This window comes from Pseudophryne corroboree, chromosome 3 (assembly GCF_028390025.1).
Source record: "Pseudophryne corroboree isolate aPseCor3 chromosome 3, aPseCor3.hap2, whole genome shotgun sequence".
Taxonomy (NCBI): Eukaryota; Metazoa; Chordata; class Amphibia; order Anura; family Myobatrachidae; genus Pseudophryne; species Pseudophryne corroboree.
In genome coordinates this window covers 623,205,862-623,350,040 of record NC_086446.1, presented here as the reverse complement: position 1 = coordinate 623,350,040, position 144,179 = coordinate 623,205,862, and the positions used below count along the sequence as shown (strand labels likewise).

The window sequence follows — 144,179 nt, the reverse complement described above, 5'->3', positions numbered from 1 at the left end:
GGATGTCTGACGTCAATCCCGGGACCTTCGTCGCACAGGGTAAGTAAGTCTGAACCCTGGTCTTGTTTTGCAGGAAACTTTTTTAGCATAGCAGGGCTGCACAAGCGATCGCAGTCCTACTATGCTAAAATACACTCCCCCATAGGGGGCGTCAATTTGATTGCACGAGCAGCAAAAAGTTGCTACGTGTGATCAACTCGGAATGAGGGCCTTAGTCATGGCCCTCACCTGCCCCTCCCCACTAGACCCTATCCCCTCCCACTTCCTCCGCTACCTCTCTCCTTCTGTCTGTTCCCATTTTGCGCTCCTCCGCAATCTCTCCCTCTCGCCAGGCTCTGTCCCCTGTACCTTCAAGCTTGCCCTTGTCTCCCCAATTCTTAAAAACCTACCCTTGATTCTAACACTCTCTCCAACTACCACCCATTTTACTCCTTCCTTTTGCCTCCAAACTCCTTGAGCATATTGCCTACAACCACCTTACTTCCTTTCTTTCCTTTCACTCTCTGCTTGGCCCATTTCAGTCTAGCTTATATCCTCTCCACTGAAACTGTCCTCATGAAAGTCTGCAATGATCTCCATGCTGCCAAATCCAAGGGCCCTTAAACTCTTCTTATTCTCATTGACTGCTCTGCTGCTTTTGACACTGTGGACCACCCTCTCCTCCTGCAACTCCTTCATTCCATTGACTTGCACGGTACTTCCCACTTCTGGCTGTCCTCCTACCTCTCTGCCCACCCCTTCTCTGTCTCCTCTGATGACTCCACCTCCCCCATACTTCCTCTAACAGTAGGTGTCCCCAAAGGTTGTATTCTTGAACCTCTCCTTTTCTCTTTCTCTATGTTCTCTTTAGGTGATCTCACTAGCTATTTTGACTTCTAATATCATCTACAGTATATACTCATTATACTAAAATCTTCCTTTCCTCCCCTGACCTTGCCCCCTCTCTCCTCACTTCGCTATCTTAAATTTAACATGACTAAAAGCCCCCACACATTAGAATGACTCGCAGATGGTGCAATGTAGTTAACAATTTCCCTCGTACTCCTCAGCAGCTTCCCGGCAGTCCTGGACTCACAATTTAGGGGGTCATTCCGAGTTGTTCGCTCGGTATTTTTTTTCGCATCGCATCGATTTTCCGCTTAGTGCGCATGCGCAATGTCCGCAGTGCGACTGCGCCAAGTAAATTTGCTATGCAGTTAGGAATTTTACTCACGGCTTTTTCATCGTTCTGGTGATCGTAGTGTGATTGACAGGAAGTGGGTGTTACTGGGCGGAAACAGGCCGTTTTATGGGTGTGTGCGGAAAAACGCTACCGTTTCTGGGAAAAACGCGGGAGTGGCTGGAGAAACGGAGGAGTGTCTGGGCGAACGCTGGGTGTGTTTGTGACGTCAAACCAGGAACGACAAGCACTGAACTGATCGCAGTTGCCGAGTAAGTCTGGAGCTACTCAGAAACTGCTAAGAGAGGTGTAATCGCAATATTGCGAATACGTCGTTCGCAATTTTAAGAAGCTAAGATTCACTCCCAGTAGGCGGCGGCTTAGCGTGAGTAAATCTGCTAAAAGCAGCTTGCGAGCGAACAACTCGGAATGAGGGCCTTAATGCATACACACTGTGAAATCTACAAAAGATATCGTCAGTGGCCACATCCAGGAGTATGCTGTCATTAAGGAGCTGACAAGATCTTCCCTGTAGTAGGTAAGATCTGAAGAAATGACAAACCGGCGGAACTGCACATCTGATCTTTATCATTAGTGGAAACTGCAGGATTTGCACAATTTCGAACAATGGGGGTCTTTCCGACCTGATCGTGTGCTGCCGTTTTTTGCAGCGCAGCGATCGGGTCACTATTGCGCATGCATATGCACCGCAATGCGCAGGCACATCATACAGGTACAAAGCGGATTGTTGCTGGGCGATGGATTTAACGAAGAATCCTTTCGCACAGCCTATCGCAAAGAAGATTGACAGGAAGAACGCATTTATGGGTGTCAACTGACCGTTTTCAGGGAGTGGTTGGAAAAATGCAGGCGTGTCCAAGCGTTTGCAGGGCGGGTGTCTGACGTCAATTCTGGGACTGGACAGGTTGAAGTGATTGCAGCGGATGAGTAAGTTCAGACCTATTTAGAAACTGCACAAACTGTTTTTGTACTGCTTGGCTGCACATGCGTTCGCACACTTGCAAAGCTAAAATACACTCCCCATTGGGCGGTGACTATACTTTCGCACAGCTACAAAAAGTAGCTAGCGAGCGATCAACTCGGAATGACCCCCACTGTATCAATCCAATGCATCAAAATCGTGCACATCGTGCATAAACTTGTTCTAATTTGTGGGGGACTTAAGACTGAGCTGAGCATTTTCCCACTCTCCCTCACAACCCCAAATCCCACAATTTAATTATCTATTATCTACAGTATCTCATCTAGCCCTCCAGTATGCTGTCTTGGAGTATTCCTTGACTCCTTCTTCTCCTTCAAACCACACAATCAGTACCTCTCGCAGTCCTGCTGTTTCCATCTCAGAAATATTTTCCGGATCAGACCCTTTCTCACCCTGTATTCTACTAAGACCCACATCCACTCACTGGATTTTTTCTACCGATTCTTTTTAGTGTCATGCAAATAGGAGAAAAAGAAAAAGTACTCTCTTTTTGCCAGGGGCACGCTTGAAAATGTAATTAGAAATGGCTTGCGTAATAGTAGTAGTTTATATAAATACTCTCTCCTAGAGCAGAACAAGACAAACCAGACACAGATAACATAGAAAAAAAAATAGGGAAAGAGGAGGTATTTTACCATTTGGTGTAGGCCAGGGCTGGCCAAACCGGTCCTCGAGATCTACCAACAGTTCATGTTTTCCAGGCCTCCTGGAGATCTGTAGAATTGTCAGTTAGGAATGAATGCAGCACATCTTAATTAGTAATGACTACACCTGTGCACCAGCTAGGAGGTCTGGAAAATGTGAACTGTTGGTAGATCTCGAGGACCGGTTTGGCCAGCCCTGGTGTAGGCAATGAGGGGCCGATACAGACCCTCATGCTGATGTGCAAAAATCGCTATAAAGCAATTTCTGCACATCTGTGCATGTGCATATGCTGGTATGCGCACATGCAAGATCCTAAACTTACTCAGCCTGTTATCGCAGATGAACATTGCGACCGATGGTTGGATGTTCCTCTGGGATGAGATTGCATTGCAAATGCATGGAGGAGGTGGTATGCACTTCCTCCTGCATTTGCATTGCTAAGGACGACAAATGCAAAGCTGCTGCAAGCAGCTTTTCATTTGCAATCCTTAAAGAATCAGGCCCCGAGGCCAGGGCCGGCTCTACCATTAGGCAGCTGCCTAGGGGCACCAGCTCCTGGAGGGCACCACTAAATTCATCTAGCAAAAAAATTGAAGGATGTCTCTATACGCGGCTCCTCCTTTTACATTGCGCTGGCTGCTGCAGATCTAATCAGGTGCAGCCGCCGCTATCGGGCTGTACCACATAGTGCCTCAGCGCTTCCTCCGTGCTGACACGTGTAACATCAAGTCATGTGACAGCACATACTGTAGAAGGCGGATGTCACTATAGCTCCCGGCGGGCACCCCCACGGCTGCTTCTCATAGCCCTGATGAATCTCCTCCAGGCCCCTGTAATGCTGCTGCTGCTGCCTGCAAGAGGTATCCTGCCAATGCTGAGGGAAACACAAGGAAACAACTTTTAGGTCAGTAACCCATAGGGGCTCTGTGGGACCACAGACAGTACAGATCTTACAGCCTGCTGGGTGGTTTGCACTTGTAAACAGCATAATAAGGAAAACACAGGCACTGGGGCACAATATAGTACATATGGAGGAGTGGGGTTAGTAATGGACTCACAGATGGGGGGATGAAACACAATAGGGAGCATACAAATATATGTATGTCTGTGCGTATATATATATTTATACAGTACACCGGTCAGAATGCCAACGCCAGAATCTCGGCAGCTGGCATTCTGAATGTGAGTATGCCAGGGAGGGTTAGGGGAAGGGGAAGGGATAGGGTTAATTTATTTTATTCAAAATGTTGGGATGCCACTGTCAGTATTTTGACTGCCGGCAACCCATACCCAATCTCAATTAAATATTCCCACCAGACCCCATATACAGTATATATGTGTAATTGTGTATATGTATATATAAGTGAAATTGGCCTCAGTGTCCTATATGATTGCTAACATGCTGGCTAGTGTGTATACATAAAGAATAGACAACACTCAATGACTTTTAAAGTGAGAGTATATTGTCAGCAAAGTCACAATTTTGTGACTTTGTTTACAATATACTTTATCACTTTAAAAGTCATTGAGTGTTGTCTATTTTCTCTGAATGGGCCAGATGTACTACAGGTAAGCCTTGAAAGTGATAAATGTCATGGTGATAAGGTACCAGCCAATCAGCTCCTAACTGCCATGTTACAGGCTGAGTTGAAAAATGACAGGACCTGGTTGTCTGGTACATTATCACCATGAAATTTATCACTCTCCAAGGCTTAGTACAGGGGTGGCCAAACAGTCGATCGCGATCTGCTGCCCATCCACCCGAAGCCGCGCCTCTCCTGCCTGCCGTCCTGCCCCTCAGTCTGGTCTCCGGCAGTGACGGCGGAGTGTATAGCTCAAATCAGGCGCCGGTTCGTTAGCCAATCAGAGCTCGCGAACCTGCGCCTGATTTGAGCCATACACGCTGCCGTCACCGCTGGAGACCAGACTGAGGGGCAGGGCGGTAGGCAGAAGAAGCACGCGCTGTACTCTCCACACAGCACGGTGAGCACTATGGGGGCATATCTGGCAATGTGGGGCATATGTGGCACTGTGGGGGCATATCTGGCACTGCGGGCACATGGCACAGTGGCGGCATATGTGGCAATGTGGGGCATATGTGGCACTGTGGGGTCATATCTGGCACTGTGGGGGCATATCTGGCACTGCGGGCACATGGCACTGTGGGGGCATATCTGTAATCTGGCACTGTGGGGGCATATCTGGAACTGCGGCCACATGGCACTGTGGGGGTATATCTGTAATCTGGCACTGTGGGGGCATATCTGGCACTGTAGGGGCATATCTGGCACTATGGGGGCATATCTGGCACTGCGGGCACATGGCACTGGGGGGCATATCAGTAATCTGGCACTGTGGGGGTATATATAGCAGTGTGGGCACATGGCACTGTGGGGGCATATCTGTATCTGGCACTGTGGGAGCATATCTGGCACTGTGGGCACATGGCACTGTGGGGGCATATGTGTATCTGGCACTGTGGGGGCATATGTGTTTGAGGTTTTTACCTGTGGGGGCCAATGTGTTATTTCATGCGAGACAGTCATTACAATCTGTGCAGCAAGGCTACGTCCCTTTTTTTGTTATACCACGCCCACTTTTTGTTATACCACGCCCACTTTTAAGTTATTCCACGCCCCTTTTTTGCGCGCGCGCCGCCTATTATTCCTCCTAGGTAGATCACAAAAGCTTTTTAGCTTTCAAAGTAGATCGCCAACTCCAAAAGTCTGGCCGCCCCTGGCTTAGTACATCTGGCACAATATGTATAACAATACAATTACCCCAGTTCACCTAGTGGCCACCTGCAGCGCCCCTCCTGGAGTGGTTGCAGGTTAGAGGGCACTAGGCAGAAGCTGTGCTTAGGGTGCAGAGAAATCTTACACCGGCCCTGCCTGAGGCCACTAATGAGAGAGGCGGTCCGGCCCAAAGAGAAGTACCCTGATTTCCTGGTGGCCCAATAAACCACTGTGTTCTACTCTACTGTAGTCTGGCAGAGTTCTCTGAAATTTGAGAGTCTCTAAGAAAGACAGCAAGTATGCTGTAATGAATTTATAATAAACACCATACACAAGATTTACAGAAAAGAGAGTTTAATGGGATAAAAAACGTTTTCTCAGGGATGTCTCGCCTGTTGTGCAGTACAATACTCAAGATACCAGGGGCCTACTGTTAGTGATCAAAACCACAGCTAAAAATAGCTATTGAAAACAGCACTAATGTTTTGCTGATGCATGCAGGTACCTGAGCATAAAAGAAATAGGCAACATCAAATTTTGGAACTAAAGTGGTTAAAATATCAGCTGATTTGTAATCTTGTGACTTCTTTAACTGATGCAAATTGTGCATTACTGATAATAATGCTCTTATGAAGGATTAAGCAAGAACATAGACATAGGTGTGCGCAGGGGGGGTGCCTGGTGCGCACAGGCACCCCCTAATGTCCGGCTCCCCGATCTCACATGCCCGATGCAGCCGAGCAGGCTGATTACTGTCCCCTCTGCGCTGCACCCTGTCAGGACTGCATTACTGAACGGACGCCTGGGTTAATCAAGGGTGCCACCGGCTTTCAAACTCCCGGCTCTACCTCCATGTACAAAAACAGCGTGATGTGATTACGTCATGTTGCTCGCGCGCCCACCCGCCACACCCGCCACATGCCCACCTCTCTCCTTCTGCGACTGTCAGTGAGTGACTGACTTGTAAGTAAGCTGCTGCAGCTTGCAGGGGAAAGAGAGGGGGAGCCAGACCAGACAGAGGAGGAGCAGTATAATTGCAGTGAGTGCCATCAGGGGTGTTTGTTTGGTGCACACCACAATATCTGACAATGTATCTGCTTTATTAGGACTGGTACAAGGGTGGATATTTTATATTGCGATGACCGTCAATAGATGGTGCTAGACACGCCCAAAAGGTGGTGCTAGACACACCCCTCCGACGGTGCACCCCCTAATAAAATGTGCTGCGCACGCCTATGAACAGACAGTATACATAAAACACTGTCTAAACAAATATCAAATGTTATTATTAACATAATTTACTAAAACTGACAATTAACATACTAGGGGCGGGATGTAATCAGCGGTGCAAGTATGCCGGTACGCTCGGGTATGGAGTACCCTTAAGAATTTGGCAGCGGGTACGCAGTACCACCTGCCACACACTTTGCCATTATCACAATTATAATGTGCCACAAAGCAATGAGACCATGGTGCTTGGAAGCGTGACGGCTCCTCCCACTTTATCAGGGTTACTGGGAGTGCGACAGTGGCTGTATTTTCCTGTTATAATGGAGACATTACTATATATTGTTATTAAATTGGGGGCATTATTACTATATATTTCTATTATACTGGAGGTATCACTATATATTTCTATTATACTGGAGGAATTACTATATATTTTTAGTCTTGCCTCCAGATTCCCCACAAAAAGGGGCTGTCGTGTTACCATGCCTCTAGTGTCATGTAGCCACTCCCACTAGCAGCATGTGACCATCCCCCCTCGCAACAGATGACCACACCCATTTTCCGGCACTCAGTACCACTAAGAAAACATTTGTACTTGCACCACTGGATGTAATGAAGCCCTAGTTCAGAGGCAATGTGGGATGCCAGCCGAACTCAGATATTTTTTTAAAGAGGCACTCATGTAAAAAACCCATTTGAGTTCAGCTGGCATCCTGCACAGCCGCTGAACCAGAGGCGGAACTACCGCCAGTGCAACCAGTGCGTTGCACTGGGGCCCGCCACTGTCCAGGGGCCCAAAGCATGTAATGAGTCAAACTGACTCATTACATGCCGCTGTGTGCTGCGGGCAACCGCTGCCCGCAGCACACAGCCGCCCGGACAGGAGAGGAGAGCAGCGCAGGCAGCGGACACAGGGGAAGGAGGAGGAGGGAGGTGGAGGAGGGAGCCGCAGCAGCGCTGTGTTATAGGTTCAGGCACTGCTGCTGCTGTCCTTCTCACTGGCGCACGCGTACCCAGAAACCCCCCCTGATTAACTGAAAAGATTTTTTTTGATCGCGGGTCACAATCGTAGCTCCGCCCACTCGCGGCATTAGGCTCCGCCCACTCGCGGCATTTTACCCGCGATTCGCGTGCCTGTGGGGAGGAGATGTCATCATTCCAGCCAGGATCCCTAGTGCTGGAGAGAAGATTCAACGGGCTTCCTAGTCCTGACAATAAGAGCCATAAAAGCAGGTGAATTAATCCATCAAGGCAGCAGTGTACACTGTGGTTGCTAACGTGTGTGTGTGTGTGTGTGTGTGTGTGTGTGTGTGTCTCTGGTGGGGGGGCGGGTAAAATCTGCCTATTTGTCCTAGAGCTTGTCACATGGGCCCTGAAACGTTGGTTATTTCATGACACCTCAATATACGATCGATTATTTGCAGGGGGCGTGTGTTGTGGCTGGGGGGAAGGGGGGGGGGGGCTGTCTGCCGTAATGTGCAAAATGGCACGCTGTCTGCCATTATGTGTAACAAGGGCACGCTATCTGCCGTTATGTGTAAAAAGGGGGATGCTGTCTGCCGTAATGTGTAAAAAGGCACGCTGTCTGCCGTTATGTGTAACAAGGGCACGCTGTCTGCCGTTATGTGTAACAAGGGCACGCTGTCTGCCGTTATGTGTAACAAGGGCACGCTGTCTGCCGTTATGTGTGAAAAGGGGGATGCTGTCTGCCGTAATGTGTAAAAAGGGGGATGCTGTCTGCCGTTATGTGTAACAAGGGCACGCTGTCTGCCGTTATGTGTAACAAGGGCACGCTGTCTGCCGTTATGTGTATCAAGGGCACGCTGTCTGCCGTTATGTGTAACAAGGGCACGCTATCTGCCGTTATGTGTGAAAAGGGCACGCTGTCTGCCGTTATGTGTAACAAGGGCACGCTATCTGCCGTTATGTGTGAAAAGGGGGATGCTGTCTGCCGTAATGTGTAAAAAGGGGGATACTGTCTGCTGTTATGTTTAAAAAGGGGAATCTGTCCGCCGTAAGGTGTAAAAGGGTCTCTACCTGGTGTAGTGGTGCTACTGTGCGGCGTAATTTGAATAATGGAGACTACTGTGCACCGTTTTATGAATTGGTATTATTTTGTGGCCACACCCCTTCCCCATGAAGCCACGCCCCTATGTATTTTTTCACGCTCCTACGGCGCGCACTGCCCCTGTTTTGCATGCAGTGGTGGGGCTCTGATGCTGTTTCTTGCACACTGTGCTAAAACGTCTAATTACGGCACTGTTGCTAGGTATCCATTTCACTGGCCCTGGGTGGACTTGGATGGGATGAGGGGGGGGGGGCAAAGCATTTTGTCGCACCTGGGCCCACCGCTCGCTAGTTCCGCCACTGCGCTGAACTTGTACTTCGTTGCATCCTGCCCTGGGTCTACTACGTTATGCCGGTAGTCGGGATACCGGCGCTCAGTATACCGGCGCCGGGATCCCGACCGCCGACATGCCGGCAGCGGGGCGAGCGCAAAAGAGCCCCTTGAAGGCTCACTGCGCTCGCCACACTGCGGGCACGGTGGCACGCTACACACGCCACGCTATTTATTCTCCCTTCAGGGGTGTCGTGGACACCCCAAGAGGGAGAATAGTTGTCGGTATGCCGGCTGTCAGGCTCCCGTGGTCGGTATGCTGAGCGTTGGGATCCCGACAGCCGGCATATCAAATACCTCCCACTGCCCTATACGTCCCGTTATATTTGGTGCTTAATTAGTAGATACAAAAGTGGATCCCAGAGAAAAAAGAAGCAGAGGATGTAAGAACATTACAAAGGAAAAATAAGTGCCAGGACTGCGTTTCTACGTATGTGTTCCAGCACAAACTATTGCAAATCAGGCTATATTTATAAAACAGTTAAGTAAAATAAATAGTGTATATTTTGGTGATAGAAAATAATAAAAATTCTTATGCAATCTTATCGGATTATGCTTTATTTTTAGAATAAACCCATATGAACTCATTCTTTCCGAAAATGACAAGTAAATCCTCTACAAAAAAACACAAGTAATAGAGAGATTAACACTTTACCTGTGGGTTGAAATGTTCTTATCAACAGATTATGTAATGCAAAAGCAATCATTTGATTTGATTTTTATTTATTTATTATTAAAATGTATTACCAATACATGCTAATACATTTCTTAGATGGGGCTCATGCATACTGTAGTTGTTTGCATTTTATTCAAAAAGCACAGGTCCCAAAGAGATGCATACACCTTGCTGAGTCTAGTGCATCTGAGGATGCATCCAGCTGTGCAAGGTAGCATATGCAAAGATTTACGCCAGGAGAAAATAGTAGTAAAGTACAGGTTGAGTATCCCATATCCAAATATTCCGAAATACGGAATATTCCGAAATACAGACTTTTTTGAATGAGCGTAAGATAGTGAAACCTTTGTTTTCTGACGGCTCAATGTACACAAACTTTGTTTAATACACAAAGGTATTAATAATATTGTATTAAATGACCTTCAGGCTGTGTATATAAGGTGTATATGAAATATAAATGAATTGTGTGAATGTAACTTTGTTTAATGCACAAAGTTATAAAAAATATTGGCTAAAATGACCTCAGGCTGTGTGTATAAGGTGCATATAAAACATAAATGCATTCTGTGCTTATATTTAGGTCCCATCACCATGATATCTCATTATGGTATGCAATTATTCCAAAATACGGAAAAATCCGATATCCAAAATACCTCTGGTCCCAAGCATTTTGGATAAGGGATACTCAACCTGTACCAAGTTTATGCTAGAATTAAACAATGGTGTATAGTATGCACTTAGTTTACCCCAGGAGATGAGGCTTGACTGTGGTAGTAGTAAATTGTAAAGTCGCTCATTTTGACCCTTCCAGTGCGACGTCATTTACTTTATTGCTAAGTGTGTATGCCGCCGAAGATGAGCGATGCGTGGCCCCGCAGGTCGTTAACAACCCTTGGTGTCAGCCGTGCATGCAGCTCAATTTGGACTCATCGTCCAAAACTGCATGACGTCACTGTGCGATATCATTAGTGATATCGCACAGTGTGTATGCCGCCGGTCGGGCAGCCCTGCCTGGGAGGAGAAACACTAGGTGACGTCGCTCATGAAGTACATCGCCTAGTGTGTAGTGTACCCACCCTTACAGTATCCAATTTGTACACAATCTATTACTTTATCATACTGTTTATCTATTGTGTCATATGTCATATATATAAGGCAGTAGAGGTTGAGTAAAGGTCAGTGAAATCAATGGCAAGTAATTAGTAACAAATACCACCTCAATAGCTTCAGATTGGAATAGCAGTCACTGTGCTCTTGTGATAATTGCATGCAGCTTCCGATGTGCTACTATACAGTATGTTGATGTTTAGGATGTTGACATTTAGAATGTCAACATGGAGAGGTGTACGACATGTCAAGTGCCGATGTTCATAATGCTGACATAATGATGTGAATTATTACAGTTAACATATTGACTATGCAAATTTGCCTTGGAGAAATTAGTATCCCTAACCTCAGCTTAACCCTACTCCTAACCATAATCGCAGCCTAACCCTAATCGCAGTGCAACCCTGACCCTGAAACTAATCTCAGGCAAATTCTAACCCTAATCACAGTGCAACCCTGTATGTAGTCTTACTCTAACCCTAATCGCAGCCTAACCCTGACCCTAGTCACAACCTAACCCTAACCCTAATCGCAGTGCAACCCTGACCCTGAAACTAATCTCAGGCAAATTCTAACCCTAATCACAGTGCAACCCTGTATGTAGTCTTACTCTAACCCTAATCGCAGCCTAACCCTGACCCTAGTCACAACCTAACCCTAACCCTAATTGCAGTGCAACCCTATCCTTAACTGCAGCCTAACCATAACCCTTACACTAATTGCATCCTTACTCCAGCTACAGTGCAACCCTACCACTAATCATCAACTCTAACCCTAATTATAGCCTTATTCTAAACCTGGCTCTAATCACACCATAACCCTAACCACAGTGAAACCTTAACCCTAATCGTAGCCTAGCCCTAAAATCGTTAAAAAAAATTCTGTTTATATTCTTGCAGGGGAGCCTCAGGATGATGGTCCAGAGCCACATCTAATTATTTAAGGTCAAAATGATAGGAAAAATCTGTGTTAGTGGCTGCCAATCATAAAGCATGTGGACAATCAGAAGCACAACTGGACACCAATACATAACTGAACCTAAGGAGAACAGGTATGTACAATTAAAATGTAATGCCCCCCAAAATGTATCAATAAAAAACATTTATCCTAGGGACCCATGAACAAAACATGCTGATACTCTAGAGTGCTGTGATTGTGTGGGAACCACTGACCTACAAGCAGGGCCTTGTTTTCACAGAACACAGTGAGCCTGGTTCTGAGTTGCAAGACAGTCTGTTCTATTATTATCATTTATTTATATGGCTCCAAAAGGGTTCCACAGCATCTGACAAAGTACATAAACAAATTAATAAAAAAGGGTAAGCAATGACTTACAGTACAAGACAATGTAGGACAAGTACATGGTATATAAACATTTCTGCATTAGGGGACAGAACACTGAAATAATCATCAGGGTGGCAGAAACCAAGTATTAGGTGCTGTTGTAGGGATTATGGAGTATGCAATAGTCTAAGAGAGGGAAAAGTACATGGGGAGAGGGCTCTGCTAATGAGAGCTTACATTATGAAGGGGAGGGGCAGTGAGATAGGGGTGACACAGACGTAGTAGAAGTAAGCCATGTAGCAGAGGGTTAGGATGAGAGATGGGCTAAAGGTGAGCATGTAACAGAGGCTTAGGATGAGAGATGGCTGGGTTTGATGAAGTTGGTCTTGAGAGCCCATTTAAAGTTTTGTAGAGTGGCGGAGAGTCTGATTGGGAGAAGTAGAGAATGGGAGAAAGTAATCAGTTGGCAGAAGAGGCAGCATGCATTTGGGGAGTGAAGAGGGCAAGTATGAGTGTAAAGGGAGATAAGGTCATATATGTAAATGGGAGAGGAATGGGTGAGGGCTTTGTAAGAGAGTGAGAAACATGAATTGGATTCTGAAGGTGAAGGGGAGCCAGTGTAGAGTTTGTAAAAGTGTGAGCTAGATGTAGTATGTTTGGAGAGTAAGATGAGCTGGGCAGCAGCATTGAGTGAATTTGAGTGGAGAAAGGTGGTACTGAGGGAGGCCAGATAGAAGCATATTACAGTAGTCCAATAGATGACCAGTGAGTGGATGAGGGTCTTAGTAGCATCCAGGGTGAAAAAGGGTCTGATCTTGGAAATATTTATGAGATGGAAACAGCAGGACTGCAAGAGGTACTGATTGTGTGGTTTAAAAGAGAGGGAGGAATCAAGGATAACTTCCAGACAGCATACTTGGGTGATAGAGGAGATAGTTGTGCTATCAATAGATAGGGAAATTGTGGGAGTGGAGGTTATGCAGGAGGGTGGGAGGATGATCAGCTCAGTCTATGACATGATTAGTTTAAAAAACACTGGGACATCCAAGAAGATATAGCAGAGAGACAACTGTAGATACCAGTGAGGGAGAGGTCAGGGAATGAAATGTAGATTTGTGTCATTAGCATATTGGAAGCAGAAAGAGTGAATAAGCTCACATAAAGATGATGTATGGAGAGGGAAAAGGAGAGGTCCAAGAACAGAACCTTAGTGGACACCTACTGTAAGGGGAAGTGCAGGGGAGATGGAGTTAGGGAGGTAGGATAACAGCCAGGAGAGAGCAGTATCATGCAGACCAGAGTAGAGAAGGATTTGCAGGAGGAGAGAGTGGTCCACAGTGTCAAAAGTGGCAGAGAGGTCAAGGATAATAAGCAGAGAGTAGTGGCCCTTGTATTTAGCAGCAAGGAGATCACTGCAGGCTTTTATTATGTCAGTTTCACAGGAGTGGAGAGGACAGAAACCAGAAAGATCTTGGTCAATCATGGAGTGGAAGGAAAGAAAGGCAGTAAGGCCATTGTAGGCAACACACTCAAGCAGTTTAGATGCAAAAGGGAGGAGATTGGTTGGTAGTTGGGGAGAGTGTTAGGATCAAGGGTAAGCTTGAAGGTAGAGGGGACAGTGTTTGACAAGAGGGAGAGACTGAGGTGGGCAAGATAGAAACAGGCAAAAGGCGAGAGGTAGCACAGGAGGTGGGGGGGCTACAGTCAAGTGGGGAGGTAATTGTGGAGGAAGGACCAGATGAGGGAAAAAATAAGTCAGAGTTGATGAGATTGATGGGGTGGGGGGGGGCGGTTGGTCAGGGAAAGGAGGGGGCAGGTTGTTGACAGCAGTGGCAGAACAAGCAAGCGGTGGGCCCAGGTGCGACAAAATGCTTTGGGCCCCCCCCCATCCAAGTCCACCCCAGGGGCAGTGCGCGCCGTAGGCGCGCGCAAAAATACATAGTGGCGTGGCTTCGTGGGGAAGGGGTGTGGCCACAAAATAATACCAACACAGTAGTCTCCATTATTCAAATTACGCCGCACAGTAGCACCACTACATAAGGTAGAGACCCTTTTACACCTTACAGCGAACAGATTCCTCTTTTTACACATTACAGCAGACAGCGTGCCCTTTTTACACATAACGGCAGACCGCGTGCCCTTGTTACACATTACAGCAGACAGCGTGCCCTTGTTACACATTACGGCAGACAGCGTGCCCTTTTTACACATTACAGCAGACAGCGTGCCCTTGTTACACATAGCGGCAGACAGCGTGCCCTTTTTACACATTACGGCAGACAGCGTGCCCTTGTTACACATTACGGCAGACAGCGTGCCCTTGTTACACATTACGGCAGACAGCGTGCCCTTGTTACACATTACGGCAGACAGCGTCCCCATTTTTACACATTACGGCAGGCAGATTCCCCATTTTTACACACAGCAGCAGGCAGATTCCCCATTTTTACACATAGCGTCAGGCAGTCCCCGTTTTACACATAGCGTCAGGCAGTCCCCCTTTTTTACACATTACGGCAGGCAGATTCCCCTTTTTACACATTGCGTCGGGCAGATTACCCCTTTTTACACATAGCGGCAGGCAGTCCCCCATTTTTACACATTGCGGCAGGCTGATTCCCCCTTTTTACACATTGCGGCAGGCAGTCCCCCCTTTTTACACATTGCGGCAGGCAGTCCCCCCTTTTTACACATTGCGGCAGGCAATCCCCCCTTTTTACACATTGCTGCAGGCAGTCCCCCCTTTTTACACATTGCTGCAGGCAGTCCCCCCTTTTTACACATTGCGGCAGGTATGCCCCCCTTTTTACACATTGCGGCATGTAGTCCCCCCTTTTTACACAGTGCAGCAGGTAGTCCCCCATTTTTACACAGTGCGGCAGGTAGTCCCCCATTTTTACACATTGCGGCAGGCAGGCACAAGAAAGAAGGAAAGAAAGAAGGAAAGAAGGAAAGAAAGAAAGAAAGAAAGAAAGAAAGAAAGAAAGAAAGAAAGAAAGAAAGAAAGAAAGAAAGAAAGAAAGAAAGAAAGAAAGAAAGAAAGAAGAATTATAGAAGAATTATACTTACCCTCTCCGCTGGCTCAGGCTCCTCGGTGCAGCGTCAGAGACGATTCCCGGGCTGGAGAGAAGGAGGAGGAGGGAGGCTGAGAAGGGAGCCGCAGCAGCGCTGTGTTACTGGTGGAGGCGCTGCTGCTGCTGCCCCTCTGCTTCCCTATAGGCTGTTCTCGGAAGACAGCCTATAGGGAAGCAGAGGGGCAGCAGCAGCAGCGCCTCCACCAGTAACAAAGCGCTGCTGCGGCTCCCTTCTCAGCCTCCCTCCTCCTCCTTCCCCCGTCTGTAGTACCGCTGCTCCTCTCCTCTCCTCTCTTCGCCGGGCGGCTGTGCGCTGCGGGCAGCGGTTGCCCGCAGCGCACAGCGGCATGTAATGAGTCAGTTTGACTAATTACATGCTTGGGCCCCTGGACAGAGGCGGGCCCCAGTGCAGTGCACTGCCTGCACTGCCGGTAGTTCCGCCTCTGGTTGACAGTCTGTATGTGATGCCCTGATGTATGAAGTCAAATTTTGGATGTGAAGTAGGTAGTAAAGTCAAAGGCAGACAGTGAAGAAGGTCGGGAGCACAGTGGTAATGAGACATCATGGGGTTCAAAGATGGAGAAGCAGAAAGGGCTAAGTTAACAGAGAACAGGTGGTGGTCAGAGAAGGGGAATGGGGGGTTGGAGAAGACAGAAATATCACAACAGTGGGTGAAGACCAGAGCAAGTCAGTTCCCATTCATATGGGAGGGTGAGAAGGTCCACTGGGAGAGACCATGATGTGAGGTTAAGGAGTTTAGAGGCAGTGGATTCTGTAGGGGTATTGATTGAGGTGTTAAAATCACCAAAGATAATGGAGGTAATGTCTGAAGAGAGGAAGTGAGTGAGTCAGGAAGCAAAGTGATAAGGAGTTTGGTGGGAATGCTAGAGAGATGGTAAATGACAGCTAATCTAAGGTGAACAGGTTGAAAGAGGCATATAGCATGGACCTAAAATGTAGAGTATGTAAGGGAAGGTTCTGGGAGTATAAGTTGGAAGGAGTAACTGAAGGTAAGAAGGAACCCCAACACCACCACCATGTCGAACCCCAGGCAGGGGGTGTATGTAAATGTGAGGCCCCCTGTGGAAAGAGTAGCGGGAGAAGTGGTGTCAGAGGGAAACCCAGGTTTCAGTAATGGCTAAGAGATTTAGGGCGTTGAAGATCAAAAGGTCATGGGTGGAGACTAATGTGTTACGGACAGATCTGGCTTCCCAGAGAGCACCGAAGAGAGGGAGAGAGCTTGTGAATGAGATTATCTGGGTTTCTGTAGCGATGAGGTAAGATTAATTTGCAAAGCAGGGAAAATGGGGGTGCATTGTTGGTGTGTTTTCCTGAGCTAGGAAGGGAAACTGTAGGAGGGAGGCAGGGATGGGGTTCAGTGTGATGCTGATGGACGTGACATGATATAACAGGGAGAGGAGGCAAGGAGTAGGGCTAATTGATGGGGTACTAGGACCATGGTGGGGCCAAGGTGATTGAAAGTGGAGAAACTGCAGAGGAGGGGGAAAAAACAGAGGGGTGGAGGGAAGAGAGAGGAGGTGTAAAAGACTGGGGGGAATGATAAAGCTGGGTACAGGGGGCAAGATACATGATTAGGTAGACACTGCATGATGGGGCAGTTGAAAAAAACCTGGACATAGGAGTGGAGGCTGTAAGAAAATCAGAGCAGTAGATTTGCAGAAATGCAGGTAAGAAAATCTGTGTTGGTAACAGTGTAAGCTCAACGGCAGTAAATTTAGTTTGAAGTGAAATAAAACAAAAGCATAGGTAATATGGATGTAGAGATTGAGTTTGACTGTAAGAAAGGAAGGATGTGAGGGGGTAATTCCGAGTTTATCGCAGCAGCAAATTTGTTAGCAATTGGGCAAAACCATGTGCACTGCAGGGGGGGCAGATGTAACATGTGCAGAGAGAGTTAGATTTGAGTGGGTTATTTTGTTTCTGTTCAGGGTAAATACTGGCTGCTTTATTTTTACAGTACACTGCAATTTAGATTTCAGTTTGAACACGCCACACCCAAATCTAACTCTCTCTGCACATGTTATATCTGCCCCCCCCCCCCCTTGTGCAGTTGGGGGGGACATTCCGAGTTGATCGCACGTAGCATCTTTTTGCTGCCCGTGCGATCAACTAGACGCCGCCTATGGGGGAGTGTTTTTTTGCATAGCAAGGCTGCAATCGTTTGTGCAGCCCTGATATGCAAAAAAGTTTTGCAGTGTTAAAGGGGTATTACCCTGTGCGATGAATCCAGCGTTGCAGGTCCCGGAATTGACGTCAGACATCTGCCCTCCAAACGCCTCAACACGTCTGCGTTCGGATCTTCACGCCCAGAAAACGGTGAGTTGACGCCCCGGAACGCCTTCCTCCTGTCAATCTTCTTGCGGTCACAATCTTCTTTCTTCGCTAGTGGCGTCGCTGCTCGCCGGGTAACGATGCGCCTGCACAATGCGGCCGCAGCACATGCGCAGTTCCGACCCAATCGCAACGGCTGAGACGAAGTGCAGTGTGCGATCGGGTCGGAATGACCCCCATGGTTGTGCTCAACTGCCAACAAATTTGCTGCTGCGATCAACTCAACTGAATTACCCCCAGAGTGAGGGCAAGAAAAGCAATGGTAATTCAGACAGGACTTTTTAAGTGTATGAATAAATAATAGGAATCTACCAACCCAATACCCACTCCCTACAATATATAGTAATAAAAGTAGCTTACAAAAACAACCATGGCATTCCATTGTACCATGTACTGTATCATCATTAAGAATTAAAATAAGATCCTCCCTTCATACAGACAGGAGTAGATTTGCTAGACAACTTGGAAGGTACTTTGGGCCTAATTCAGATCTGATCGCTAGCAAGCGATTTTTGCACTGCTGAGATCAGATAGTCACCGCCTACAGGGGGAGTGTATTGTAGCTGTGCAAGTGTGCGATCGCATGTTTAGCAGAGCTGTACAAACTGATTTTGTGCCGTCTCTGCGCAGCCCAGGACTTACTCAGCCGCTGCGATCACTTCAGCCTGTCTGGGACCGGAGTTTACGTCAGGAACGCTCCCTACTAACGCTAGGACAAGCCTGCGTTTTTCCAGACACTTTCTGAAAACGGTCAGTTGACACCCACAGACCCACAATGTGCGACGTGCCTGCACATTGCGGTGCATACGCATGCGCAGTTTGTGCCTGGTCGCCCGCTGTGCGAAAACGTACAGCAGCGATCAGGTCTGAATTATCCCCTTTAGTCAATAGCAGATTTCAAATATCTTAAGCAGTGTGCAGAATGTACAATTACCTATGCTTTCTCTAACGTCCTAGTGGATGCTGGGGACTCCGTAAGGACCATGGGGATTAGCGGCTCCGCAGGAGACTGGGCACAACTATAAAGAAAGCTTTAGACTACTGGTGTGCACTGGCTCCTCCCACTAAGACCCTCCTCCAGACTTCAGTTAGATTCTTGTGCCCGGCTGAGCTGGATGCACACTAGGGGCTCTCCTGAGCTCCTAGAAAGAAAGTATATTTAGTTTTTTTATTTTACAGTGAGATCTGCTGGCAACAGACTCACTGCAGCGAGGGACTAAGGGGAGAAGAAGCGAACCTACCTAACAGGTGGTAGTTTGGGCTTCTTAGGCTACTGGACACCATTAGCTCCAGAGGGATCGACCGCAGGACCTGACCTTGGTGTTCGTTCCCGGAGCCGCGCCGCTGTCCCCCTTACAGAGCCAGAAGCAACGAAGAGGTCCGGAAAATCGGCGGCAGAAGACTTCGGTCTTCACCAAGGTAGCGCACAGCACTGCAGCTGTGCGCCATTGCTCCTCATGTACACCTCACACTCCGGTCACTGATGGGTGCAGGGCGCTGGGGGGGGCGCCCTGAGGGCAATATATGACACCTTGGCTGGCAAATCTACATCATATATAGTCCTAGAGGCTATATAGATGTAAAATTACCCCTGCCAGTATTCCAGAAAAAGCGGGAGAAAGTCAGCCGAAAAAGGGGCGGGGCCATCTCCCTCAGCACACTGGCGCCATTTTTCCCTCACAGCTCCGCTGGAAGGAAGCTCCCTGGCTCTCCCCTGCAGTCTGAACACTACAGAAGGGTAAAAAAGAGAGGGGGGGCACTAAATTTAGGCGCAGTATAGATATATATATGATATAAAAAAAAGCAGCTATAAGGGAAAACACTCATTTATAGTGGGATCCCTGTGTTATATAGCACTCTGGTGTGTGCTGGCATACTCTCTCTCTGTCTCCCCAAAGGGCTTTGTGGGGTCCTGTCCTCTGTCAGAGCATTCCCTGTGTGTTTGCGGTGTGTCGGTATGGCTGTGTCGACATGTTTGATAAGGAGGCTTATGTGGAGGCGGAGCAAATGCCTGTAAACGTGATGTCACCCCCTGCGGGGTCGACACCTGAGTGGATGGTGCTGTGGAAGGAATTACGCGACAGTGTCGACTCCTTGCATAAAAGGATTGACGACATACCAAATGTGGGACAGCCGGCTTCTCAGCCTGTGCCTGCCCAGGTGTCTCAAAAGCCATCAGGGGCTCTAAAACGCCCGCTACCTCAGATGGCAGACACAGATGTCGACACGGATACTGACTCCAGTGTCGACGACGATGAGACTAATGTAACTTCCAATAGGGCCACACGTTACATGATTGAGGCAATGAAAAATGTGTTGCACATTTCTGATGTTACCCCCGGTACCACAAAAAAGGGTATTGTGTTTGGAGAGAAAAAACTACCAGTAGCTTTTCCTCCATCTGAAGAGTTAAATGAAGTGTGTGAAGAAGCGTGGGCTTCCCCTGATAAAAAGCTGGTAATTTCTAAGAGGTTACTAATGGCGTACCCTTTCCCGCCAGAGGATAGGTCACGCTGGGAAACATCCCCTAGGGTGGATAAAGCGCTCACACGCTTGTCAAAGAAGGTGGCACTACCGTCTCCGGATACGGCCGTCCTGAAGGAATCTGCTGATAGAAAGCAGGAGGCTATCCTGAAATCTATATATACACACACACAGGTGTTATACTGAGACCGGCTATTGCTTCAGCCTGGATGTGCAGTGCTGCTGCTGCGTGGTCAGATTCCCTGTCAGAAAATATAGATACCCTAGACAGGGACACTATATTGCTAAACGTAGAGCATATAAAAGACGCACTTTTATACATGAGGGATGCACAGAGGGATATTTGCCGGCTGGCATCCAAAATTAGTGCAATGTCCATTTCTGCCAGGAGAGGGTTATGGACTCGGCAGTGGACAGGAGATGCAGATTCCAAATGACACATGGAAGTTCTGCCTTATAAGGGTGAGGAGTTGTTCGGGGATGGTCTCTCGGACCTCGTTTCCACAGCAACAGCTGGGAAGTCTACATTTTTACCCCATGTTCCCTCACAACCAAAGAAAGCACCATATTATCAGGTACAGTCCTTTCGGCCCAATAGGGGCAAGCGGGTTAAAGGCGCGTCCTTTCTGCCCAGAGGCAGAGGTAGGGGAAAGAAGCTGCAGCATACAGCCAGTTCCCAGGAGCAAAAGTCCTCCCCCGCTTCCTCTAAGTCCACAGCATGACGCTGGGGCTTCACAGGCGGAGCCAGGTACGGTGGGGGCCCGTCTCAAATATTTCAGCAATCAGTGGGCTCGCTCACGGGTGGATCCCTGAATTTTTCAGATAGTATCTCAGGGGTACAAGCTGGAATTCGAGACATCTCCCCCCCGCCGTTTCCTCAAATCTGCCTTGCCAACCACTCCCTCAGGCAGGGAGGCAGTGTTACAGGCAATTCACAAGCTGTATTCACAACAGGTGATAGTAAAGGTACCCCTACTTCAACAACAAGGACGGGGTTACTATTCCACAATGTTTGTGGTACTGAAACCGGACGGTTCGGTGAGACCCATTTTAAATTTGAAATCCTTGAACACATATATAAAAAAATTCAAGTTCAAGATGGAATCGGTCAGGGCGGTTATTGCAAGCCTGGACGAGGGGGATTACATGGTATCACTGGACATCAAGGATGCTTACCTGCATGTCCCCATTTACCATCCTCACCAGGAGTACCTCAGATTTGTGGTACAGGATTGTCATTACCAATTCCAGACGTTGCCGTTCGGTCTATCCACGGCTCTGAGGGTCTTTACCAAGGTAATGGCCGAAATGATGATACTCCTTCAAAAGAAGGGAGTTTTAATTATCCCGTACTTGGACGATCTCCTGATAAAGGCGAGGTCCAGAGAGCAGTTGTTGGTCGGGGTAGCACTATCTCGGGAGGTGCTACTACAGCACGGCTGGATTCTAAACATTCCAAAGTCACAGCTGGTCCCTACGACACGTCTACTGTTCCTGGGGATGGTTCTGGACACAGAACAGAAAAAAGTGTTTCTCCCGGAGGAGAAGGCCAAGGAGCTGTCATCTCTAGTCAGAGGCCTCCTAAAACCAAAACAGGTGTCGGTGCATCACTGCACGCGGATCCTGGGAAAGATGGTAGCTTCCTACGAAGCGATTCCATTCGGCAGGTTTCATGCAAGAACCTTTCAGTGGGACCTGCTGGACAAGTGGTCTGGATCGCATCTTCAGATGCATCGGCTGATAACCCTGTCTCCAAGGACAAGGGTGTCTCTGCTGTGGTGGCTGCAGAGTGCTCATCTTCAAGAGGGCCGCAGATTCGGCATACAGGACTGGGTCCTGGTGACCACGGATGCCAGACTTCGAGGCTGGGGGGCAGTCACACAGGGAAGAAACTTCCAAGGACTATAGTCAAGTCAGGAGACTTCCCTGCACATAAATATTCTGGAACTGAGGGCCATTTACAATGCCCTAAGTCAGGCAAAACCCCTGCTTCAAAACCAGCCGGTACTGATCCAGTAAGACAACATCACGGCGGTCGCCCATGTAAATCGACAGGGCGGCACGAGAAGCAGGACGGCAATGGCAGAAGCCACAAGGATTCTCCGATGGGCGGAAAATCACGTGTTAGCACTGTCAGCAGTGTTCATTCCGGGAGTGGACAACTGGGAAGCAGACTTCCTCAGCAGGCACGACCTCCACCCGGGAGAGTGGGGACTTCATCCAGAAGTCTTTCAAATGATTGTAAACCGTTGGAAAAGGCCACAGGTGGACATGATGGCGTCCCGCCTAAACAAAAAGCTAGAAAAATATTGCGCCAGGTCGAGAGACCCGCAGGCGATAGCTGTGGACGCTCTAGTGACACCGTGGGTGTACCGGTCGGTTTATGTGTTCCCTCCTCTTCCTCTCATACCAAAGGTACTGAGGATAATAAGGAGAAGAGGAGTAAGAACTATACTCATTGTTCCGGATTGGCCAAGAAGAGCTTGGTACCCGGAACTTCAAGAAATGTTGTCAGAGGACCCATGGCCTCTACCGCTCAGACAAGACCTGCTGCAGCAGGGGCCCTGTCTGTTCCAAGACTTACCGCGGCTGCGTTTGATGGCATGGCGGTTGAACACCGGATCCTGAAGGAAAAGGGCATTCCGGAGGAAGTCATTCCTACGCTGATTAAAGCTAGGAAAGAAGTTACCACAAACCATTACCACCGCATATGGCGAAAATATGTTGCGTGGTGTGAGGCCAGGAAGGCTCCAACGGAGGAATTTCAGCTGGGCCGTTTCCTGCACTTCCTACAGTCAGGGGTGACTATGGGCCTTAAATTGGGTTCCATTAAGGTCCAGATTTCGGCTCTATCGATTTTCTTCCAGAGAGAACTGGCTTCACTACCTGAAGTTCAGACTTTTGTTAAGGCAGTGCTGCATATTCAGCCCCCTTTTGTGCCTCCAGTGGCACCTTGGGATCTCAACGTGGTGTTGGATTTCCTAAAGTCACATTGGTTTGAGCCACTGAAAACCGTGGATTTGAAATATCTCACGTGGAAAGTGGTCATGTTGTTGGCCTTGGCTTCGGCCAGGCGTGTGTCAGAATTGGCGGCTTTGTCATGTAAAAGCCCTTATCTGATTTTCCATATGGATAGGGCAGAATTGAGGACTCGTCCCCAGTTTCTCCCCAAAGTGGTATCAGCTTTTCATCTGAACCAACCTATCGTGGTGCCTGCGGCTACAAATGACTTGGAGGATTCCAAGTTGTTGGACGTAGTCAGGGCCCTGAAAATCTATGTTTCCAGGACAGCTGGAGTCAGAAAGACTGACTCGCTCTTTATCCTGTATGCGCCCAACAAGTTGGGTGCACCTGCTTCAAAGCAGACTATTGCTCGCTGGATCTGTAGTACGATTCAGCTTGCACATTCTGCGGCTGGCTTGCCGCATCCTAAATCAGTGAAAGCCCATTCCACGAGGAAGGTGGGCTCTTCTTGGGCGGCTGCCAGAGGGGTCTCGGCTCTTCAACTTTGCCGAGCAGCTACTTGGTCGGGGTCAAACACGTTTGCTAAATTCTACAAGTTTGACACCCTGGCTGAGGAGGACTTAGAGTTTGCCCATTCGGTGCTGCAGAGTCATCCGCACTCTCCCGCCCGTTTGGGAGCTTTGGTATAATCCCCATGGTCCTTACGGAGTCCCCAGCATCCACTAGGACGTTAGAGAAAATAAGAATTTACTCACCGGTAATTCTATTTCTCGTAGTCCGTAGCGGATGCTGGGCGCCCATCCCAAGTGCGGATTGTCTGCAATACTTGTATATAGTTATTGCTTAACTAAAGGGTTATTGTTGAGCCATCTGTTGAGAGGCTCAGTTGTTATCATACTGTTAACTGGGTATTGTATCACGAGTTATACGGTGTGATTGGTGTGGCTGGTATGAGTCTTACCCGGGATTCAAAATCCTTCCTTATTGTGTCAGCTCTTCCGGGCACAGTATCCTAACTGAAGTCTGGAGGAGGGTCTTAGTGGGAGGAGCCAGTGCACACCAGTAGTCTAAAGCTTTCTTTATAATTGTGCCCAGTCTCCTGCGGAGCCGCTAATCCCCATGGTCCTTACGGAGTCCCCAGCATCCACTACAGACTACGAGAAATAGAATTACCGGTGAGTAAATTCTTATTTTTAATTAAATCAATCCAACACATGCGGCGGGATGTACATTAATGCAGTCCGAGATCACCAGAGGTGCGGGATGCCATCCGATTTCACATGTTTTTTTAAAGGGACAATGGTTTTGCCTTGTAAGCAGTGCCAGATTAAGGTCCACATGGGCCTGGAGCTGAAACTTACAAAGGGCCTATTATATGCGGCCGCCGAGGGTGTGACTAGTGATGTGGAGAGGCATAACCAGTAGCACCCATTACTACACTCACAGGAGCACCCATTACTATACTCACACCACAGCACCCGTTACTATACTCATACAGCTGCACCCATTACTACACTCCACTGCAGCACCAAAGTCTACACTGACACCACATAACTCGTTACTAGAGATGAGCGCCTGAAATTTTTCGGGTTTTGTGTTTTGGTTTTGGGTTCGGTTCCGCGGCCGTGTTTTGGGTTCGAACGCGTTTTGGCAAAACCTCACCGAATTATTTTTGTCGGATTCGGGTGTGTTTTGGATTCGGGTGTTTTTTTCCAAAAACACTAAAAAACAGCTTAAATCATAGAATTTGGGGGTCATTTTGATCCCAAAGTATTATTAACCTCAAAAACCATAATTTACACTCATTTTCAGTCTATTCTGAATACCTCACACCTCACAATATTATTTTTAGTCCTAAAATTTGCACCGAGGTCGCTGTGTGAGTAAGATAAGCGACCCTAGTGGCCGACACAAACACCGGGCCCATCTAGGAGTGGCACTGCAGTGTCACGCAGGATGTCCCTTCCAAAAAACCCTCCCCAAACAGCACATGACGCAAAGAAAAAAAGAGGCGCAATGAGGTAGCTGTGTGAGTAAGATTAGCGACCCTAGTGGCCGACACAAACACCGGGCCCATCTAGGAGTGGCACTGCAGTGTCACGTAGGATGTCCCTTCCAAAAAACCCTCCCCAAACAGCACATGACGCAAAGAAAAAAAGAGGCGCAATGAGGTAGCTGTGTGAGTAAGATTAGCGACCGTAGTGGCCGACACAAACACCGGGCCCATTTAGGAGTGGCACTGCAGTGTCACGTAGGATGTCCCTTCCAAAAAACCCTCCCCAAACAGCACATGACGCAAAGAAAAAGAGATAGTATACTCGTAACTAGTATGTATGTATAAAGAAAGAAAAAAAAAACACGGTTAGGTGGTATATACAATTATGGACGGGCTGCCGAGTGCCGACACAGAGGTAGCCACAGCCGTGAACTACCGCACTGTACTGTGTCTGCTGCTAATATATAGACTGGTTGATAAAGAGATAGTATACTCGTAACTAGTATGTATGTATAAAGAAAGAAAAAAAAACCACGGTTAGGTGGTATATACAATTATGGACGGGCTGCCGAGTGCCGACACAGAGGTAGCCACAGCCGTGAACTACCGCACTGTACTGTGTCTGCTGCTAATATATAGACTGGTTGATAAAGAGATAGTATACTCGTAACTAGTATGTATGTATAAAGAAAGAAAAAAAAACCACGGTTAGGTGGTATATACAATTATGGACGGGCTGCCGAGTGCCGACACAGAGGTAGCCACAGCCGTGAACTACCGCACTGTACTGTGTCTGCTGCTAATATATAGACTGGTTGATAAAGAGATAGTATACTCGTAACTAGTATGTATGTATAAAGAAAGGAAAAAAAACCACGGTTAGGTCACTGGTATATACAATTATGGACGGGCTGCGGAGTGCCGACACAGAGGTAGCCACAGCCGTGAACTACCGCACTGTACACTGGTTGATAAAGAGATAGTAGTATACTCGTAACAATTAGGATGACACTATGACGGTATAAAGAATGAAAAAAAAACCACGGTTAGGTGGTAGGTATATAATAATAAATAATACAATTCTGGTCGGACGGACTGCCTGCCGTGTGCCGACACAGAGGTAGCCACAGCCGTGAACTACCGCACTGTACACTGGTTGATAAAGAGATAGTAGTATACTCGTAACAATTAGGATGACACTATGACGGTATAAAGAATGAAAAAAAAACCACGGTTAGGTGGTAGGTATATAATAATAAATAATACAATTCTGGTCGGACGGACTGCCTGCCGTGTGCCGACACAGAGGTAGCCACAGTCGTGAACTACCGCACTGTACACTGGCTGATAAAGAGATAGTAGTATACTCGTAACAATTAGGATGACACTATGACGGTATAAAGAATGAAAAAAAAAACACGGTTAGGTGGTAGGTATATAATAATAAATAATACAATTCTGGTCGGACGGACTGCCTGCCGTGTGCCGACACAGAGGTAGCCACAGCCGTGAACTACCGCACTGTACACTGGTTGATAAAGAGATAGTAGTATACTCGTAACAATTAGGATGACACTATGACGGTATAAAGAATGAAAAAAAAACCACGGTTAGGTGGTAGGTATATAATAATAAATAATACAATTCTGGTCGGACGGACTGCCTGCCGTGTGCCGACACAGAGGTAGCCACAGCCGTGAACTACCGCACTGTACACTGGTTGATAAAGAGATAGTAGTATACTCGTAACAATTAGGATGACACTATGACGGTATAAAGAATGAAAAAAAAACCACGGTTAGGTGGTAGGTATATAATAATAAATAATACAATTCTGGTCGGACGGACTGCCTGCCGTGTGCCGACACAGAGGTAGCCACAGCCGTGAACTACCGCACTGTACACTGGTTGATAAAGAGATAGTAGTATACTCGTAACAATTAGGATGACACTATGACGGTATAAAGAATGAAAAAAAAACCACGGTTAGGTGGTAGGTATATAATAATAAATAATACAATTCTGGTCGGACGGACTGCCTGCCGTGTGCCGACACAGAGGTAGCCACAGCCGTGAACTACCGCACTGTACTGTGTCTGCTGCTAATATAGACTGGTTGATATTTAAAGAGATATTAGTAGTATACAACAATACTATACTGGTGGTCAGGCACTGGTCACCACTCCTGCAGCAAAAGTGTGCACTGTTAATTAATATAATTGTACTCCTGGCTCCTGCTAACAACCTGCAGTGCTCCCCAGTCTCCCCCACAATTAATTATAAGCTTTTAATTTATACATTGATGACTGTGCAGCACACTGGGCTGAGCTGAGTGCACACAGACTGAGTCACACTGTGTGACTGACTGTGCTGTGTATCGTTTTTTTTTTCAGGCAGAGAACGGATATAGCAGAGAGAAGTGAACGGATATATTATATTAAATAAAAGTTAACTAGCAACTGCACTGGTCACTGACTGTGGTAAACTAACTCTGTCTGCGACTCTGCACAATCTCTCTCTATCTAATCTATCTATCTCTATTCTAATGGAGAGGACGCCAGACACGTCCTCTCCCTATCAATCTCAATGCACGAGTGAAAATGGCGGCGACGCGCGGCTCCTTATATAGAATCCGAGTCTCGCGATAGAATCCGAGCCTCGCGAGAATCCGACAGCGTCATGATGACGTTCGGGCGCGCTCGGGTTAACCGAGCAAGGCGGGAAGATCCGAGTCGCTCGGACCCGTGGAAAAAAAAGTGAAGTTCGTGCGGGTTCGGATTCAAAGAAACCGAACCCGCTCATCTCTACTCGTTACTGCACTCATTCAGCAGAACCCGCTACGACACTCACACAACAGCACCCCTTACTACACACACACCGGAGCACCCCTTACTACAAACCTACAGCAGCACCCTTTACTACACACACAGCAGCACCCTTTACTACACACACAGCAGTGCTCCTTACTACACACACAGCAGCACTCGTTACTACACAAACATGGCAGAACCCCTTACTACACATACACACACAGACACACACAGCAGCACCCGTTAACTACCCCCACCTAGCACTCTTAAGCCATTAATTGATAAATCTCAACATCCCAAAGACCACTAACACATTCACCTCCCCCCCCCACACACACACACACACACACACACACACACACACACACACTATACACATATAAAGTACACACACACCCACCAACACATATACACACTCAGTACACACAAACACACACCCACCACCCCATACACACAAACACGGTTCACATTACACACACACACACACACACACACACACACACACACACACACACACACACACACACACACACACACACACACACACACACACAAATAAAATACACTAAAACTCCCCCACCAAAGCATATACACACAGACGCAGTTTGCTTTTAAAATCTGGTATAATCCAATTTATTAGGATATAAAGCATAAAAACTTGATATTAGTGATAGTTTATATGGTTTATATAATGCTTATTGGTCCTAATACCAGTATACATAGACAGTACAATACATGACAAAAAACAAGAAACATTTAAACATTTAAAATGCCATTTTAATAATGCAGTGGCAAGAAGGAATATTTCTGCTGACCTATTTGACTGGAGAGAAATCTGAATATAGGTGGTCAGTCCGAGTTGTTTGCTCGTTGCCGATTTTCGCTATGCTGCGATTTGTTGCTAAGTGCGCATGCGCATGGTACGCAGAGCGCATGTGCTAAGTTATTTTACACAAAACTTAGTAGATTTGCTGGTGTTCGTGCAGCGCTTTTCAGTCGCACTGCTGATCGGTGAGTGATTGACAGGAAAGGGGCGTTTCTGGGTGGTAACTGTGCGTTTTCCGGGAGTGTGCTAAAAAACACAGGCGTGTCAGGGAAAAACGCGGGAGTGTCTGGAGAAACGTGGGAGTGGCTGCCCGAACGCAGGGCGTGTTTGTGACGTCAAACCAGGAACTAAACGGACCGAGCTGAACGCAATCTAGGAGTAGGTCTGGAGCTACTCAGAAACTGCAAGAAAATATTTAGTAGCAGTTCTGCTAATCTTTCGTTCGCTATTCTGCTAAGATACACTCCCAGAGGGCGGCGGCCTAGCGTTTGCAATGCTGCTAAAAGCAGCTAGCGAGCGAACAACTCGGAATGACCACCATAGGTAGATACGCCTTACGTGGTTTACTCTCCCTTCAGCGTTTTTGTACCTCTACAAACGGGTAAAAACAGGGGAAATTTACTCCTTACGATGTATTCCTGAGGAAAAATAGGGGAAAACAGTGATTTTGATCCAATCAAATAGGACAGCAGAAATATTCCTTTTTGCCACTGCATTATTCAAATAGCATTTTAAGGGGTATATTCAATTGGTGTCGAAAACTGCCGTCTGTCGAAAAGACGGCAGTTTTCGACTATTTAAGGTCCTATTCGACAAGTCGTGGAATTCGACTTGTCGAAAAGCACGTGGATCGGTGGAATAGCTGCCGATCCACGTGCTTGTGTCGAAAACGGGGCCAAAACTGACAGGTTTTGGCCCCCTTTTAGACCATCTCAGTTCGACTTTAAAAAAAGTCGAATGAGATGGGGACAGCAGCGCCGGAGAAGGGGAGAGCCGAGCAGTGCTGGAGGACAGCCGCCGGTCACAGCAGCGTCCACCTAGCTCCAGCAAGCGAGACCTCGCTTGCTGGAGCCAGGTGGACGCTGCCGTGAGAGAGGGGAAGATTGGGAGCGGCGGCGACTGTGACAGGGGAATGGAGTGGCGGCTGTGACAGGGGGGACGGAGCGGCAGCTGTGAGACAGGAGGGACGGGGAGAGCCGCGGGCAGACGGGGAAGAGCAGCACAGTACATACACACACACCACCACATATACACACTACACACATAAAGTACACTCACACCACATATGCACACATTAAGTACACACACCCATCACCACATATACACACACACAGTACACACTACACACACATTCAGTACACACACACACAAATAGTATACACACATTAATCAAGAGCAATTACGCTTGCAAGGCTTCCTGCAGGCCTGCATCAGCAGCTCCCTGTACAGACTGGGGGCGGAGCTTAAGGCTGTGAATGAGAGAAGGACCCCCAGTGAAGCAGTGACTGGAGGAGAGGGAGGGACGGCCACCACACTGCCTGCACGGCACCGTGGCAACCCAGTGAATGAGCAGGACGGAGCCGGAGGAGGTAGGGCACGGGAGAGAGGAGGCCGCTGACAGTCTATGACATGAAAAACATTTTTCCTGTCAATGCTGTCAATTTGCTGTGGGCCTATTTTCAATGGGGGGCCTGGAGCTGCAGCTCCATCCGCCCCATTGTTAATCTAGCTCTGCTTGTAAGTGATTGTCTCTTTAAGAAAACGTCCAAGATCGGCTGGCAACCCACACCAACAGCGATCTCTGACTGTATTACATCCCTCCGATTATATGGAGTACTCTGCAGTATAGTTAGGATATACTGTAAATCCTGATTTACCTATTCATTTAATTAAATCAATCTAACACATGAGATGGAATACTCTGCAGTATAGTTAAGCTATAAAATCCTGATTTACCTATGCATTTAATTAAATCAATCCAACAGATGAGATTGAATACTGTGCAGTATAATCTGGGGATTCAGTGTTGTGCACGTCATGCACATGATAAATTAACTGTGGGGGTCATTCAGATCTGATCGCTAGGCAACGATTTTTGCTGTCGTGCGATCAGATAGTTGCCGGCGCCGCCCATAGGGGAGTGTATTTTCGCTGTGCAAGTGTGCGATCACATGTGTAGCAGAGCTGCACAAACTGATTTTGTGCAGTCTCTGCGCAGCCCAGGACTAACTCAGCCGCTGCGATCATATCAGCCTGTTCAGGACCAGAATTGACATCAGACACCCTCCCTGAAAACACTTGATCCCGCCTGCGTTTTACCAGACACTCCCTGAAAATGGTCAGTCGCCACCCACAAACAGCCTCTTCCTGTCAATCTCCTTGCGAAGTGCGAACGCCCGTGCGAATGGATCCGTCACACAATCCCGTTGCTGACCAGTGATCCCTGTTGCAGCAGTGCGATGCGTCGGCGCAATGCACACGCATGCACAGTTTGGATCTGAATGCAAACACACAGCAGCGTTCAGATCTGAATGACCCCCAGTGTCTGAATGTGTAAAACTGCTCGCCAATGGGCCATAGGCTAAGTTCTCTGGGGGCATGTCATGGACATGGGTGCATCATTGTTGTGAAGAATTACGGTATGTGTACACAGGGATCTAATTGTTTTTGGATCTCTTGGACCAGGTACATGGCTGGTGCAAATGTGCACTGATAGTGATGCTACTGTCAGAAGCAGACATCATGGTAATTACGTCTATGCATGTAATACAACACTTGCAGATGCCTGGCATGCAACTTTGAATTACAGCACTAACAGTCAACAACTGAGGCTGTGATTGACTGATAGTTTTGTCTGAGAAGTAGTGAAAGTACTGAGACTACTGTCTCTGACAGTACTCCTGAAAGCTCCCTCAGAAGTTGAACTATGAATCTGATCAGTTAATGAATTCTACTGATATGGCCAATGTGGTTAGAAAAAGGTGTCGCGGTATGCGGGGCATGCGGAATGCACCTGAGTGTCATCCTCTGAGGAGGTGATACCAAAATGTCAGCTCCTACCCAGTGACTGGGTGTGGGATACTGCAATGTTTACATTATCATTTAACGCCCAGCTCATAACTGAGGAGAAGCTGTCAGCAGGGCTGCCATCAGAAATTATGGGGCTCGGGACTGACAAATAAGGCAGGGCCCCCCTACCATACACACTGCCCCACTGCTCAACCCTGCATCCCCCAAACTTACCATTTTGAGGGGGCCTGGGTGGCAGCAGTGAGGAGCGGGGGCCAGGCCAGCTGCTTGCCTGCTCACCGACAGGATACCACAGCACTGAGAAACAGAGATGCAGCGGTACTCTTACTACAGAGCCGAGTGGCAGCTCCTGATTGGCTCACTGCCAGCTCTGTAGTAAGAATACCGCTGCAACTCTGTCCCTGCATGTTGTGGCTGGCTGCTGGTGTGCAGGCAAGCAGCTGGCCTGGCCCTAAATTCTCACTGCTGCCACCTGAGTGCCATCTCAGTCCGGGCCCAGGATTGGAGTCCCCACAGTACCTCCTTGATGGCGGGCCTGGCTGGTAGTGCAGAGAGTGTTTCTGGGAGCAGCCCAGCATCTCTAGAAATGCTAGGCACACTCCTGGAGTGTGGAAAACAGGGGGTGGGGTGTATGGGGGGGGGGGGGTGTACGCCTTCCCATGAGACCACCAAACCCCCTTTTGGTCTGTTTAGCACACTGGGGGTCACTGACCCCAGTGACGTCCCTGGTGGTCAGCAGTATTTTGACTGACCAGATTTGTGGAATTGTTAAGATGGAATTGACTCCTTCGAAGATTGGGTGTTGCTTGCAGGTCTTCTGGCAGTGACCCCTGTACACCCGAGGTTGATACTCATAGAACAGACTCAGCAGGTCTTCAAGCCTATAAGAGCCACTTTTCCCATAAGACTTTATACGTCTACCGGTACTGGGACCGAAAAGAGCAAAAGAGGATAGGAGCTACTCTAAGACGAGAGACTGGAGAACTAGCAATAGACACTTAACACAGAACTTTCCAAAACTCTGTACAGTTTTCGGGCCAGGAGAGAACATAAAGTATGTACACAGACAATACACTACAGAAAGACGTTAAACCAAAACAACGCAGAGACAGAGCCACTGGCATAGGGGTACTCAGGGCCGGCGCTACCATTAGGCAACTTTAGGCAGCTGCCTAGGAGCGCTGGCCGCTGGAGGGCGGCACTTAGTCAGCAGCACATGAGCAATGAGCGGCCGCCACTGTCCCCCTTCCCCGCAACCCACAGCACCAGTTTTGTTTTTGTGTTTCTGCGGGTTCCGGAGGGGCGGCAGGATTGAGGATAAGCGCCGGCTATTAATTAGAGGCAACAGCCGCCCGCAAGCAGCAGCAACGGGAGCAGTGCCTCCCCGCCAGAAGAAGCCAAGCAATGTTAACCCGGACGTCCGGACGTCATGAGCCGGGAGATGACAGCAGTGGGGAGAAGTAATCCCTCCACTACTTCCTTGCCAGCGGTAAAATGCAGCCGCCCCTTTGATGCAGCTGACCCTGCCTGGAGTCACACCCCGGGGAAGAGGTAATGACCAAAGTCTGCCGCCCTGGATGGGGGAGGAGAGGGGTTGGATTTATATATGGAGACTGTGTAAATATGGATGTATGTATATATGGAGGAAGTGTATGTGTGGGTGGAGATATATATATATATATAGAGGCAGAGTGTAGCTGTATGTATGGAGGCAGTGTATGGATGTATATATGTGCGTATGTATGTATGTATGGAGGCAGTGTATGGATGGATGTGTACATGTACGGAGGCAGTGTATGGATGTATATATGTACGTATGAACGGAGGCAGTGTATGGATGTGTGCATGTACGTACGGAGGCAGTGTATGGATGTATGTATGGATGTGTATATGTACGTATGTACGGAGGCAGTGTATGGATGTGTATATGTACGCATGTACGGAGGCAGTGTATGTACGTACGTATGTATGGAGGCAGTGTATGTATGGAGGCAGTGTATGTATGTATGGATGTATATATGTACGTATGTATGGAGGCAGTGTATGGATGTGTATATGTACGTATGTACGGAGGCAGCGTATGGATGTGTATATGTACGTATGTACGGAGGCAGCGTATGGATGTGTATATGTACGTATGTACGGAGGCAGTGTATGGATGTATATATGTACGTATGTACGGAGGCAGTGTATGGATGTGTATATGTACGTATGTACGGAGGCAGTGTATGGATGTATGGAGGCCGTGTATGGATGTATGTATGGATGTGTATATGTACGCATGTACGGAGGCAGTGTATGGATGGATGTATGTATGTATGGAGACTATGTATGTATGTATGGATGTATATATGTACATATGTATGGAGGCAGTGTATGGATGTATATATGTATGTATGTATGTATGGAGGCAGTGTATGGCTGTATATATCTACGTATGAACGGAGGCAGTGTATGGATGTGTGTATGTACGTACAGAGGCAGTGTATGTATGTATGGATGTGTATATGTACGTATGTACGGAGGCAGTGTATGGATGTGTACATGTACGCATGTACGGAGGCAGTGTATGTACGTACGTATGTATGGAGGCAGTGTATGGATGTATGGATGTATATATGTACGTATGTATGGAGGCAGTGTATGGATGTGTATATGTACGCGTGTACGGAGGCAGCGTATGGATGTGTATATGTACGTATGTACGGAGGCAGCGTATGGATGTGTATATGTACATATGTACGGAGGCAGTGTATGGATGTATATATGTACGTACGTATGTACGGAGGCAGTGTATGGATGTGTATATGTACGTATGTACGGAGGCAGTGTATGGATGTATGGAGGCAGTGTATGGATATATGTATGGATGTGTATATGTACGCATGTACGGAGGCAGTGTATGGATGTATGTATGTATGTATGTATGTATGGAGACGATGTATGTATGTATGTATGTATGGATGTATATATGTACATATGTATGGAGGCAGTGTATGGATGTATATATGTATGTATGTATGTATGGAGGCAGTGTATGGCTGTATATATGTATGTATGTATGTATGGAGGCAGTGTATTGATGTATGTATGAGAGAGGCATACTGTATGCATGTATGAAAGCATCAGTGTATGGCTGTATCTATGTATGAAAGGGGCAGTGTATGGCTGTATATATTTATGAAAGGGGCAGTGTATGGCTGCATCTATGTATGAAAGGGGCAGTGTATAGATGTATATATGTATGAAAGGGGAAATGTATGTATGTATGTATGTATGTATGTATGCATGAGAGAGGCAGTGTATGTATGTATGTATGTATGTATGTATGTATGAGAGACAGAATGAAATAGAAAGAGATAGGCTGCTGGGTAGGGTGCCAGGATCTGGTAAGGGGGTGCCACTGAGTGTACCCATCAAATAATTTAGGATGTCTTTGAGCGATACATCTTGTCATACTCAATGCAGTCAGACGGCTGGGAAACGTATAAGACACCGCCTCTGCGCTTTCACCTTACTGACTGGGAAAGTGGTAATTGATGGTGTTGAGGGACACTAGGCAGAAGTTTTGCCTAGGGTGACAAGAAACCTTGCACCGGCCCTGGGGGTACTGATGGTATGTAGGTGAGGTAGATAACTGGAAACACAAGACAGTATAGCAAGAAGACTAAGAGTACTATGGCAGAAATAACTAAAGCAATCAAGGCAGATAATGTGGCTGACACAGAATAAGATGCTGAAGATTATGTACTGCCACTGGGCTGGGCAAAGGAATACAGAGATGGATGCTGGTAACTATATAACTGACACAGAGCTTTACACAGGTATAGCTGAGTGGGATGCTGATGACTATATAACTGACACTGAACAGAACACATGAGTAATGCTAAGGACAGTAGGAATTAAGCCAGACAAAGGTATCCACAGTTAGAACTAGAATCTCGAGACAAAGGCTCCCGCAGCAACTAGGCTCTATGACCAGTATGGAATGAGGGACAGGAAGCACATTTATAGGATACAAATCCCAATCAGAGCAGCCAGGGAGACCAGCCCTGATGAGGAGACTCAATGCACCTGTTCAGCTACACACACACAGACAAAACTCCTCATTATACTGCAGCTGAAGCGGAACACACAGGAACATGCAGGAATCTGAAATGAACTGGGAATGAAGGAAAACATGGCAAGCTGATCCAATAGAAACAGATCATAACAGTACCCCCCACTTGAGGGTGGACTCCGGACACCCTATCAGGACCAAGGGAAACTGAGGACTTGACAAGAACAGGCAGGCGGACAAGGTAGATCAAGATTTCTGTTGACACTTCTTCCTGCTGGATTCTAGTGGTCTGACCAAAGTAAGTCCCCATACATTATTGGAACTGATGGTACCGCCCAGCCAAGGAAACTCATTGGCTTCAGAATCATAAGCTGAGTTGGAGTCTACATGCATAGGGAAGATAACAGTTTTCTTCTTAGAGACAGATGGTACCGGTGTAGAACGGCTTGATTGGGCATTGGCAGACTGAACAGGTCCTGGAAACAGTGGATCAGGCTTTTGCACAACTCCTTTACGTGAAGCAGACAGTGAGGTATAACCAACAGTTAACTTCCAGATGGGAGATCTTGATGAAGATGGTACTGTATTGAGATCACCCTGAGAATGAGAGACCTCAGAAGCATGGTTCATGCGAGCTTTATCCTTTTGGTTGGACACAGAGTTCTTGGCTAATGAAACAGAACTTGTGGGAGATTCAGAAGGAACCAACTCCGGTCCACCGAACCTCCTGACCACAGCTTGGGTGAAGGCCCCAAAATCCTGCAGAATGGCATCTCTCTGAAGGACATGAGAAAAAGTAACACAACCTCTAATGAAGTACAGAGTGAAGCTGCATCTAAGGACTGCAACATGAGTTCACAAAATTGCTCCAATTTCCCATAGAAGAGGACTAGCACTGGATCTTGGTCTGTGGGAAGAGACTGTGAAGTCCCCATTACAGTAACTTGTTGGGATTGCTCCCCAGAATTTATAGGGTCAAAAGTTCTTTCAGAAGTTAAGTGTCTGGAAGTCACATTAGGGGACATGGCATGAACTACTTCATCTGAGGTCATGGCTGGACTCTCCCTTTCTGGGAGCTCGACAACAGAATCTACCCCTCCCGGGGTCTCGACGGGTATTGACATGAATTGACATAAAGGCAGATGCCCCTCCTGGGACTACAGGACTTGATACTGAGACAGACGCCTCTTTTATGGCTTTGGAGTCAGATGCCCCTTCAAGGGCTGTAGAGTCATATGACGTTTCTAAGGCTACTGAAACAGAAGATTCTTCTGGAACTGACCCATCAGCCATTATATATCCGATGACTCTCTTAAGGGCAGCATCCCGGACTCCCCTCCTGGGGTTAGCACCTTGGATCCCCATCCTGGGGTCGACACCTCAGACTCCCCTTCTGGGGTTGGCATCTCGGACTCCCCTCCTGGGGTTGGTACCATGACACGGCTCCTGGACTACCAGTATCTATGACCAGCATGGAATAGGGACTGGAAACACAAATACTGGAGACAATTCCCAATCTGAACAGCTAGGGAGACCAGGCCCTCTGATGAGGAGACTCAATGCGCATGTTCAGCTACACACACAGACAAAACTCTTCATTATACTGCAGCTGAAGCTGAACACACAGGAAAATGCAGGAATCTGAAATAAAGTGGGAATGCAGGAAAACATGGCAAGCTGATCGAATAGAAACAGATCATAACAGGAATAAGGCAAAGTGCTCTCAAATCCTGCATCTGAAAACTGATCAGATTTCATAATAATGTCTTTAGGGCCTAATTCAAGGTTGATTGTGAAACAACATTTCCCTCTAATGGGAAATTCCTGTACAGTGCAGGTGGGGCAGATATAACATGTGCAGAGAGAGTAATAGGCCCTACGCACTGGCCGATATTCATCAAAGATATGAATGATCTCGTTATGGAACAAGATAACATTCATATCTTTGAGTGTGGAGGCACCAGCGATGAACGATGCGCGGCCCCATGCTCGTTCATCGCTGGTGCCCCATCGGCTGTACATGCAGGCCAATATGGACAATCTAGTTCATATTTGCCTGCACTTCAATGGAGCCGGGTGACGGGGGAAGTGAAGAAACTTCACTCCCCCCGGCCGCCGGGTCGCCCGTCGGCCGGATCCGCCGTCAGGCAGCTCGGCGGCGGATCTTTATATGTGTAGGGCCCATTAGATTTGGGTGGGGTATGTTCAAACTGAAATCTAAATTGCAGTATAAAAATAAAGCAGCCAGTATGTACCCTGCACAGAAACAATATAACCCATCCAAATCTAACTCTCTCTGCACATGTTATATCTGCCCCACCTGCAGTGCACATGGTTTTGCCCATTAGAGGAAAATGTTGTTTTGCAATCAACCTTGAATTAGGCCCTTAATCCATTAACAATGACATTGAATCTAATTAATTTTAATCCTAAAATAAAGTATTTTCAGTAGGAACTTGAACCATTACTACATGGAAATCTCTAGGGACAATATGAAAGGAATATATAGTTAAACTATATTCAACACCTCTAGATAAATATCACAATGCACAAACTATATTTGCTACACATTTATACTCATGCCAACACAAGTGAGTGTGATGGAAAATGACCATAATGTAATTCATTTACTTTGTACCAGATGCCTTTTTATCCTGCATAATAATATTTTCAATGCCCTTCTTAATGCTCCTAAATTTAGAAGCGTCACATTTGATTTATGAATATATCCTTCTTTTTGAAACTAATAAGACAACGTTCATTACATTTCCTGGCTTGTTTACTATGCATAATATTCATATCTTAATTTCATATGATAAAATTAGTGTTTACAAAATAATGCTCGAAAACATCAAAAGACAAGATAACTCATCAACAAACATCACAAGAGAACTACTTTACAGTTAAACAACAGAGAAGACTATTATAGGATTTAAAAGGACAGTAAGTTCTAAGGAGCTCATTCAGCATGGATTGCAATTGTAAAGCTGTTCACAGCAGTAATACAGAACAATGGGGGTCATTCAGTGCGCGGACACACACATTGCAGCGCATCCCCGATGGAGGCGACCACAATGTGATTGACAGTGGCGGCCATCAGGGGGGCATCATCATGGCATTGGGGGGCGGGGCATTCTGAATGGAGCGGGATGTGACTGTTTTTGGGGCGGCTGCATGACGTCACATTGATTCACCAAAGCCACCATAATACCTAATGCTGGGTACACAGTAGGCCAGCGGATTTGCTGACAGGCCGATCCACCGACCTATCTGATGATCAGTAAGTACATACATACTTGCAGTCACTGACAGTCTCTGCAGAAAATGTACAGGCTAGTGTATATATCTGCAGACAAATCGTCCATCGGCTGTGCTGCACAGCTGGCGTGATATGTGTGTGAATGATGTTATTTCATTTTTTTTTTGCTGCTCTCTTTCCTCATTAACCACGTTTACCTTATAATTTAAGAGAGCAACTCATATATTAATATATTATTCTCATTTGCAAAACATTACCTTACAGTAATTGTGAAAAGAGAGTAACTTAATAACACTTTGTGTTTGGGTGTATGGAACCATAACTACCAGTCAATTTTTGAGAGGTTAATCCATATCAGCCAAGATATGACACCAGTAAAAAAATAAAAAAATGTATTCTTAAAATAACGCATTTGTTTTTCTATGTATATAGGGGGTAATTCCAAGTTGATTGCAGCAGGAAATTTTTTAGCAGTTGGGCAAAACCATGTACACTGCAGGGGGGGGGGGCAGATATAACATTTGCAGAGAGAGTTAGATTTGGGTGGGTTATTTTATTTCTGTGCAGGGTAAATACTGGCTGCTTTATTTTTACACTGCAAATTAGATTGCAGATTGGCCCTCATTCCGAGTTGATCGGTCGCAAGGCGAATTTAGCAGAGTTACACACGCTAAGCCGCCGCCTACTGGGAGTGTATCTTAGCATCTTAAAATTGCGACCGATGTATTCGCAATATTGCGATTACTAACTACTTAGCAGTTTCTGAGTAGCTCCAGACTTACTCTGCCTGTGCGATCATTTCAGTGCTTGTCGTTCCTGGTTGACGTCACAAACACACCCAGCGTTCGGCCAGGCACTCCCACCGTTTCCCCGGCCACTCCTGCGTTTTTTCCGGAAACGGTAGCGTTTTCAGCCACACGCCCCTGAAACGCCGTGTTTCCGCCCAGTAACACCCATTTCCTGTCAATCACATTACGATCGCCGGAGCGAAGAAAAAGCCGTGAGTAAAAATACTTTCTTCATAGTAAAGTTACTTGGCGCAGTCGCAGTGCGAACATTGCGCATGCGTACTAGGCGGATTTTCACTGCGATGCGATGAAAAATACCGAGCGAACAACTCGGAATGAGGGCCATTGAACTCACCACACCCAAATCTATCTCTCTATGCACATGTTATATCTGCCCCCCCCCCCCTGCAGTGCACATGGTTTTGCCCAACTGCTAAAAAAAATTCCTGCTGCGATCAACTTGGAATTACCCCCATAATGTCAGCTCTTTATTTGACTTATAGTTCACCTTTAAGGCAAGTGATTTGAACAAAATTCAGACAGAAAAATCATTACTTGAAATAAATTGAATTATAAACATAATAGAGATGATCAAATCTTAGGACAGATGTTTTCATCACAATGTGCAGGGTCAGAAGAGTATTCATAAGCCTGCATATTTATATAATATAGAAAAATAGTCAAGGTACATTAGTGTAAAGTAGCACCATAGAAAAAATCGGACGTCACATTTTCATTCAACCTACATTTCATTGATAAGCTGCTTGCACTGTGTGCAAGCAATGGGTGTAATTTGAATTTATACTATATATCCCCCTGTTCACCCCTTAATGTGCACTAAAGTGCCTACAGTATGTGGAGTTTACAGTACATTTTTGCATAAAATACATATTTCTGTACAGTGCATCATAAAAAGGTATACACATGTATCAGTAGGAAGATTTTACAGCATCATACACTTTGAGGCATATTCAGTTAGCCACAGGGCTTACCGTGGGATGATAGCCTTGAGCTTTAATGCTTGGAGCTATTCAATTTTAAGCCCATTTCCTCTGCGATAAACCCAGGGCTACCGCACATTGGGGGTAATTCCAAGTTGATCGGGAAATTTTTTAGCAGTTGGGCAAAACCAAGTGCACTGCAGGGAGAGGCAGATATAACATGTGCAGAAAGACTTAGATTTGGGTGGGTTATTTTGTTTCTGTGCAGGATAAATACTGGCTGCTTTATTTTTACACTGCAATTTAGATTGCAGATTGAACTCACCACACCCAAATCTAACTCTCTCTGCACATGTTATATCTGCCTCCCCTGCAGTGCACATGGTTTTGCCCAATTGCTACCAAAATTCCTGCTGCGATCAACTTGGAATTACCCCCATTAACCCATAGGTTGCTGGTTAATTGCTCAGAGATATGGGTTAACTCAGTTGCAGAAATTGTGATAAGGGCAAAATTATCTACTTACCCCATATTTTCATTTGCACCTCAGGAGAGTGCGAGCAGGAACCTGTGGTAAGTGCCGCCTGTTATTTTACCATGAGCTGCAATTAAATAGCTCTGGGCACTGCAATCAGCCCACAGTCTGCCCCATGGCTGATTGATTATGCTTATTAAGCTGGGTGTACACTTATACAGTGGCTGAGCCATTCTCTCAATTCCCGACCCATTCATGCAATATCTTAAGTGTGTGTACCCTCGTCAATTGTGTTTTGTCAGAAGAAAACAGGTTGCATCTGAAGATCAAGTTTTATGTACAAATGAATATTTACCCGATGAGATGTTGCGATACTGGACCAAACGTGAAGTGTGTATGCACTGCCAACCGTTCTGCCCATGCAGCTGCTGCCTTTGTGTCTTTTGACTAGTATATTAGACAGAAGGGTGTTGAAGATCGCAAGTTAGAATGTAAAGGTGTGTTCGCATGTATTGGCATTGTGATTGGGACTTCTGAACGAACGTGAAATCAGAGTGGGTACCCAGCATTTCTTCTCCTTGCAACTGGAGAGATGGAACTGGGAGTTTCTCAACAGGCAGGCTTAGACTGAAGACACATATATACATGCCAGTAAGAATATATCTTACAGATGGTGCAAGATTGATACAACAAGAAACCATGATGGTGATGATGATGACCAGCAGCACTAGCTTCTGGTTGTATTAATTCATTAATGACTGACATATTATATGAATTCGAATCAGTGAAATATAGAAACTAAAAGAAACAAAAAACATAAAGATAAGTGTAATAGTCTGGGAATTGCAATCATCGCTGAGTTCCTGGCAAGTCGGTCTGATGTTTTAAAGGGGTGATCATTTAAAAAGCAAAACCAACCTGGTTCTGCTTTTGAAATGATTCTCCCTTTAAAAAACTGGGCAGACTTGCTGGACTCGCCGATGCCTGTATGTCGTAGGCTATCACATTTACCCCATGGTGTATCTGTGTGATGATTAGTAGTACTAGTAATTAGAGATGAGCGGGTTCGGTTTCTCTGAAACCGAACCCGCACGAACTTCATGTTTTTTTCACGGGTCCGAGCAGACTCGGATCCTCCCGCCTTGCTCGGTTAACCCGAGCGCGCCCGAACGTCATCATGACGCTGTAGGATTCTCGCGAGACTCGGATTCTATATAAGGAGCCGCGCGTCGCCGCCATTTTCACACGTGCATTGAGATTGATAGGGAGAGGACGTGGCTGGCGTCCTCTCCATTAGAAATTAGATTAGAAGAGAGAGAGAGATTGTGCAGAGTCAGACAGAGTTTACCACAGTGACCAGTGCAGTTGTTGTTAGTTAACTTTTATTTATTTTAATATATATCCGTTCTCTGCTATATCCGTTCTCTGCCTGAAAAAAAACGATACACAGCAGCAGCCAGTCACACAGTGTGACTCAGTCTGTGTGCACTCAGCTCAGCCCAGTGTGCTGCACATCAATGTATAAAAGGCAAAGCTTATAATAATTGTGGGGGAGACTGGGGAGCACTGCAGGTTGTTATAGCAGGAGCCCCCAGGAGTACATAATATTATATTAATTTAAAATTAAACAGTGCACACTTTTGCTGCAGGAGTGCCACTGCCAGTGTGACTAGTGGTGACCAGTGCCTGACCACCAGTATAGTAGTATATTCATTGTTGTATGTATTGTATACTATCTCTTTATCAACCAGTCTATATTAGCAGCAGACACAGTACAGTGCGGTAGTTCACGGCTGTGGCTACCTCTGTGTCGGCAGTCGGAACTCGGCAGGCAGTCCGTCCATCCATAATTGTATTACAATATATACCACCTAACCGTGGTATTTTTTTTTCTTTCTTTATACCGTCATAGTGTCATACTAGTTGTTACGAGTATACTACTATCTCTTTATCAACCAGTGTACAGTGCGGTAGTTCACGGCTGTGGCTACCTCTGTGTCGGCAGTCGGCAGGCAGTCCGTCCATCCATAATTGTATTATTATTATAATATATACCACCTAACCGTGGTTTTTTTTCCATTCTTTATACCGTCGTCATAGTGTCATACTAGTTGTTACGAGTATACTACTATCTCTTTATCAACCAGTGTACAGTGCGGTAGTTCACGGCTGTGGCTACCTCTGTGTCGGCAGTCGGCAGGCAGTCCGTCCATCCATAATTGTATTATTATTATAATATATACCACCTAACCGTGGTTTTTTTTCCATTCTTTATACCGTCGTCATAGTGTCATACTAGTTGTTACGAGTATACTACTATCTCTTTATCAACCAGTGTACAGTGCGGTAGTTCACGGCTGTGGCTACCTCTGTGTCGGCAGTCGGCAGGCAGTCCGTCCATCCATAATTGTATTATTATTATAATATATACCACCTAACCGTGGTTTTTTTTCCATTCTTTATACCGTCGTCATAGTGTCATACTAGTTGTTACGAGTATACTACTATCTCTTTATCAACCAGTGTACAGTGCGGTAGTTCACGGCTGTGGCTACCTCTGTGTCGGCAGTCGGCAGGCAGTCCGTCCATCCATAATTGTATTATTATTATAATATATACCACCTAACCGTGGTTTTTTTTCCATTCTTTATACCGTCGTCATAGTGTCATACTAGTTGTTACGAGTATACTACTATCTCTTTATCAACCAGTGTACAGTGCGGTAGTTCACGGCTGTGGCTACCTCTGTGTCGGCAGTCGGCAGTCCGTCCGTCCATCCATAATTGTATTATTATTATAATATATACCACCTAACCGTGGTTTTTTTTCCATTCTTTATACCGTCGTCATAGTGTCATACTAGTTGTTACGAGTATACTACTATCTCTTTATCAACCAGTGTACAGTGCGGTAGTTCACGGCTGTGGCTACCTCTGTGTCGGCAGTCGGCAGGCAGTCCGTCCATCCATAATTGTATTATTATTATAATATATACCACCTAACCGTGGTTTTTTTATACCACCTAACCGTGGCAGTCCGTCCATAATTGTATACTAGTAAACTATCCAATCCATCCATCTCCATTGTTTACCTGAGGTGCCTTTTAGTTCTGCCTATAAAATATGGAGAACAAAAAAGTTGAGGTTCCAAAATTAGGGAAAGATCAAGATCCACTTCCACCTCGTGCTGAAGCTGCTGCCACTAGTCATGGCCGAGACGATGAAATGCCAGCAACGTCGTCTGCCAAGGCCGATGCCCAATGTCATAGTACAGAGCATGTCAAATCCAAAACACCAAATATCAGAAAAAAAAGGACTCCAAAACCTAAAATAAAATTGTCGGAGGAGAAGCGTAAACTTGCCAATATGCCATTTACCACACGGAGTGGCAAGGAACGGCTGAGGCCCTGGCCTATGTTCATGGCTAGTGGTTCAGCTTCACATGAGGATGGAAGCACTCAGCCTCTCGCTAGAAAACTGAAAAGACTCAAGCTGGCAAAAGCACCGCAAAGAACTGTGCGTTCTTTGAAATCCCAAATCCACAAGGAGAGTCCAATTGTGTCGTTTGCGATGCCTGACCTTCCCAACACTGGACGTGAAGAGCATGCGCCTTCCACTATTTGCATGCCCCCTGCAAGTGCTGGAAGGAGCACCCGCAGTCCAGTTCCTGATAGTCAGATTGAAGATGTCAGTGTTGAAGTACACCAGGATGAGGAGGATATGGGTGTTGCTGGCGCTGGGGAGGAAATTGACCAGGAGGATTCTGATGGTGAGGTGGTTTGTTTAAGTCAGGCACCCGGGGAGACACCTGTTGTCCGTGGGAGGAATATGGCCGTTGACATGCCAGGTGAAAATACCAAAAAAATCAGCTCTTCGGTGTGGAGGTATTTCACCAGAAATGCGGACAACAGGTGTCAAGCCGTATGTTCCCTTTGTCAAGCTGTAATAAGTAGGGGTAAGGACGTTAACCACCTCGGAACATCCTCCCTTATACGTCACCTGCAGCGCATTCATAATAAGTCAGTGACAAGTTCAAAAACTTTGGGTGACAGCGGAAGCAGTCCACTGACCAGTAAATCCCTTCCTCTTGTAACCAAGCTCACGCAAACCACCCCACCAACTCCCTCAGTGTCAATTTCCTCCTTCCCCAGGAATGCCAATAGTCCTGCAGGCCATGTCACTGGCAAGTCTGACGAGTCCTTTCCTGCCTGGGATTCCTCCGATGCATCCTTGCGTGTAATGCCTACTGCTGCTGGCGCTGCTGTTGTTGCCGCTGGGAGTCGATGGTCATCCCAGAGGGGAAGTCGTAAGCCCACTTGTACTACTTCCAGTAAGCAATTGACTGTTCAACAGTCCTTTGCGAGGAAGATGAAATATCACAGCAGTCATCCTACTGCAAAGCGGATAACTGAGTCCTTGACAACTATGTTGGTGTTAGACGTGCGTCCGGTATCCGCCGTTAGTTCACAGGGAACTAGACAATTTATTGAGGCAGTGTGCCCCCGTTACCAAATACCATCTAGGTTCCACTTCTCTAGGCAGGCGATACCGAGAATGTACACGGACGTCAGAAAAAGACTCACCAGTGTCCTAAAAAATGCAGTTGTACCCAATGTCCACTTAACCACGGACATGTGGACAAGTGGAGCAGGGCAGGGTCAGGACTATATGACTGTGACAGCCCACTGGGTAGATGTATGGACTCCCGCCACAAGAACAGCAGCGGCGGCACCAGTAGCAGCATCTCGCAAACGCCAACTCTTTCCTAGGCAGGCTACGCTTTGTATCACCGCTTTCCAGAATACGCACACAGCTGAAAACCTCTTACGGCAACTGAGGAAGATCATCGCGGAATGGCTTACCCCAATTGGACTCTCCTGTGGATTTGTGGCATCGGACAACGCCAGCAATATTGTGTGTGCATTAAATATGGGCAAATTCCAGCACGTCCCATGTTTTGCACATACCTTGAATTTGGTGGTGCAGAATTTTTTAAAAAACGACAGGGGCGTGCAAGAGATGCTGTCGGTGGCCAGAAAAATTGCGGGACACTTTCGGCGTACAGGCACCACGTACAGAAGACTGGAGCACCACCAAAAACTACTGAACCTGCCCTGCCATCATCTGAAGCAAGAAGTGGTAACGAGGTGGAATTCAACCCTCTATATGCTTCAGAGGTTGGAGGAGCAGCAAAAGGCCATTCAAGCCTATACAATTGAGCACGATATAGGAGATGGAATGCACCTGTCTCAAGTGCAGTGGAGAATGATTTCAACGTTGTGCAAGGTTCTGATGCCCTTTGAACTTGCCACACGTGAAGTCAGTTCAGACACTGCCAGCCTGAGTCAGGTCATTCCCCTCATCAGGCTTTTGCAGAAGAAGCTGGAGGCATTGAAGAAGGAGCTAACACGGAGCGATTCCGCTAGGCATGTGGGACTTGTGGATGCAGCCCTTAATTCGCTTAACAAGGATTCACGGGTGGTCAATCTGTTGAAATCAGAGCACTACATTTTGGCCACCGTGCTCGATCCTAGATTTAAAGCCTACCTTGGATCTCTCTTTCCGGCAGACACAGGTCTGCTGGGGTTGAAAGACCTGCTGGTGACAAAATTGTCAAGTCAAGCGGAACGCGACCTGTCAACATCTCCTCCTTCACATTCTCCCGCAACTGGGGGTGCGAGGAAAAGGCTCAGAATTCCGAGCCCACCCGCTGGCGGTGATGCAGGGCAGTCTGGAGCGACTGCTGATGCTGACATCTGGTCCGGACTGAAGGACCTGACAACGATTACGGACATGTCGTCTACTGTCACTGCATATGATTCTCTCAACATTGATAGAATGGTGGAGGATTATATGAGTGACCGCATCCAAGTAGGCACGTCACACAGTCCGTACTTATACTGGCAGGAAAAAGAGGCAATTTGGAGGCCCTTGCACAAACTGGCTTTATTCTACCTAAGTTGCCCTCCCACAAGTGTGTACTCCGAAAGAGTGTTTAGTGCCGCCGCTCACCTTGTCAGCAATCGGCGTACGAGGTTACATCCAGAAAATGTGGAGAAGATGATGTTCATTAAAATGAATTATAATCAATTCCTCCGCGGAGACATTGACCAGCAGCAATTGCCTCCACAAAGTACACAGGGAGCTGAGATGGTGGATTCCAGTGGGGACGAATTGATAATCTGTGAGGAGGGGGATGTACACGGTGATATATCGGAGGGTGAAGATGAGGTGGACATCTTGCCTCTGTAGAGCCAGTTTGTGCAAGGAGAGATTAATTGCTTCTTTTTTGGGGGGGGTCCAAACCAACCCGTCATATCAGTCACAGTCGTGTGGCAGACCCTGTCACTGAAATGATGGGTTGGTTAAAGTGTGCATGTCCTGTTTTGTTTATACAACATAAGGGTGGGTGGGAGGGCCCAAGGATAATTCCATCTTGCACCTCTTTTTTCTTTTCTTTTTCTTTGCATCATGTGCTGATTGGGGAGGGTTTTTTGGAAGGGACATCCTGCGTGACACTGCAGTGCCACTCCTAGATGGGCCCGGTGTTTGTGTCGGCCACTAGGGTCGCTAATCTTACTCACACAGCTACCTCATTGCGCCTCTTTTTTTCTTTGCGTCATGTGCTGTTTGGGGAGGGTTTTTTGGAAGGGACATCCTGCGTGACACTGCAGTGCCACTCCTAGATGTGCCCGGTGTTTGTGTCGGCCACTAGGGTCGCTAATCTTACTCACACAGTCAGCTACCTCATTGCGCCTCTTTTTTTCTTTGCGTCATGTGCTGTTTGGGGAGGGTTTTTTGGAAGGGCCATCCTGCGTGACACTGCAGTGCCACTCCTAGATGGGCCCGGTGTTTGTGTCGGCCACTAGGGTCGCTAATCTTACTCACACAGCTACCTCATTGCGCCTCTTTTTTTCTTTGCGTCATGTGCTGTTTGGGGAGGGTTTTTTGGAAGGGCCATCCTGCGTGACACTGCAGTGCCACTCCTAGATGGGCCCGGTGTTTGTGTCGGCCACTAGGGTCGCTAATCTTACTCACACAGCTACCTCATTGCGCCTCTTTTTTTCTTTGCGTCATGTGCTGTTTGGGGAGGGTTTTTTGGAAGGGACATCCTGCGTGACACTGCAGTGCCACTCCTAGATGGGCCCGGTGTTTGTGTCGGCCACTAGGGTCGCTTATCTTACTCACACAGCGACCTCGGTGCAAATTTTAGGACTAAAAATAATATTGTGAGGTGTGATGTGTTCAGAATAGGCTGAAAATGAGTGTAAATTATGTTTTTTGAGGTTAATAATACTTTGGGATCAAAATTACCCCCAAATTCTATGATTTAAGCTGTTTTTTAGGGTTTTTTGAAAAAAACACCCGAATCCAAAACACACCCGAATCCGACAAAAATAATTCGGTGAGGTTTTGCCAAAACGCGTTCGAACCCAAAACACGGCCGCGGAACCGAACCCAAAACCAAAACACAAAACCCGAAAAATTTCAGGCGCTCATCTCTATAGTAGTAATCAGTTAATTTCTTGATAAATCTGGCTGTCTACATGAGAAATGTCTTAAAAAAGGTACGGGGCACTCTAGTGGGAACTTTCTGGATGCTCAGAGCACTTCCCTCTGGTGTTGAAAAGTATTGTACAACTAATCTGTCACTGGGTGCTGAAAACAGCACAGTACTGCTAGAAGAAGGGGGGAACTAGTTCAGGAAGCAGTAGTACAGACCAATGTTTACCTATATTATCAGGAGGTGCTGAGCCACAGCTCAGGGAGGGGAAGCAGTGCAGTATCTAGGCAATTTGGCTCCCAGTGCGAACAGTAAAAAATGCACCCCCCCCCATACACATTCAAAATGCACCCTCCCCCCCCACCCTCCCATAGACGTAAAAAAAAACTTTTGTGCAGGTGTTCCCAGTGAAGGACGTTGACTCCCTAAAATGGGAGTGGCATCACTAAAATGGCAGTGGCTTCACTAAAAATGGGCATGGCCTCAAAGACAAAGACTACCTTACACCCCAGTTTTTGACCCTGCAACAGACCTTGTCCACCACAGGAATAAAAAAAATGCCACCTTATTCAGCTCCACACAGTAATACACCATGCACCATATTATGCCCCCTGCACCATATTATGCCATACACCGCAATGCTCACGGGAGCAGTGGGGCAGCAATAAGGGGGTGACGGGATAACAGAGGGGAATGGCTGGTGGGGGGGTACGAGACAACAGCAGAGGGGTTGGAAGAGAACAGAGGTAAATAGCTGAAGGGGGACAGCAGCAGGTGGGTTACAAGAGAACAGAGGAATAGCTGGGGGAGAGCAATAAGAGGGAGATCTGGGAGAGAACAGGATGATGGAGGAGAGAGGACATGTGGCACAGAATAAATACTCACTCTGCAGCGCTGCGGTGGTCTCGCTAAGAGTCTGAGTGGAACCGTGGGACTGTCACGGCTATCGATCCTGCTGGCCTCCTCCGGCTGCCTCTGTTCACCCTAGGCCTGCAGTGGTGTATTCAATCTGTGGAACTGATGATTCTATGTGCATCCTTTTTTATACTGAATTTTGTATACAGTAATCCTATTTCTGCATACTGCTCATCTCCTGGTGATTCTGTGTGTATTTTCTTCTTTGCAGTTCATATTTTATATTCAACTACTGTAACCATTGTAGTGTGCCCAAAATGGGTCACTCCTTTGAGTATGTTTTCTTTCCTAGATATCACATTGAGTAGGATGCTCAGTGCAAAATACATTGCTTATTCTCTGGTGCACACACATGTCTGTTCTCTGGCCACAAATGAGAAGAGCGACTCAGTGCCTGTTTCAGAGTTGTACTCAATGTCAATTTAGTACAAAGCTGAGCGTTAATCGACAGTCTGCACATGCGGCTAAGTTGTGCAGTGCATGTACTGTGATAGTGATGGTCAAAGAGAATTTATTTGCAAATGATTCTCAGTGACAATTTGGGGAAGATAATAGGGCAGAAGAAACGCAGGCCTGTTTTGGCAGTTTTGGGGCAGAAACAGTGTCTAACCTCCTGCGGGTATGCTGTGACCATAGGGTTACCCAGAACTTCTATATTCGAGCAAAGGTCAACCTTTATATGCAGCCACTGGGATTGGTAAAGCTGCTGGTGGGAGTTTTAATAATAATAATAATAATAATAATAATAATAATAATAATAAAACAAATAATAATAATAATAATAATAATAGTTATTTATATAGCATTTCTCCTAATAGGACTCAGAGTGCTTTATATTTGCCTTTATAGTACAAAATAAGCTTAACAAGGGTTAACAACATTAGTTAAATGGATGGGTGAACAGGGAAGTCTTGAGACTATTTTTGAAGGATTCTAGGGTGGGGGCCTCTTGAACTGTACGGGAAAGAGGGTTCCATAGAGCCGGAGCCACAAAGCTGAAACATCGATCCCCAGATGAATTCAGGGAGATTCTAGGAGCTGCTAATAGTCCTTTATCTGCAGATCACAGTAATTGAGAAAGACAATGAGAAATTAGAAGCTGCTTCAGGTACCTTGGGCCCTGGTCATGTAGGGCTTTGAAAGTCAGTAAGCCAATCTTGAAAACAATTTGCCATCTTAAAGGCAGCCAGTGTAGGGAATAGAGAATGGGTGTTATGGGGCTGGGACGGGGCTTGTTGGTTAATAGGAAACAAAAAGCCTCAAAAAAGCAGAGTGAGGAGGCTTTTTCGTCAGGAAATAAAAAGCCTCAAAAAAGCCTCCTCACTCGGCAAAACGTACGTCCAGGAAGGGTATGTCCGCGACTTGCGCACAGCGGACTGCCCCAGCTTTCAGGTCCAGTATGTTCTCTGGTGTCAATGCTATTTAAACTACACTGATCTTTATATCTGTCAAAAAGAACTTGTGGCAACAGTAGGCTGATTTTATTGTCAGGACATAGACATTATACATGCAGCTTGCATGTGTTAAAAAAGAAATATGTTCCTTTCTGTTTCTAATGCCTGTGTTTACAGCTGATAAAGAGGTTACATATACATGTTGATGTTTAATGTTTTGGAATCCTCTTTTGTGCCTACATAGCCGAGACGTTACTTTGAGAAACTGACACTTTAGAATGGATACAAGATACAAGTAGCCATTCTGTTGTACTCAGACAAACCCTGTATGCTTTTTTCTATGTCTGTTATAGATATCCTGTTGTGCTGTCTTGGCACACGTAATATAGTAAATATTGCACTGATATAAAAATCTATAAAAGAGAGCAATTTATACATTTGTGATATTCTACTGTTTATTTTGAATTGGTGTACTCAACTATTTTGCCAATACACTTTTATTGTTTTTCAGTGAGAGAAAAAGGGCGACCTAGTAATTCTCTCATTGGCTGCACTGATTATTGTAATTATCGGTCAAAAGCCGAAAGGAAAAGTTCCCTTCTCTCTTACACCTACTAAATTCTCTAAGGACTGGCACCAGCAGGAGTCTCTCACCCCTCATTCAATGCCTAGGCAAATGGGGGGCATCAGAACTCAGAACGTACCTCAATAGTCCTTTCTATGCTATCTCTTATGCTATTTTCTCTGAAAAACACTGGATCATTGGTAATCATATGAAGTTAGGACCAGTTTGCTTTTTAACTCTTATATGTGTTTTATTGTTTATGTGTATGTATATGTTCTTGTCCATATTTTGCCTCTGTCATGTGTATATGAGTACACACCCTATCCTAGGGAGTTTAAATGAACATAATTAAAGGTTAACTAGGGTATTCAATTATCCGCAAATTCGCGGCAATTTTTTGCCCTATTTAATTCCAAACAGGTTTCACGTGAAAATTCTTGCAGTGAAAAGTGCAGGTGAAAATGGGGAAATCAGCCTGTACCCCAAAAAATGCTAAACTAACATAGGAAAACAGAATAGAAGTGTGTTAGAGATCACATTAGAGAGTTTTTGGGGACTTAAATTGTGTGAAATGGCTGTTATATGCATTTTTAAAAAATGATAGAAAGCAAGTTTTTTTGAGCAAAATAAATGCTCTCATTAAATTTGGGGTACATGAAAATGGGTATAAGTATATATTTGGGTCATTTTAGGGTACTTTGAAAAAAAGTGGAAACAGACCGATTACTCCCATCTGCAAGCCTAAAAACATCTGTCCCACTCATAAAGCACCCCAATATACCTGCCCCATACCTTGAATCCCAATTTCCATCACTTTGTACTTTTTCACCCCAAAAATGACATGTCATTATTGGCCAATTAAAAATAATTAAAAACTTCAACGTGCCTAATTAGTCATTTAGGGGGGTGTCCCAGGAGTTCTGTACCATATCCAAACATTTTTACCTTAAAATAGTGACTTTTTCCAACTTTTCACCTGCTTCAGAGTAGGTGAAGTGAAATTAGTGAAAAAATGATCACCGATAAATTTTCCCGGAAAATTGAATAGGCTGTAATTGCGTTTCGCGGGAAAAGTCCGGTTTTTCGCGCGAAAACCGGACTTTTCACGCGAAATGTTCGTTATCACTGCTAATTGAATATACCCCTAAGCCTTATACTACTCCTTTTCATTGTTTCTTATATATTGATTGCTTGACCACCCAAAGAGTCCTATGTACTGCCCCCTTGGGCATCTCTTTCTTTTCTGATTGCCTGATTTACTCTATGGAAGCACCACCACCAGCTAACTGGATATATTTGTTTATAATGATCGTTATGGTAACCCTTTTCTAATTTTCCCTATTTTTCCCCACTAAAACTGCCTGTGCAGTGAGATTCTCTCTTTTTTCTATGTTCCAGAGATAACAGAATGAGGATAATATTGTGGCTGATAACTGATGTTTAAGTGTCAAGCCACTATCCAGAAGATTAACAAGATTGCATACATGTTCAGTGTTTTGTAATTCTGAACCCCCAAGTGTAAGTCATGTTGGCTGACTATGCTGCAGTCTTGTCCTGTGACCTGTCATAAGGACCTCTGTTTTATCAGGATTCGGTCGCAGCCATCTGGCATTCATCCACTCCGGAAGCTCAGCTAGACAGCCATTTAGGGTTGTTATTGGGTTCTCAATACCTGGAGTAAAGGACAGGTACAGTTGTGTACAATGATGGACTACGGCATGAAAGGCCCAAAGGAGGAATGGTCCCTAGCTTTGGAGAGTTGCCAGCCTCCATGAGGGTGTTGCAAATCAACACAGAGGCCTGGCTAACCATTAGAGAGGACATAGCCTGCAGACAGCATCAATACTATAGTGCATGGTCTGGGCCCTTTTTTATATATACAGTGCATCCAGAAAGTATTCACAGCACGTCAGTTTTTCCACATAGTGTATGTTACTTTACAGTCTTATTCCAAAATTGAATTAATTAATTTTTCCCCTAAAAAGTCTACACACAATACCCCATAATGACAAAGTGAAAAAAGTTGTTTTTAGATTTTTGCAGATTTCTTACAAATAAAAAGCTAAGAAATCACATATACATAAGTATTCACAGCCTTTACCATGATGCTCAAAATTGAGCTCAGGTGCATCCTGTTTCCACTGATCATCCTTGAGATGTTCCTAAAACTTAATTGGAGTCCCCCTTTGGTAAATTCAGTTGATTGGACATGATTTGGAAAGTCCCACACCTGTCTATATAATGTCCCACATTTGACAGTGCATGTCTGAGTACAAACCAAGCATGAAGTCAAAGGAATTGTCTGTAAACTTCCAAGACAGGATTGTCTCAAGGCACAAATCTGGGGAAGGGTGCAGAAAAATATCACCTGCTTTGAAGGACCCAATGAGCACAATGGCCTCAATCATCTATAAATGGAGGCCATTCGGAACCACGAGGACTTTTCCTAGAGCTGGCCGGCCATCTAAACTGAGCAATCGGGGGAGAAGGGCCCTAGTCAGGGATGTGACCAAGGACCCAATGGTCACTCTTTCAGAGATACAGCATGGAGAGAGGAGAACCTTCCAGAAGGATAACCATCTCTGCAGCAATCCACCAATCAGGCCTGTATGGTAGAGTGGTCAGACGGAAGCCATTCCTTAGTAAAAAGCACATGGCAACCCGCCTGGAGTTTGCCAAAATGCACCTAAAGGACTCTCAGACCATGAGAAACAAAATTCTCTGGTCTGATGAGACAAAGATTGAACTCTTAGGTGTGAATACCAGGCATCATGTTTGGAGGAAACAAGGCACCGCTCATCACCAGTCCAATACCATCCATATATTGAAGCATGGTGGTGGCAGCATCATGCTGTGGGGATGTTTTTCAGCAGCAGAAACTGGGAGACTAGTCAGGATAGAGGGAAAGATGAATGCAGCAATGTACAGAGACATCTTGGATGGAAACCTGCTCCAGAGCGCTTTTGACCTCAGACTGGAGCGACGTTTCATCTTTCAGAAGGACAATGACCCTAAGCACACAGCAAAGATATCAAAGAAGTGGCTTCAGGACAACTCTGTGAATGTCCTAGAGTGGTCCAGCCAGATCCCAGACTTGAATCCGATTAAACATCTCTGAAGAGATCTGAAAATGGCTGTCCATCAACACTTCCCATCCAACCTGATGGAGCTTGAGAGGTGCTGCAAAGAGGAATGAGTGAAACTGGCCAAAGATAGGTGTGCCAAGCTTGTGGCATCATATTCAAAAATATTTGAGGTTGTAATTGCTGTCAAAGGTACATCAACAAAGTATTGAGCAAAGGATGTGATTACTTATGTACATGTGATTTCTTAGCTTTTTAGTTTTTAGAAATTTGCAAAAATCTAAAAAAAAAAAACTTTTTTCACGTTGTCATTATGGGGTATTGTGTATAGAATTTTGAGGGAAAAAATGAATTTATTCCATTAAGGCTGTGATATAACAAAATGTGGAAAAAGTGAAGTGCTGTGAATACTTTCCGAATGCACTGTATAGTAAATACTGACAGTGCATTCCATATAGTACACCAGATTAATAAAAGCAATGCACTGTAGTGAATAATACCCTATAGTCCTGTGCAGTATAATGTAACATATAAATATATCATGTATAATTCAAGTTCATAGTCTGGAACCCGATACCTAGAAGGGTGTGGGCATTCCAGAAATGGGGCCTACCGGGAGTTTCCCCTGTACCCCTGTTGGTCAGTCCAAGAACTAGTCTAAATACTTTCTTTAGTGGTTCAGTAAAAATGTCTGTCTGCAAAAAGCATTGGACTATTTTTGCCAACACATAGCCATTTATGTCTATACACTCTATTGGGAGCTTGGTTTAGACAGGGTCCAGATCACATGTGGTGGGATGCAACATTTGGGTAATTTCAGCAATATCTTTTAAATCCATTGAGTCAATGTAGTTCCATGAAGACAAGTGGCTTTCACTGACAGGTTTGACACTCCTTTGATGGCACTGTGGGGAGTCTAGCCTGGGTGGAGGATATTTTATCTGCAAAGAATTTTGCAAACTTATTGTATCTTGCCTTTCAAGTCTATGACCCCAATACAAATCCAGGTGTCATTCCAGCCATTTTTTAGCACACTTTCGAAACAATGTGGAACATAGCTTCTCTGTGTTCTCACTCTGCCTCTGTTATTTGGATTTTTGCAAGACACTTCTACCCTGCTTCGTGGGAGTCTGTCTCTTCCGCTCTGTAGCATAGCGCCATCGCCAGTATCCACCCTAAATACCTTCAGTCTGTGTTCAGGGCCACTGTCTCCTTTTGTTCCAGTCTGGCTTACGCTGTTGTCTCCAAAGGTTCCAGTCTGGTTCAAGCTGACGTCTTCACCAGTATCAGTCCAGTTCAGTCTGCTTTCCACACTCTGGTTGCAGTACAATTCCAGCCTGCAGTATTCTTAAGTATCCTGATTAAGCCTCTTGACAGCTTTAATTATTCCAAATGCCAAGTCTTCAGTCTGTTACCATTTGTGACTTCAAGCAAGTCTTCTATTTACATTTTGTCTGCTAATCACGAGTTCAGTGGATGTATTCATACTTCAGTTGCTGCTCAGTGATTTCCACATCATACCACTATTCTTCTAAACATCACTGCTCCAAGCCTTTCTTTGAGACTCTCTGCTCATCATAGCATCAGTTTAACCATTGATGGTGGTTGTTATCCTGAGGGGCCTCTCTCTGAGTGCTGGGGGTTTGTGCTGAGTCTCCAGTGGAGTGGTTAACTCTGGGTATTTGGAACTGGGTTTATGTGTTTTCTTAGGGTGTAGGCTCCAGGCACCCAGCTCTGGTATATGGGTTGCACCATATTTAGTGGATTCCAGTTGGGCTATTTATTATATGTATTACCACCTGTCCTGCTCCTGAGTTCTCCCTGGTTCCAGCTCCATGGTCCTGAGATTCAGGGCCTGGGCTGAGTTCCTTCCAAGGGGTTCCTGGTGCAGGCTGGGGGCCTTCCAGTCATTGCTGACTTCTCTCAGACGACATTAGGTCACATCACTTGTTGGTGTCTAGTCCATGAAAACACATCTGATACGCTCACCTAGTTTTCAGTACTCCTCATCAGCCCAGTCTATGCTTCTTGATTTGGATCAGACTAACAAAACCATATTTATTATATCTAGTATAGGATAGGTGTAAGTGCCTACTCATGATTACTAGTACAGTAGCAAACAGCCCTACACATAGGAACAGTCACATCTAAAGACACAAGGAATCTGCATGAGTACAAACATATGTATTTTTTCCATGCAGCAAACCAAATCTGTATCTTTACTCATTTGTCCGCTGTGAGCCAGGCTACTGGAAATAAACAGTGTGTGGATTTATTGGCAGCAGTTGATACAGCTTATCGATAATTGATTAAAAGCTAGCCAGCCAAATTGACAGCCATAACAAGTTTAGTAATGCATTAATTATACAATTACATTTTATATATACAAATAGAAACATAAATAAATAAATAGCATAGAAACAGTATACAAACAAAATACAAAATCTCAATTATACAGGAAACTGCCATGTTACATGAGGTCTTGAGTTGGGAAACACTGTGCTATAAAGTTAAATTCTGCATTAAGTATTGATTTGGTGTAATATAGAAAGGCAATGTAAAACAATTTTTTGTGTATTTTAAAAAATAATTCAAATGTAATTATTTCCTTGTTATGTATAAATTGCAGGAGCTGGTGGTTTACAGATGCCAATTGCAAAACTGACTCTACTGGTCTCGCTAGAAAAGCAATGAAACAATGTTCTAAAAAAAATACAGGTACAAACTATAATAGTAAGGGAAATGATTTCCTATATTAAATTATGGTCAAATGTTAACTTGATTTGTTTTAAGAATTTATGTCAACTCTAATGTTTGGCTGATGAATTTAAGTACAGTTTGAAAATATTATTTAACAGTTCAAATCACGTTTGTCCTGATATGAAAATTTAATGCTGTATTAGAAATGTGCCAAAAAATTTGGCAGACACGAAGCTGAAATTAAAAAGCGGATTGACCAGCTACAGGCCAAATTATGAGTGCTCAGTTAGACAGAGCCAAATGCTTAAACATGCACTTTTAATGCACTGTATATATAAAATGCTATTGCCGTAAGATGGAAAATGCTTGACCAGATGTGTTATTACTTATACTGAGGATATTTTAAGTATTGTAAAGATAATGCTGTTGAGACTCTGGAGGTGAAGACTATTTCAGGTGTCTAAAGAGTTCAAATCATTTTACAAAAAGGAAAGATATTCCCAGCAGGTTTTTTTTTAACATTTGTTATTCAGTGTTGGTCCTTCTTTATGCTGGAGAAATAAATGCAAGCTGTAGTGCACTACTTTTAGTATCCACCATCACTTCCAGATACCTTGGAAGCTGTGGTGGCTCCTACTTACTTTTATTAGGGAACTGCCGCTAGCGCCGTGCCCAGAGAGAAGACAGCCAGCCGTGGATGCTGGCACGAGCGTAATGAATCTAGCAGCAGTCCAACTGTGCATGTGAAAACCCCCAACATCTGTGGCCTGCATTGGCTGCAGCCCAAAGAAGCCAGATCAGGCAGTGGTTTCCTATAGCCAGGGAGTGGTTTCCTTCAGCCAGCTCTCTGCTTATCGCAGCCCGGTCTGCCAGTCCCAGGGAAGGAAACACCTGTGGCTAACAGTTGGAAGTCACTGTCAGTCACAGTGAAGCCAATGCAGGGGTCCCCCATATTTTTAAAACCAGCACCGGGCTTCTCTAGCCAGAGAGATAATGCCACAGGCGGGGAACACTTTTATATTGGTCCCTGTATCCGTGGCATAACCCCCCACAACTAGTCATCCCTGGCCAGGGTACCCTGGAGGAGTGGGGACCCCTTAATTCAAGGGGTCCCCCCCTCTAGACACCCAAGGGCCAGGGATGAAGCCTGAGGCTGTCCCCCCCCATCCCTGGGCGATGGATGGGAGGCTGATAGTCTTTGTGTAAAAATAAGAATATTGTTTTTTGTTGAAGAACTACAAGTCCCAGCAAGCCTCCCCCGCAAGCTGGTACTTGCAGAACCAGAAGTACCAGCATGCAGAGAAATAACAGTCCCGCTGGTACCTGTAGTTCTACAACAACAAAAATACCCCCCAAAATACCAGGGGTGACTAGTTGGGGGGTAATGCCACAGCCGCAGGGACCAATATAAAAGTGTCCCTCGGCTGTGGCATTATCTCTCTGGCTAGTGGAGCCTGGTGCTGGTTTTAAAAATATGGGGGACCCCTACATCTTTTGTCTCCCATATTTTTGGAACCAGGACCGGACGCAGAGCCTGGTGCTGGTTGTATAAATATGGGGGACCCTATGCAATTTTTCCCCTGTATTTTCACAACCAGGACCGGCTCAAAGAGCCCGAGGCTGGTTATGCTTTGGAGGGGGGACCCCACACAATTTTTTTTTCATTTTTAACCTAAACAGACCCTTTCCCACAGATAAGCATGCACGGATCTCACTGAACCGTGTATGACTATTCAAACACACCAGGAAAAAGCAGGTCTATTTTTTTGCTGCCTTTTTTTTACGATTAGCAAAAAAATAAAACCGCAATTGAACATTCACTGACAAACACCAAAATACCAATGAATAGTAAATTCCCATGTTGTATGAACAAGCAGCTGCCGATGGTCTATTCATTCGTATTTCTGCCCTCTGCCATGAAATCCATTACGAATAGCCCCAACACTGCAGAGATTTGTGCTTAGTAAATTCCCGAGATGACACTTAGAAAAAAAAAAAAAAAACTCGGTCAAAATCGGAAAAAAAATTAGTAAATAAACCCCCATGTGAGAAAAATGGATACCTATAGACACAGAGCAACAATTGGGTAACAGTGTGCATTTTAAAATCTTACTGCACCAAAAAAAATACAGTAACTCAGAAGAATCATTGATCTCAGGTAGCATAAAAATATTTAAAGTTTAAATCCAAAATGATTCTGTTTTCATTATAGGTATTAGACTACTGTCTACATACTTTTCTTTTCTGATTGAGGAGGGAATGTAATAACCTTTGATTTTTTAAAACTGCCTAGTTTTCTTTCCTGTTTTTCAGAGAATTTAAAGTCACTGTATGTAATTAACAGCAGAGATGTTCATGGACCCCTGTGTTTTAGCTCAAATTAAAGATGAGCAGGTTCGGACTTAACACCAGAATTAACGCCAGTTCGGTTTTATCTGACATCCGTGAGCCAATAAGATGACATTTTGAGAACCGAGTAAAACCGAACCCGCTCATCTCTAGTTCTAATCCATCATCATGTTTTTGGTAGAGATGAGCGGGTTCGGTTTCTTTGAATCCGAACCCGCACGAACTTCACTTTTTTTTTCACGGGTCCGAGCGACTCGGATCTTCCCGCCTTGCTCGGTTAACCCGAGCGCGCCCGAACGTCATCATGACGCTGTCGGATTCTCGCGAGACTCGGATTCTATATAAGGAGCCGCGCGTCGCCGCCATTTTCACACGTGCATTGAGATTGATAGGGAGAGGACGTGGCTGGCGTCCTCTCCATTAGAATAGATTAGAAGAGAGAGAGAGAGAGAGAGATTGTGCAGACAGAGTTTACCACAGTGACCAGTGCAGTTGTTGTTAAGTTAACTTTTATTTAATATATCCGTTCTCTGCTATATCCGTTCTCTGCCTGAAAAAAACGATACACAGCAGTCACACAGTGTGACTCAGTCTGTGTGCACTCAGCTCAGCCCAGTGTGCTGCACATCAATGTATAAAAGCTTATAATAATTGTGGGGGAGACTGGGGAGCACTGCAGGTTGTTATAGCAGGAGCCAGGAGTACATAATATATTATATTAATTTAAAATTAAACAGTGCACACTTTTGCTGCAGGAGTGCCACTGCCAGTGTGACTAGTGGTGACCAGTGCCTGACCACCAGTATAGTAGTATATTGTTGTATACTATCTCTTTATCAACCAGTCTATATTAGCAGCAGACACAGTACAGTGCGGTAGTTCACGGCTGTGGCTACCTCTGTGTCGGCAGTCGGCACTCGGCAGGCAGTCCGTCCATCCATAATTGTATAATTATATACCACCTAACCGTGGTATTTTTTTTTCTTTCTTTATACCGTCGTCATAGTCATACTAGTTGTTACGAGTATACTACTATCTCTTTATCAACCAGTGTACAGTGCGGTAGTTCACGGCTGTGGCTACCTCTGTGTCGGCAGTCGGCAGGCAGTCCGTCCATCCATAATTGTATTATTATAATATATACCACCTAACCGTGGTTTTTTTTTCATTCTTTATACCGTCATAGTGTCATACTAGTTGTTACGAGTATACTACTATCTCTTTATCAACCAGTGTACAGTGCGGTAGTTCACGGCTGTGGCTACCTCTGTGTCGGCAGTCGGCAGGCAGTCCGTCCATCCATAATTGTATTATAATATATACCACCTAACCGTGGTTTTTTTTTCATTCTTTATACCGTCATAGTGTCATACTAGTTGTTACGAGTATACTACTATCTCTTTATCAACCAGTGTACAGTGCGGTAGTTCACGGCTGTGGCTACCTCTGTGTCGGCAGTCGGCAGGCAGTCCGTCCATCCATAATTGTATTATAATATATACCACCTAACCGTGGTTTTTTTTTCATTCTTTATACCGTCATAGTCAGTCATACTAGTTGTTACGAGTATACTACTATCTCTTTATCAACCAGTGTACAGTGCGGTAGTTCACGGCTGTGGCTACCTCTGTGTCGGCAGTCGGCAGGCAGTCCGTCCATCCATAATTGTATTATAATATATACCACCTAACCGTGGTTTTTTTTTCATTCTTTATACCGTCATAGTGTCATACTAGTTGTTACGAGTATACTACTATCTCTTTATCAACCAGTGTACAGTGCGGTAGTTCACGGCTGTGGCTACCTCTGTGTCGGCAGTCGGCAGGCAGTCCGTCCATCCATAATTGTATTATAATATATACCACCTAACCGTGGTTTTTTTTTCATTCTTTATACCGTCATAGTGTCATACTTGTTGTTACGAGTATACTACTATCTCTTTATCAACCAGTGTACAGTGCGGTAGTTCACGGCTGTGGCTACCTCTGTGTCGGCAGTCGGCAGGCAGTCCGTCCATCCATAATTGTATTATAATATATACCACCTAACCGTGGTTTTTTTTTCATTCTTTATACCGTCATAGTCAGTCATACTAGTTGTTACGAGTATACTACTATCTCTTTATCAACCAGTGTACAGTGCGGTAGTTCACGGCTGTGGCTACCTCTGTGTCGGAACTCGGCAGGCAGTCCGTCCATCCATAATTGTATTACAATATATACCACCTAACCGTGGTTTTTTTTTCATTCTTTATACCGTCATAGTCAGTCATACTAGTTGTTACGAGTATACTACTATCTCTTTATCAACCAGTGTACAGTGCGGTAGTTCACGGCTGTGGCTACCTCTGTGTCGGAACTCGGCAGGCAGTCCGTCCATCCATAATTGTATTACAATATATACCACCTAACCGTGGTTTTTTTTTCATTCTTTATACCGTCATAGTCAGTCATACTAGTTGTTACGAGTATACTACTATCTCTTTATCAACCAGTGTACAGTGCGGTAGTTCACGGCTGTGGCTACCTCTGTGTCGGAACTCGGCAGGCAGTCCGTCCATCCATAATTGTATTATTATAATATATACCACCTAACCGTGGTTTTTTTTTCATTCTTTATACCGTCATAGTGTCATACTAGTTGTTACGAGTATACTACTATCTCTTTATCAACCAGTGTACAGTGCGGTAGTTCACGGCTGTGGCTACCTCTGTGTCGGCAGTCGGCAGGCAGTCCGTCCATCCATAATTGTATTATAATATATACCACCTAACCGTGGTTTTTTTTTCATTCTTTATACCGTCATAGTCAGTCATACTAGTTGTTACGAGTATACTACTATCTCTTTATCAACCAGTGTACAGTGCGGTAGTTCACGGCTGTGGCTACCTCTGTGTCGGAACTCGGCAGGCAGTCCGTCCATCCATAATTGTATTACAATATATACCACCTAACCGTGGTTTTTTTTTTCATTCTTTATACCGTCATAGTCAGTCATACTAGTTGTTACGAGTATACTACTATCTCTTTATCAACCAGTGTACAGTGCGGTAGTTCACGGCTGTACTCTGTAGAGCCAGTTTGTGCAAGGAGAGATTAATTGCTTCTTTTTTGGTGGGGGTCCAAACCAACCCGTCATATCAGTCACAGTCGTGTGGCAGACCCTGTCACTGAAATGATGGGTTGGTTAAAGTGTGCATGTCCTGTTTTGTTTATACAACATAAGGGTGGGTGGGAGGGCCCAAGGATAATTCCATCTTGCACCTCTTTTTTCTTTTCTTTTTCTTTGCATCATGTGCTGATTGGGGAGGGTTTTTTGGAAGGGACATCCTGCGTGACACTGCAGTGCCACTCCTAGATGGGCCCGGTGTTTGTGTCGGCCACTAGGGTCGCTAATCTTACTCACACAGCTACCTCATTGCGCCTCTTTTTTTCTTTGCGTCATGTGCTGTTTGGGGAGGGTTTTTTGGAAGGGACATCCTGCGTGACACTGCAGTGCCACTCCTAGATGGGCCCGGTGTTTGTGTCGGCCACTAGGGTCGCTAATCTTACTCACACAGTCAGCTACCTCATTGCGCCTCTTTTTTTCTTTGCGTCATGTGCTGTTTGGGGAGGGTTTTTTGGAAGGGCCATCCTGCGTGACACTGCAGTGCCACTCCTAGATGGGCCCGGTGTTTGTGTCGGCCACTAGGGTCGCTAATCTTACTCACACAGCTACCTCATTGCGCCTCTTTTTTTCTTTGCGTCATGTGCTGTTTGGGGAGGGTTTTTTGGAAGGGACATCCTGCGTGACACTGCAGTGCCACTCCTAGATGGGCCCGGTGTTTGTGTCGGCCACTAGGGTCGCTTATCTTACTCACACAGCGACCTCGGTGCAAATTTTAGGACTAAAAATAATATTGTGAGGTGTGAGGTATTCAGAATAGACTGAAAATGAGTGTAAATTATGGTTTTTGAGGTTAATAATACTTTGGGATCAAAATGACCCCCAAATTCTATGATTTAAGCTGTTTTTTAGTGTTTTTGGAAAAAAACACCCGAATCCAAAACACACCCGAATCCGACAAAAATAATTCGGTGAGGTTTTGCCAAAACGCGTTCGAACCCAAAACACGGCCGCGGAACCGAACCCAAAACCAAAACACAAAACCCGAAAAATTTCAGGCGCTCATCTCTAGTTTTTGGTCTTGGTTTTGGCAAACCACCCTCAAGTGTTTTTGTTCTGATATGGTTTTTGGTTCAGTTGTGCATTCCTTTCAATAAAAATCATATATATCGATAAAAACAGCTAAAATCATGTAATTTTGATCAGTTTACATGCACTCCAAAACCTGAGTTTGTGAGGATATCCTGAGTTTCAAACTGATAACAAACCCAAGCCTGGACTCGATTCCACTTGGAACCCCTAAGTGATTACGAACTGGGATTCAATTCGACTGGGAATCAATGGTGGCTCCAGTGGTGGGGCTGCAGCGTAGTCCAAAATTCAAATAGGGGAGAAGCACCAGCTGCCAGTGAGACCTGGCCAGCAACATTTGGAATGGTGCCTCTATTTGAATTTTGGAGTGCGCTGCAGCCCCACTTCTGGAACTAACACTGCTCAGAACCCCTAAGTTTGGGTGGGTTCATATTTCAGGAAAACCAAACCGCACATCTTTAGTCAACAGAGACTAGAGAGAAAATTGGCAGTAAATTGCACAATAAGTGTCCCAATTTTTGCTATTGAAAAATAACTTGTGAACTCACCAGAAAATAGCCAGAAAAACTTGCAAAATAACCATATATCTGTTGCTTTAAGACATACACATCTTAGCCATTTACACACATACAACACATAATTCATTCATTGTTAGCCTATAAAAAGTGAACCACACTTCCTGTCCAGGAGCGTTTTAAGAGAGGAGGAGGCCCAGGTGCAGCCTCCTCCGTATGGGCAGCGACCATTTTCCCTGAGATTTCTCTACTGCGCATGCGCAGAACTCCATGAAAATGGCAGCTGGGCCATTTTCATGGAGTTTTAACACCGCCGTGGATGTTGCCGTGGGACTCCGGTGAGTATTCAGAAAATGGGTGCAGCGTGTGCGGTGGGGGCCCCCTCTGGACTCAGGGGCCCATGTGCACCACACACACTGCACCCATTATTATTATAAAGTGTTCCTATCAAAGATTTCTTGGTTATAAGACAGTTTTTGGCAATGAGGTAGATATGATGTTCTCAGAATGGCTGGTATGCATGCAGCAGGCACAGGAGACACGAGGACCTTTTTACCAGAATCATGGCCCCATGCATGCCCAGCTAAAGGCATGTCTCCAGATATTGTGTGTCTATGGACTTCATCGCAGATCAGGAGGTTTTATTTGGATTATTCCAAGTAGAGATGAGCGGGTTCATTCTCAGAGAACCGAACCCACCCAAATATTGAAATCTGAGTCAGGATCCAAGTCCTGCTCATGACTTCCCACCTTAGTTGGATCCCAAAGTGAGGCCAAACTTGATTTTCCACTGCCGGATTCTCGCGTTTTGGATTCTATATAAGTCCCCATGCATCTGTGCCATTTTCACTCTGGCCGTGGAGAGTCGAAGGGTGCCCTGTATGCAGTGGCGGATCCAGGGGGGGGGGCACCCAGGCACGTGCCCCCCCTGTCATTTTTTTTTTAACGAGGAGAAGCTTGTTAAGCTGCTTACACTGTCCGAGTGACAGTGAGAACCTGGCTGCTGCTGCCGCTGGTGGCTGCCTGTAGGGGGAGCTGCAGCGGAAGCGCAGCTCCTCTCAGGCAGTTCAAGGGGCCATGAGACAGAGCTACGTGAGGCAGTGGCTGCTGTCTTCGGCTCCCACTGTAGTGTAAGGTGAGGAGGGGGTTCTGTTTACTGTTAATGAGTGTGTGTATTGCTATGTAAATGTATAGTTTGTGTGTGTAACTATGTATATATGCTGTATGCATGTGTACTGTGTGTGCATATATGCTGTGTGTGTGTGTAGGTATGTACAGTATGCTGTGCGCATGTATAGTGTGTGTGTATGCTGTGTGCATATATACTGTGTATATGTATGTGCAGCGTGTGTATGTATAGTATGCTGTGTGCACGTATACTATGTATGTGCATGCATACTATGTATGTATGTTTGCATGTATACCGTGTTAGTATGTATGTATGTATACTGTGTGCATGTATACTGTGTGTGTGTGTGTATGATGTGTGCATGTAAACTGTGTACGCATGTATGCTGTGTACAGTATGTGTGTGTATGTCTATGTACAGATGTTCTGTGTGTATATATATATATATATATATATATACTTAACACAATCAGCAGCGGCGGCACTCACAGGTCTTACTCACAGTCAATAAAGTGCAAAAAGTGCTTTTATTTCATCACTTTGTGTCCAACGTTTCGGGGCCACAACGCCCCTTTTTCGAGGTGATATATCACCTCGAAAAAGGGGCGTTGTGGCCCCGAAACGTCGGACACAAAGTGATGAAATAAAAGCACTTTTTGCACTTTATTGACTGTGAGTAAGACCCGTGAGTGCCGCCGCTACTGGATGTGTTAAGTATTGGATTGTTCCGGATGGCACCAGGGCAATAATCCATGATAGGAGAGAGTGCCGATTCAATTTTGTTTGTTTATATATATATATATATATACATATACATACATACACATACACACACACACACAGCTTGTGCAGTGTGCTGGCTGCTCAATTACAAACACACACACGTACGGAACCCCCCCCCCATGAAAATCCTGCGTTTGCCACTGATACCATACAGTAACAGGGTGCGTAGTCAGCTGTGTTAGCGTGCATTGCCTCCGTGTCCCTTACAGCAGCACCAGTCCCGGCTCCCGGCAACGTCGCACATCTGCTGTAATTAGGATGCGACACTGCCACAGCCTGACAGGGGAGCCGGGAGAAGAAAGCAGGTTTTGCTGCTGTGAGGTGGGTGAACGTCAGGGGACAGGTAGATGCTGAAAACAGGACGGGGGACAGAGGGCATAGGCGTAGAAACGGGGGGGAGCAGCTTGCCCCCCCGCCCCTACAAACATGATGCGTCGCCCCTTTCTGTACTAGCCGGCTGTCTGTGGTGCCCCCCAGTCATTTTGTTCTGGATCCGCCCCTGCCTGTATGCTGTATCAGTCCAGGGGTGCCATGTCTGCTGTATCAGTCCAGGGGTGCCCTGTCTGCTATTTCAGTCCAGGGGTGCTCTGTCTGCTGTATGAGTCCAGGGGTGCTCTGCCTGCTGTATCTGAAAAAGGAGTGCTCTATCTGCTCTATCTGAAAGGGTTGCTCTTTCTGCTGTTTCAGTCCAGGTGGGGTGCTCTGTCTGCTGTATCAGCCAGGGGAGCTCTGTCTGCTGTCACAGTCCAGGGATGCCCTGTCTGCTGTATCAGTCCAGGGGTACTCTGTCTGCTATATCTGATAACGGCTGAAAAGGGGTGCTAAGACTGCTGTATCAGTTGAAGAGTGCTCTGTCTGCTATATCTGAAAAAGGGGTGCCTTTTCTGCTGTATCTGAAAGGGATGATCTGTCCATCCATCCAGGGGCTCCGCCCCAGTGTAAAATTAAAATAATAAAAGCTATAAACAAAAAGCCTAAAATTATAATTATAAAAAATATATATTTATTGTTTAAGTTGTACCCCAGTGTCCTATAGAATCTTTATTTTATTTTCATAAGTACTGTGACACTGCCAATCAGACCACAGTATATTATTTCCTACTCATACATGTATTGTGTGATGTAATTGGTGAAGGTAAACCGCAGTGTTCGACTACCATTTGTGACTCATACACCTATTGTGTGATGCTGTTGATGAAGCTAAACCAGAGTGGGTAATAATATATATTTCTGACTCATTTGTGCAACATTGTAACCGCTGGTGTGTGACATAAAAAATAATAATACATATTTCTGACTCATTTGTGATACCCTGTAGGTGAAGCTAAACTGAAGTGTGTAAAATTACATATTTCTGACTCATTTGTGGAACATTGTAACCGCCGGTGTGTGACATAAAAAATAATAATGCATATTTCTGACTCATTTGTGTGACACTGTAACCTCAGTGTGTGATATAAAAAAATATATATATTTCTGACTCATTTGTTTGACACTGTAACTGCAGTATGTGATATAAAAAATACATATTTCTGACTCATTTGTTCAACATTGTAACCGCCGGTGTGTGACATAAAAAATAATAATACATATTTCTGATGCATTTGTGAGACACTGTTGGTGAAGCTAAACCGCAGTGTGTAAAATTACATATTTCTGACTCATTTGTGCAGCATTGTAACCGCCGGTGTGTGACATAAAAAATAATATTACATATTTCTGACGCATTTGTGAGACACTGTTGGTGAAGCTAAACCGCAGTGTGTAAAATTACATATTTCTGACTAATTTGTGCGACACTGTAGCTGCCAGTGTGTAATATAAAATATAATAATGCATATTTCTGACTCATTTGTGCGACACTGTAACCACAGTGTGTGATATAAAAAATAATATATATATTTCTGACTCATTTGTTTGACACTGTAACCGCAATGTGTGATATCAAAATACATATTTCTGACTCATTTGTGTGACACTGTAACCGTAGTCTGTGATATATAAAATAATAATACTTCTTTCTGACTCATTTGTTCGACACTGTAACCACAGTGTGTGATATAAAAAATAATATGTATATTTTTTTTAAATTAATATTTTGTGCTGTGTTATCCCAGTATACATCCAGGGACTGCAGCTGCTTCATCCATCTAGGGGTGTTCTGTCAGTCCACCCAAACTAAAAGACATCTCTCTTTTTTTTATAGTGCTGTATCCCCACTTCCGGTTCCGGGTGCATGGAGTGAGCAGCTCAGGCTCACAGCTCCGCTCCATTCCCGGCCCATCTGACCCTTTTCACGGCTATTTTAGCCTCTCATCCGCCCCACACTCTCACATGCCCTCCCAAGATGGACAAATATGTCACATCCTCGCAACAGCCATGCTCGCAGCAGCAGGCGCTGCGGCAGATTAAAAGAGGTGTGGACCCTGCAATGGCGCCAGAGGAGGAAGCACACGCCACTACCCCGGCTTCTAAGAAGTCAGTTACTGAAGCACAGGACACTGACACTGTCTCCCACCAGCGCCACCGGGATAGCCCGCTACTGTACAGGGACTTGGTGGACGCCATTACATCCACTATGGGACTGATATTTACCAAAGCGGTAAGTGACATTACAACACAGTTACAACAACTGACTACCCATGTAGCCACTGCTGAGAACAGAATTGGCTCTATTGCTCACAATCTGGCTGATCTACAGTGCAAAGTTAAATGGCTTGAATAATAGAATTATTCTATAATTAATAAAATGAAGGAAATTGAAAATAGCTTCATACGTAATAATATTAGGGTTCATGGGCTGCCTGAAAAACTTAAGGGACACTCATTGGAGCAATATGTTACTCACACTTTACCACAACTACTGGGTATACCAGATCACTGCAAGGATATGGTAATAGAAAGAGTTAATAGACTGGGCCCTCCTCCACGTCCAAACGACTCGCGCCCCAGAGTCACCATTTTTAAGTGTTTGAGCTATACCCACAAGTTAGAAAGTTAGACATATGGACAGCCTCCAGAAAACAGCCCATCCTTAAATGGGAGGGCAAACATCTCAGGCTATTTCAAGATTACTCGGCTGCGTTAACAAAAGCCCATAGAGCTTTCTCTCCTATCTGCACCCGTCTGATTGCTGACAAGAGGAAATTTGCACTTATCTACCCAGCCAAGTTACGCCTGTTTAAAAAAGACAGGCATTTTGATTTCCTAACTCCTGCTGATGCTGAGGATTTCCTTTGTGCTAGATGCCCAAGCTCAGACCAGGATATCACTGACACCACCTGAGGAATCTTGTATTTACACATTCTCCTCCGCAACATGGTTATTTATTTGTTTGTTTGTTGCTTAACTGCACTCCCCCCCAGTAACTCTGGATTATCGTATTGGCTATCTTCTCTGAAGTCCTATACTCCTTTGTTGCCTTGAAGATTGTTCTGAGAATTTACTTCCGTTTACAGCCGGCATGGATGGTGTTATGCTCCGGGTTCCTGCAACAGTGTTTACTGTACCTGATGGTATTATTGTTTTTTGCCTGTTACCTGGTTATGTGAAATTGCATTATTTCTGTTTGATACGCAATGCGTATCTCTGCATGCTATTTTTTTTTGGTGTTTCTCTTTGTCTTTGTGTACCCATCCCATTGTGTCCTGTACTCCCCTTCCCCTAGGCTCTCCCTCCTTTTCAAATGTGTAATTTCAGAACACTGGTTTACCTACGTCCCACTCTGTTGTTATGCAACATGTCTGAGATTAAAACAGGCTCCTTTAATGTAGGAGGATTTAACTCCCCTGCAAAGAGCAGGAAGGTCCTAATATATTGCAATAAATTAAAACTAGATGTAGTCTTTATTAGTGATGAGCGGGTTCGGTTCCTCGGAATCCGAACCCCCCCGAACTACACCCATTTTACACGGGTCCGAGGCAGACTCGGATTCTCCCGTATGGCTTGGTTAACCCGAGCGCGCCCGAACATCATCATCCCGCTGTCGGATTCTCGCAAGATTCGGATTCTATACAAGGAGCCGCGCGTCGCCGCCATTTTTCACTCGTGCATTGGAAATGATAGTGAGAGGACGTGGCTGGCGTCCTCTCACTTTGTTTCAGGGGGCTGCAAATATCTTTATTCTGGGGACCAGCAGTATTATAGGAGGAGTACAGTGCAGAGTTTTGCTGACTAGTGACCACCAGTATTATACGTTCTCTGCCTGAAAAACGCTCCATATCTGTGCTCAGTGTGCTGCATATATCTGTGCTTACACTGCTTTATTGTGGGGACTGGGGACCAGCAGTATTATATAGGAGGAGTACAGTGCAGAGTTTTGCTGACCAGTGACCACCAGTATTATACGTTCTCTGCCTGAAAAATGCTCCATATCTGTGCTCAGTGTGCTGCATATATCTGTGCTCACACTGCTTTATTGTGGGGACTGGGGACCAGCAGTATTATATAGGAGGAGTACAGTGCAGAGTTTTGCTGACCAGTGACCACCAGTATTATACGTTCTCTGCCTGAAAAACGCTCCATATCTGTGCTCAGTGTGCTGCATATATCTGTGCTCACACTGCTTTATTGTGGGGACTGGGGACCAGCAGTATTATATAGGAGGAGTACAGTGCAGAGTTTTGCTGACCAGTGACCACCAGTATTATACGTTCTCTGCCTGAAAAACGCTCCATATCTGTGCTCAGTGTGCTGCATATATCTGTGCTCACACTGCTTTATTGTGGGGACTGGGGACCAGCAGTATTATATAGGAGGAGTACAGTGCAGAGTTTTGCTGACCAGTGACCACCAGCAGTGGCGGATCCAGGGGGGGGGGGCACCCAGGCACGTGCCCCCCCTGTCATTTTTTTTTTAACGAGGAGAAGCTTGTTAAGCTGCTTACACTGTCCGAGTGACAGTGAGAACCTGGCTGCTGCTGCTGCTGCCGCTGGTGGCTGCCTGTAGGGGGAGCTGCAGCGGAAGCGCAGCTCCTCTCAGGCAGTTCAAGGGGCCATGAGACAGAGCTACGTGAGGCAGTGGCTGCTGTCTTCGGCTCCCACTGTAGTGTAAGGTGAGGAGGGGGTTCTGTTTACTGTTAATGAGTGTGTGTATTGCTATGTAAATGTATAGTGTGTGTGTGTGTAACTATGTATATATGCTGTATGCATGTGTACTGTGTGTGCATATATGCTGTGTGTGTGTGTAGGTATGTACAGTATGCTGTGTGCATGTATAGTGTGTGTGTATGCTGTGTGCATATATACTGTGTATATGTATGTGCAGCGTGTGTATGTATAGTATGCTGTGTGCACGTATACTATGTATGTGCATGCATACTATGTATGTATGTTTGCATGTATACCGTGTTAGTATGTATGTATGTATACTGTGTGCATGTATACTGTGTGTGTGTATGATGTGTGCATGTAAACTGTGTACGCATGTATGCTGTGTACAGTATGTGTGTGTATGTCTATGTACAGATGTTCTGTGTGTATATATATATATATATATATACAAAAAGTAAGATACCTGTACCTTTGTTTTGCTTTGTTTTTTTCACCATGTTTTGAATACAAGTTTGTTATACAAGTCCTTGGAGTGCCGCCTGTTTCCTCCTCTACACAAACACCTGAGCCACAGGTGGGAAGGGACTGTTTGTCTATATATATATATATATATATATACTTAACACAATCAGCAGCGGCGGCACTCACGGGTCTTACTCACAGTCAATAAAGTGCAAAAAGTGCTTTTATTTCATCACTTTGTGTCCAACGTTTCGGGGCCACAACGCCCCTTTTTCGAGGTGATATATCACCTCGAAAAAGGGGCGTTGTGGCCCCGAAACGTCGGACACAAAGTGATGAAATAAAAGCACTTTTTGCACTTTATTGACTGTGAGTAAGACCCGTGAGTGCCGCCGCTACTGGATGTGTTAAGTATTGGATTGTTCCGGATGGCACCAGGGCAATAATCCATGATAGGAGAGAGTGCCGATTCAATTTTGTTTGTTTATATATATATATATATATATATATATATACATATACATACATACACATACACACACACACACACACACAGCTTGTGCAGTGTGCTGGCTGCTCAATTACAAACACACACACGTACGGAACCCCCCCCCCCCATGAAAATCCTGCGTTTGCCACTGATACCATACAGTAACAGGGTGCGTAGTCAGCTGTGTTAGCGTGCATTGCCTCCGTGTCCCTTACAGCAGCACCAGTCCCGGCTCCCGGCAACGTCGCACATCTGCTGTAATTAGGATGCGACACTGCCACAGCCTGACAGGGGAGCCGGGAGAAGAAAGCAGGTTTTGCTGCTGTGAGGTGGGTGAACGTCAGGGGACAGGTAGATGCTGAAAACAGGACGGGGGACAGAGGGCATAGGCGTAGGAACGGGGGGGGGCAGCTTGCCCCCCCCCCCCCCCGCCCCTACAAACATGATGCGTCGCCCCTTTCTGTACTAGCCGGCTGTCTGTGGTGCCCCCCCTGTCATTTTGTTCTGGATCCGCCCCTGACCACCAGTATTATACGTTCTCTGCCTGAAAAACGCTCCATACCTGTGCTGCATTGTAGTATATAGTAGGAGTACAGTGCATAACTTTGCTGACCACCAGTATATAATATATAGCAGTTCGGTACAGTAGGCCACTGCTCTACCTACCTCTGTATCGTCAAGTATACTATCCATCCATACCTGTGGTGCATTTCAGTTTTGCACAGTTTGCTGACCACCAGTATATAATATATAGCAGTACGGTACAGTAGGCCACTGCTCTACCTACCTCTGTGTCGTCAAGTATACTATGCATCCAAACCTGTGGTGCATTTCAGTTTTGTACAGTTTGCTGACCACCAGTATATAATATATAGCAGTACGGTACAGTAGGCTACTGCTCTACCTACCTCTGTGTCGTCAAGTATACTATCCATCCATACCTGTGGTGCATTTCAGTTTTGCACAGTTTGCTGACCACCAGTATATAATATATAGCAGTACGCTACAGTAGGCCACTGCTCTACCTACCTCTGTGTTGTCAAGTATACTATCCATCCATACCTGTGGTGCATTTCAGTTGTGCGCAGTATATATAGTAGTAGGCCATTGCTATTGATACTGGCATATAATTCCACACATTAAAAAATGGAGAACAAAAATGTGGAGGGTAAAATAGGGAAAGATCAAGATCCACTTCCACCTTGTGCTGAAGCTGCTGCCACTAGTCATGGCCAAGATGATGAAATGCCATCAACGTCGTCTGCCAAGGCCGATGCCCAATGTCATAGTAGAGAGCATGTAAAATCCAGAAAACAAAAGTTCAGTAAAATGACCCAAAAATCAAAATTAAAAGCATCTGAGGAGAATCATAAACTTGCCAATATGCCATTTACGACACGGAGTGGCAAGAAACGGCTGAGGCCCTGGCCTATGTTCATGGCTAATGGTTCAGCTTCACATGAGGATGGAAGCACTCATCCTTTTGCTAGAAAACTGCAGTGCCACTCCTAGATGGGCCAGGTGTTTGTGTCGGCCACTTGGGTCTCTTAGCTTAGTCACACAGCTACCTCATTGCGCCTCTTTTTTTCTTTGCTTCATGTGCTGTTTGGGGACTTTTTTTTTGAAGTGCCATCCTGTCTGATACTGCAGTGCCACTCCTAGATGGGACAGGTGTTTGAGTCGGCCACTTGGGTCGCTTAGCTTAGTCACACAGCTACCTCATTGCGCCCAGTGGCGGATTTGCCGCTAGGCGGTTGCCTAGGGCCCGCCGGGTCAGGGGGGCCCGAAGCCCCCCCCCCCCCTTGTGTCACTGAAACACGCTGCCGCTCAGTCCGGCGGCAGCGTGTCTCAGCTGTCAGCCTGTCAGGAGAGCGCGCCAGCGCGACTGTGTCCGGCGCGGCGGTGAATAGTGGACTTCAAACCAGCCGCCGGTTCGTGAGCCAATCGGAGCTTGCGTACCGGCAGCCAATCAGGAGCCGTCGGTCCGCAAGCTCTGATTGGCTCACGAACCAGCGGCTGGTTTGAAGTCCGCTGCATGCCGCCAGCGCCAGACATAGCCGCGTCTGAGGAGAAGCGTAAACTTGCCCATATGCCATTCACGACATGGAGTGGCAAGGAACGGCTAAGGCCCTCTCCTATGTTCCTCATGACTAGTGGGTCAGCTTTACATGAGGATGGAAGCACTCATCCTCCCGCTAGAAAAATGAAAAGACTTAAGCTGGCAAAAGCACAGCAAAGAACTAATCACAAATCCCCAAGGAGAGTCCAATTGTGTCGGCTGCGATGCCTGACCTTCCCAACACTGGACGGGAAGAGGTGGCGCCTTCCATCATTTGCACGCCCCCTGCAAGTGCTGGAAGGAGCACCCGCAGTCCAGTTCCTGATAGTCAAATTGAAGATGTCACTGTTGAAGTACACCAGGATGAGGATATGGGTGTTGCTGGCGCTGAGGAGGAAATTGACAAGGAGGATTCTGATGGTGAGGTGGTTTGTTTAATTCAGGCACCCGGGGAGACACCTGTTGTCCATGGGACGAATATGGCCCTTGACATGCCTGGTCAAATTACAAAAAAAAAATCACCTCTTCGGTGTGGAATTATTTTAACACAAATGCGGACAACAGGTGTCAAGCCGTGTGTTGCCTTTGTCAAGCTGTAATAAGTAGGGGTAAGGACGTTAACCACCTCGGAACATCCTCCCTTATATGTCACCTGCAGCGCATTCATCATGTCAGTGACAAGTTCAAAAACTTTGGATGACAGCGGAAGCAGTCCACTGACCACTAAATCCCTTCCTCTTGTAACCAAGCTCCTGCAAACCACACCACCAACTCCCTCAGTGTCAATTTCCTCCTTACACAGGAAAGCCAATAGTCCTGCAGGCCATTTCACTGGCAAGTCTGACGAGTCCTCTCCTGCCTGGGATTCCTCCAATGCATCCTTGAGTGTAACGCCTACTGCTGCTGGCGCTGCTGTTGTTGCTGCTGGGAGTCGATCGTCATCCCAGAGGGGAAGTCGGAAGACCACTTGTACTACTTCCAGTAAGCAATTGACTGTCCAACAGTCCTTTGCGAGGAAGATGAAATATCACAGCAGTCATCCTGCTGCAAAGCGGATAACTCAGGCCTTGGCAGCCTGGGCGGTGAGAAACGTGTTTCCGTTATCCACCGTTAATTCACAGGCAACTAGAGACTTCATTGAGGTACTGTGTCCCCGGTACCAAATACCATCTTGGTTCCATTTCTCTAGGCAGGCTATACCGAAAATGTATACAGACCTCAGAAAAAGAGTCACCAGTGTCCTAAAAAATGCAGTTGTACCCAATGTCCACTTAACCACGGACATGTGGACAAGTGGAGCAGGGCAGACTCAGGACTATATGACTGTGACAGCCCACTGGGTAGATGTATTGCCTCCCGCAGCAAGAACAGCAGCGGCGGCACCAGTAGCAGCATCTCGCAAACGCCAACTCGTTCCTAGGCAGGCTACGCTTTGTATCACCACTTTCCATAAGAGGCACACAGCTGACAACCTCTTACGGAAACTGAGGAACATCATCGCAGAATGGCTTACCCCAAATGGACTCTCCTGGGGATTTGTGACATCGGACAATGCCAGCAATATTGTGCGTGCATTACATCTGGGCAAATTCCAGCACGTCCCATGTTTTGCACATACTTTGAATTTGGTGGTGCAGAATTATTTAAAAAACGACAGGGGCGTGCAAGAGATGCTGTCGGTGGCCACTTTCGGCATTCAGCCACCGCGTGCCGAAGACTGGAGCACCAGCAAACAGTCCTGAACCTGCCCTGCCATCATCTGAAACAAGAGGTGGTAACGAGGTGGAATTCAACCCTCTATATGCTTCAAAGGATGGAGGAGCAGCAAAAGGCCATTCAAGCCTATACATCTGCCTACGATATAGGCAAAGGAGGGGGAATGCACCTGACTCAAGCGCAGTGGAGAATGATTTCAACGTTGTGCAAGGTTCTGCAACTCTTTGAACTTGCCACACGTGAAGTCAGTTCAGACACTGCCAGCCTGAGTCAGGTCATTCCCCTCATCAGGCTTTTGCAGAAGAAGCTGGAGACATTGAAGGAGGAGCTAAAACAGAGTGATTCCGCTAGGCATGTGGGACTTGTGGATGGAGCCCTTAATTTGCTTAACCAGGATTCACGGGTGGTCAATTTGTTGGAATCAGAGCACTACATTTTGGCCACCGTGCTCGATCCTAGATTTAAAACCTACGTTGGATCTCTCTTTCCGGCAGACACAAGTCTGCAGAGGTTCAAAGACCTGCTGGTGAGAAAATTGTCAAGTCAAGCGAAACGTGACCCGTCAACAGCTCCTCCTCCACATTCTCCCGCAACTGGGGGTGCGAGGAAAAGGCTAAGATTTCCGAGCCCACCCGCTGGCGGAGATACAGGGCAGTTTGGAGCGAGTGCTGACATCTGGTCTGGACTGAAGGACCTGCCAACGATTACTGACATAGGCATGTTTACATTGGAAAAGCGGAGACTAAGAGGGGAGACTAAGAGGGGATATGATCAACATCTACAAATATATAAGGGGACAATACACAGAGCTTGCGCGGGACCTGTTTTGGTTAGATCAACACAGAGGACTCGTGGACACTCGCTCAGGTTAGAGGAGAGGAGATTCCGCACAATACGTCGTAAAGGCTTTTTCACGGTAAGGACAATACGTGTTTGGAATTCCCTGCCCGAGGGAGTTGTAATGGCAGAATCTGTCAACACCTTTAAGAATGGGTTAGATAAATTCCTAATGGATAAGGATATCCAGGGGTATGGTGCATAGTCATGCATTATAGTTACTATAAATAGGGATGAAATGCAACGGCTGACAGCAGCATCAGTCAGAAATTTTAGTCAAATCATCATGCATAGGAGACCACAAATAGGTTGAACTCGATGGACAATTGTCTTTTTTCAACCTCAGATACTATGTTACTATGTTACTATAATCCTGGCACTCCCTATACATTCCTCGACAACCTTGATTCCTGACATCCCCACTTCCTCTCTTCAGATCTCCTCCATTATCATATTTTCAACATCCTAATTGACATCCCCACTAAACTCCTTTACCTCACATCATCATTTGGTCTCTCCAGTGGACCTCATCACCCTTCCAAGTGAGTGGGCACTCACTTGATCTGGTCTTCACTCACTGTTGTGATATTTCTGATTACTAAAACTCCCCATTCCCCCTATCTTACCATCACCTGCTCTCTTTTAATGTATCCTTCTCGGTTTCTTCATCTCCTCCTCCTAAGGCTGCCACCACTAAGTGTAACATTGATGCCATTTTCTTATCCTCCCTGACAGACTTACTTCTCTCTCCTCTTCTCTCTCTCTCGCTCCTGCCCTGGTCAAGCCACTTCCCTATACAGTGTTTCCCTTACTTCTACTATTGTTCTAGCAATCACTGTTGACCTTTGCAGATGAACACCTTACCCATGGCATTCTTCACTCACTGTTGTGATATTTCTGATTACTAAAACTCCCCATTCCCCCTATCTTACCATCACCTGCTCTCTTTTAATGTATCCTTCTCGGTTTCTTCATCTCCTCCTCCTAAGGCTGCCACCACTAAGTGTAACATTGATGCCATTTTCTTATCCTCCCTGACACACTTACTTCTCTCTCCTCTTCTCTCTCTCTCCTGCCCTGGTCAAGCCACTTCCCTATACACTGTTTCCCTTACTTCTACTATTGTTCTAGCAATCACTGTTGACCTTTGCAGATGAACACCTTACCCATGGCATTCCAAATGCACCTGTTATCTGCAAAAGTGTTTACAAACTGTAGAGTGACAGTGGAGGAAATCACTCTCTAAGAAAGACTACCTCCATTTCAAATGTTTGCTCTGATCCTACAGTGCTGCCATTTCCGCCTTTACACAGTTCTATTTCAAGAAACTCATCTCCTTCCAATCTTCAAAGCTCTGGTGTCTCTTCGCCACATTAAACTCCCTCCCCTGACCACCCCCTCCTAGACTCTGTTTCTCACTCTCTGCCCATTATTTTTCCATTTACTTTACATCAACAATTGACTCCATATGTCAGGACATCACATCCTACCAGATGCTCAGCAACCATACCCATCTTACCATCTTTTTTCCTTTTATCAGATGATAAAGTCATGGCCCTCATCCCCTTGACCCTATCCCCTCCAGCCTCCTCCGCTACCTCTCTCCTTTAGCCTGTTCCCATCTTACCCACCTCCTCAAATTCGCCTCTGCATTCAAGTATGCCTTTGTCTCCCCCATTCTTAAAAATTACCCTTGATGCCAACACTCTCTACAACTACCATCCCATCTCTCTCCTCCCTTTTGTCACCATACTCATTGAGCATATTTTCTACGGGATACAGTCGTTAGGTCGACACAACTTAGGTTGACAGTTATTAGGTCGACCACTATAGGTTGACATGCATTAGTCGACAGGGACACTAGGTTGACATGGTCATTAGGTCGACGTGTACTAGGTCGACAGGTAAAAAAGCCGACATGAGTTTTTAAAAAAAATATTCTTTTTTTACTATTTCATACTTTATGATCCACATGGACTACAATTGGGAATGGTAACCTTGCCCGAAGCATGGCGAGCGAAGTGAGCCATGCGTGGGGACACAGTGCACTAATTGGGGTTCCCCGTCACTTTACAAAGAAAACGACACCAAAAACAGTCCAAAAACTCATGTCGACCTCTTGACCTAGCACATGTTGTCCTAATGGCCATGTCGACCTAGTGTCCCTGTCGACCTAATGCATGTCAACCTATAGTGGGCGACCTAATGACTGTCGACCTAAGTTGGGCCGACCCAACGACCCATACCCTTTTCTACAACCACCTTACCTTTCTTTCATCCCATTCCCTGTTTGACCCATTTCAGTCTGGCTCTCCACTCCACTGAAACTGCCCTCACAAAAGTCAGCAATTACCTCCTTGCTGTCAAATCCAAGGACCACTATTCTCTGCTCATTCGTCTTGACCTCTGCTGCTTTTGACACTGTAAACCAGGGACATGCAGTGAGGTAAATGGCTGGGGAGGCACTAGCTAGTACCAGTGGCAGATTTACACGCAATACTGTATATGAGCCAAAGGGTTCAAGTGGGCATTATAGAATGCTATGCGGTCAGCATACCGATAGTCAGGGTCCCGGCTGTCACAATATAAACTCTGGGATCCCGACAGGGCACTGCCTCTCCTGCCATAGACATTTTACTATAGAGTTTTGACTATAAAAATGATTAGACTAATACAAAGAAGATATTTATAATATATTTATATTCTTTGCATTTTTCATATACTTTATATAAGACATGTCAAACTCACACAATGCATACTTTTGCGGCCCAAGTTTATTATTTTTTTAAACAAAATGGAATGCGGCTCACCGCCGGATGAATTACTGTTGACCCATCTGCTGTGATCAAAGCTTAGCACCCATCGAGCAGCATTCACCGTTCTGCAAATGCATGAGAAGATAGTGAAGGAGATGGGAAAATGTCCATGGGGGAGCTGCTGCCTTTGCAGATCTCTGATCTCTGCCCCTCCCCCCGTATCCCGCTTGCTCAATGTTATTAGCACTTAAGCCGTCACGCCCTGTATATGTGTGTGTGTGCCCCAGCTGCCCTAATTGCAGGAGGATTCTTCTGGAATCTGGATAGAAATCGAAGAAGGTAAATTGGAGGTGGCTGGCACAGGGTTTGGAGGCTGAATAAACACAGGAGGCACAGAGGGCTTGTGGCTGGAGGGGACACAAGGGGTAAGAGGAGATAACAGGGTGCATGTGGCTGGAGTGGGGGGACAGAGTGGGCTGGAAGTGACACATTTTACTTGTTCACACTGATACATATTGTCTTGTACTTATATTGTAATGTATTGTAAGTCCCTGTTTTCTTGTTTTGCTAATTTGTTTATGTACTTTGTAAGGCGCTGCGGAACCCTTGTGGCGCCATATAAATAATAATAATAATAATAATAATAATACATAATAATAATAATAATAATAATAATATGAATATGAATAGTAAATATGAACAAAAATGAAAATTGTCACCACCATAATGGTATTGGGCAGGAGAAGTCAGATAAATAATGTTTGCTCTTTTAAAGCTTCTTATAATGGTGGATTGCTTTCCTTTATTATATATACAGTTAGAGTTATAGTACGACTTTTTAGCATAAACTTCCTTGAAACTTTTAAGCAAAATAAGCTGTTTTTCAGCTATTATTTTAATTTAAGACACCATAAATTGTGCGTGAAATATATGCCTTAAATGTATAATCTAGTAGCATTTATTTTGGCATGCTGTCATTCTAATTATAAACAACAGGAAATATTTTGCCTGCCAAGAATAAAATGACATCTGGCTTTCTTACTAAGTTTTGGGAAAATATTCAATCTTTGACTCAAAACCTGCTGGTGAAAATATGTAAGGTGATGGTCAAAGGGCCTACATTAGAGGTGAATGTATATTCATTTAGGACAGTATTCAATTCTTTCTGCCCCCTTCCACACCCGTTCTGTTTCTGCTGACAGCTGTGGTATCATCATTTCAGCTCGCTACGCCTGGAGTAGCGAGGCGCCAACCTTTTACTCAGCTAAACCTAATTACTATATGCCCGATAATGTGGATCACTTTAGAAAGGAGATTGGGCGTGATATGTCATTTGAATACCGCCCTTAGAAAGTAAGTAGGGAAAGGATTCATCAGCGGCGCTTTAAGAGAAGAGGAGGCCCCCGTGTCCAGCCTCCTCTGTTTGGGCCCCCTCCTCTCTGCCGGGAGCGCAGTTGAGTCTGAGCAATAGAGGGCTCAGACTCAACTGCACATGCGCAGATCTCCGGCGTGGTGGCCATTTTCCCAGTGATTTCTCTACTACGCATGCGCAGAACTTCGTGAAAATGGATGCTGCACCATTTCCACAGGGTTTTAACAGCGCTGGTGATGTTGGCGCGGGACTTAGGAGGGGTGAGTACTAAAAAAATGGGTGTAACTTGTGCGAATGTGGGGGCCCCCTGGACTCAGGGGCCCTTGTGCATTGCACACCTACCCATTATAGATATGCCAGTGGGATGCATGTAAAAAGCATGTTGATGTTCATATGTTCAGTTGGAAGTATCTGGAGAGGGGCCCTTCTTAAAATCACAAGCATTTGCATCTGTATTATGTCAGGTGTAACAAGTGGACATAAGTATACGCATAGAGATACCATGGAGAAAGCTTGAACATATCCTTGTTGCAATGAGAAGGGGGTTTACAGATTACCTGGGCCAGTGCTTGTCTGTGAAGCCCAGAAAGGATCAAGCAGTTAAGGAAGGCAAGGCAGCACTTTTCTTTCTGGCAGAGGGCTCCTTGTACTCCACGAGGAGAGTGGCCACACCGACTGTTTGACCACGCCCCTTCTCTAGCAACGAATCTGCAAGAAGCCTTGGCGGCCTTGGAAATATAATGACTTTAAAGTGTTAGTGTTATATTATTTGTACACAATATTATAATAATATACAGAAGTGTCATAAACAAAAGGGAATAGTTTTATTGATAAACGTAAAAGTAGCATTTTTATAAAATGTAATGAAATGCAAATTTCAATAACAAACATCTAATTTTCCTCAAATCTTCATACTTGTGTTAGTTCAACTTCAAATAGAAATGTAAATGAAATTAGTAATACTGTAGGTGACCATTCACTTGCTTCTCCCTGACTGTTGGAGAGAGTAGTTTTCTCAGTAAATATTTCTAGATAGGTGGGGAGTGAGGACATTGCATAAAAGCAGCGTATGTGTAGTGTTTATGATTTGGGCATGCATTAAAGTATAAGCCAGAAGACGTATTTATTATCTGACTGCCAAAAGGTACATTGTTAACCTTAATATGCATTATTGTTTGTTAGTTTGAAGCTTGGCCCTTGAAAGGTTTGTTTTGTAATTCATGTAATGATAAATAACTTCATTGCAATTTTACTTTAGCAAACTCATAAAAAAAGTGACACTTTATAAAGATTTATAAAGCTGTAATGCTTCAGATTGAACACTCAATGGATGGTACAGTATTTAATATATGCAAATATTACTAGATCATAAAATTCAAGTTGTGATTATTTTAAACATACCGTATATTTTTCCTTGTGAACATAAAGGAGCCACACATGCTATACAATTATCAGTAAGTATGTGGTTGTTCCTTTCTGAATCCAATTCAGGCTTCTCACACTCACAAAGCCCTCGCCCCATACATCTCCCATTTACATATCTGACCTTATCTCCCTTTACACTGCTACCTGCACTCTTCACACCACAAATACACACCGCCTCTCCTGCCAACTGGCTACCTCCTCCCATTCCTGCCTCCAAGACTTTTGCCGTGGTGCTCCCTATATCTGGAATTCTCTTCCTTTCCCTATCAGACTCTCCACCTCTCCACACAACTTTAACGGGTTCTCAAGACCCACTTCTTCATCAAACCCTGCCATCTCATCCTAAACATTTAGTTCTACCCCTGTGTCACCCTGTCTGTATTCCCCTACCCTTCTAAATGTAGGCTTTCACGAGCAGGGCCCTCTCTCCTCATATGTGTCTCTCTTTCTTAGACTATTTTCTACTCCATACTCCCTGCTACCCGAATGATTATTTTAGTGTTCTGTCCCCTGATGCAACAATGTTTATATACAGTACTCTGTTCTTGCCCTACATTGTCTTGTATGGTAAGTCGTTGCTTTCTTGTCTTGCCCATTTGTTTATGTATTTTGCTATGCACTGCGGAACCTTTGTGGTGCATTATAAATAAATGATAATAATAATTAGATAATACATGAACTGCATTTTGCCATAATGCTGACTTATTCACTTACAGTATGTCCTAAATAACTTGTCCTCTGCCAACTGTCTTGCAGGTCCAGAATTTCCTCCTTGACTTTGTGTGAGAACAGATGCACGGTCATCGCCATGTTGGAGCATGTCAGCTGGCCATCCCGGCTCTCTATGTGGCTGGCCCTGGACAACAGGCCATCGGCCCTTCTGGCATTTGCCAGAAGTGCCAAATGGACAGCCCGGCCCTGGTATCCTGTGATTACTCTAGTTATTTTCAGGCTCAGACATATCCAGTCAGAGTACAGTCTAACTCAGTTCTCACCATGTCCTGTAATATCTGAGCCTATCAACACTCAGGGCCATTTCTAGGGCTGGGCGAGCTATGAGATCGCACGGGGCACTGCGGGCACTGACTGTAGCTGTATTACATATTAAAATTGTTATATTATGATAGATGAAATGATTTAATGTCTTGTGGTTAAAAAAAAACAACAACAAAATAATAATTTAAATCATGCAAGTCATTATTTGTATCCTTAGTTTGTGAGAGTTATAGGGTCTTACTCTTATCCAGAAGCTGCATTAATTACATACAGTATCCGATAGACATTCTGTACTAATTGGTGGATATTATTTTACACCTGAATTTTCAGTGTTTTATTCACAGAGTACTGAATTGTTTCCCACCAGTTATTTCTGCTAGCTAGTGGGATTCCCTATCCTATTTTTTTTTTTTTAATATTTGTTTATTAGGTGGATCAGGACACAATACCAAACATAGCTGTCAAAATCGAAAGATGTACAAACTAGTACATAAAGTCAGAAAGGACAATATAGACAGTAAAATTAAACATGATCCATTTTAACAATTTTAGGAGAAAGAGACAGAGTGAGAGTGGAAGAAAAGAGAGGAGAGAAAAGAAAAGGAGAGTCGAAGCAAAGTGGCGAATAAGAGAAACAAAGAAGGTGGCTAGGAGAAGAGGAATAGAGAAGGGAAAGGGAGAAAAGATAGAAATGGTGGATCTTCTGTGAAAAAGTAAAATAATAATTGGTACGACCTGAGAACAGGACGGCATTTTAAAGAACGAACAGGGAGGCTACTCGCTGGAGGGAGATCCATGGGGACCATACAGAATTACATTTTTTGGAGGAGTTATTAATGATGCTAGTCATGTATTCCATGCGGTACACGTACCAAATACGAGCTAAAATAGAGTGAATTGAAGGAGTATCAGTACGTTTCCAGTCCATTGCAATTTGGCAGGTGGCCGCAGAGACCACATGACACATCAATTGGTTTTGGTGCCTGGATAAGGTTGGGACATACAATGGTAAAAGAAAAAACTTAGGGTCATACGGAATGGGCAGTTGTAGTGAAGTCGTTATGTAGGCAATGACATCCTTCCATAGAGTGACTATTTTAGGGCAGGAACACAATATATGTATGAAGGAACCCTCAGTATCACGGCCCCTCCAGCACCTATCGGAAGAACCAGGATACATTTTACAAAGTCTAGAGGGGACGTAATACCATCTGTAAAGCAGTTTGTATATATTCTCTTTAATCTTAAAGCAGATAGAGCTAGAGGCAGCGTTGACCCAGATCTCCGACCACTCGTCTTCAGTGAGGGTAGCCTGAAAGTCGGTTTCCCAAGCTGTCTCATAAGAAGTGGGATGGGGGAGGGTCCTCGGTAAGTAATGTGTATATGAGAGATATCAGGCCTCTAGTGGAAGAACGTCTAAGGCACAATGCCTCGAAAGTAGTCAGAGGTCGTTTGGTAATAGTCGGTTGCATGGTAGAGTGAAAGTGTCTGATTTGGAGGAACTGAAAAAAATGTTTTAGTGGGAATAGATATATCTTTTTGAATTTTGGGAGAATTGGGGAAAATATGCGGTCATGGAGATATCATTAAGAAACAGTATGCCCCTGTTCTTCCATGGGAGTAACAATGTCTTGTGCATACCCGGAGGAAAAGCAGGATTATGTAGAAGAGGCACAATCGGAGATGGAGTGGGGGCTATTCTGAATTTTTTGTGTGCAGAGTCCCATATAGATAAGGAGCGAGATATAATCGGGTGAGAGGCTACAGTTTTGGGTCAGTTGGATCTTGGTATCCACAGAAGGGAGGAGAGAGAAGCGAGCCCCAGGACAGCTGCCTCAATGTCAGCCCAGACCTTCCGTGCCCCAGGGTTACACCATTGTACGCAGGGAGCCAATTGTGCTGCAATATAATAACGTCTAAAGTCTGGAATACCCAGACCTCCTCCAAGACTCGGGTGCTATAACAATCGTAGGCGAACTCTGGGGCGCTTGTTAGCCCAAATAAAACTAGAGGATTGAAATCTTAAAAATTTAAAAACATAAGAGGGGACAAAGATTGGGAGTGTTTGGAAAAGATAAAGGAGCCTAGGGAGCACATTCATCTTCACCGAATTAATTCGTCCGATTCATGATATAAACAAAGAAGACCATGAGAGTAGGTCTGATTTGACCTGGTCCAGAACGCGGGGGAAGTTAGCCTGAAAGAGTTGGTGATGTCGATGGGGAGATAGATACTGAGGTATTTAAGTTTACGTTTATGCCAGGTGAACGGGAAGGAAACTTCGAGAGCTAGTTTGGTTGGGCCGGAACATAAAAATCAAGTACCTCAATTTTGTCGGGATTAATTTTATAACCAGAAAATTTGGAATAGAGTTCTATTTCGGTCAAAAGAGGTTGCAGAGATTGGGCCGGTTTTCCCAGAGATATAAGGACATCATCGGCATAGAGCGCGATTTTATGCTCAGTTGGGCCAATTCGTACACCAGCAATGTCCGCATTGGCACGTATGCTTGCGGCTAGGGGTTCCATAACGAGGGCAAATATTAAGGGGGAGAGCGGGCAGCCTTGCCTGGTACCGTTAGTAATCCTGAAAGGGGAAGAGGTAAAGTGGTTAACTGAAACCGTGGCTGAGGGAGAGTGGTACAGCGCCTGAATACCCCGGAGGAATCTACCAGCAAAACCCATTCTGTGGAGAACTTGAAAGGCAAAGGACCACGAAATACGATCGAATGCCTTCTCGGCGTCCAAAGCTAAAATCAGCGAGGGAAGTTTCTGTACATGTATAGAATGGATTATGTCTATGGCTTTCCTGGTGTTATCAGACGCTTGGAGTCCTGGGATAAAGCCCACTTGGTCTGGATGAATTAGGTGGGGAAGATAAATAGCGAGATGCAGGGCTAAGATTTTGGCATAGATCTTTAGGTCTACATTGAGTAAAGAGAGAGGTCGGTAATTAGCACATTTCGAGGGGTCTCTATCAGGTTTTGGGATCACTACTGTGTCAGCTTGTAGTGTAGCGGGTGCAAATGAGGCACCATTTAGGATGCCATTAAATAGAGAGGTGAGGCGGGGGCAAGATCGGTTGCAAATGTCTTGTAGTAATGGGCCGTATAACCGTCGGGTCCCGGCAGCGGAGGGTCGCATTGATTTTATGGCAGCTATGGTCTCTTCCTGTGTAATGTCAGCATTCAATGCGGACAATTGGCTTTCAGTTATAGAAGATAGGGGCGTGTCAGAAAAGTAAGTTTGGACAGCCTCAGTGTCGTGTGGGGAAGCAGGAGACACTGGCAGGTTATACAGGGAGTTATAAAAACCTCTAAATTCATCAACCATCACTCTGGAATCGTATGTGAAGCCCTTCAGTGTGGCAGGATAGAGTTTATCAATGGAGGTCAAGGCCTGCTTACGTCGCAACTTGTTGGCTAACAAAGAGTCCATTTTATCAGACTTGTCATAAAATCTTTGGAGTAATTTCTGCAGGGTAGTAGCAGCACGATGGGAGAGGAGAGTATTCAACTGTCCTCTAAGATTATCAATCTGATGAAGATGGGCGGACATGGGGTTAAGTTTATGTTGGGCTAGCAAGGTCGAAATTTGACTTTCAAGAGAAGAGACCTCTTGTGTCATCTTTTTCTGCATAATGGAGGTTTTTACCATTATGTGGCCTCGGAAAGTGGCTTTGTGGGCCTCCCACACGACTCCAGGGGCAACATCTGGGGTATCATTTTCTTCAAAATAATGCTTGAGGACTTCTTTGAGTTCATTCACATTCGAAGGGTGCAGTAACATCGTGTCATCCAATTGCCATTTGCGAGATGGAGAGGGACCCTGCAAAAGATCTAATAGAATATAGACCCCTGCATGGTCGGTTCATGTAAAGGGGGTAATACCAGTGTCCACTAAGGATGTGGAAAGAGGTTGGGAGACGTGAAGCATGTCAATGCGCGGGTATTGTTGATGGGGCCTGAGTAGTGTGTGTAGTCGTGGGTCGAGGAATGGCAGAACCTCCACGAGTCACAGAGGTTAAATAGTTTGAGGGAAGAAGTGAGAGTAAGAGAAGCCCTAGAAAAAGTAGAGACTTTGTTGGAGCTTGAATTGCCAGATTTGTCAATGGACGGGTTGAGGACCGTATTGAACTCGCCACCTAGGATAACATGACCCTGCGCAATTTTGTGAAGGCGGAGAAATAAGTGTTGAAAGAACTGAGCTTGATCGTGGTTGGGAGCATAAACAGAGATAAAGGTGTATGTATCAGAGCGTAAGGAGCCAATCACCGCTACATATCGTCCTTCCGGGTCTGCTATCATCTTAACATGATTTTTACAATCAGCTGAGGCAAAGTAGGTCTGGGAGTATCGCTTGCCTTTCAGCTGGGTATACGAGCTGATTAGGTGGGTCTCCTGGAGGAAAACAACATATGCCCTTTACCTATTACAGGCACCAAGGACTATAGTACGTTTTTTAGGGGAGTTAAGGCCATTAACATTAACAGGAAGTAGTTTCAAAGCCATAGTGAGAGGTGAGGGGAAATGCTAATTCCAAATGGGATAAATCGCCCGAAGGGAAACTGAAAAAGAAAAAAAATTCACAGAGAATCCACACCAGAGCCAAGGAAATGAGGGAGAAGAAGAGAGAAAGAGAAATACAAGGTGAAGACAAAACAGGAAAAGAGAAGAAGACAGAAAGTGCCCAAAGGGGCAACAACCCTGAGGAAATGGGTCCCACTGGAGGACCGCTATAAAAAACAGTACAGCAACAACAGTCATCAATGATAGAGGGTGGATGGGGGTGGCAAAAGGTCAGAACCTATGTGACCAGAGCATCCTGGTCCCAAACTCGTAGGGGGGCCCGAAACATCAAAAGCAATCCCTACTGGTAGGGAGAGAAAGGGTAGAAATGCTACCAATACCGGCAGGGAGAGGAAGGGGGGGGGGAAACAGGGGAAGGAAGTAGGGTAGGAGGAAGGGGAGGACAAGGGAAGAGAGAGGGGGAGGGGAAGAGACAAGGGGGGTGCAGCATATAAAACTAAAAGAAACCTAAGCAGTATCAATACAATAATATATGGAAGAACTTGAGTTATCAAAAACCAGCAAGTAAAAACAGACAACAAAAAAACAAAAACAAAAAAATGATACATAAAAATGAATAAAACACAGCATAGCAGCCCGAGGGCAGGGCGTTCGAAAATAGAAAAGCAATATGTCAGGAACCCGGCAAACGAGGGTCGCTACCAAATCACAGTCATGGAAACAGAACAATGTCCAAGAACTGCAATGGGTAATGGTGAAGGCCAAGCAGGAGTCCCAGTGAGATCAGGGGGGGTCTGTATCCCCTGAATGCTGACGGAACACTTTCGACCACTCAGCCGTTGGCGGCTTCGAACGCTGAGCTGTAGGGGAAGCCGAGGAGGTGTGAAGAGAGGTTGGAAGCAGATCCAATTTGGCGAGCAGGGCCTGACCTTGAGTCAGAGTCTTTGCCAAATATATGGTATTGTTGGTGTAGACCTAGAGAAGGAAGGGGAACCCCCATCTATAACGAATGTTGTGTTGACGAAGGATCTTCGTGATGGGTTGGAGATCCCTCCGCTTCTGGACAGTAGAGGGAACCAGGTCTTGAAATATTTGCAGTTGCATGCCTCGGAATAATACAGTGGGAGCATCTCGGGTGGAGAACAGAATTCGCTCTTTAGATCTTTAGTAGTTAAGGCATACAATAACATCTCTAGGGGGTTGGGTTGCAGAAGGTTTGCTTCTTAAGGCCCTGTGAGCCCTGTCGCATAGGCAATCATCGTCGGAGAGGTCTGACACCAGGTGATGGAAGAAATCTTTAAGAAAGGACTGCAGAGAGGCACCGGACACAGATTCCGCAACTTGGCGAATGCGGAGATTGTTACGTTTGGAGCGATTTTCTTGATCTTCCTGCTTCTCTTTGAGTAGTTCAATCTCGTTGTGAAGCCGAGCGTGTTCCAAGTCCATACGATGTTGTGAGCGACTGAGGTCATCAGTTTTAGATTCCAAAGCATCAGTCCTGGTTCCCAACGAAGCGATTTCTGATTTAAATTCTGCGACCGCTTTGGAGAGTTCCTGGCCAAAGGCAGATTGTACACCTTCCAGCAAGCCGGTCATCACGGCCTGTATTTGCGGGTCAATACTTGAATCAGAGGGGGATGGAGAAGAAGGGGAGTCAAGCAGGGACCCTTGCATCTGTGCAGGTTTAGCTTTGCCCTGCTGGGAGCCTGCTGGGCTCTTTTATTTTTTGACATAGTGGGGATGAGCAGGAAGATGAAAGCAATTGACAGAGCTGAAGTGGGGAGGAAAGCACCGGTAGCACTCGGATATATATATATACGGGAACCAGGATGGGGTGAGGTCACACTACGGGAGCATGTTGTGGAAGGTTATCTCCAGCAGCGCTCCGTGGTGGTATACAGGGGTCACAAAGTGTAGGGAACATGTGTCCTACAATAGAAGACTGCCCATCATGGAGAACAGCACGGGTACTAAAGGGCCCAATATAGCGTGGTAGAGGGCTTGATAACAAAAAAAAAACCTGATGCGCTCTTTAATTGGAGCTATATCAGTTGCACAGTATAATGTGGAAATAGAACAAAGGGGGTGTTCAAATGTGCTGAAGTAAAAAAACAAACACAAACCACAACACTTTACTTGTTACCCAGGTAGTGCACAGTGGGGCCAGCTGCATATAATAAGCTACTGATAGAGAGCAGTATGGGGGGGAGCACAGGGGCATTCTGTCACCTTATATGCAGGCCAGAGAGCTCAGGCAGGACCAAGGCTCAGACCCCCCAGACCACACACTTATCTGCTAGAGTGGTCTCCAGCTGCATCCAGGAGCTGCTGCACAAGGATTCCTTCAGTCCAAGATGGCCGCCGCCAACGGGCTCCCGCGGACACTCTCCCAGCAGCCGCAAACCAGGGTCAGCAGTCAGCTGGATCCTGCGCCGCCTCAGCACCTACCGGATCCCCAGGCAAGGCACCGCGAGTGGGGTCGTGCAGCAGGTGAAAGCCGCGGGCGGAAGTGCAGCACTCAAACTCCCCTGGAGCTGCAGCCAGTAGTCAGCAGAATCGAGGACCCGGCCTTACCATGGAGGGGAGGCCGCAACCTGCAAGAACTGGATGATCCAGTCCATTGGCTCCACAGCTCACCCCGTCCAGTACAGCGCACTGAGGTCAGCTACAGAGCGCTGGGAAAGTAACTAGGGCGGGCTTGGGTGGGCAGAAAAGGGGAAAATAGGAGTCTCAGCAGTCGGAGCACTCTCAGGAAACGTCCGTCCTGCTAGGTGTTCAAGCCACGCCCCCCTCCCTATCCTATTATTAGAGATGAGCGGGTTCGGTTCTCAGAGAACTGAACTCTACCTAACTTTGCCTTCCGAGTCCGGATCCGAGCCAGGCTCGGATTTTCCCTCTTGACTTGGAAACCCGAAAGCGGCAAAACGTCATCATCCCGCTGGATTTGGATTCCATATAAGGAGCCGCACATCCCCGCCATTTTCACTCCAGTCTCGGACAGTGTATAGAGAGGACATGTCCTCAGTGTTCAGTGTCTGTGTGTTGGGGCGGGAAAGTGGGGTGGCAAGTGTTGTGCTGCTCAGTCCAGTCCAGTGTAGTCACTCAGTGTATTGTGCTGCATCAGTCCAGGCAGTCACAGTGTTGGTGTTCTCTGCTGCAATATATCCAGTGTAGCTGTAAAGTGGTGCTGTGTTGTGCAGAACAGTCCAGTGTAGTCAGTGTATTGTGCTGTATCAGTACAGGCAGATATATCCAGTGTAGCTGTAAAGTGGTGCTGTGTTGTGCAGACCAGTCCAGTGTAGTCAGTGTATTGTGCGGCATCAGTCCAGCCATTCACAGTGTTGGTGTTCTCTGCTGCCATATATCCAGTGTAGCTGTATAAAGTGGTGCTGTGTTGTGCAGACCAGTGGTAGTGTCCTGTGTCATTAGTAATTCCAGTGACGATATACGCTGCTGCTATATATCCACTGCTGCAGTATAACAATTATAACAACCTGTAATGGGCTGCATCAGACCAGTAGTATTGTCCTGTATCATCAGTAATTCCAATGATGATATACGCTGCTGCTATATATCCACTGCTGCAGTATAACAATTATAACAACCTGTTGGGCTGCATCAGACCAGTGGTAGTGTCCTGTGTCATCAGTAATTCCAGTGATGATATACGCTGCTGCTATATATCCACTGCTGCAGTATAACAATTATAACAACCTGTTGGGCTGCATCAGACCAGTGGTAGTGTCCTGTGTCATCAGTAATTCCAGTCAGTCCTGTGACGCATATTGTTTCATATAATTCCCCAAAAATAATGGAGAACAAAAATTTTGAGGAGAAAATAGGGAAAGATCAAGAAGAACCACTTCCTCCTAGTGCTGAAGCTGCTGCCACTAGCCATGACATAGACAATGAAATGCCATCAACGTCATCTGCCAAGGCCGATGCCCAATATCATAGTAGAGGGCGTGTAAAATCCAAAAAGCCAAAGTTCAGTAAAAAGAACCAAAAACAGAAATTTAAATTGTCTGAGGAGAAACGTAAACTTGCCAATATGCCATTTACAACATGGAGTGGCAAGGAACGGCTGAGGCCCTGGCCTATGTTCATGGCTAGTGGTTCAGCTTCACATGACGATGGAAGCCCTCATCCTCCCGCTAGAAAATTAAAAGCGTTAATCTGGAAAGAGCACAGAAAAGAACTGTGACCTCTGAGATGGTATCACAAATCCCCAAGGAGAGTCCAAGTGTGTCGGCGGTTGCGATGCCTGACCTCCCCAACACTGGACGGGAAGATGTGGCTCCTTCCACCATTTGCACGCCCCCTGCAAGTGCTGGAAGGAGCACCCACAGTCCAGTTCCTGATATTCAAATTGAAGATGTCACTGTTGACGTACACCAGGATGAGGATATGGGTGTTGCTGGGAGGAAGTTGACGATGAGGATTCTGATGGTGATGTGGTTTGTTTAAGTCAGGCACCAGGGAGACACCTGTTGTCCTTGGGACGAAGAAGCCCATTGTAATGCCTGGGCAAACTACCAAAAAAGCCACCTCTTCGGTGTGGAATTATTTCTCCACAAATCCGGACAACAGGTGTCAAGCCATCTGTTGCCTCTGTCACTCTGTAATAAGTAGGGGTAAGGATGTTAACCACCTAGGAACATCCTCCCTTATACGGCATTCATCAGAAGTCACTGTCAAGTTCAGAAACTTTGGGTAAGAGTGTAAGCATTCCACTGACACCTAAATCCCTTCTTCCTCCTGTACCCAAGCTCCTGCAAGCCACACCACCAACTCCGTAACGTCAACTTCCTCCTCAGTCAGGAACGTCCGTAGTCCTGCAGGCCAAGTCACTGTCAAGACTGAGGAGTCCTCTCCTAACCGTGATTCCTCCGTAGGATCCTTGAGTGGTACACCTGCTGTTGCTGCCGCAGCTGTTGTTGCTGCTGGGAGTCGATCGTCATTCCAGAGGGGAAGTCGGAAGACCACTTGTACTACTTCCAGTAAGCAATTGACTGTCCAACAGTCCTTTGTGAGGAAGATGAAATATGACAGCAGTCATCCTTTTGCAAAGCGGATAACTGAGGCCTTGACAGCTATGTTGGTGTTAGAGGTGCGCCCGGTGTCCACCATTAGTTCAGAGTCACTTAAAGGTTTGTTTGAGGTACTGTGTCCCCGGTATCACATCCCATCTAGGTTCCATTTCTCTAGGCAGGCGATACCGAGAATGTACACAGATGTCAGAAAGAGTCACCAGTGTTCTAAAAAATGCAGTTGTATCCAGTGTCCATTTAACCACGGACATGTGGACAAGTGGAACAGGGCAGACTAAGGACTATATGACTGTAGCAGCCCACTGGGTAGATGTATGGCCTCCCGCAGCGTCACCAGTAGCAGCATCTTGCAAACGCCAACTCGTTCCTAGGCAGTCTACGCTATGTATTACTGCTTTCCATAAGAGGCACACAGCTGACAACCTCTTACAGAAACTGAGGAACATCATCGCAGAATGGCTTACCCCAATTGGACTCTCCTGGGGATTTGTGATATCGGACAATGCCACCAATATTGTGCGTGCATTACATCTGGGCAAATTCCAGCATGTCCTATGTTTTGCACATACAATTAATTTGGTGGGGCAGAATTTTTTTGAAAAATGAGAGGGGTGTGCAGGAGATGCTGTCGGTGGCACTTTCGTCATTCTGCCACTGCGTGCCAAAGACTGGAGCGCCAGCAAACACTCCAGAACCTGCCCCGCCATCAACTGAAGCAAGAGGTGGTAACGAGGTGGAATTCAACACTCTATATGCTTCAGAAGATGGAGGAGCAGCAAAAGGCCTTTCAAGCCTATACATCCACCTACGATATAGACAAAGGAGGGGTAATGCACCTGACTCAAGTGCAGTGGAGAATGATTTCCGTTTTGTGCAAGGTTCTCCAACCCTTCGAACTTGCCACACGTGAAGTCAGTTCAGACACTGCCAGCTTGAGTCAGGTCATTCACCTCATCAGGCTTTTGCAGAAGCCGGATAAATTGAAGGAGGAGCTAAGATGGAGCGATTCCGCAAAGTATGTGGGACTTGTGGATGGAGCCCTTCATTCGCTTTGCCAGGATTCAAGGGTGGTCAATCTGTTGAAATCAGAACACTACATTTTGGCCACTGTGCTCAATCTTAGGTTTAAAGCCTACATTGTATCTCTCTTTCCAGCTGACACAAGTGTGCAGAGGTGCAAAGACCTGTTGGTTAGTAAATTGTCAACTCAAGTGGAACGTAACTCGTCAACAGCTCATCCTTCAATTTCCTCCGCCACTGGGGCTGCAAGGAAAAGGATAAGATTTCCTAGCCCACCCGCTGGCGGTGATGCAGGGCAGTCAGGAGCGAAAGCTGATATCTGGTCCAGACTGAAGAACCTGCCAATGATTACTGACATGTCTACTGTCACTGCATATGATTCTGTCACCATTGAAAGAATGGTGTAGGATTATATGAGTGACAGCATCCAAGTAGGCACGTCAGACAGTCCGTACGTATACTGGCAGGAAAAAAGAGGCAATTTGGATGCCCTTGCAAAAACTGGCTTTATTTTACCTAAGTTGCCCTCCAGTGTGTACTCCCAAAGAGTGTTTAGTGCAGTGGGTAACCTTGTCAGCGATCGACGTAGGAGGTTACTTCCACAAAATGTGGAGAAGACGATGTTCATCAAAATGAATCATAAAGTCTTCCGGGAAGACCTTGACCAGTAATTGCCTTCAGGAAGTATACAGGGACCTGTGATGGTGGATTCCAGTGGGGATGAATTAATACTCAGTGAGGAGGATGTACACGGTGAAAGGGGTGAGGAATCAGAGGATGAGGATGGAGTGGACATCTTGCCTCTGTAGAGCTAGTTTGTGCAAGGAGAGATTGATTGCTTCTTTTTTGGTGGGGGCCCAAACAAACCAGTCATTTCAGCCACAGTCGTGTGGCAGACCCTGTCGCTGAAATGATTGGTTTGTTAAAGTGTGCATGTCCTGTTTGTACAACATAAGGGTGGGTGGGAGGGCTCAAGTACAATTCCATCTTGCACCTCTTTTTCTTCTTTGCATCATGTGCTGTTTGGGGACTAGTTTTTTTAAGTGCCATCCTGTCTGTAACTGCAGTGCCACTCCTAGATGGGCCAGGTGTTTGTGCCGCACACTTGTGTCGCTCAGCTTGGCAGCTACCTCATTGCACCTCTTTTTTGTCTTTGCATCATGTGCTGTTTTGGGCTATTTTTTAAATCTGCCATCCTGTCTGCCACTGCAGGGCCACTCCTAGATGGGCCAGGTGTTTGTTCCGCACACTTAGCTTAGTCATACAGCCACCTTGGTGCAACTTTTAGGCCTAAAAAACAATATTGTGAGGTGTGAGGTGTTCAGAATAGACTGGAAATGAGTGAAAATTATTGTTATTGAGGGAAATAATACTGTAGGAGCAAAATTACCCCCAAATTCTGTGATTTTAGCTGTTTTTATGTTTCCCTTCCCCAAAAAATCATCCAGATCCAAAACAAAAACCAAAACCCGAAAGGGTGGTTTTGGCAAAACCAAGTCAAAACCAAAACACGAAAATGGATTTAGAACCAAAACCAAAAACACAAAACACGAAAAGTGGCATCCGCACACCTCTACCTATTATTTGTCCTACCAAAGTCTCTGTTGTGATATTATCAATACTTGCCTACATTAAAGCTTTCCTCTCTGGAGATGCCCAGGAGAGAAGAAGCAGGTGGGTGGCGACAGGGGCAGGTCTGGGTTACTCTTTTCATTAGATCTAACCTTATCACCGGGAAAACAATGTGATTGTGTCATTAGGCCAAGCACCCTCCGCCAGTAATGCAGATTCCCTGTATTTATCTCCACATTCTACCCATTTCACTCGAGCGCACATAAAGCAAAATGCAGAATTGGTGTAGCTGTGGTTCTCAAACTTTTTTTAATCATGGCGCCCTAGAGTATCAGAATTTTTTTCATGGCACCCCTAGGCCAAAAGTTTCTTATTGAGAAATTTAAAAAGGAGCATTTAATTATTTATTATTATTATCCTTTATTTATATGGCGCCACAAGGGTTCCGCAGCGCCCAATTACAGAGTACATAAATAATCAAACAGGAAAACAGCAACTTACAGTTGATGACAGTATAGGACAAGTACAGTGTAAATAAACATAGTTACATCAGCAGATGACACTGGAATAAGTATCAGGTGGCAGAAGACTGCTGGATGTGGTACAGTTGAAGATTATTAAAGTAAGACAAAGGATAAGCACATGAGGGAAGAGGGCCCTGCTCGTGAGAGCTTACAATCTAAAGGGGAGGGGTAGACAGACAGGGGTGACACAGATGGGGTACATAGAGAATGTGGAACACAGGCTTAGGATGAGATTTGGCTGGGTTTGGTGAAGAAGTGGGTCTTGAGAGCCCGTTTGAAGTTTTGTAGAGAGGTGGAGAGTCTGAGGGGGAGAGGTAGGGAATTCCAGAAAAGTGGTGCAGCACGTGAAAAATCTTGGAGGTAGGAGTGGGAGGAAGTAATCCGTAGGCAGGAGAGTCGTCGTGCATTAGCAGAGCGAAGAGGACGGGTGGGAGTGTAAAGGGAGATAAGGTCAGAGATGTAGGTGGGAGAGGAGTGGGTGAGGGCTTTGTAAGTGAGTGTGAGAAGCTTGAAATGGATTCTGAAAGGAAAGGGGAGCCAGTGAAGGTCTAGTAGGAGAGGAGAGGTAGACGTAGTGCGTTTGGTGAGGAAAATGAGCCGGGCAGCAGCATTGAGGATAGATTGGAGTGGAGAGAGGTGTTTGTCAGGAATGCCAGTCAGGAGGAGATTACAGTAGTCCAGTCTGGAGATGACCTGTGAGTGGATAAGAGTCTTAGTAGCATCCTGGGTCAGAAAGGGTCTGATCCTGGAAATATTTTTTAGATGAAAACGGCAGGTTTGTGAGAGGTGCTGAATGTGTGGTTTGAAGGAGAGGGAGGAGTCAAGGATTACTCCAAGACAACGCACTTGGGGGCTAGAGGAGATAGCAGTGCCATCAATAGATAATGAGATTGTAGGAGGTGAGGTTATGCGGGAGGGAGGGAAGATGATCAGCTCGGTCTTAGACATGTTAAGTTTAAGAAAGCGCTGGGACATCCAGGAAGAGGTAGCAGAGAGACAGTTAGAGATACGAGTGAGGAGAGCAGGGGAGAGGTCTGGAGAGGAAAGATAGATTTGGGTGTCATCAGCATAGAGATGGTATTGGAAGCAAAAAGAACTAATGAGCTTGCTTAGTGAGGATGTATAGAGAGAGAAGAGAAGAGGACCAAGGACAGAACCTTGGGGTACACCTACAGTTAGTGGAAGTGAGGCGGAGGTGGAGTCATGAGAGGAGACAGAGAATGAACGGTCAAAGAGGTAGGAAGACAGCCAAGAGAGGGCAGTGTCACGCAGACCAATGGAGTGAAAGATTTGCAGTAGGAGAGGATGGTCCACAGTGTCAAAAGTAGCAGATAGATCAAGTAGAATAAGTATAGAGTAGTGTCCCTTAGATTTAGCAGCATGGAGGTCATTGCATACTTTTGTAAGGGTAGTTTCAGTGGAGTGGAGAGGACGGAAGCCAGACTGGAATGGTTCAAGTAGTGAGTGTGAGGAAAGAAAGGAAATAAGGCGGTTGTAGACAATACGCTCAAGGAGTTTGGAGGCAAAAGGAAGGAGAGAGATGGGTCGGTAGTTGGAGAGAGTATTTGGATCAAGGGTAGGTTTTTTAAGAATAGTAGAGATGAGTGCATGCTTGAAGGCAGAGGGGACAGTGCCTGATGAGAGGGAGAGATTGAGAAGGTGGGAAAGATGGGAACAAGCAGAAGGAGAGAGGTAGCGGAGGAGGCGGGAGGGGATAGGGTCAAGTGGGGAGGTGGTGAGGGGACAGAAATGAATGAGGGCCATGACTTCCTCTCCAGATGCATGGGAGAAAGATGTCAGAGTTGGTGGGAGGGATGGGGAGGGGTGGTAAGGGATGGGAGAAAGCTGGTTACTGATGGTCTGGTGTGATGTGATGTCCTTACGTATGGAGTCAATTTTGGATGTGAAGTAAGTGGCAAAGTCAAGAGCAGAGAGTGAGGAAGGGAGACGAGGTGGAGGTGGGCAGAGAAGTGAGTTGAGAGTGGCAAAGAGGCGCCGGGGGTTGGAAGACTGGGAGGAGATGAGGTTCTTGAAGTATGACTGTTTAGCAAGAGAAAGGGCAGTACTGAAGGATGAGAGCATAAGTTTGAAATGGAGGAAGTCTGCCTTAGAGCGTGATTTCCTCCAGTGACGCTCAGCAGTACGTGAGCATTTTTGCAGATATCTGGTGCATTTGGTGTGCCAGGGTTGAGGTGTTAATTTGCGAGGGTGAATAGTGGTAAGTGGAGCAACAGAGTCAAGAGCAGAAGTCAGGGATGCATTGTATATGGAAGTGGCTTGTTCAGGGCATGAGAGAGACAGAATAGGAGAGAGAAGTGAGTCAAACAGGGAGGAAAGGAATGTGGTGTCAATAGCGTCGATGTTATGCTTAGTGATGGTAGCCTTGGGAGGTAGAGATGGGGAAGTCGAGAGAGATAGGTTAAAGGAAAGCAGGTGGTGGTCAGAGAGGGGAAATGGGGAATTGGAAAAATCAGAAATATCACAGCGGTGAGTGAAGACCAGATCCAGTGAGCTCCAATTCACATGGGAGGGTGAGGAGGTCCACTGGGAGAGACCAAGTGAAGAGGTGAGGTTAAGGAGTTTAGAGGCAGGGGATTGTGTGGGGATGTCAATAGGGATGTTAAAATCGCCTAGGATAATGGAGGGAATGTCAGAAGAGAGGAAGTGAGGAAGCCAGGAAGCAAAGTTGTCGATGAATTTGGAAGCAGCGCCAGGGGGGGCGGTAAATGACAGCTACTCTAAGATGGACTGGTTGGAAGAGGCGTATAGTATGGACCTCAAATGTAGAGAATGTAAGGGATGGTTCTGGTGGTATGAGTTGGTAGGAGTAACTAGAAGGTAAAAGGACCCCAACACCACCCCCATGGCGACCCCCAGGTCAGGGTGTGTGTGTGAATGCAAGGCCTCCAGTAGAGAGAGCAGCAGGAGAGGTAGTATCAAAGGGCGTAATCCAAGTTTCAGTAATAGCTAGTAGGTGTAGGGAGTTAGACATGAAAAGGTCATGAGTGGGGACCAGTTTGTTACAAACAGATCTGGCATTCCAGAGGGCACAGGATAGGGGGTATGAGTTTGTGGGAGAGATGTGAATGAGATTATCAGGGTTACTGTAGCGATGAGGAGAGATTAACTTTGAGGGCTGGGATGATGAGAGAGTAGTTATGGTGCAGGTGCCTGAGCTAGGAGGGGAAACTGCAGGAGGTGGGCAGGGAGGGAGGTAAGTGTGATGTGGATGGGGTGTGGGGAGGTGACAGGGAAGGGAGGGATGGAGCAGGGCTGAGTTGTGGGGTAGCAGGACCATGGGGTAGACGTGAGTGAAAGTGGGGAAACAGGAAAGGAGGGGAAAGAGTACAGAGAGATGGAGGGGAGACAGAGGAGGGGAGGGAGGAGGAGGTGTAGGAGACCACGGGGGAAGGAGAAAGACACATGATTAGGTAGACACTGAGTGATGTGGGGAGTATAAGAAAGCCTTGACATAGTGTTTAGTAGGTAAATAGGTTGTGGGAAAGTGGAAGTAGGAGTGGAGGCTGTAAGGGATTCAGAGCCGAAGAATTGCAGAAATGCAGGTGAGAAAAGCAGTGTCGGCTCAATGGGTGTTGATTTAGTATGAAATTAATCAGAAGCGTAGATAAAGTGGGTGTTGAAATGTAATTAAGTAGATTGTGTTTATTTGTCATCCTTAGGGTCAGTTATGTGGTGAGGGATAATATTTCCTTCTGTTTGTCCACATAGTTTATGATTGGCAGATACAGGTGCAAGAATAGTACAAGGCAGATACAGGTGCAAGTTGATCCCCTTGGGCTATGTTTGCACAAACATTATCCTGTATAGCTGAGCGGATAATTACAACTTCTGTACCAGGAATAGGTTACACGATTAACCCTTATATGCAGCTTCCCATCTGGGCTTATCACTTCCAGCAGCAGCCTCTCAAAAGAAACAGGCTGAAAAGCCATTGGTAAGTAAATCTACATCTTCACAGTCTACACATGTTTCAGATAAGGAATCATCAGAGGATGAAGGCTCATTAAGCTCTGGTTCTGCATACGAAGATGAGGAGGTAGCACTTAACTCAGTGGATATAGCTGAGTTAATTAAGGCAATGTAAGCCATTCTATCCTTAGAAGAATCAGCAGAGCCTGTGTTAAAATCCAAGGCACCTGTGTTTAAACGTCCCAAAACAGTTAAGACTGAGTTTCCTGGGTTAGATCAGCTGACGGAAATCATGGAAGAGGCTTGGGTTACGCCCAGTAAGAAGTTTAGAATTTTTTAGGAAATGGAATTCCAATTATCCTCTTCCAGCTGGGGATTGTTTAAAGAAGGAGGTGGCCCCCAAAGTAGATATATGCATGTTATTAGATTAGTTCTAAAATCTACATTACCTCTGCCGTCAACATCATTAAATGATGTAATGGATAGGAGAGTGGATGGTTTTTAAAAAAAAATGTTTTCCCTGTCTGGGGCAATCATTAGACCAGCCATGGCTTCAGCTTAGATGGCAAAAGTAGTGGCTGCCTGGTCTGATGCATTGGAAGGAGATCTTTCAATTGCATCTAGAGAGAAAAAAATCCCATATGGCACATATAAAACAGGCTGCGATGTTATTGGAAGAAGCAGCTTTGGATATGGGTACAATTGCCTCCTGGACATCAGCTTCAACAGTAGCCGCTGGCATAGCAGTTTGGCTACGTACTACGTACAAAATCTAAAAAGGTTTTGGAGTCTTTACCTTTCTCTGGAGATATTCTTTTTGGTAAAGAATTGACAGATATTTTGGAGTCAGAAGCAGATTCCAAGAAAGTAAAGTTTCCTTCCACATACAAATATAAGCCTAAAGTTCCAGCTTTTCATCCCTTTCGTCTCAAGGAAAAGCCAAAGGGAAAAGTGATGGCAAACAGCCCAATACAACAAGTCTGGTAAGACTAAAAGCATTGGGCTACCAGAGGACCAGTTGGTAAAACAGAAAAAAAGCCATCAGCCTGATGGTGCGGCCCTCCACCTCGGGGATTCCAGGGTGGGGGGTCGACTTCTTCAGTTTGCTTGATCTGGCAGCAGTCTACAACAGATGCCTGGGTGCAGGAAGCAATATCTCTCTGTTATGCTTTTGCCTTCAAGAAACACACTCCTTGAAGGTAGAGACAAAGGCCAGGGCTTTGCAAGAGGATGTTCAGAAATTGATTCAGTCAGGGGTAATCATTCCAGTTCCTCCTGAACAATGAGGACAGGGGGGTTTATTTACTAATATTCGTGTTTTTGCTGTTTTGAAGGGTGTTTGATCTCGAATGGTATCGGGTGCATTTTACTGCAACTTTTTTAATCCTGATACGGTCATTCACTAAGCTGCCGAGTTTTGCACATTCGTTTTTTCCCGATGTCGATGTGATTCGTAATATCAGGCAGTGTTTTAAGGGAGTGATGAGTAAAACACTGCCTGACAAATCACAAGAAATCCCAGCCGGATCAGTGAGATCCGTGCAGGGCTTCATTGTGTACCTTAAAAAGTTCATTAAAGTCTTAAAAAATTAAAAAAAAATTGCATGGGGTCCCCCCTCCTAAGCATAAACAGCCTCGGGCTCTTTGAGCCGGTCCTGGTTGACAAAATATGGGTGAAAAAATGACAGGGGTTCCCCCATATTTAATCAACCAGCACCGGGCTCTGCGCCTGGTCCTGGTTCCAAAAATACGGGGGACAAAAAGCGTAGGGGTCCCCCGTATTTTTTAAACCAGCAACGGGCTCCACTAGCCAGGTACATAATGCCACAGCCGGGGGACACTTTTATAGTGGTCCCTGTGGCCCTGGCATTACATACCCAACTAGTCACCCCTGGCCAGGGTACCCTGGAGGAGTGGGAACCAGTTAAATCAAGGGGTCCCCCCCCTCCAGCCACCCAAGGGCCAGGGGTGAAGCCTGAGGCTGTCCCCCCCATCCAAGGGCGGCGGATGGGGGGATGATAGCCATGCGTAAAAAATATGAATATTGTTTTTAGTAGCAGTACTACAAGTCCCAGCAAGCCTCCCCCGCAAGCTGGTACTTGGAGAACCACAAGTACCAGCATGCGGTGGAAAACAGGGCCCGCTGGTACCTGTAGTACTACTACTAAAAAAAATACCCCCCAAAAAACAGGACACACACACCGTGAAAGTATAATTTTATTATATACATGCACACCTCCAAACATACATACTTACCTATGTTCACACGAGGCTCGGTCCTCTTGTCCCTGTAGAATCCTTGGGGCACCTGTGAAAAAAATTATACTCACATAATCCAGGGTAGCTTGTGTTGTTTGTATAATCCACGTACTTGGCAAAATAATAAAACGGAAACCCGACCACGCACTGAAAGGGGTCCCATGTTTACACATGGGACCCCTTTCCCCAACTGCCAGGACCCCCCCTGACTCGTGTCAAAGAGGGTCCCTTCAGCCAATCAGGGAGCGCCACGTCGTGGCACTCTCCTGATTGGCTGTGTGCTCCTGTAGTGTCTGTCAGGCAGCACACGGCACAGATACAATGTAGCGCCTATGCGCTCCATTGTAGCCAATGGTGGGAACTTTGCGGTCAGCGGTTGACCGAAAGTAACCTCACCGCTGACCGCAAAGTTCCCACCATTGGCTACAATGGAGCGCATAGGCGCTACATTGTATCTGTGCCGTGTGCTGCCTGACAGACACTACAGGAGCACACAGCCAATCAGGAGAGTGCCACGACGTGGCGCTCCCTGATTGGCTGAAGGGACCCTCTTTGACACGAGTCAGTGGGGGTCCTGGCAGTCGGGGAAAGGGGTCCCATGTGTAAACATGGGACCCCTTTCAGTGCGTGGTCGGGTTCTCGTTTTATTATTTTGCCAAGTACGTGGATTATACAAACAACACAAGCTACCCTGGATTATGTGAGTATAATTTTTTTCACAGGTACCCCAAGGATTCTACAGGGACAAGAGGACCGAGCCTCGTGTGAACATAGGTAAGTATGTATGTTTGGAGGTGTGCATGTATGTAATAAAATTATACTTTCACGGTGTGTGTGTCCTGTTTTTTTGGGGTATTTTTTTAGTAGTAGTACTACTCCAGGTACCAGCGGGCCCGGTTTTCCACCGCATGCTGGTACTTGTGGTTCTCCAAGTACCAGCTGGCGGGGGAGGCTTGCTGGGACTTGTAGTACTGCTACTAAAAACAATATTCACATTTTTTACACATGGCTATCAGCCCCCCATCCGCCGCCCTTGGATGGGGGGGACAGCCTCGGGCTTCACCCCTGGCCCTTGGGTGGCTGGAGGGGGGGCCCCTTGATTTAAGGGGTTCCCACTCCTCCAGGGTACCCCGGCCAGGGGTGACTAGTTGGGTATGTAATGCCAGGGCCGCAGGGACCACTATAAAAGTGTCCCCCGGCTGTGGCATTATGTACCTGGCTAGTGGAGCCCGGTGCTGGTTTAAAAAATATGGGGGACCCCTACGCTTTTTGTCCCCCGTATTTTTGGAACCAGGACCAGGTGCAGAGCCTGGTGCTGGTTGATTAAATATGGAGGAACCCCTGTCATCCCCCCCCCCATATTTTGTCAACCAGGACCGTCTCAAAGAGCCCGAGGCTGGTTATGCTTAGAAGGGGGAACCCACGCAATTTTTTTTTCTGTTTTTACACTAAACAGACCCTTTCCTATAGATAACCATGCACAGATCTCACTGATCCGTGTATGGTTATCCAAACTCGCCTGGAAAAAGCAGGTCTATTTTTTTGCTGCTTTTTTTAACAAATCGAAAAAAAACAGACCCGCACTTGAGCACTCAGAGACTAACACCCAAATACGAATGAATAGTGAATGCCCGTATTGTATGAAATAACAGCCGCGTTTGACCGATGGTCTATTCATTCGTATTTCTGAACTTTGCCAATCAAACCATTACAAATAGACCAGACACTGCCGATTTTTCTGCTTAGTGAATTCCCGGATTGGGACTTAGAAAAAAAAACACAAATCGGCAAAACTCGGATTTTTAGTAAATACTGGCCAGGGTTTTTACTCCAACCTGTTCCTAGTTCAGAAGCTAAATGGGTCAATCTGGCCCATACTCATACCCATACTGGATATCCAGGATGCTTACCTACATGTTCCTATAGCACTGTACCATCAGTGCTATCCCAGGTTCGCTATCCTCCAACAGCATTTTCAGTTCCAGGTCCTACCTTTTGGGTTAGCCACAGCCTCCAGTGTATTTACCAAAATTATTGTGGTAATGGCATCTTATCTCCACCAGCAGGGGATAAGAATTATTCCATACCTCGACGATCTTTTAATCCTGCCACAGTCTAAAGAATTGCTCCTGTATCATCTGCAACAGACAATATCGTGTTTGCAGAAGCACGGGTGGCTCATAAATTGGGCAAAATCATCTCTAGTTCCGTCATAGCGGATGATTCACTTGGGGGCTGTACTGGATTCAAGCCTTCAAAGAGTATTTTTACCTCTGAACAAGATATTCAAAGTTCATTCAAGGATTCAGAAGCTGCTACATAGTTAAAGGGTATTGATTCATGCAGCAATGCGTGTGATGGGATCGATGGTGTCAATATTCGACATGATGGAGTACGCTCAGTTCCACTTGAGGCCTCTGCAGTATCTGATCCTTGACAAATGTAATCTGTTTCATAAGTTGGTAAGAACGCAAACTATGGTCCTTACGGTGGAAGTAAGGAGGTCGTTAGCCTGGTGGCTACAAAAATCCCATCTGGACAAAGGGAGACCCTTTTGGATATCAGATTGGGAAATTCTTACAACAGATGCCAGTCTCCAGGGCTGGGGAGCAGTATCAGGAAGGTTTTGTTTCCAGGGGCAATGGACCAAGGAAGAAGGTTGCCTGCCAATAATTATATTGGAACTTTGAGCCATATACATGGCAGATTCAGGCAAAGGACATCCTTTGGGCAAAACCAGTTCAGATCCGCTTAGACAATGCAATAGCAGTAGCGTACCTCAACCATCAGGGAGGAACTCGCAGCCAAAAATCTATGAAGGAGGTAAGTCACACACTAAAGTGGGCAGAACTTCATCATCCAGCCTTGTCCACATTATTCGTTCCGGGAGTTCTAAACTGGGAACAGGATTTTCTCAGTCGACATGCCATTCAGGCAAGCAAATGGGCTCTACACCTGGGTGTCTTCAAGACTCTAGTCAACAATTGGGGGTTGCCAGAGATAGATCTCATGGCGTCCCTTCAGAACAACAAAGTTCTCGCATACGGGTCAAGAACAAAGGATCCCAGAGCGATCTTTGTGGATGCCCTGTCGGTGAGATGAGACTTTCATCTGGCTTATGGGTTTCCTCCAATCACCTTATTACCCAGGGTGTGAGAATGATAAAGCAAGGAAAGGGTGCCGTGATACTTATAGCTCCGGCTTGGCCCAGAAGACATTGGTAAACATATCTCCAGAGAATGTCGATGGATGCTCCATTCCTGCTCCCTCAATGTCCAGATCTACTGACGCAGGGTCCTTGTTATCACAGACATCTGGATCAACTGTCTTTGACGGCGTGGCTCTTGAGACCTCTATCCTGAAGTCAAGAGGATTTTCACAACAGGTAATTCAAACAATGCTCAGAGCAAGGAAACCTTTCTCAGCTCAAATTTATCTTCGAATATGGCAAGCCTATATTCATTGGTGCAGTGAACGGAAAATGGACCCTAGGTCTTTCAGAGTTTCCAGGGTCTTAGCATTCCTTCAGGCAGGAATGGATAAAGGTTTGAAGGTGGCTTCCTTGAGAGTACAAGGGTCAGCATTGACTGTATGGTTCCAAAAGAAAATTGACAACTTACAGGATGTGCATACTTTTTTCCAGGGAATGCTGTACATTCAACCTCCTTTTGTTCCTCCTACAGTGCCTTGGGACTTAAGTTTAGTCCTAAAGGCCCTTCAAGTTGCCCCGTTTGAACCACTTAATAAAGTGGATCTTAAATGGTTGACAGCTAAAGTTCTCTTTCAACTGGCTATGGCGTCAGCTAGAAGAGTATCAGATTTAGGGGCATTGTTATGTCATCCTCCATTTCTGATCTTTTATCCAGATAGAGAAGTTCTCAGAACTAAATCTGGGTGTCTTCCCAAGGTGGTATCTATATTTCACCTTAATGAATAAATTGTAGTCCCGGCTTTCCAGGAACCAGGCTTTTTTTGCGGAAGATGCATCACTGGACGTGGTCCGTGCCTTAAGGATCTACTTGGATCGTACCAGCGCCATCAGAAAGACAGATTCTCTCTTCATTCTCTACGGATTTCACAAGAGAGGATGGCCTGCTGATAAGCAGACACTGGCGAGGTGGCTTCGGATGACTATTTCAGAAGCATATTCTCACGCTGATCTCCCTGTCCCGGATAATGTCTCTGCTCACTCTACTCGTAAGGTAGGTCGATTATGGGCAGCACAACGTGGTGCTTCAGCAGAACAGCTATTTAAAACAGCCAAATGGTCTTCCATTAACACATTAATTAGACATTATACCTTTGCCTCTCAGGACAATGAATTCGGGTGAAGGATACTCCTGTCCAATCAGGAGCGTCCCCACCAATAAATTGCTTTGGGAAATCCCAGTGTTATCCTGTGGATAACCTGTGGACCCTGCCGGAGAAATATAAGTTATGGTAAGAACTTACCGTTGATAACGGTATTTCTCCTAAGTCCACAGGATCCACAGGAATCCTACCCTGACACACCTGATTTGAGGATCCTTTTACTAACTAACCTCTTGCTTCTTGTACAGAAGGGTGTGCATGTGTGTTCTTCTCACCTGATTAGGGCTATCTATGTTGCTCCTGCCTTAAGCTTTGGGAAAACAACTGATTTGTCTGAGCCAGGAGGCGGGGATATATGGATGGGCCCGTTGTACGCTCGGAGGCCGAAAAGCTTTGACCGATTGGTGCAAATCCGCTGTCGCTTCATCATATCCCAATGTTATCCTTTGGATCCTGTGGACTTAGGAGAAGTACCATTTTCAACGGTAAGTTCTTACCAAAACATATATATTTTCACTTAACTCCCGCATGTGTACTGATCCTTTGGGAATATTTACTATGCAAGTATAATACTATCAGTGTGTGGACGTTATATAATTAAAATTTCCTACAAAGATATATGAGGATAATGGTGGCAACATCGTGTGTTTTATATTACACATTTGTGTTGTCAGACTCTAAAGTTGCCTTTGCACCATTGGGGTTTTTTCTTTTGGGCTCCTACAGAGACAAGCCAAGGCTCCTACAACTCCAGATCCAATTTGCCAGTTTAACAAGCAAGAGTAACCTTCACCAGGCCCAGCAGGACATCACAAGGGAATATCAACATGGCCAGCCCTGCATTCAGCGAGGTTCCTGCAGCAACACCGCAGACTGCTCACGCCATGTCCAACACAAAGAATCTGCCAGCACTTCCATCAGGACCGATGATCCTTCTTCACACAAAGGAATGTTGAGAGTATCAATAATAAGTGCAATGTTAATTTACAGTAATATTGATGCAATAGTTGTCCAGGATGTTAGCAATTCTGTTGTGAGGGTCTAGTAATTAGGCAGCAGTACAGGTTAGCATGTAGGACAGTAGTTAATTGGAGTCAGAAGAGGATGAAGCCTGTAAGGTGCTAAAAAGCAGCTTAAGTTAGTAAGGGCAAATAGTAAGAAGAAAAAAGCAAGCATCCAAGGGTAGATGCAGTTAGAAACCAGATGGGACAGATACAGAAAAATAAAGCAGGGGTTTCTTCTGGGAAGGGGTAACAGTAGGCTGTGACCTGGGGTCAGTGGCAGGGTACTTGCCAAAGCAAACCATGAAGGAGATTGGGAACAGTGCTTTTGTGGACATTTGCTCATTAACAGAGGCTAAAGGATAAATAGGGTTAAGGGATAAAGAAAGAGCTATGCAAAGGGTGGTGGGCAGTTAGAGGCCTATAAAACTATAGAAAACTGGCTGAGCAAGATGTTCACCTACTCAGGCTGTTATATGGAGACCTACACAGAGGTGGGAAAGAGCGTGTTAAAATATACAGATTTCATTTATTGAGTGTACAAGGAATATGATGGATCTGTATGACGCAAGTATGACTATGCATTTACAAAGGCTGGCATTTCTGGCCAAACTCAAAAGGGAGCAGGCTTTCCAGGGCCAAGGCTAACACTATACTGTCTGGCATTTAATTTTTCTCCAAGTTAAAGAGAAGAAGGGGACAAGACCAAAGCCTTTGTGGTGCACAGAATCATGAAAGGTTGGGCCAAATCAGAGGTGAAGAAGCCGGACAATAGGGATCCAGTGACCATAAAAAAAAGGGATGCATCCACATTAACCAAGTTTCAGTTCATGGCAGTCTTTAGGAGATGTATAGGGAGGTTAGGATGGGACGTGCATAAATTCACTATCCATTCTTTTAGGATAGGGGCAGCAACATCAACAGCCATTGACGACCAGTGGAAGATATAAAAGCATTAGGGAGGTGGAGGTATGATAGCTATGATGCTTATATCAGTCCCATAAGTTTAACAGAGAGGTTTGGTTTGGTTCCGCACAGGAAAGTTATTATAACAATGAACATGGGTTTGTACAAAACTTGTAGAAAACTGTTAGACTAACCAACAATACTGAGCATAGAGATCCTTTAAAAAGGTACCTGATAATTATTATAGGTTGGTGGTGCTCCCAGAGTCAGTAATAAATTGAATAGGAAAGTTGGGGCACACTTTGAAATTTGTTAATTTATTAAAACGTAACTTTTAATTTAGTTGCGCATAAAAAAGGGGATAGGTTTGATACAGAAAAATGTTCAAATACACAAGATATACATATATTGGTAACAATCTTCACAGAAAATGTGTTCAAATGTATAAAGTATATAAATAAATAAAGTAGTTGATAAATTCCACACAGGGAAAGAAGAATCTGATTCAAAATTAATTAACAAAAATCAGGATAAGCCTGATAACAAATTAGGAGCACCTATGGTGAAAAATATATGGAAAACAAATATAAGCCTGGTTGATCAAGATAAAGGGCACAAATAGATGAAAATGAAATGAAATCACAATTGTAGTGACAATAGGTTATTAGAAATCTATTTGCCTAATTGATCAAGATAGAGGGCACAGGTAAGTATAATTATAAATATAATTCACAATTGAAATGATAAATAACTGATGGTAATCCCCTGGTCGAAGCTATCTTTGCTACCGAGAAGATCCTTGTAAGAATTTGATTCCAAACGACATTCATAAGAAAACAAAACCAAGATTGCCAAAATAGTGGTGATCTAAGGTTATTAGGGAGTAGCCAAGAAATAGGTACAGACTTAGAAAATTCGGAAGTTGCTCTAACACTTCTGCTGTTTGTGATCAGAGGTTAAATCTTTACTGCACCTGATATTCCCAAGTGGTCACCCAGCTGGGTACTAATCAGGCTTATCAACGCTTAGCTTCCAAGATCGGATGAGATTAGGCGTTTCCGCTGAAATATGGCAGTAATTGAAACACTATGACACAAATGAGAGAGTGTAATAGAGGATGAGCAACAAGAGTACTTCTGCTGTCCAGTTAATAGCGCAGATTCTCTGTTACTACAGGCATTGCAGAGAGTGGTCTTGCATCTGGATGAGAGGGTACAGAATTATAGGTGAGATAGGTAGAGGATAGGGAGGGGACCCCACCTTCTGCTGTCCACTGTCTTATATGTTATAGCGGACAGTGGATGAGAGAGGTAGGTTAGGCTCACCTATTGAAAGTAAAGATTTGAAGACAATATGATGTACTCAAAAAAGTCGATTTATAACAGGCTACTTTGCTAAGCCAAAGGACCAGTATAGAGAAAATTACGAGAAAAAGAACCTAAATTAGGTTACATAATAATAGTTATGAAATAACTAGGTAGCGGAATAGCCATTGATATAGTGCTGATAAGAAACATGCACAAATTACAAATAAGTAGGCTTAGAAACAAATTATACGAAATACTGCTATGCACGTAAAAATGTTAGGAGACATAAGCATTTTATATGGAAAAGAAAAAAGTGGTCTATGGCAATCTAAGAGAAATCTAAATATCACTTTAGCAGACAAAGAAAGAAATATATATAATAATAATGAAATAATTGGTAGTAATGCAGAGAGTCCCAGTGGACACATACAATACCAGGGGATACCAGGGAGTGATCTGAACTACAAAAGGTTCAGCATCACTGAGCACAGACGGCCGTTTCACCAGGGTAGCTTGTTCATAAGTGACAGCTCAGCAGCTAACTGAATATCCAAATATCTCCTCCTTCCCTCCTTCCCACAGGATGCAATGGAGGGATGTTGTGCAAACCTACATTTATTGGGCCACAAGCAGGGCTGCCTCCAGGCCTTATGGGAGGCATGGCATGTCTGGTCTAAACCGGGAAGGTATTCTGGTTTGGGAAAAAGGAAATGAGGTAGTATGAGCTGAAAAGGGCTTTATTAATCTCTGAAGAGTTTGTGGGTTAGATGAACATGATAGCACTGCACTTAGGGGGCAGTGACCTGGGCAAAGTGAAGTCCCTTGACGTACTTAGGGTCATACATGAAGACTTATTATGGATTATAGGGTGCAGTAGTATTGTGCGAGTTATCTGGTCCAACATCGTCCCCAAGATGATATGCTTCGGAGCCTGGCGAGAGGCGGGCATGAAGTGAGCCCAGAAGAAAGTAAATGTAGCATTGAAAAGTTGGTCTCCACTATAGAAGTAGCATCCTGCAGTATGGGGACATCACTGGCAATAAAGAGGACATGTACAGAGGGAACAGGGTGCATCTGTCAGATGTCGGCATTGATCAATTTAACAACACACTACATGAAGCACTAGAGGGTGTTGTGGCATGGAAGTTTGCAGGGTGGGAGCTTCAGTATTTGGGTGGCAGAAATAAGCAGTGCTCAAGGCATAGGAAATGGAGGGAGCCAGCCAAGGTTTGCAGATTCAACCCCGGTGAATGGCTGCATGCCTCCAGCTTTAGATAGTTGGGCCCATGGGTTGTGTGATAGGTGAGCGGGATATGTGCAAGGGGGCAGGTTCCCTAGGGGGCATAGCTGCAGTGCCTACTGGGCAGGCAGGGCATGCCCCAGAACATAGTTGAGTGGATAATGTAAACTATCCTTGCCAAATGCTTATTTTGGTGCCCTGCAATGAATTTTAATTGCGTTTAAATCAAATAAAGCTGTGACCAGATTGATATCCCAAAACGTTGCCTCTGAGTCTACTCAATGGGTTAATACCAGGTACAGTATAGTGGGATGCAGGCAGATCGTGCCTCTCCCTTTTATAGAAACCAGCAGCAAGGCAGGCTGAACCAGTCACACTATGGGGGTCATTCCGAGTTGATCATAGCCGTGCAAAATTTTGCAGGGCCACGATCATGTCCATAGACATGCGGGGGAACGCCCAGCACAGGGCCCCGCATGTCAGTGCCCCCCCCCCCCCCGCGCAGAAGTGCAAAAGCATCGCACAGCGGCGATGCTTTTGCACTTTAGGAGTAGCTCCCAGCCAGCGCAGCTTTAGCATGCTGGCCGGGAGCCACCCGTCGCTCCCCGGACCGCAACGGCTGCGTGTAACATCACGCAGCCGCTGCGGCCTGCTCCCTGCACGGCCCGGCCACGCCTGCATTGGCCGGCCCGTGCACCCATAACGGCGGCCAAACGCCACCGTACTGCCCCCTCCCACCCAGCGACCGCCTCTGCCTGTCAATCAGGCAGAGGCGATCGCAGGGAAGCAACGGCCTTCGGCCGTCCGGCATGCACCGGTGCACTGTGGCGCCGGCACATGCTCAATTCTGACCCGATCGCTGTGCTGCGATAAACTTCAGCGAGCGTTCGGGTCGGAATGACCCCCTATGTTATGGGGAACCACAATATAGGGTCACTCTGCCATAGTAAGAACCAGTACCAGCTCATCTTGTATCACCTCTTCCACCCACTCTTTCAAAATTCAAAATACAGATTTAAAAATTGAAGTTTGCAAACATATTATTATGTGTATGTTCTTAGAACATTTATATGTCAAATGCAAATTAAGGACCATTCTGTTTATAAAAATACTGAGAACGTACTATAGTAAAATAAAATAAAAACATTTTCTAAAGTCATAAATTGTCAGCTTCAAAATTAAACAAAATAAGGGAGGCTGACATTCCATTTCCCAGCTAAGATAGTTATAAATGAAAGATGTGCGGTTGGCACTTTTAGTGTTTTGTGTTATGGTTTTGGTTCTAATTCCCCACTCGTGTTTTGGTTTTGGCTTGGTTTTGCCAAAACCACCCTTTCGGGTTTTGGTTTTGGATCTTAATGATTTTGGGAAAAAACATAAAAACAGCTAAAATCACAGAATTTGGGGGTAATTTTGCTCCTAAGGTATTATTAACCTCAATAACATTCATTTCCACTAATTTCCAGTCTATTCTGAACACCTCACAATATTGTTTTTAGGCCTAAAAGTTGCACCGAGGTGGCTGTATGACCAAGATAAGCGACACAAGTGTGCGGCACAAACACCTGGCCCATCTAGGAGTGGCACTGCAGTGTCAGACAGGATGGCACTTTTCAAAAACTAGGCCCCAAACAGCACCTCATGCAAAGATGTAGAAGAGGTGCAATGAGGTAGCTGTATGACTAAGCGAAGCGACACAAACAATTCCCACTGGAATTATACGTTCATATCACTGGAATTAAATGGCAAAATGCAAAATCACTGGAATTATACGTCCAAATCACTGGAATTATACATCCAAATCACTGGAATTAAATGGCAAAATCACTGGAATTAAATGGCAAAATCACTGGAATTATACTGCAAAATCACTGGAATAAGACGTGCAGCTGGCACATTTCGTGTTTTGTGTTTTGGTTCTAATTCCACTTTCATGTTTTGGTTTTGGCTTGGTTTTGCCAAAACCACCCTTTCGTGTTCTGGTTTTGGTTTTGGACCTGGATGATTTTTGAAAAAAAAAAAAACCCCCAGCTAAAATCACAGAATTTGGGGGTAATTTTGCTCCAACAGTATTATTAACCTCAATAACATTCATTTCCACTCATTTCTAGTCTATTCTGAACACCTCACACCTCACAATATTGTTTTTAGGCCTAAAAGTTGCACCGAGGTGGCTGTATGACCAAGCTAAGCGATACAAGTGTGTGGCACAAACACCTGGCCCATCTAGGAGTGGCACTGCAGTTGCAGACAAGATGGCACTTTTCAAAAACCAGTCCCCAAAACAGCACCTCATGCAAAGAAGAAATAGAGGTGCACCGAGGCTGCTGTACGACTAAGCCAAGCGACACAAGTGGGTGGGACAAACACCTTGCCCATCTCGGAGTGGCACTGCAGTGTCAGACAGGATGGCACTTTTCAAAAACTATGCCCCAAACAGCACCTCATGCAAAGATGTCGAAGAGGTGCAATGAGGTATCTGTATGACTAAGCCAAGCGACACAAACAATTGCCACTGGAATTTTACGTCCAAATCACTGGAATTATATGTCCAAATCACTGGAATTAAGTGGCAAAATCACCGGAATTCAATGGAAAAATCACTGAAATTATACTGCAAAATTACTGGAATTATACGTCCAAATCACTTGAATTATACGTCCAAATCACTGGAATTATACTGCAAAATCACTGGAATTAAATAGCAAAATCACTGGAATTAAATGGCAAATTTACTGGAATTATACGTCCAAATCACTGGTATTAAATGGCAAAATCACTGGAATTCAATGGCAAAATCACTGAAATTATACTGCAAAATTACTGGAATTATACGTCCAAATCACTGGAATTATACGTCCAAATCACTGGAATTATACTGCAAAATCACTGGAATTAAATGGCAAAATCACTGGAATTAAATGGCAAAATTACTGGAATTATACGTCCAAATCACTGGAATTAAATGGCAAAATCACTGGAATTTTGCTGCAAAATCACTGTAATAATACTACAAAATCACTGGAATTATATGTCCAAATCACTGGAATTATAGGTCCATATCAATGGAATTAAACGGCAAAATCACTGGAATTAAATGGCAAATTCACTGGAATTATACGTCCAAATCACTGGAATTAAATGGCAAAATCTCGGTATTGCCTGCCTAGTGAAGTGGAATCTAGATGGGATTTGCTACCAGGGACACAATACCTCCATCAATTGTCTAAATCCCACTACACTAATGGCAGATACTGGACGCACGTCTAACACCAACATAAGTGTCAAGGCCTCAGTTATGAGGTCTTCCATCGTCATGTGAAGCTGAACCACTAGTCATGAATATAGGCCAGGGCCTCAGCCGTTCCTTGCCACTCCATGTCGTAAATGGCATATTGGCAAGTTTACGTTTCTCCTCAGACCATTTAATTTCTTTTTCTGGGTCTTTTTACTGAACTTTGGCTTTTTGGATTTTACATGCCCTCTACTATCACATTGGGCATCAGCCTTGGCAGAAGACGTTGATGGCATTTCGTCTATGTCATGGCTAGTGGCAGCAGCTTCAGCACTAGGAGGAAGTGGTTCTTGATCTTTCCCTGTTTTATCCTACAAATTTTTGTTCTCCATTCTTATTTTGGAGTTATATAACACAATATGTGTCACAGGAATGACTGATGGCTGATGGCCAGGATACTACCACTGGTCTGATGCAGCACAACATAGCAACACTTTGAGGGACTTGTTGTTGTTGTTATTATTATTATACAGCAGCAGTGGACATATAGCAGCAGCGAATACCACTGTGACTGCCTGGTCACTGGAATGACTGATGGCCAGGACACTACCACTGATCTAAAGCAGCACAACACAGCAACACTGTAAGGGACTTATTAAACAGCAGCACTGGACATATGGCAGCAGATGACACCACCACTGTGAATGGTCACTGGACTGACTGATGCCCAGGACACTACCACTTGTCTGTTGCAGGACAATACAGCACCACTGTAAGGGACTTATTATATAGCAGCACTGGACATATGGCAGCAAAGGACACCACCACTGTGACTGATGCAGCACAACACACCACCACTGAACTGATGCAGCACAACACAGCACCACTGGACAGCACTGGACATATGACAGCAGAGGACACAAGCACTGTGACTGGACAGATTCAGTACACGCCAAGGACAGTGAGGACACTGAGAGAACGGAGATACATCCTCTCTCTACACTCTCCAATGCCAGAGTGAAAATGGCGGGGACGCGCGGCTCCTTATATGGAATCCAAACCCCACGAGAATCCGACAGCGGGATGATGACGTTTTGCCTCGTTCTGGTTTCCCAGTCAGGCGGGAAAACCCGAGCCTGGCTCGGAACCAGACTTCAATGGTGAAGTTCGGTACGGTTCTGTTCTCTGAGAACCGAACCCGCTCATCCCTATTATAAATGTAAACAAATGTAATCAAAGTCAGAAAGGAAATAAGGCCTTATTCAGACTTGCTGCGATGGCAAAATTTGCGACCAACTCTGAATAACCCCTGTAATCCCATTTATATGTTTTCATATAATTTATAGCTCTCAAATAGAAGGTCAGTTGTATATTAGGATTGGTGTTCTACAGCTATATAAAAATCAATATATTTGTAAACACTATTTAAGACAAAGTAAATAATTGATGACTTTGCTTCTAGCTGTTATTTTGCAGCTGCAGAGGTGTTCTCACTGGGAAACGTTTAGAAAAAAACAAACATTTGAAATATTGTTTTATTTTGTTGCTGAAATAAAAGAATGTCTACTAACCATAATATTTTGTGGTTAGTTATTTGTACAATAACTTATTATTTTTCATATTCTTTTAAAGTTAAAGTAATGCCCACAAATCCGGAGCTGGAACTTAAACTACATGTGGGTATTAAATAAACCTGGTTCGGTTAAGATCAGAAAGGCAGACCTGCCTTATCCCTCCGACACAATAACCATACACAGATCAGGATCCAACTCCATTGTATTATTATATGTTAAAGGTGACAGTGACAGAATAAGTAACAATTAGATTTAGAACTCTTTGTTGGAATGCACAACAGAAGGAAACCTTGAAATAGGCTGGCATTGTCTCAGCATAACACAGTCTTATATAACCAGCAATAACAAATAAGCAGGTGAATTGCGGGAACAGGTAAGCAAGCTGGTGCTATCTTTATTCAACACAGTCTCATATAACCAGCAATAACAATCAAGCAGGTGAGTTGCGGAAACAGGTAAGCAAGCTGGCGTTGTCCTTAAATTGCACAGTTTCCTATAACCAGCAATAACGACTAGGCAGGTGAATTGCAGGAACAGCTAAGCAAGCTGGCGTTATCCTTAAGTAGCACAGACTCGTATAACCAGCAATAACAATAGGCTGGTGAGTTGTGGGAACAGGTAAGCAAGCTGGCGTTGTCATTATAATAGCACAGTCAATCATAAGCCCGCCTTGGAAGTAAATAAGCACACAGTTATAAGAGCTTTAACAGACACTGCTGGGCGGAGCTTGCATTACACAGTCAATAATAACCCGCCTTTGTAGTAATGAGCACATAGGTATAATAGCTTCAACAGGCACTACTGGGTGGAGCTTGCATAACACAGTCAATAATAAGCCCACCTTTGAAGTAAGAAGCACACAGGTATAATAGCTTTAACAGCCACTGCTGGGCAGAGCTTGCATAAAACAGTCATTAATAAACCCGCCTTTGTAATAGTTAACACACATGTATATCAGCTTTATCAGGCACGGCTGGGCGGAGCTTGCATAAAACAGTCAATAATAAATCCACCTTTGTAATAGTAAGCACACAGGTATAATAACTTTAACAGGCTCCGCTGGGCGGAGCTTGCAAAACACAGTCAATAATGAGCCCACCTTTGTAATAGTAATATGCAAACAAGTGCAAAAAGCGGGCTAACAACCTTTCAATATGCTTTGCCCGCAGCATTCACCAAGAGACCTAACCACCATCACATACACTAAGCATTAAACTTTTTATGTACATCACTTTCATCACATACTTCCCAACTTCCTTAATTGGCCCTGTGGGGCACAATTCACTGCAGGGAGCCTACCCCTATACAATTCTTCAGAGCAGGGCACAATAGATAATGGGAAGCCTTCCCTCCTATTTCACTAACATAAGGAGAGTAGGGGCACAGACTAATAAGGGAAGCCTACCTCCTTTTTAAACATGTTCCCCAATTGCAGAGTGGTGCAGCGGAATGGATAAAGCCGCGGCAAAGCTACTGAGGGGGGCCCACCCCCATCATTAATTAGTAGGGCACTAGGAAATAAGGGGAGCCTACCCCCTTTTTTAACAAGGTGTTCCTCAATAGCAGAGTCTTTGGAGCAGAAGAGTTAACTTAAGGCAGAGTTCTGGCAGCGTAAGGGTTGCAGTGATATTACCCCAGGTGCGGCGCTTCTGCAACCTCCAATCCGACCACTGGTGTCTTCGGCGCCACCCGGGATGCAAAGCACCGCGGCGGAGATGCACCCTTGAACAGCCATTTCCCTTGCTGCAAGCTCTGGTACGCGCAGTCCTCCCGGCGTTGGTTCGTGGCGTCCTTCCGCCAGGGATCCTCCTCTCTGCGCCATCCTCCCGCCGCCGGTCTGCGCCATCTTCTCTTCTTCCAGCCAGGGGTCCTCGCTCCTAGGAGAGGGGGTGTCCTCTGCGGTACCTGTGCTCCCTGTCACGGGGCGTGCACCTTTTCTCCCACTGGATGGCACCTGGCTGGGCTTCTTTAGATCTCCTCTGTTCCTCTGGCCACCCACCTTCTCCACGCAGTCCCCGCCGTTCCTCTTCAGACAGTCCTGCAGTCATCAAGGTGGGCAGGCACAGTAGTGGGCAGCTCCTCTGGTCAGCACTGGTCCTCTTGCCACAGCGCTGATCTTCACTACCGATCCAGTCTCTGGTTCTCAGCATCCACCGGCACGGCACTCCAGTGGGGCACTCCCCATCTTTGGAGGGTGGCTTGTCTCCCTGAGGCTGCGCAGCAGGCGGTACATTCTCCATCGCTTACGATCCCGGTGGTGGCTTGGCTGGGCAGCCGGCAGACTCCAACAGCGACTCGAACTTCTGGCGCCCGACAGCTACATGTGAACACCTCATCACAGGTAACTTACCCATTCCCCGGGGCTCTCCTGCCAGCGCTGGGGACCTGTTTTTAAGGGTCTCTCACTCTCTTGACCTCCCCCGTGCTGCACTGTCACTGGCTTCCGGGGCCCCAGCAACAGACCGCAGGTGCCCCAGGTGCCTTCTGCCCTGCAACCTTGGGGGCCCAATAAACAGGGGACAAACTTCCCGGGCTTGGCTGTTGCTGGCCAGGGGGGAATAGTTCTAACTTTTATGGTGCCAAATCATCCCTGCCAGAGCTGACGGGGTCAGATAAAGTTCAACAAGAGCCCTGCCACAGGGCTCTATAGGGACAGTACTGCAGTTTTCTATAATAATAAAAAAAAAAAAAAAAAACCAGGCTGTCCCTAATTTTGTAATACTCCGGGGTATTATATTAACTTACAATGTAGTTTGAGGAATAATAATTATGGGTAACATTTACTAAGCAGTGATAAGAGCGTAGAAGTGAGCCAGTGGAGAAGTTGCCCATGGCAACCTATCAGCACTAAAGTAACATCTATAATTTGCATACTATAAAATTACACAGAGCTACTGATTGGTTGATGGGGCAACTTATCCACTGGCTCACTTTTACGCTCTTATCACTTCTTTGTACATGTCCCCCTATGTTTTTGTATTTTTCTTTTTAAATATTAGATTTTATTTCTGAATCAATAAGAGAGTAAATATAAATCTCCACAATTAATCGCCACAGGTATCAAGCAGTGGAGAAGTTGTCCATAGCAATCAATCATCATCGAGGTAGCATTTATCAATTCCATTCTATAAAATGATAGGTAGATGGTGAATGGTTGCTATGGGCAATGGGCCTAATTCATGTTGTACGCAAAGGCTGATGTTCACGCAATCGAGTGATTATCAGCAGACTGCGCAGGTGCAGTGATCACTCTGAGCGTGGGTCAAGGTGCCTATGTGATGCAGCTTGCACTGCGATTTTTATCTTACAGTGACTGACAGGAAGGGACTGTTCGGGGGAGTTAATAGCGTGTGGTGGCCAAAATGCAGGACTGTCACTGACGTTTCAGGGAGCGTGTATCTGCCTTCAGCTGTGATCATGTACATAGGGTATCATGGCTCTTGCGTTACTACTAGCGAGGCCAGTCTGCGTAGCCATAGGATTACCCTAGCATCCTAGATGTCTCTTTATTGTGTGTAAGCTGTGTATGTGTATGCAGTTGTGAATGAGTTTGCGATTGGGCGTCTATCAACCTTTCTGGGTGACAGCTTCACTTGCTAACATTAGCAAGCCTTAAAAATCGCAATTGCAAATGCAATTGTGTACAAACATGAATTAGACCCAATGTCTCCATCAGTCCACATCTCCACTTTTATCACCAGTGGTGGCTCTGGAGTCAGTCACACCCTTTGTGGCCAATACCCACGCCTTCATTGAGTGTGTCTGAAAAAGGGTGTGGCCTTGTTAGAAGGGGCATGGTCTCATGGGAAGTCACTCCTTTATATCACTCCAGGGGCATGCCCAGCTGCCCCGGAGATTGTGGACCGCCTCCTGAGACTAGTGTCTGCACTGCCGGCTACTCGTCAGTAGCAGAAGACAGATGCTGCAGAATAATGTCACACTGCAGCTTCTGGCTCCCGGTCACAGTTGATGAGCCAGCATTTTGGTCTCATCCCCTGGAAGCTAGTGTTACATAAAATAAAACAAACAAGAAAGCAGAATTAATACTTAAGTCTATGAATTTTCTTATAAAGATTTGCAATGAGGTCACGCTGCTTGTAGACCTCACCTTCACCATTCCAGTTGTACGATGGTGCATTTGTAGCTTAACTCCTGGCATACTGTATGTGCATCTTTGTGGCCCTGCAGTTCACATGTTTGACAGTTATGTTGGTATATATAATGCTGCCACATTGAGATCTCTGTTGAATGTTTCATTGAGAAACTGGAGCTCCTTACTATTGAAGCTTATTGCCCTTGCTCCTACGGTGGCGTAACTTCATCCCAATTGCCCGGAGTCAAGATAAATATTTGTACTCCCTCCAATGCCGACTCTTGGACTTTGTAAAACAAATTTAAACCTGACTTACAGTTTACATTAACTACAGTAGCAGTTATTGGTTATACTGTATATTTGGTAATCGAACCCATGATCTCAGCACTGTGAGGCAGTAATGTTAATCACTACACCAGTGGAGTATCTATAATCGGTGCAGTGTGTGCACTGACTGGGCTTCTGTGTGTGGCTGTGTGCATAGCTGCTGCTGGGCGTGGTGGTTGACAGTGAAACAAACTCTGGTTAGCCAATCAGCAAAAGCACATAGGACAGGGGGTGGGCTGGTTGTCAGCTATTGTGAATTTAGCAGTGAGTGACAATGTCAGTAACTCACTGCATTAGATAGATAGATAGATAGATAGATAGATAGATAGATAGATAGATAGATAGATAGATAGATAGATAGATAGATAGATACAGTGCCGTAACTAGGTATGTGCGCTGTGTGCCTTGCACACATCGCAACATGACCTGGGGTGCAATCAGCCAGCCGCACAATCTACTGGTAAGTAACTGTTCCTCCTCCCCCCGCCCCAAAGCCGGAGCTATCAGTACTGCTGCGAGTAATGCCCGCCCCTCGCCAGCACAGAGCCGCAATGATCTCCGCCTCCTCTCTCAGCCAAGCCGGAGCTTACAGTGCAGCAGCGTGTGAAGCTGCAATCAATGTCCGTCCGACATCCCCCTCCTCCTGCCCCCATCCTGTGCAATATACAACTCCCCCCCCCCCGCCCCCATCCTGTGCAATGTACAACTCCCCCCCCCCCCCCCCTGCCCCTATCCTGGGCAATGTACAACTAATGAAATGCAGACAAACCATGAAAATGTTAGCAAGGTATTTACTCAGTCAGTTGGTGCTTTTACAGTCTTCAGGAAAGCATGGCAGTGTCATCTATACAGACCGCCTCTTCTGTGTGTCAGAGGAGCGGAACCTTGTCTCTCCCGGAACTAATGTTGTTTTGTGCTCCATAGCAACCAAGTACGTCTGCCCTGCACACACAGAGGTGTCAAACACAGCTTGCTGATGTGAAAGCCGTAGAGGTTGAGTGAGTAGTAAATGTGTGTGTGTGGTATGACAGGTCTCAGTGCAGCCTGCGGGTCATCATCATGGAGTGACCATGTCCCTGCTGCTGTGTCCCAGCCTCACAGGAGGGTGTCATACCATCTCTCCCTGTGCAGAAGTTATGGGCAGGGGATTTATACAATGTCAGTCTATATGCAAAGTGTAAAGGTGACCCATTATTATATGCATGAAGAGACAAGATCCCACCCTCCCCAAATTAGGAATTGCAGGTATCTGTAATCTGACAGGACAGTATTTGAAACATTTACAGAGACCTGTCATGCACAGACTCTTGGCTCTTTCTTGTCCTCCACTGGCATTCTTGTAAATGCACTTAAAAAATTTTTTTTTAATGTTTATGGCATAATATAATTGTTTTATACTGTGTATGCAACTTGGAGTTGTTTAATAACTAATTATGGTAAAATACTGTTTGCAGGGCTGTGAGTTGAAACATATAATGTATCGAAATTACAATTTCTTGACTATGTAACCTTTGTTGCCTATAGGCATAATACAATGCGTGGTTACACTGAGCTGCGCGACCCCCGATCCTCCCCACCCGCAGGCGCTAACAGCTGCGCTGGGAGACTCCCTTGTGCAGAGTGATGATCTGTGCTGCAGTGCCCGTGGGCCATGGCGATTGAGATCCGCCTTCTCCTCCAGCTCCTGTGCCCGTGGCAGTTGAGATCCGCCTTCTCCCCTGACTCCTGCAGTGACAGGCTGAAGGGACTTATAGCTGAGGAGCCGCTCAGTTCAGGACAAAAGGTACTATCAACATAAACAAGCAGCACAGCATGGAAGAGGGGGGTAGGTGGGCAGGCACAGGGGCAAATGCAGGATATTTCAGGGGGGAGGGTGGGTTAAATATACACCATAATGTGTCAGAGGGGATTCTACCTGCTGTAATGTGTGGCAGAGGTTCTACCTGGTGTAATGTGTGTAAGTGGCACTACTGTTTGAGGTAATTTGAATAATGGAGTCTACTGCGCAACATAATATGAATTGGTATTATTTTGCGGTCATGTCCCTTCCCCGTGAAGCCACCCCCTATATTTTTGGCACACACCTACGACGCGCATTGGCCCTATTTTGAATGCTGAGAGGGGGGGGGGCGCCGATGCTGTTTCTTGCACACAGTGCTAAAATGTCTAGTTATGGTACTGGATAGATAGATAGATAGATAGATAGATAGATAGATAGATAGATAATTAGATAGATCGAGATTGGCCTACTGTGGGCTACAGCAGGGTGTGTGAACAATGCGCAGGGTGTGAGTAGTGATCCTGAGGGTGTATATATTATATACAGACATTAACTAAGTTATTGGACCCAGGTCACTTTATGCTTCGCCCCCACTTTGCTCCATCCTATCCTCTACTCTGATATATCCTGCATTGTGCTGTCCACTCCCTCCCCAACTCTTTTTTGCATTGTGCTGCCTGCCCCCTCCCCATCTCTATGTCCTGAATTGTGCAGCCCCCCCACCGACATGTTCTGCATTGTGCTGTCCGCCCCCTCCCGAATCCCCATCTGTATATCTTACATTGTGCTGTCATGTGTGTGCTCCACAAACCCTGACTAATTGGCACTGCCAGATCCTGCATACTACCATCCCTGACATCCTTGCATTGCCAGGCCTCACTGATATATCACCTCTAGGTATTGTCCATTAGTTTGAAAATGGAGGCATGTAGCTGCAGTTTAAGGGGAGGAAAGAGGCCAGGGATCTCTGTGGTTGCACAGAGATATCCTGGCCTCTGCGATAGGTGCCGTAAGCCGCCCAGTGGTGTGTCAATGTTCCGATCCTGCATCCTAGGACACAGGTAAGATCATTACTGCAGCAGGTGATGTCTGCGTGTAATAGATGCCTCCTGCTGTATCACCATACAGCGCTATCACTGCTGCTTCCAAGGAAGTGATATCTAATCCAACCACCGTGAAAGACCCCCCCTATATTCATTCTCTACCACCCACATCAGTGAGACAGGGGTAGATTGCTATTATTGCGGGGACCCTGAGGGACATTCGCTGTCCCCGCACCCCTACTATCCAAGGTGCTGCTTCCTGTTATTATTTAGCATTTTGAAAGTAAATTCACATTCACGCATGAGACAGGGCTGTAATCTGTGCATAAATCATATATTAGACTTTAATATATTTCTTTTTTACATGAGGCAGTATATTTCAGGGGGAAGTATATTGAGTGGCAATAGCACCTACAATCTCAATGAAACTAGTTGTCAAAAGTAGGCAAGTATGCTGTGGTCCTGGTGCCAGCTCCCACGCCACGTTACTTGGTACTGTGGGAGGAGAAGGAGTGGATCACCCTTACGGCACACTGGTTAGTGACACTCATCCGTCAAATGGCAGGTACCAGAGTGGTCACGCTGGTAGGTAATGGGGAATGGAAAACTTGCCCATTCCACCATACGTAAAACCATATGTGTGTGTGTGTGTGTGTGTGTGTGTGTGTGTGTGTGTGTGTGTGTGTAAACTGTAAGTCTCCAACAAGATAAACATAATAAAAAGATGGTTTATCATTTAAGAAGTTTATTAGTGTGTTATATGCTTAGGTAGTCAGTTTATTTAAGATACAAAAAGGAGGAGATCTAGTCCCCATTGGTATGCCAATCCCACTCTCCTGGCGCTGGTATTAAATGAAGAATATAAATAATAATGAAAATATATAAATAGAAATAAAAATAAAAATAGACAGCAGCGTATGTTTTGAGACTTGGTTAGGGTCTCTAGCATGAACAAAATTAAAAAAATCTATAAAACATTGCGCTATATGTATAAAAATAAAATCTGTATATATATATATATATATATATATATTTTATTTTTTTTAAAAGGTAGAAAATGGCTGTGGATTCATCAGGAATAAGGTCGGGAAACTATCTACATACAATAAAATACCATTTATTTCAGACTAAATAATCCACAAACTGTGAAAATGGAATATAGAGATAAAACATGTATATAAGCATCAAATTGTTAATATAACATCAAACACAGGTTTGAATTGCATAACATTCCAGAGGTAATCCCTGGTAAACGTACCAATACGTATTATAACAGTTCTCTGGATATATTGCAATAATAATTAAATAGATACTTAAGTGTCCTTTTCAGAGACAGTGTGCAACAACTGTTGCAGTTTCTTTTGCGCGATCCACACAAATAATACTGCTGGCTTTAAATGCCGGCGTCATGGCTGTAATTGGTAGTTCAAAGTAAAACTGAAGATGTTATAATTTAATTACCGCCTGTGGCTCCCATAGATATGAAGTATTCGTCCCTCCTCTCCCGGTGGTGAGGCTATCACTGCCCCGGGTGTGATATACCGTGTGTCCGTGAACAGAAAGAGGTCGGGAAACTCACCGATTCCTCCCGCTAGGATGTTACTGCCGTCTCTCCTCTTCCGGTGGTGAGGCTGTCACCGCCCCGGGTGATGTAAATCGGATATTCGTATGTGCTAGCCGCAGGCTCCCGCTGCCAGTGTCATGTATCGTGATGATGTTCAGCTGGCAAACTGACAGACGAGTGGACAACTGGCCAGTGGCAATGAGAGAACGATGCTGTTAGCAATGGTGCGGCAGCGGGGTCTCGGTGAGTGATCTCTGGAGCAAGTTAGTCCCGTAAAAGTGGATCAATGCACTGCTAATTATCCGGTATAGCGTCAACGCATTTCGTCCCAGAATGCCTTGGGACACTCTCAAGTCAGTTTATTTAAACAAAAAATAGAAACATCGGTAAACATTGGTTAACTTCGGTCTCAGAATACCAATGTTTATGTCTAAACAATGTTTTGTAACCAATGTTGAAAAACATCATTTAACCAATGTTTTCTTTCAATGTCCCATTCCTACTGCTGAGCACAAAAGCTATCATGATATATGTAAACCCTGCACGCTGCTCCAAGGTGGGTGAGCCCCTCTCTGGCTTGTGGCCTCGTGCTTTTTTGTTGCTCCGTGTAGCATCCTCCGGTGTAGCCAGGGGACCCACCGCCCGTGACTATGCATGGTCAGTAGCCAGCTCAGGGATGGTGTGGCAGCAGCTGGCTGTGTGGGTCTGAGCCGCAGCAGAGGAGGATAGGTCAGAGGAGCAGCAGCAGGGACACGGCTTGCCTGTGCATGCAGTATCCTGGGTGACAGGCCCCCCGTTAGCCCACTGCTGCTGCTGAAACTTCATCCGTCCGTGCGCGCAGTGCTCCCTTCCCACACCACGCCCCCTCACAGGACAGTGTTGTCACCGGCACCGGACCCCAGGTGCTGCGCGGTAGACTTGCAGTTGACGGCAGCTAGAGTCACTGGTCCCAGCAGCAGGAAGGAGACAATGGAGTACAGGTTCCCTCTTCAGGGTTGGACCATGGCAGCAACTGACTCCATTGTCTCCAGCAGTTCCGCCCCTGGCTTCCTACTGAATAAAGCATTTCAACAATTATAACAATGATTGTTTGTGTTGTGAGACAAGTGCCGCCCATGTCACTGTGAACACACTGATGTGCCATGAGTTATCAACTAAGGGCCTAATTCAGCATGAGTTGTAGTTGTGCGAAAAGTCGTATAACTACAACTCATTTCTCTAGCATGCGGGGGACAGCCCGGCACAGGGTAAGGCCGCCCCGCATGCCGGGTCCTTTCCCACTGAAATGCGATCACTATACAGCAATGCACTCACATCTTAAGGGTTGTCCCCTGCCTCCGTAGCCTAGCTGCGAAGGCAGTCGCCAGGCAGTCATGTTTCGGTTTTCAGCGGCTGAGTGACTGCCCCGCAAACTGGCCACCGCAGGTGTGATAACTCGCCTTTGCGGGGTTAATGGCTGGTCTCTAGGACCCTACTAATATCCTGCAGATGGTCCTTATGGCCCAATTCAGGAAAACACAGAGACTGTTGGGGCAGGGCTTTTGAAGTGTTGGCAGTGCAGCAAGGAACATTGAGGTAACAGGTGTGCTGGAGTGACACTGTAAGCCCAGCTACAGGGATATGTTGCATAGGAGATGCTTGGCAGATCAGTGCTGCAGAGGGGATGCTGATGGAGCAGTGACCCAATTAATTTTGTGGTCAACCGCAGACTGCAAAGTTCCCATCGTAGGCTATAATGGAGGACCGCACTCCTCCATTCTAGCCGCTGCGCTGAGCCTGATTGATAGGCAAGGAGCACACAGGCATCAGGAGAGCGCCATGACGTGGCACTCCCTGATTGGCTGGCGGGACCTTCACTGACAGAAGTCACGTGGGGTCCCGGGAGTCGGGTAAAGGGGTTCCATGTGTAAACATGGAACCCCTTTAGTAGCGTGGATCGGGTTTTCGGTTTATTATTTTAAATAAATCCCTGGATTACGTCAAGAAAGAAGAGGACAGATCTACACTGGATTGGTTGTAAGTATAATTTTATTTTTCGAGGTACCCCGTGGATGCTACTGGACAAGTGGACGTGAATCGCAGCGTGTGATGTAGGTAAGTATGTGAGTGTGTAAGTGTGTGTAATTAAAATTTTCAAACGGTGTGTGACTACTGTTTTGTTTTGTGGTATTTTTTTTGTACAGGTACCAGCGGGCCCGTTCTTTCCCCGCATGTTGGTACTTGTGGTTCTCCAAGTACAAGCTTGTGGGGGAGGCTTGTACTTTGTAGTTCTCCTACAAAAAACAATATTCTTTATATTTACACAAAGGCTACCAGCCTCCCATCCACCACCCACGGATGGGGGGGGGGCAGCCTCGGGCTTCACCCCTGGCCCTTGGGTGGCTGGAGGGGGGACCCCTTGATTTAAGGGGTCCCCACTCCTCCAGGGTACCCCGGCCAGGGGTGTCAAGTAGGGGCGGGGGGGGGGGGGTAATGCCATGGCCGCAGGGACCAGTATAAAAGTGTCCCCCGGCTGTGGCATTATCTCTCTGGCTAGTGGAGCCCGGTGCTGGTTGAAAAAATACGGGGGGCCCCTACATCTTTTGTCCCCCATATATTTTGAACCAGGAGTGGATGCAGATCCTGGTGATGGTTGTTTAAATATGGGGGGACCCTACGCAATTTTTCCCCTGTATTTTTACAACAAGGACCGGCTCAAAGAGCCCGAGGCTGGTTATGCTTAGGAGGGGGGATCCCACGCAATTTTTTTCCCTATTTTTAACACTTTCACACCCCTTCCCACAGATAAGCATGCACGGATCTCACTGATCCGTGCATGCCTATCAGAATACGCATCCAAAAGCAGGTCTATTTTAAAACTGCTTTTTTTTACGAGTTCGAACATTTACCGGCAGTGTCTGGCTATTGCCGGCAGTGATTGTGAATACGAATTCTCAGTAAATTATAAAATAACAGGTGTGTTTCACTGATGGTGTATTCATTCGTATTTGTGAACTCTGCCGTTAAAACAAATACGAATGCCCTCATCACTGCCGAGATGTGTGTTTAGCAAATTCCTTAAGTGACTCTTTGAAAAAAAAAAAAAACTCGGCCAAAATCGGGACCTTAGTAAATATACCCCAATGAGTCTTTGATTTTTTAAACTTATGTTGGTAGTTATGTGCAATAGTATCTTTGCTGTGGAAATAAATTCAGCTGCTTAGGAGTATTTATGTCAATTATATAGATTGTACTGCTTTTAAACACTGGCCGAGTGTAATATGATCTCCTATATAATAGCCCTGTGACTCTGTGCCTGGGCCTCTAACGCTGGGTGGAGTCACAGTTGTGGGCGGAGTCACAGAGCCCACCCACCACATGTGCAGCAATTTTCTGTGCAGCGTCTTAGCTCCTGCTGCCTGTCCATCTCACCCCTCCATCATCAGCAACTCCGACTCCCGCGGCACCGGGAGAACAACAACAACTGCTGCCGCCACCATACACATTTATGAGGGATGGGTGGCGAAGAAGAAGGCTTTCATAGCCCTCCGTGCGCCGTGTACAGAGACCCGGCGCCTTCTCCGCACACGTGATGTTACAACGCTGCCTCTCACCATCACCAGAGGCTCGGACTTCACACCACAGGGCCTGGGCTTCCGCCCGAAAGCCCTGAGATGTGGTATGACACGGACAGAGTGGGTGATATCTGGATGCTGCACCAATTTCACAGCCGAGAGTGCACCACTGTGAGTGTCAGGTGCGAGCTGGGGGCCAGGAGAGAGCCCTGCCACCCCAGTGATATGTGTCGGGTCACGCTGTCACCACTTCCACCACTGGTCACATCAACCAGGCCCACCCATACTTTCCCTGTATACCCGGGTACAGGAGCAGACTCAGCTCACTGCCCTATCTAGGCAGTGCAGTATCACTTCCTCTTCTCTGTTCCCTAGGTCTCCACTTCTAGTGTCCACCCCCTCCACTACTTTCCATGCTCTCTTCATCAGCTTCCTCACTGGGAACCCTCCCTAACGCCCTGTGTCTCTGTATCCCCTCCCTACCGCCCGTGTCTCTGTATCTCCTCCCTACCGCCCCGCATCTCTGTATCCCCTCCCTACCGCCCCGCCTCTCTGTATCCCCTCCCTACTGCACTGCGTTTCTGTATCCTCTCCGTACCATCCCACGTCTCTGTATCCCCTCCCTACCGCCCTGCGTCTCTGTATCCCCTCCCTGCTTCCCTGCATCTCTGTTTCCACTCCCTGCTGCCCCACGTCTCTGTATCCCCTCCCTGCCGCCCCACGTCTCTGTATCCCTTCCCTGCCGCACTGCATCTCTGTATCCCCTCCCTGCCACCCCGCATCTCTGTATCCCCTCCCTTTTGCCCCGCATCTCTGTATCCCCTCCCTGCCACCCTGCATCTCTGTATCCCCTCCCTGCCGCCCCGCGTCTCTGTATCCCCTCCCTGCCATCCCACGTCTCTGTATCCCCTCCCTACCGCCCCGCGTCGCTGTATCCCATCCCTACCGCCCCGCTTCTCTGTATCCCCTCCCTACCGCCCCGCGTCTCTGTATCCCCTCCCTGCCATCCCGCGTTTTCTGTATCCCCTCCCTGCCACCCGTGCCCTCTGTATCCCCTCCCTACCACCCCGCATCTCTGTATCCCATCCCTACCGCCCCGCTTCTCTGTATCCCCTCCATAGGCCCTGTGTCTCTGTATCCCCTCCCTACCGCCCGTGTCTCTGTATCTCCTCCCTACCGCCCCGCCTCTCTGTATCCCCTCCCTACTGCACTGCGTCTCTGTATCCTCTCCGTACCATCCCACGTTTCTGTATCCCCTCCCTACCGCCCTGCGTCTCTGTATCCCCTCCCTGCTTCCCTGCATCTCTGTTTCCACTCCCTGCTGCCCCACGTCTCTGTATCCCCTCCCTGCCGCCCCACGTCTCTGTATCCCCTCCCTGCCGCCCCACGTCTCTGTATCCCTTCCCTGCCGCACTGCATCTCTGTATCCCCTCCCTGCCACCCCGCATCTCTGTATCCCCTCCCTTTTGCCCCGCATCTCTGTATCCCCTCCCTTTTGCCCTGCATCTCTGTATCCCCTCCCTGCCGCCCCGCGTCTCTGTATCCCCTCCCTGCCATCCCACGTCTCTGTATCCCCTCCCTACCGCCCCGCGTCGCTGTATCCCATCCCTACCGCCCCGCTTCTCTGTATCCCCTCCCTACCGCCCCGCGTCTCTGTATCCCCTCCCTGCCATCCCGCGTTTTCTGTATCCCCTCCCTGCCACCCGTGCCCTCTGTATCCCCTCCCTACCGCCCCGCGTCTCTGTATCCCATCCCTACCGCCCCGCTTCTCTGTATCCCCTCCCTACCGCCCCGAGTCTCTGTATCCCCTCCCTGCCGCCCCCGCGTCTCTGTATCCCCTCCCTACTTTCCTGCATCTCTGTGTCCCCTCCCTACCGCCCTGCATCTCTGTATCCCCTCCCTGCCGCCCCGCGTCTCTGTATGCCCTCCCTACTTCCCTGCATCTCTGTATCCCCTCCATACCGCCCCGTGTCTCTGTATCCCCACCCTCCCGCCCCGCATCTCTGTATCCCCTCCATACCGCCCTGCGTCTCTGTATCCCCACCCTCCCGCCCCGCATCTCTGTATCCCCTCCATACCGCCTTGCGTCTCTGTATCCCATCCGTACCAACCTGCGTCTCTCTGTCCCCTCCCTACTTCCTTGTATCCCCTCCCTGCCCCCCGCATCTCTGTATCCCCTCTCTGCCGCCCCGCGTCTCTGTATCCCTTTCCTGCCGCCCCGCCTCTCTGTATCCCCTTCCTACCACCCTGCATCTCTGCATCCCCTCCCTGCATCTCTGTATCCCCTCCCTACCGCCCTGCGTCTCTGTATCCCCTCCCCACCACCTTGCATCTCTGTATCCCCTCCCTACCACCCTGCGGCTCTGTGGGAGTCATTCCGAGTTGATCGCACGAAGCAACTTTTTGCTGCTCCTGCGATCAACTTGACTGTGTTGTTAATATACTCACCTCGGCACAGCAGCGCTGTACTTTTTTTTCCGTGTGTTTCAATTAAAAGGCATGGTTTCATCTTGTGAGTGTCTGCCTCTTTAAAAAAAATGTCTACTTTAGGCCGGCATCCCGCACGGCTGCTGAACTGAGGCATCATTATATTCGGCCCAAATTGTTAATGTGCAGCTACCCCACACATGATTGGGAACACAAGCCAAAGACCTACTTAAGTGCCCTGTCCTGCATGACTTTAAACCCAGCACACAGAGACTGTGACCTATTTACAATTAGAGACATTTTATTAGTAACTACAGTATCCAGCTCAGCTCCAACTGACAAGAGTCAACATGATACCTTTAACCAGGGCTGCCATCAGAAATTGTGTGTTGCCTGGGACTGACAAAATAGACAGCCCCCCCCTCCCTTAAATAAATTATATATATATATATATATATATATATAAAAAATAAAATTAAATATATATTAAAAATAATACTATGCACATAAGGAGCAACACCATATAATGTCCCTTGCACCATATTAAGTCCCCAGAGTAATGCCCCTTGCACCATATTATACCCTCACAGCTATGCCCCTGTCACCACATTATGCCCCACACAGTAATGCCCCTCAAACCGTGTTATGGGTCAGATGTATTAACCTGGAGAAGGCATAAGAAAGTGATAAACCAGTGATAAGTGCAAGGTGATAAACTCACCAGCCAATCAGCTCCAATATGTAAATTAACAGTTAGGAGCTGATTGGCTGGTGCATTTATCACCTTGCACTTTTCACTGGTTTATCACTGCCTTATGCTGTCTCCAGGTTAATACATCAGCCCCATAGGCCCCCACATTATTGCTGCCAGTACCTGCTCATTGTCAGGGGTTCTGCTCATTGTCAGGGGTTCTACTCATCAGGGGATTTCCCCACCTGGCCGCTGTTGCGGATCCAGCCTCTGTTCACGTCTGCTTCTTTTGAAAACGTCCCTCTCAAAATGGCTGCCGCCTCAGAGAAGACAGTTATTAAAGATATTAAAGGAGGCTCCTCTAGTATCTTTAATAATTGTCTCCTCTGATGCAGCGGTCATTTTGGGAGGGTCATTTTCAATAGAGGGTGGTGGAGTGCGGACGAACAGGGAGAGACAGAGGCAGGCAGTTGGCGGCTGGCAGAGGGCAGTATGAGCAGCTGGGGCCCTTCCTTCTCTGTCAGAGAGGTTGTGCCCAGGACAGCTGGGCCCCAGTACCCAGAGCCGGCCATAGGCATAGGCAAACTAGGCAATTGCCTAGGGCATTTGATATGCCTAGGGGCATCAGCAGCTTCTGCTGATTAAAATGATATGCAGCATGCCTATATTCTGTATGTAGCATTTCATATGCAGATACAGCCACAGTCTCACACAGTATATAGGCATGCTGCCTATCAGCAGAAGCTGCTTGTGCATCCTAGCCACATAGCAATGCAAATAAGATGCATTTTCATTAAAAAAGGTGCCCGATGTTAGCATTGATGCAAGATTTGTGAGGACACATCTGTATCCAAGCAGAGGCAGAGGTCACAGTGTAAGTGGAAGTGTGAGTGCTGTGTGCATGTGAGTGGGTTGGTTGTGCAGTAGTGTTCGGAATATGTGTAAGGAGCATTATGGTTGTCATGTAAAAATGCATTAATAATGTGCAACATATGTGTAAAGGGCCACTATGTGTGTCATTATGTGCATAAGGGCATTAATAATGTGCGGCATATTTGTAACAGGGTACTACTGTATGTGTGTCATTATGTGTATAGGGGCACTAATAATGTGCAGCAAATGTGTAGAGGGCACTATGTGTGTCATTATGTGTATAAGGGCATTAACAATGTGCGACATATGTGTAAGGGACATTATGTGTAAAAGGGCATTAATAAAGGTTGTCATAATGTGTAAGGTGCATTATGTTTATAAGGACATTAATGTGTCTCATATGTGTAAGGGGCATTACTGTGTGGAATTGTGTATAAATGCATTACTAATGTGTGGCATTATGTGTATAAGGTGCTCTACTATGTGGTGTTGCATATAGAAAGGGCACTACTGTGTCATCTAATGTGAATAAAGAGCAATAAGGTGTGGTGTAATGGGAATAAGGAGCAATTCAGTGTGATGTAATGTGAATAAGGGGCTCTACTGTGAGGAGTAACGTTTATAAGGTAAAGTGATACTACTGTGGGATGTAATATGAATTATGGACACTATCGCAAGATAAAATGTGAATAAAGTTGCAGCACTGTGTGGCGTAATTGGAATTGGGGTTACTATTGTGTGGCCATGCCCCTTCCCAGCAAGAAGATGCCCCTTTTTGGGCTGTGCGTCAAATGTGCAAACTGTTCCTATTTAAAATATAGGGGGTACAAGGACTGCTATGGGTGAGGGGTGATGGTGCTGGGAAAGAGGTGCAAGGTCAGAGGCAGAACCAGCGGTTGTGCTAGGGGGCACCAGCCAAAATCTTGCCTAGGGCCTCATATTGGTTAGGGCCGGCTCTGTCAGTACCCCCCTGATGGCAGCCCTGCCTATAACTACCTTATTACAAATGATGGAACAAGTGCAAGCCCAGGACTCTATTTTATTTATAACATAAAATAGGAGTGTGGCCGGAGAGACTAACCTGCCACACGTGTAATGGCTGCCGCAGCACTGAAGGGGTTAACCCCTAGTGCCCGGCGCCATTAGGAGGACAATGGGCGCTTGGCGCCACTTTTAAACTGTGCACTGGCGCTAGTCGCCATCTTTAAATGTATTGTGGGTGCTAGGCACCGGGTATTTAAAATATGTTTAATAATATGTCATATGTTTTATTGCTGCGCAGTGCGCAGTTGGAGAATGATGAACTGATGGTCAGGGCACTTATGAGGAAAGTACAAGGTATTTTGTTTCTAAAAAGGCCTTGAAAATAGTTTCCAAAAGTTCCAGTGCTGGTCAGGCAAAACAATCCTGCCAGAAACTGGGGGGTAACCCGCACCGAGATAAATTGATAACAGTTTTCATTACAGAGTTGGGATGCCTTTTACTGTATCCAATCAAACCCTAATTTTGGGAGTTTACAAATGTGTGTAGTAAACAAAAGAAATGAAGGCTCCAAAAGGTGCTACCACCTGGTTTGAGTGAGGCTATAAAATACAAATCCCCAAGAGAGGGGAAGGACAAAAGAAACCAGGTATACTTTGTGGTGCACTCTACCCAACTGACAATTTTTAAATAAGATTTCACAGAAATGTATATCCTCAGTAATATTGGTAAGTATTGGTTTAAATGCCCATAACCAAAATGGTTGCCTGAAATTATTTTTTCTAGTGGTACTAAATATGTCCTTTATTAGTAGAGCGAAATATTAAAATCAAAGAAAAAGAAAAATTATTTGTGTAATAGAAAAAGAAAAATGTGAATAAAGATTTAAAAACAAAGCTAATGTGTTTTTCCCTGTGTGTACTTTCTTATATTTGTTTCAAATGTGCATGACCATTCATGTATTTGTACAGCACTATATCAGTGCAAAATGTATTCACAATTTATAATGTCCATATTCCATGGAGCTTGTACCATATATTATAGAAGTAAATATATTTCCCTGCTATTGAGTCACAGACTTATTTTATATTTTAAAACAATGAGACTCTAGTCTCCTAATGTATACAAGAAGTGTAGTGAGATATTTCTCAATGTAACAAATTAGAGTGAATGAAACACTGTTGCTCAAGTATGTGACTCATACGCTGAGTACTGAGATACTGCACGGTGCAAAAGCCTTGCAGTGTAATATCTACCACCACATATAGAGAGAGCTAATTGGGGATATATCTTAGAATAGTAACATATATAGAGTTATGTACAGACGTATAAATTAATCTTCCATTAATAGGGTTAATTAACAGTATTATATTTCCTTTTTATACTGTGTTGTGTCTACTCAGTGATTCACGATAGTATTTACAGCCCAGTGGTCATATTTATGACATGCTGCAGTAAGATATTCAATAAGTACATAGAGAGAATAAATTGATATCCCCTATATACTATTATTGGTTAATAATAGACTGTCCTGCTGCACTGTATTAAATTGGAATCACAGTAATACTTTATATCTGCTATTCATGCTGATGGTGCATCATTCTTAGTACAAGCAGATACTGAGTAGATATACAGGAATAAATATATCTTCTGTATGATATTAATACACAGTAATTAGCTGTCTACCTTGCTGCATTGAATTTTATCAGTTTTGATGACACTTGGTAGCGCTTAATACCCGCTGTCCGTGATTATGTGTGATAGCAACTTTTAAATAGTATTATTCATATTCAACTATATACATGGAGATGTGTATATGAAGTACTTGGCTATCCATATGACCATATTGAATTATGTCACTTTTGATAACACGCGGAAGCGCTTTATATCCGCTGTTCGTGCTTGTAGGTGACAGCATTAACCATATTGGATTATATATATGCAGGTGTATTACACCTTGCATGAATCCATGGAGACAGTAACCTAGTATGTAATCAAATACAATGAGTCCGTGTATATATATGAACTGTAAGTTAAATAAATCCTCCGCTCTCCCTCGTGTTGTGTCTGAATGACAGCGTAATCCACAACACTGAGATGGCGTTCTGCTAGATATAACAGGCAGCCGTGTAGACTTTCTCTTTATAAATAAGTACAATAGCTCCCAATAGTAGTATACATTTCAGAGTGTACAATGCAACATTGAAACATTTAATTATCCATAATAGTTAGGGAACACATAGCATGAGCCTATGCGCATTTCACTCCTATTGAGCTTCCTCAGGGCACTATAGTAAACGGCGCCCGCCGGATATGACATTTATATAGGGAGGAAAAGACAATAATGTGACGTATATGGATCAGCCAGCCAATACCTATGAGGTAGGGCCATTCGAAATGGTCCGGCCGTTTTGTATTTGTCTATGCCCGTTCTATTAGATTGGCCGCTAATTAATGCCGTCAGCTGCATCTCACAGCGGCGGCATTAGTTCTGTGGTCTAAGGGAGAGCTCTCATATACATTGCTAAATTAGTGTATTTATATCTCTTATATCCTCCTATTGGGATCTGATTCTGACCCCAATAAAAAAAGACAGATACTATGGTGCATTTATGTTATTACCCATGTATAATTAATTATTCGGATTTCCGTATTAGAATTTGCTCATACTTAATTGATTTGTATATATACAAAAATATGATAAAATAAAATAAAAAAATATCAATAAAACACTTCTCATGTCCTCATTGATATATATATTTTCATAAGTAATGTCACTCAAATTAGAGGTCAGTATTATAGAATACCCTCAGCAGTGAATAAATAAAATAAAAACCTGTGTATAAAGAATAAACATATATATATACTTAAATAAGTACATATTTGTGAGTGCAAATGTGCAAAATAAAAGTGCTAAATATAAATCAATACGAAATGTGAAACAAAAACAGGTAGGTGCATAACTATAGATCAAACTACCACACTAATATGTAACTTGTTAATGGTGTACATGATAAGTGGCAATAATTATAATATGTGTTAATTATTACAGTAATTGTGTAAGGTGGGCTGTGTATCCCCCACATAATAATATGTAAAGAATAAAAATAAGTTATAATGGTGATTAAAGTGATACTAAGTGCTCATAAATTGCTGAAGGAAGAGAACATTTTTTATGTTATATATATTCAATCTCCTTAATAGTTGATATGTACTATTCAGTCCATGCCAATCTCATGTTAGCTGTGACAAAATTGTATAGACTTTTATTGTTAACCTATCCTTATAGATTATAAATACTACATAAGTGGAATTAACAATCTCATATTTGACCTATGTATGCATTATTAGTCGCATATAATAACTATTATTAATACCATATTGTATATTCTATATCCATAAACACATACAGTGGTAGTGGAGGTCATATTTAATAATTTGATTGGAACCTTTCCACCTGATGTCAAAAAAGCTGGAAAAAAGTATTAGGGAGGTTTCTATCTAGTTATAAGACTATTGTATTGGATGTCTTCTCATATGATTTAGAAAATTTGAGGGGTGATTCTTAATATTACAGATTGTCTGCATATATAGATAGCGTTCAATTCGTAGGTCTAATGTATTATATGATATGAAAGTGTTCAGTTCTATTAAGTTCTAGTAATTTATAATAAAGTGCATCTCTGTAGTCCACAGTATGAGAATAATATAGATTTCACAAGTAATAAAAATTAATAGTAAATATTAAATCTACAACTGTTTATAGTGAATCAAACACATATAATAGTGCGTAATTAATTCAATAATAAATATAATAAGTGAACTCACAAACTTGAAAATAGTTTGTGAGACACTTTTTACATAGGAAGTCATATGGTAATTGTCCTAGCTCCAGACTTGCTATGCACAAGTAAGTGTCAATTAGCCGGCCTCTTGGTGGCCAAACATCTTTGAAATGTAAACGAAGGTGGAAGGAAGACTGTTTGTTGTGTGGCAGTCTTTCCTGTTGTAATCCCAAACACTGGGTTTGCATGGAGATGTGAATGGGACAGGAACATGTTAATCAGATTGTGTTTTATGAATGCAAACTAGTGGGTTTCAGTTAACAACAGTTTGATCTAACATTTCCTAGGCTGCATTATCTAGGATGCAGATTTGGTTAAATTACAAGAACTTTGTCTGTGTGTGGCAGGAAAAAGGAAATAGCTTTTTTGCACTTACTGTATATCCTTGTAAAACATAATTTATTTATATTTTGTAAGATATCCTGATTGGATGGAAAGGACTGTGGTTTGTGATTTTACTGTATAAAAAGAGGAGGCTGTGAGCCTCCAGTGTGTATTATACCATTTTGATTCTGCTGTAACATCTGTTGTATTGTTCAGCCTTTTTGAAGGGCAAATAAAGATCTTCTGAAAAAAGACGACGCTTCATCTTGTGACCTGCAGTCCTATGCACAACATAGCCCCATTCTCTGGCTGTCCAGGGAGCACCCCAACGTCAACAGGTTCCGCCTTCCACCAGCTACCGGTAGAGGACTAGTGGGGATTCGTCAATACCGCACAGGTGTGGTAAGGCAGCGTGTCTGCACATACAGAGCAGAACAGTAGTTCCAGACGCCACGGCATGTTAGGAGTTTGGTGGTGGCAGCATAAACCCACCCACAGCACAGTGGGTGGAGTCAGTAACAGGTGGTTACTGACGGTAAGCGGGAATCCCCTATGTGGCCAGGTCCCGTGTGACCTAAGCATCCATTCTGTGTACTGGGGACGGGACGCGAAAGCGGTGAGGTCTTTCGTACAAAAGCCGCCCGGTCACAAGGAGGATGATCTATTGGTGGAAAACATTTAAATATGGAGATTGAAGTTCTTGGTCAGTCAACTTTCTATGAACTAGCATTTACATATTTCATTGTGTATAAAACATTACAGCTCCTGTAGTTTGTTTTGAATGTTAACAATCAAATATAAAATAGGAAAAGAATACTGAATAAAAAGTGAGCTGTGTTCACCTTCAGCTGATTGTATCTCTGCAGACATGAGTTAGCAATGAATGCACACAATTATACAAACTTTGAAGGAGGACATGCAGCATCACAATAGATCATTCAAATGTAACTTCAGTTCATATAATTGAAATATGACTTATTATAACCAGATATTGCAATCAACACTATTAACAAATATCACCCCTGTCAGTTACTAGCACATTAGCAATTGCAGTCACGTCAGTAAGCTTGTCTGATTTAAAATAAACACGTACTATACAGTATTTTGAACTGAAACATGTCCAAAATTAACTCTTTCTCATGATGGAATAGTGACGACCCAGGTTGGACTGGCCCACAGGAGTACAGGGGAACCCCCTGGTGGGTCCTACTGTCTGGGGGCCTACCTCCTCCTTTATGGATCAGGTTCCAGACTGTGCACTTGAATTACTGTATACATTATACATATGTTACCTTATATTGCGGTGGACAATGATGTATTCAGTGCACCGCAGTTATTAATCTGGTACATTCTCATGCATGCACTAGCAGTATTTACTATTTATATTTATCAAGAGGCCCAGACCATGTATTTTCTACTAGTTAGGCAAATCAATGTGGCATCGCGCCACACTCCCTCTGGAGAATGGCCACACCCCTAAATATGGGCCCCTACCACTGTATTACCCCAGTGGGCCCTTCATGCCTCAGTTCAATCCTGGTTGCAGCGGAATTAAAATAAAATGAAGGTATGTAACAAAACTACAAAAACAGTACATTGGTAACGAAGGATCCGGCATTTTAATACACACTGTATTTAATATACACTAGCAGATGTCAGCTGCGACAAGCGATGATGGGGGGAGGAGTGGGGCCCTCGTAAACATTGCTTGTCAGACCTGCATGCGACGCTCAGGAGCGCACATCGCATGCAATATCATGTGTACACATTACATAATATTCTACGCGATCACACGATATCAGCCGTATCGCATGCGATATCGCATAATGTGTACACAACCTCAAGCACACCACTGGAGTATGGGCAAACCCTGTTGCAGTGCAAAGGGTATTTCTATAAGTATTCTTTTGATTAGATTTTTTGCATGCAGGATTTATGGGTTGGGGCCGTGTTACTGGCGATTGGTATCCTGGTGGTCATCACCCTGACACCGGGATCCCAGCCACATAATGTTGGTGTCAGATTGTGTTTGGTCTGTGTCCCCGGAGGGGGCGCTAGTGGGTCAGTGGAGGTGGAAGGAAGGAAACGAGGAGGTTGAATAACGTTCCTGCGCATGAGCGCAAAGGTATTTTTATTAGGCAGATGTATAACAGTTATTGCAGCAGAAATAATAATAACAGGTGAAAAAAGTCAATCACTCAGTAATGAATCTGAAAGTCTATGGCAAATGAATGATAAATGAATTTGAGAAATAATATCCAGAATATAAATCAGAAGAGCAGAATGTCTTATGGAATGGTTCTGGCTTGGAAACCAGTGCAGGGTTAAAACGGGAAACTAGGCAGTAGATGATATGGCAAACCTGAGCATAAGCAGGAGACCGACTCACAGTGCAGGTGATGGGCACTGGCAGCAGCAAGCTGTGTCACAGGTGGAGGAAATGAACGCACCTGGAGTTTGTCTTCAACTGCAGGCTGAAGCACACAAGGTGGTGATGAGTGTGAGGCCTTATGCAGGTTGCAGGTATTGCTGAGCCTTGAAGTTCCACGGGAGAATGCAGAGTAACCAGGAGTATAATGTTCTTAGCAGAGAACCAGGAACTCAGGAGAGACAGGAACCGATCCTTTCATGTAGGTCGCAGATAGACACAAAGTCCAGGATGCCTGTGAGCTGTACCTGTAGCCTCCTATATACCCCATGGTACGCAGGGATTGGATGAGTGCAGGAAAGGTGGGTGCGGCCACGCACCGGATTGGCCGCAGCATACTGGCTATTGCAGACTGTCATGGCGGCGCCCACGCCGCGGCCCAGCGGGGACGCGGCGCGCTACACGCCTGCTGTCTCAGCAGTGCCCCCAGGATCCAGATGATGACCCATGGCAGGGGCATAGGCGACCGGTGACCGCAGGGAGCCAGGACGGAGTCCGCAGCGGCGGACGGATGTCAGCCTGGTAAGTCGATTCCTGACAGTACCCCCTCCTTTAGGGGTGGACACCGAACACCCACGTGGTTTGGAGGGATGAGTGCTGTGGAAAACACGGACCAACCTAGGAGCATGGACATCAGATGAATTCACCCAGCTTCTCTCCTCTGGGCCATAACCGCACCAATCGACCAGGTACTGGAGACGTCCATACCGGCAACGGGAGTCCAGAATCTTGTTGATCTCAAATTCCACGCCCCGCTGAGTTCGGATCTTGGGACCTGCTGGAAGAGTATTCTGAAAGCGGTTTAGAACTAAAGGTCTGAGGAGAGAAATGTGAAAGGCATTAGGTATACGAAGTGAAGATGGTAATTTCAACTTGTAAGCCACTGGGTTGATGACACTCTCAATAGGGTAAGGACCAATGAAGCGTGGTGCAAACTTCATGGAAGGAACCCTGAGACGAAGGTTGCGGGTTGATAACCAAACTCGATCCCCAGGTTTCAAATAGGGAACCGCACGTCTCTTGCGGTCGGCAAAGATCTTATATCGACTGGAGGCTTTTTTGAGGGAAACGTGAATCTTTTTCCAAATGGTTGAAAACTGAGTTAGTGCAGAAGTGGCAGCTGGAACATCCATATGAGGAAGCTCTTGGAATTCAGGTACACGGGGATGTTGCCCATAAACTGCAAAGAATGGTGTCGTATCAGTGGCAGTATGATATCGAAAGTTATGGGCAAACTCGGCCCACGGGAGCAGATTGAACCAATCATCCTGGGAAGATGACACATATAACCTTAAAAAAGTCTCAAGTTCTTGATTGACTCTCTCTGTCTGCCCATTCGTCTGAGGATGGTATGATGACGAGAATTTCAATTTTACCTGCATGGCAGAACAGAGGGCCCTCCAAAACCTCGCTACAAACTGTACCCCCCGATCAGATATTATTTCAGAGGGTAAACCATGTAAGCGGAAAATCTCCTGTATGAAGATTTGGGCAAGTTTCGGGGCAGAAGGGAGACCCTGGAGGGGAACGAAATGAGCCATCTTGGTGAATCTGTCCACTACAACCCAAATGGTATTATGTCCCTGAGAAGATGGAAGGTCAGTGATAAAATCCATGGACAGATGAGACCAAGGACGACTAGGGACAGACAAGGGTTGTAACTGACCTGCTGGTGACTGACGAGGAGTCTTGTGCTGCACACATTTAGGACAGGATGCCACGAAATCCTGGATGTCCATTTTCATCTTTGGCCACCAATATGATGCGGAAAGGAACTTGAATGTCTTCAGGACACCAGGATGACCAGTGAACTTGGACTGATGGGCCCAAGATAACAACTTGGGACGGAGCTCTGAGGAAACAAAAGTCTTACCAGGAGGAGGGGCTGGGGAGACTTGAGAGGCAGCGAAAACCACGGGACTCAGGATGGAATGTGGCACAGAGTCAGATGTTCCTTCTTCAGATTCCATGGATCGGGATAATGCATCGGCTTTCACATTCTGTGAACCTGGGCGGAAATGAAGCTTAAAATTAAAACGTGAGAAAAACATAGCCCACCTGGACTGGCGAGGGTTAAGGCACTGGGCTGCTTTTAAATAAAGCAAGTTCTTATGATCCGTGAAGATGTTAAACGGATGTTTGGCCCCTTCTAGGAGATATCTCCATTCCTCGAGAGCCAGCTTGATTGCCAGTAACTCTTGATCTCCCACGGAGTAGTTAGCTTCTGCAGGAAGAAACTTGCGAGAATAGAATCCACACGGGTGGACTTTCCCATCAGATCCCTTCTGGGAGAGAACAGCACCTACCCCAACTGTAGAGGCGTCTACCTCCAACTCGAATGGTCTGTCGACATCTGGCTGTGACAGCACTGGAGCAGACATAAAGGCTAGCTTGATTTTCCGGAAGGCTGCCAAGGCTTCTTCTGACCAGTTGGAATGATCTGCCCCTTTCCGAGTCAGGTTGGTAATAGGAGCGATGAGAGTGGAGAATCCTCGAATAAATTTTCTATAGTAGTTGGCGAAACCCAGGAACCGCTGGATAGCTTTGAGGGAAGTTGGAATGGACCAGTTGGCAATGGCTTCCAATTTCGTCGGGTCCATCTGAAGATCCGATCCGGAGATTATATAACCCAAAAAGGGTATAGAGGGAACTTCAAAGGTGCATTTAGATAGTTTCCCGTAGAGACGATTCTCACGAAGACGTCGGAGAACTTCACAGACTTGTAGGCGATGAGATGGAAGGTCTTGAGAAAAGATAAGAATATCATCTAGGTAGACAACGAGGTATTTATACAGCACATCTCGAAAAATTTCATTCACAAAGTGTTGGAATACCGCTGGAGCATTACTCAACCCAAATGGCATTACCAGGTATTCATAATGGCCATCTCGAGTGTTGAAAGCTGTTTTCCACTCGTCACCACTCCGGACTCTGATGAGATTATAGGCACCGCGGAGATCTAACTTGGTGAAAATGCGGGCCCCCTTAACTCTATCAAAAAGTTCGGTAATGAGTGGTAAAGGATAACTATTCTTGATGGTAATGTCATTGAGACCCCGATAGTCAATGCATGGACGCAGTCCTCCATCCTTCTTTTTGACAAAGAAGAAACCTGCACCAGCGGGTGATGATGACGGACGGATGAATCCTTTCTGGAGATTCTCTCTGATGTAATTACTCATCGCCTCTGTTTCAGGAACAGATAAAGGGTAGGTGCGCCCCCTAGGTGGCTTCTTGCCAGGAAGGAGATCGATGGGACAATCCCATTCCCTATGGGGCGGCAGAATATCAGCAGCCTTTTCACAGAAGACGTCTGCGAAGTCTTGATAAACTGCTGGAAGACTTAGCTGTGACTTTACTTCGGTTGATTTAATGGGACACACTTGGGCTAGGCAGGATTGGTGACAATGTGAACCCCATGAGGTAAGCTGCAACGTTGTCCAGTTGAACTGTGGGTTATGTAGCTGGAGCCAAGGCATGCCCAAGACAATCTCCTGGGTGGCCTGAGGGATGACCAGGAACTTGATCAGTTCTGAATGAAGAAATCCAACTCCCAGAACCACTGGGGTAGTTTGATGTGAAATGTTCCCCTTAGAGATTCTACTACCATCCACAGCAGTAATGTATACAGGACAAGAAAGTTCACAGGTAGACAGACGAAATTTATTTACGGCAGCTTGGGTGATAAAATTTCCTGCAGCACCGCAGTCCACTAATGCTGACGCAGACTGGAGCCCAACGGAGGTTTCTAGCGTCACTGGAAGAATGAGGTCTTGTTGGGAAGGAGCTTGACTGAGAGATCCTAACTTGACTCCTCCCTTACAAGTCAGGATCTGGCGTTTCCCGAACGCATCGTGCAGGAGTTAATTTGATGACCCGCAGCAGCACAGTACAGGCAGAGCCTCTCCCGTATTCTTCTTGCCCGCTCTTCAGGAGATAGGCGGGACCTATTAATCTGCATAGGCTCGTCAGAAGAGGGAGACTGGAACTGTACAGGAGGTATGTACCTTGGTCTGCGAGACTCACTCCGAGCGCGTTCATTATTGCGTTCGCGGATGCGAGAGTCCAGCTTAATACATAGGGAGATCAAATCAGGCAGTTGAACAGGAATGTCACGGGTTGTCAATTCGTCCTTGATCCGATCCGAAAGTCCGTGCCAGAAGGCTGCTACCAGAGCTTGGTTGTTCCACTGGATCTC

The 144,179-nt window shown here is 45.6% G+C and overlaps 1 long non-coding RNA gene and 1 pseudogene across 2 annotated transcripts; one reads left to right on the top strand and one right to left on the bottom strand.

Moving 5' to 3' along the window:
• The first annotated feature begins 30,226 nt into the window (after positions 1-30,226).
• Positions 30,227-84,501, top strand: LOC135058092 (uncharacterized). 2 transcript variants are annotated; one of them, XR_010244593.1, is made up of 4 exons: positions 30,227-30,332; positions 57,386-57,474; positions 83,354-83,518; positions 84,146-84,501. It is a non-coding gene; the product is annotated as an uncharacterized LOC135058092 (long non-coding RNA). The 2 variants fall into 2 exon arrangements; XR_010244592.1 differs by lacking the exon at positions 84,146-84,501 and having other exon boundaries at positions 83,354-83,738.
• Positions 84,502-109,656: 25,155 nt separating this feature from the next.
• Positions 109,657-109,775, bottom strand: LOC134888334 (5S ribosomal RNA; annotated as a pseudogene).
• Between the last annotated feature and the right edge of the window lie 34,404 nt (positions 109,776-144,179).